Source organism: Podarcis gaigeae (genome assembly GCF_964106915.1).
Source record: "Podarcis gaigeae genome assembly, chromosome: 16".
Lineage (NCBI taxonomy): Eukaryota > Metazoa > Chordata > Lepidosauria > Squamata > Lacertidae > Podarcis > Podarcis gaigeae.
The window spans coordinates 28,417,190-28,560,044 of record NC_139693.1 but is presented as its reverse complement, the minus strand read 5'-3'; the positions used below and the strand labels follow the sequence as shown (position 1 = coordinate 28,560,044).

The 142,855-nt window shown below is 47.5% G+C and overlaps 4 protein-coding genes and 2 long non-coding RNA genes across 12 annotated transcripts in view; 4 read left to right on the top strand and 2 right to left on the bottom strand.

Moving 5' to 3' along the window:
• The window catches only part of LOC310834191 (somatomedin-B and thrombospondin type-1 domain-containing protein-like), a 23,608-nt gene extending 7,700 nt beyond the window's left edge, over nt 1-15,908 (top strand). Inside the window, exons 2-5 of one of the 2 annotated variants that reach the window (XM_083717694.1) lie at nt 3,031-3,216; nt 4,765-4,855; nt 13,023-13,181; nt 15,453-15,908. In XM_083717694.1, coding sequence (XP_083573820.1) covers nt 3,031-3,216; nt 4,765-4,855; nt 13,023-13,181; nt 15,453-15,558 — 542 coding nt within the window. In that variant the 3' untranslated portion in view covers nt 15,559-15,908. The remainder of the gene's footprint in view (nt 1-3,030; nt 3,217-4,764; nt 4,856-13,022; nt 13,182-15,452) is intronic. The other variant, XM_083717695.1, reaches the window with a different exon arrangement.
• An 11,729-nt stretch (nt 15,909-27,637) lies between these two features.
• Nucleotides 27,638-36,097, bottom strand: LOC310834082 (uncharacterized protein). The gene is made up of 3 exons (XM_083717437.1): nt 35,289-36,097; nt 32,319-33,260; nt 27,638-28,341 (listed from the first exon to the last, which is right to left on the bottom strand). Exons 1-3 carry the CDS (start codon nt 35,407-35,409, stop codon nt 28,136-28,138), a joined length of 1,269 nt encoding a protein of 422 aa, XP_083573563.1. The 5' UTR covers nt 35,410-36,097; the 3' UTR covers nt 27,638-28,135.
• A 3,407-nt stretch (nt 36,098-39,504) lies between these two features.
• On the bottom strand, nt 39,505-100,153 carry LOC310833850 (tRNA (32-2'-O)-methyltransferase regulator THADA-like). 2 transcript variants are annotated; one of them, XR_014558964.1, is made up of 31 exons: nt 99,912-100,139; nt 97,243-97,417; nt 94,809-94,898; nt 91,687-91,714; nt 90,420-90,568; nt 87,761-87,883; nt 87,045-87,216; nt 85,009-85,151; nt 82,903-82,978; nt 81,817-81,953; nt 80,485-80,682; nt 77,391-78,099; nt 74,087-74,239; nt 72,557-72,666; nt 71,615-71,775; nt 70,023-70,189; nt 68,070-68,255; nt 66,337-66,485; nt 65,133-65,270; nt 63,652-63,756; nt 61,382-61,582; nt 59,354-59,504; nt 56,451-56,700; nt 54,230-54,469; nt 52,784-53,009; nt 49,530-49,736; nt 47,751-47,992; nt 45,806-45,982; nt 45,063-45,310; nt 41,683-41,888; nt 39,505-40,815 (listed from the first exon to the last, which is right to left on the bottom strand). XR_014558964.1 is itself a non-coding variant. In XM_083716819.1 (31 exons), exons 1-31 carry the CDS (start codon nt 100,136-100,138, stop codon nt 40,562-40,564), a joined length of 5,829 nt encoding a protein of 1,942 aa, XP_083572945.1. In that variant the 5' UTR covers nt 100,139-100,153; the 3' UTR covers nt 39,505-40,561. The 2 variants fall into 2 exon arrangements, 1 of the variants encoding a protein (XP_083572945.1); XM_083716819.1 differs by having other exon boundaries at nt 45,063-45,341; nt 99,912-100,153.
• Nucleotides 100,154-100,283: 130 nt separating this feature from the next.
• GSC2 (goosecoid homeobox 2) lies at nt 100,284-111,086 on the top strand. Of its 3 annotated transcripts, none has more exons than XM_083717727.1 (4): nt 100,284-100,439; nt 105,865-106,206; nt 109,366-109,616; nt 110,757-111,086. In XM_083717727.1, exons 2-4 carry the CDS (start codon nt 105,894-105,896, stop codon nt 110,859-110,861), a joined length of 669 nt encoding a protein of 222 aa, XP_083573853.1. In that variant the 5' UTR covers nt 100,284-100,439; nt 105,865-105,893; the 3' UTR covers nt 110,862-111,086. The 3 variants fall into 3 exon arrangements, with proteins under 3 accessions (XP_083573853.1, XP_083573854.1, XP_083573852.1); XM_083717728.1 differs by lacking the exon at nt 100,284-100,439 and adding an exon at nt 102,496-102,618 and having other exon boundaries at nt 109,369-109,616; XM_083717726.1 differs by lacking the exon at nt 100,284-100,439 and adding an exon at nt 102,496-102,618.
• A 12,500-nt stretch (nt 111,087-123,586) lies between these two features.
• Nucleotides 123,587-126,958, top strand: LOC310833095. 3 transcript variants are annotated; one of them, XR_014558559.1, is made up of 4 exons: nt 123,587-123,697; nt 124,974-125,098; nt 125,917-125,951; nt 126,922-126,958. It is a non-coding gene; the product is annotated as an uncharacterized lncRNA (long non-coding RNA). The 3 variants fall into 3 exon arrangements; XR_014558560.1 differs by lacking the exons at nt 125,917-125,951; nt 126,922-126,958 and adding an exon at nt 126,476-126,565; XR_014558561.1 differs by lacking the exon at nt 126,922-126,958 and having other exon boundaries at nt 125,917-126,012.
• A 2,566-nt stretch (nt 126,959-129,524) lies between these two features.
• Nucleotides 129,525-137,315, top strand: LOC310833096. The gene is made up of 2 exons (XR_014558562.1): nt 129,525-129,601; nt 137,212-137,315. It is a non-coding gene; the product is annotated as an uncharacterized lncRNA (long non-coding RNA).
• The last annotated feature ends 5,540 nt before the right edge of the window (nt 137,316-142,855 follow it).

The window sequence follows — 142,855 nt, the reverse complement described above, 5'->3', positions numbered from 1 at the left end:
TTTTGCATTCTAAAGCTGCATTCAAAAGATTGGATAAGTCCTCTAAGATGTTGACAACTTTTCTTAAACAAAAAACTGATGCAGAAATGTGGAATAACACAACTTAAGATGGAAGAACTGGGAAACCAACACTGACAAATGCACACATCTCTCCTTTCGCCCTGCCCACCTCTCTATAGTTTACTTAATTTATTTATCCTTACCTTTAAACCCTACAGTTCCTCTGAGGAACTCAAGGCGGCATAAACGGCTCTCCTCGTCCCCTCTCCTCGCACAGCAACCCTGTGAGGTAGGCTGGACTGAGAGACAATGACTGACTCAAAGTCACCCTGTGAACTTAATGGCTCAGTGAGGATTTGAACCCGTGTCTCCCAGGTCAAGTAGTGGGACATTCTCACCTCTTCACCCTTGTCATCACAATCTAATCCTTTCCAGTGGTTCTCCTTCAAAGGCATCTTTTCCATCTACGAGCTCTTGTGTCTCAAACAAATCCTTATCTGATTCTGTACCCACCACTTCCCTTGGTGTGGAGTTTTCAAGTGATTTAAAAAGAAGAAATAAAAGTAGATCTCATTACATGGCCTTCAGGAAGGGACCGTTCTAGTGTCAGTGGCCTCAAAGGTTGATGAGGGGGCTGAGGGCAGCTTAATCCTCCTCAGCCCCTAAGAACCACGGCCTTGTATCCTTTGAACTGACCCAACATGGCGGTTTTTGACAATTAACTGGCCCCTCTCTGCTTAATTCAGGACAATGGGGGCCTCCGTGCGATGGATAGACAACCTATTCTCAGCCTGGCAAAGGAGAAGCAGATGTCAGCACATCTGGAATTTCTCACGAGCGAGGGATTAAGGACCGATGACGGAAGTAGCATAATTTGGGGATAGCGTTTTATGTTTAGATTGGGCTGCTTGGCGTGAAAACGGATAAAATATCAACTCAGACGGCGACGTTCAGAGGAGAAGAAGAGGGGAAGGAGGTGATTGATACCACACATAAACACAAATCACCACCCCCCCCTAAATAAACAAGGAACTTAATATATATGTATGAAAGTTGTAGGTTGCAGGCTGAGGGCCAGTTTTAGAAGTTCCCCCCAATCTGCACTCTGCATTTAATAATAATAATAATAATAATAATTTTTATTTATACCCCGCCCTCCCTAGCCAAGGCCGGGCTCAGAGCGGCTGAGCATTTAAAGCTGTCATCCCACTTTCAACCCCAAAAGAGGACAATTTTAGCAAACTCGCACTACAGTGGTACCTCAGGTTAAGTACTTAATTTGTTCCGGAGATCCGTACTTAACCTGAAACTGTTCTTAACCTGAAGCACCACTTTAGCTAATGGGGCCTCCTGCTGCCGCCGCGCCACCACACCGGAGAACGATTTCTGTTCTCATCCTGAAGCAAATTTCTTAACCTGAAGCACTATTTCTGGGTTAGTGGAGTCTGTAACCTGAGGTACCACTGTACTAAAATTTTAAGGAGGCATCTCTCTCAGAGGCAGAGAGACGAGAGGGTGGTACAAAGCCAAGGAAATGAGAGAGGGACCAAGAAGTCACAACTGTCCCTGCTAAACCAGTCAAAAATACAAGCAAGGATGGGATCTTTTGCCAATATGTGTCTTGCATCTCTGAATCTCTCTCCATTCTTGTCCGCCTCTCGGATGACAGGGATCAAACGCAGCCTGTCCTGGATTGTGAACTGCCCTGAAAGTCTCTTGCTTCGGGATGAGATCTCCGTTTTGCCCGATGGAGTGTTTTTTTGATAGGGAAAGGGGTTGGAAGAGATGGTGAGCGTGCTGGGGGCTTGCTATGGGGGCTGGGCTGCCAACGGTACCCTCCCCTGCGGGGCGTGGGATTTCGGAGCAAGCAGGCTAGACAGCCATGGGATGAGGCCTCAAGAAGACAACTGGATGCAGTGAGTCAGAAGGAAGGGCAAGCTAACATGTTTTGCCAGTGGAGACAGGGGGCTTATTGCTCGACGGGGATACCCGGGTCTGTTTGGCCTCGCCAAAATCCTCAGGATTCCAAGCGCTGTCTCTTTGAGTGATGCCCATTCGAGTCAGACATGAGCCATGAGCTGAGCAGGGAGTGGGAGGGGGAAAAGGTGGGGCTTTCTGTGGCTTCGTTGCAGCTAGAAATCTGGGAGAAATTCAACTTTGGTTGTATTTTAACGCGAAGCTTCCTGATTACGCTTCCCGAACCGGTATGCCGCTATCCTTTGAATTACCCTGGGAAAGTCACACGTGTCTGAATTTCATGTTGCAGTTTTTTAACCGAATGCAGTGTACAGCAATGCATATGTAAAGCGGAAATGTCTGTGCTTATGTCCGTGACAGTACCATACCAAATAAACACAGTGGTACCTCGGAAGTCGAATGGAATCCGTTCCGGAAGTCCGTTCGACTTCCAAAACGTTCGGAAACCAAGGTGCGGCTTCCGATTGGCTGCAGGAAACTCCTGCAGCTAATCGGAAGCCGCGGAACCAACATCAGAACACTCACTTCCAGGTTTGCAGCGTTCGGGAGCCAAAACGTTTGACTCGCAAGGTGTTTGGGATCCAAGGTACGACTGTAAATAAAAACCATTGGGTATTAGAGGAAACAGGTTTGCAAAAATGCGTTAGGATAAAGTTGCACTAAAATGCTGAGGAAGTTTAAGTAAGTTGTTGTTATTATTATTATTATTATTATTATTATTATTATTATTATTATTGCTGAGGACAGATAGAGAACTGAATAGAAGTCTGAGAAAATGAGGAACTGAGAAATGGAAATAGATTTTGCCTGCCTCTAGTTACAGGTGCGAAACGTTTTGTGCCAACTTTGGTGACTCTACTGATCTGTTTCAAATCCTTCTCTCTCTCACCCCCCCTTCACATACTGTTCCTACCCTGATTCATTCTGCTCTTTATCAACACTTCTCCTATCCCCCCCCCTTACTTGGGGATCTCCCTTGGCTGCAACTGTCCTTGTGGAGTTCCCCCCTCCACCGGTTTATCCTATTCCACCCCCTTCTTCCCTCATCTCTAGCAGCTGTTGACTGTGTGGTCGGCCCTTGGGGTCCCTGGAGCGAATGCAATGCTCTTTGCGGTACGGGCAGCAAAGACCGGACTCGCCAGGTCACCGTGCCACCTCGAAATGGAGGAACCCCGTGCCCAGACCTAAAGCAGAGACGGGGGTGCCTTGGGGAGAATTCGGCCTGCGATGCAGCAAAAGGTACAATGCTGATAGCAGTGGCGAGATTACAATATAATGCAAACACATGTATATATAACAGGTGCATATCTAAATGCAATCATAACAATTGCATATACAGCGGTACCTCGGTTTTCGAATGTCTCAGAAGTCGAACGTTTCGGTTTTCAAACGCTGAAGACCTGGAAGTAAATGCTTCCGTTTTCAAACGCACCTTGGAAGTTGAATGGCTTCCACTGAGTGTTTCTCAGTTTTCTCAATTAAATTTGCAGACCGCCCTTTGAGCCTTGGTTTTTTAACATTTTGGAAGTAGAATGGTCTTCCAGAACTTATTACGTTCAAATACCAAGGTACCACTGTATAAAATAAATTTTATATATAGCGATTATTTACCTGTTATTCATTTATGGAATTTATATCCCTCCTTTTTCTCCACGGAGCTCAAGGTGGTGCAAGGGAAAACGGAAGGTTGCTGTGCAACAGCCTTAAGTTTCTGTTGCCAGCTTCATTATCTGTACATGCAAGGAGAATCACCGTCACCCTGTTATTCATTTCAGGCAGCAAAATTTCCCTGGCTTCAGTGAGCCTTGGGCTAGCCCGCTCCTCATTCCTTCTCCTCCTCTTCTGTGAGCGAGAGCAAAATCTCCCAAGTTGACTTTGGAACAAGCCATGGTTTCACAGTATGTCCAAACCCAGGGAACTGTGGTTTGTTCTAAGCAACATTTGTTAAAACTAATCAAGAATGCAACATTGGTTAAAACTAATCAAGAATCTGCATGTTATGTACTGAGGTTCTCACCCTGGGCCATTAGGGGGATACATTAGGGGTTTTCACTCAGGTCCACATATGCAAATAAGGGATTGAAAGTGACGTTCAGCGATTGGATAGTTCCAGAAAGTGGTTACTGCTGCATTGCAGTGGAGCTCTATATAAGCAGGCTGGCTGAACCCTTCAGTTCAGTTCAGTTCAGTTCTGGCCTGTGAATAAACAAGAGGTGTTTGAAGAATCACTGTGTCGTCTGATATGTTCACCCACAACTTAACAGTGCAGTCATTTCATCCCCCCAGCCTGTTAAGTTACTTTGGGTGAGAAATGCACTAATGACATTTGTGTCTACACTGCCCTGCTCTTCTTCCACAAATTCATTTGCTGTGAACAATTCTTTGGAAGATTTACATAGCGCTATGTTTTATAGCATCAAAACGGTGCTATTAAGTCACAAATGGTGCATGCTTTGAGATTCAAAGATGGTTGTAATTAGAAACAATTCCCAACGAATGATTATAATTTGACCTGCTCAAATGTGAATAGCTTGACTTTAAATAAAGTAAATGCTGATTAATTTGCAGGTTTTGAAGTACTGAAAGGCAGTTAAGTGCCTGTATGTAAATTTATGGCGCTCCTAATGAGAATAAAAAATAACTTTGCTCTAGCTTTGCTGTCAACATTGTACCCCTTCGATTAATTTTCAGCTTGTTCTTTCCTCTTAAATTCTCTGTGCTAGCCTGACATGATGAGTGTCTTTAATCAGATCATGGCTCCTTTTATTTCCATGTCTCTTTTGACAGAGGTGGCTAAGATCCTGCCCGATTCTTTTAAAAGGGATTTTAAGGACCCCTGGAGAAGACCTCACATGTTAACAAGGGAGAAGCTGCCAAGGTAGGATGTACCTGGATGTACATTTTCAAAATATAAGATAAAAAATAAAATAAAACCTACATACAGCAACAGTGTTTTGTGTTGTGTAGGCTCCTGTGATGTAAGTAATGGGCCCCGCCTGCTAGCCTGCTCCCTAAAATATCACTGTTTTGCTCATTTCTATATATAGAGTGCCTACATTCTGCGTGGACTGGTTGCATGCCAACATGTGCAAATGGCATTAGATACTTATTAGGTCCATAAATTACCATATAGCATATATTCCACATGAAAAACAGCGACAATTTGTTGTTGACAAAGGACAGCTGGACATATAAAGGGCCCCATTACCTTCAGTAGCTTAGGGCCTCATCAAACCTAAATCCGGTCCTGATACCACCATATACGTCAGGGTGGTTCACAGAAAAGATCACAATATATAAAATCAAAATAAGAACCATGACCCAATAACACCAACCCCCCCCAAAAGAGCCACATTTTAAAAGGGCATGGGATGTCAATCAAATCAACCAAAGGCCTGGTTAAAAAGAAACATTTTTGCCTGGCGCCTAAAGGTGTATAATGAAGGCGCCAGGCGAACTTTCCTGGGGAGAGCATTCCACAGGCAGGGAGCCACTGCGGAGAAGGCCCTGTTCTCATGTTGCCACGTCTCGAGGAGGAGGCACACAAAGGAGGGCCTCAGAAGATGATCTCAGGGGCTGGCTAGATTCATATGGGAAGAGGCGGTCCTTGAGGTATTGCGGTCCTGAGGCGTTTAAGCTCTTACGTTCTTGTGAACGCCTCTTGAGATCTCCTGTGTGTTGCTCTCCTCCCCTTCTCTCCCTCCCCCTCCCTGTGTTCAGTGACTGGCTTTAGTAAATGCGAGGATGGAATTTTAAGCAGGAACATTAGCAGGATATTATCTGGGAGAGGCCTTTCCAAGCAAAAGCAAGAAAAAGAAGGAAAAGTGTGGGTGGCTGGGTTGCATATTCTTCTTCACTGTCTCCTGTGCATAACATGGAACATTGCCAGATCTCTTTTCTCTGGGGAGGGGTTGCTGGAGGGTTTAGGGTAGCCTAGTTAACTAAGCAGCCAGCCCCAAAGTTCATTGTTTGGCTCCAGTTTGCATCATGTGCTAGGACACATGTTCAGCATAGCTGGCTGGCTTTGCTAGTGAGGTTGGGGGGGTCGGGGGAGAGAAATAATTCACTGCATGGCTTGTACCTCAAATAGAGGTCCTTTTAGTTCAGGATCAGCTTGCTGCAAAGAAAGAAGGAAGCCAGGAAAGCGGGCGGGGGCAGGGGGGGGGGCAGGAAGGCTGTGAGAAAGAAAGCATTTGACTCTTCCGGATCAAATCAAATTGTGCCCACCCCCAGTTAGGAATGGAGAAGGGATTCAAATCAGTTCATCTACCTAATCCACACTTTCTAAAAATGATAGGTAAGCTGCCCTTTGATATTATCATTTCTCTGAATTTTGCAAGGCGGTTCTCCAGCCTAGTAAGGTGGACCAAAATGCACATAGAAATGTATAGAAATGTACATATATAGAAATGTGAAATATACTCAGAGTCGAGAGTGGATTTCATGCTCTTTATTCAGCTCATAGTGGTGAGGAGGAATGGAAGTTCCCCCAGAATGTCTGCTTTATATACATGATTTACACAAGGGGCCCCACGTGATTGGCTAATTCCGGGATTCTGCTGTAGGCCAATCAGGTTGCGGATTCCCTTCCACCTGGAGCTGGATTGGGTGGCTCCTGTGGACCAATCAGACTGCTGCATTCTGGATCCTATTGTTCTAGGACCAATCAAGCTGCTGCATTCTGAATCCTATTGTTCTAAGACCAATCAGACTGCTGCCTTTTGGATCCTATTGTTCTAGGACCAATCAGGCTGCTGCATTATGAATCCCATTGTTCTAGGACCAATCAGGCTGCTGCATTCTGAATCCTATTGTTCTAGGACCAATCAGACTGCTGCATTCTGAATCCTATTGTTCTAGAACCAATCAGACTGCTGCATTCTGAATCCTATTGTTCTAGGACCAATCAGACTGCTGCATTCTGGATCCTATTGTTCTAGGACCAATCAGGCTGCTGCATTCTGAATCCCATTGTTCTAGTACCAATCAGACTGCTGCCTTTTGGATCCTATTCAACTCAATACATAACAAAATGAAATTAAGAAGAAGAAAGAAGAAGGAAGTTGTGTTTTCCTTGAAGTTCCATTGCACTCTACAAGGCTTGCACATCATTCTTTTGAAAGTAAAGCACCTTGTGTTTTCAGTTTTCCTTGATGCTTATGTTTGGAGGATACAGGGGAACTTAGCCTTGCTGTTCCCCACATTCACCTTCTCTAGAATGGCCCTGGGAGCCAAGCCTCAGCGGCTGACTCTGATTGGCTCCAATCAGTACAAAGTGGGAGAAGACCTCTTCTTGGTAGCTAAAAAGCACCTCTTCCATGCTGATTGGTTCTGGGATTCTAGTCTTTGACACCCACCCGGGACCACTGCACCTCTGATCCAGACAGATAGGTGGGGCAGTGCCCCATTTGTTCTAGTGAACCAATATTTCAGACCCTCCAAATGTCCCTATTTTTCCAGGGACAGTCCCAGATTTGCAGAAGCCGTCCCGGTTTCTGATTTGATCCCAAAATGTCAAGCTTTTCCTTAGGATGTCTCTATTTTCATTGGAGAAATGCTGGAGGGTTATGGAGCTAGGCGACCCCTGAGCCAACGAGATAAGTAACTATACAACCTTTAGAAGACATCTGAAGGCAGCTCTGTATATGGGAGGTTTTCTTTCAATGTTTAATTTTAATTTTTATTTTTATATATGTTGGAAGCAGCCCAGAGTGCCTGGGGCAATCCAGTCAGATGGTAGGGTATAAATTATAAAATAATAACTATAATCAGGCAGAGGGCCTTCTTGGTGGTGGCGCTGGCCCTGTGGAATGCCCTACCATCAGATGTCAAGGAAATATAGTCATACCTCGGGTTACAGACGCTTCAGGTTCAGTTTTTTCGGGTTACTGACCCGCCGAAACCCAGAAGTACCAGAACAGATTACTTCAGGGTTTCGGCAGTGGTGCATGCGCAGAAGCGCCAAATTGCAACCCACGCGTGTGCAGATGTGCCGCTGCGGGTTGCGAACGTGCATCCCGCACGGATCACGTTTGCAACCCAAGCATCTACTGTAAACAACTACAGTGGTACCTCGGGTTAAGTACTTAATTCGTTCCGGAGGTCCGTTCTTAACCTGAAACTGTTCTTAACCTGAAGACCACTTTAGCTAATGGGGCCTCCTGCTGCCGCCGGAGCACAATTTCTGTTCTCATCCTGAAGCAAAGTTCTTAACCCAAGGTACTATTTCTGGGTTAGCGGAGTCTGTAACCTGAAGCGTATGTAACCCGCGGTACCACTCTATCTGACTTTTAGAAGACATCTGAACACCCTGTTTAGGGAAGTTTTTAATGTTTGATATTTTATAGTGTTTTTAATATTCTGTTGGTAGTCGCCCAGAGTGGCTGGGGAAACCCAGCCAGATGGGCAGAGTATAAATAATAAATTATTATCATCATTATTATTATTGAATAAAGGTAAAGTTAAAGGGACCCCTGACCATTAGGTCCAGTTACAGACGACTCTGGGGTTGCGGCGCTCATCTCGCTTTACTGGCTGAGGGAGGCGGCGTACAGCTTCCAGGTCATGTGGCCAGCATGACTAAGCTGCTTCTGGCGAACCAAAGCAGTACACGGAAACGCCGTTTACCTTCCCACCTGAGTGGTACCTATTTATCTACTTGCACTTTGACATGTTTTTGAACTGCTAGGTTGGCAGGAGCAGGGGCCGAGCAACGGGAGCTCACCCCATCGCAGGGATTCGAACCGCCGACCTTCTGATCGGCAAGTCCTAGGCTCTGTGGTTTAACCCACAGCGCCACCCGTGCTCCTTATTATTGAATAGGATTTCCCTATTTTTCATTGGAGAAATGTTGGAGAGTATAGTCTTTGCTGGCTCAATCACACAAGCAGCATCTAATCCTGGCCTGAAGGACTGAGGAGAGAGGCCCCTCTTTTGCATAGTTACCGGTACTTGGGAGAGCTACACTTCTTCCCGGCTCCCTTTTCCTTGGAAGAGAACCAGAGCAGAGAGAGAGAGGAAAGCAGCCAAGGCCAAGCAATTTCTGGACGATGTCGCCTTCCCCTCTGATGTTCCATCGATTGTCTCCGGCCGCCGGATTCTCGCACCAGAGTGTCGTGCCAGCCAGAGATTCTGGCCTAATTAGGGAGACGCAATCAAAGCCCGCGTCTCCGAGAGGGAGAAGCTTTGGTGTTGCTGAGATACAGCAGACGGGCTTTGCGATGTCCGTGCATTGCTCTCGGAGCTGTCGCGTGACATCTGGCAAAAACAAGCCTCCTTCGTACACGGCGCTCTCAAAACCGTGGATGCAAAAAATTGTGGAATATGCAGAAATGGTGAAGCTTACCGGAAGAATAAGAAATCAAGATAATAATTTTTTTTTAAATAAAAGAATAGAAATGGTTTATTGAATATTTACAGATAAATTGCAAACAGATAAAAACATTGGCAGGGTTATTGTAACCACCTGCAGTTTCATAAGAGTATATATCTAAAGAAGATGAATAAAGGAGCAAATTAAGTTCATTTGGATATGCTGAAGATATTAAAAATAAATTTAAGGAACTGTAGAAAGAAGAGGAAGGAAGCCAAGTTTTTATTTTTCCATTTGTGTGTGCAGAATTAGTCACACCTTTACTTTTGTTGTCTCTTACATAAATATTTAGGTCAGATCCATCATTTCTCCTTGTTGCTCCTTTGAGTTAGGTTCTTACAAAATGTGCTCTCCCAACAAAAACACACATGTACACAATCTGCTCCTTTGCAGATTGACACACCTTTGAAACGTCAAAATGATTGTAAAATTAGTGAAGTGTATAAACTTGAAAAGTATATTTAAAAAAAAAGAAATAAAAAACTGAACCATCACAGTAAACAGATAAACCCGCCAGGGCAAACTTTACAAAAGACCTGGACGATTTTAAATGCCAGCAATTGTTTTTTTTTAAAGGACTTCTTTTGGGGTGTTATTCAACTAAATAATTGTGCCAGAGCAAGGATTAGTGTTAGTGTAATAGGACTCCCACACAGGTGTCCTGTGCCATCCCCAAAGCTTTGCCAGAAGGCTGGGTGGGAAACTCAGCACAAATTCAGGGGGAGAAGAGTGTGAAAATACTGTGTAAGGAGAAATCCTTGTGCTGTTGGAACAGGGTACTTGTCATTATAGTGAATACAATCCTTAGTACTGATATAAGGTATCGGTAATCATAGCATGGAGCCAGACCAGACTCTTTTGAGAGGGCATTTCACAACAGGGGCCACCACCAAAAAGGTCCCGTCTCCATTAGCCACCCAACACACCTCATTTGGTGTTGGTGGGCACAGAAATTTACTTAATAAATTCGCAGCCCAATCCAATGGAGATATGTATGTATCTACTCCCATGCAGGGAAGGCAGACATGAAGTTGGCTGTGTGGCCTACCACACAGAGAACAATTCTCTATCTGAAAACATTCTATGTTTGAAGGGCTCTCCAGGTCTGGTTCCACTATACAGTGGTACCTCTGGTTGCGAATGGGATCCGTTCCGGAGGCCCGTTTGCAACCTGAAAAGAACGCAACCTGCATCTGTGCATGCGCAGGTCGCGAGTCACTGCTTTTACACATGCGCGTGACATCGTTTTGTGCGTCTGCGTATGTGTGAGTGGCGAAACCCGGAAGTAACCCTTTCCAGTACTTCTGGGTCGCCACGGGACGCAACCTGAAAAGGCGCGACCTGAAGCAAACGTAACATGAGGTATGACTGTACTTTTAAAGGCCTCTGATACTACTTTAAACAGCCATGGCCTCCCCAAAAGAATTATGGGAGCTGTAGTTTGTTAATAGGTTTTTTTTAGGAGGACCCTGTTCCCTTCACAGAGCTTTTTTCTGGACTGGACCACCACAGAACAGGATGGTCTGTTTTGCCTCCGGGAATGCTGTTTGGGAGCCAGGAATAAACAGGAAGTCGCAGAAGCAAATAAGAAGCTTTGGATTATGAATCCCAAGAGAAATACCTAAGTAGCATTCCTTGGTCATCCCTGCAGGGTACCCCTGCTTGATCAGCCACCATATTATAAACAGAGAAAAAGAACAAACATATCTGACCAATCCTGTCTCCTTTATGCTAGCACTGATCTTTGGTGTGTAAATTGTGTATTCATCTTTCTCCTAACCAGCAAGCTGAGGATGAAGTTTGGATTCTTCTGCATCTGTTGGTGGAATCACTTAGTAAGAGAACTAACTTTCTTTCTTTCTTTCCTCCCTCCCTCCCTCCCTCCCTTCCTTCCTTCCTTCCTTCCTTCCTTCCTTCCTTCCTTCCTTCCTTCCTTCTATATGTGTCAGGGACTGTGTTGAGGAGGAATGGTGGGAGCCTCCCCCTTCCCCTGTTCCTGCTCCTGAATCTTCCCAGGAGCAGGAGGACAGTATAGATTTGGAACAGTGGTTTGCAGAGGGGCACAGTTCAGAAGGCAGAAGCTGGGAAATACTGGATGGGGAACAGCTAGGAGAAGAAACAGTGGAAAAGAGAGAGTTAACAGATTCACAGTCTCTGGACAGCATTCACCCCCCTTCTCCAAAGTCCCGGAGAGCTCAGAAAGTGGCAGAACAGAAAGCACAGAGGGTGGAAACTCAGATTACAAGATGTAGAAGTTAACAGGGACAGAAGGGGGGTGTAATCCTTAATTGGGAGCACCGCCATTTCTAGAAGACGTGTTCTTTGTTCTCTCGCTGTGATTATGACAGCTTCTAACTGGTAAGAAGACTCCTTTTCCTTTGTTCTGCTTATCTACTGCCACGGGGGCAAGAAGCCGATTTCCTGAAGGCTGACAATATGTTTCTATCATGTCACCTCTTGCTCACATTTTCTTTAAACTAAAATGTCCCAAATTCTGCCACCTTGCCTCCTAGCGGAGTTGCTCCGTTACGTGGTCCCATTAGTAGCATCCTTCCGACTCCCGGGTACCTAGGCTGCTAGCCATCTTCCCCCCTTCGACAAGGCTTGACAGAGCCAGGGCAGAGAGCGTTGTCCTCGCTTGGGTGTGGCTTCGTGATCAACTCCACATCATCACGACAGTGTCGTTGTGAAGCCAGATCAGAGTGAGGGCAACGTGCCCTGCCCTTGCTCTGGAGTCTTCTGCCTAGAAAAGAAGACCCAATAGCTGTGACAACCTTCCTACCTAGTGGGCGGCTGTGTTTCAGTTTGTATATTCTGTTGAAAATAATAATAATAATAATAATAATAATAATAATAATAATAATAATAATAATAAATTTATTATTTATTATTTGTACCCCGCCCATCTGGCTGAGTTTCCCCAGCAACTCTGGGCAGCTTCCAACAAAGATTAAAAATACATTAAAATGTCACACATTAAAAACTTCCCTAAACAGGGCTGCCTTCAGCTGTCTTCTAAAAGTCAGATAGTTGTTTATTTCCTTGACATCTGATGGGAGGGTGTTCCACAGGGCGGGCGCCACCACCGAGAAGGCCCTCTGCCTGGTTCCCTGTAACTTCACTTCTCTCAGTGAGGGAACTGCCAGAAGGCCCTCGGCGCTGGACCTCAGCGTCCAGGCAGAACGATGGGGGTGGAGACGCTCCTTGAGGTATACTGGTATAATGACCAACTTAGGCATAATGGCAACTTGGGGCTCTTCTATACTTGTCCCATGATTTCTCAGCATGGGGCTCAAAGGTTTTTCTTTTCCCCAGGGAAAACCCATAGTTGGTCGCAGAATTAGAACAAACATCCGCTGGGTATTGCGCAGATTCACATTTGTTCCGATTCAGTGGTAAGCAGAGTGTTTTCCTGGTGGACCTGTACCTAGAAGAAATCACAGGACGAATGCAAGTGTGCATGAGCTCTTAAGTGGATTGTTCCCTGAACTGGAACTGTATTGCATCTCTCCCCCCCCCCCCCAATCCTGTTGTTGGTGGCATCCGTCTGTCTCGAGAGACAATGACCTCCATTTGTGTATATCTGGGGTGCGGAGGGCAGGAATGGTTTGAAGGCAATTTAACCAAGCCTGGAGATCTAACCCTTTCCTTGCTCCCTCTCTGTGCTTTCCAGTTACTGCATCTACTTCCGCCTGACGCAGGTGAGCCCTGCCTGCCGCCTGCATTTCTGGAGCAGGCTGCTGGCGAGAGAGCGTCGTGTCTGCGTGGAATGCCAAGGGAATGCCGTGGGCAGCAAGAAACGGTGCCAAGGGGACGGTCTGCAGGGAGCCAGGTGTGTGGTTGCAGACTCCTTCAATAAACAGACACCTGTGATCTTTGAGACAGCTTTACTTGGTCCAGAGCAACAGCGGCCATTGGCGGAACCCACAAAAGTGAACTCTGTAGGCCTATAAATTAAACAGGCTTATACAGAGGCTTTCTCTTGCCTTAGTTTCACACATGCATAGAAATTAAGCCATGTTCTCAGAGGGAAAGCATGTCTGCATTGTCAGAGCTGGATACCTGATCCAGCAAGAACAGTGTGCCGATTCTCTGCCAGGCTAGCATATACATATAGTTGTTGTTGTTGTTGTTTAGTCGTTTAGTCGTGTCTGACTCTTCGTGACCCCATGGACCAGAGCACGCCAGGCACTCCTGTCTTCCACTGCCTCCCGCAGTTTGGTCAAACTCATGCTGGCAGCTTCGAGAACACTGTCCAACCATCTCGTCCTCTGTTGTCCCCTTCTCCTTGTGCCCTCCATCTTTCCCAACATCAGGGTCTTTTCCAGGGAGTCTTCTCTTCTCATGAGGTGGCCAAAGTAGTGGAGCCTCAGCTTCAGGATCTGTCCTTCCAGTGAGCACTCAGGACTGATTTCCTTCAGAATGGATAGGGTTGATCTTCTTGCAGTCCATGGGACTCTCAAGAGTCTCCTCCAGCACCATAATTCAAAAGCATCAATTCTTCGGCAATCAGCCTTCTTTATGGTCCAGCTCTCACTTCCATACATCACTACTGGGAAAACCATAGATTTAACTATACAGACACACACACACACACTTTTTTAAAATTAAATTTTATAATTTACATTTCAAAATATTCATTTAAACAACCTTAAACCAGTGACTTCCCTTCTTCTCTTTCCGTGGTTCATTTTGCATACCAAACATCCCTGCATATTTTACATAAACTAAAACATTCAGTAAACTATTGTTACATCCATCAAAACTTATTTACACTGATGAATTTATCTTCAGGCTACCAATGTTTTTAAATGAACACAATTTTAACCCATATATTCAGTGAACATTTTCCAGTCTTCTTTAAACGTATTTTCTTCTTGTTCTCTTATTCTAGAAGTTAAATCTGAAAGTTGCGTGTATTCCATCAGTTTAAGTTGCCATTCTTCTTTGGTCAGGACCTCACTTGTTTTCCATTTTGGGGCTAACAAAACACGGGCCGCAGTAGTGGCATACATAAATAACCTTTTTTGACACCTGGGAATTTCAGTCTGAATTATCCTCAACAGAAAGGACTCTGTTTTTTGTGTTTTTTTTAGGAAAGTACCTTTAAACATTTTTTCCAATTCATTATATATTATTTCCCAATATTCTTTTACCCTTTTACAAGTCCACCACATATGATAAAACATACCCTCAACCTCGTTACATCTAAAGCACTTTTCTGATTCGGACTTATACATTTTAGCAAGTCTACTTGGAGTTAAATACCATCTGTAAATCATTTTCTGGTAGTTCCCCTTCAATGAATAACATGCTGTGAACTTCAGATCGCTCTTCCAAAGTTCCCCCCAGAGATTCAAATCTATATTATGTCCTGTATTGCCCAGTGTGTCATAGAAGCTTTAACAAGTTCATCTTTTGTTTCCTAATCGAACAACAGATTGCACATTTAGATAACTATTATCCTGTACAAATATGTAATTTCTGCTGTAGCTCTCTCTGAGGGGAATTAGCCCGATTTAACAACTCTGTGGTGATATACACACACACACACACACACACACACACACATATATACACACATATATACACACACACACATATGGCACGATTTTATTTCTTATATAAGTATTGAGGCACACGGTCACTCAGTGCTTTCAGTATATGCCTGGCTCATTTAAGACTATATTTAAGTCTATCGTTATTCTCAACGATGGAACTCACAGGTGCAGAAATACTTTGATTTTCATAAATATATATTATTTGTACAGTGGTACCTCGGGTTACATACGCTTCAGGTTACAGACTCTGCTAACCCAGAAACAGTACCTCGGGTTAAGAACTTTGCTTCAGGATGAGAACAGAAATCGTGCTCTGGCGGCGCAGCAGCAGCAGGAGGCCCCATTAGCTAAAGTGGTGCTTCAGGTTAAGAACAGTTTCAGGTTAAGAACGGACCTCCGGAATGAATTAAGTACTTAACCCGAGGTACCACTGTATTTATTTATATTGCTTTTTGTAACAAATCAATAAAAAAAATTTTTTTAAAGGAAGGAACTGGAAACTGTACCTTGTCAACTCCAGCCTATTTTCTGTCTTTCTCTAGAACATTCTGGACTGCGGCGTCCATCGCTGGCTGTCAGGGATCTTGGGTACAGGAGTCTCTACAGGAGAAATGTGTGTGCCCTCAACTCTCCTTTATCTTCATATGACGTCATGTCAAGCTGAGTGGCAATCTTAAGAAAGAGAAGAAAGACCGAACGTCAGCTGCAGCTGTTTTGGGTTGTTTTCTTTTCGTAAAGAAGAGAGCTGCAGGAGTCAGTAGCAACCCTCAAGCTACATTTTCCCAATCATTATGCACTCATTGTTTCCACTTGTTTTATAAGGGACACCTGACCGTGTATTGTTTCCAAGCACAAGAACGTCTGATTCAATCTCTCTTTGTTAACAAAAGAAAAAAAGAACTGCATATATACATACATTATATACCTCTGAAAAAGGTATACTACCTCCACTATTGCCGCTAAAATGGAAGATGGCATATTTTGTCTGCTTTCCACAACGACTCCCGACTTTATTTAAGACAGGGAACGTTTCCCCCCCGCCCCCAGCCCAAGAAACATATTCCCTTCTGGGCAATGTTCCAGGGGTCAAATCTCCATTATGGGTGGAGCCGGAGTCAAAAGCGGGCAGAGCAAGGAATGTCAATTTTATATTCGCGCATTGTGGGAATGTTGTGGATACTAGGAGAGGATGTATTGATTTAATAGTATCCTTCCTAACTCATGCTTGTGAGTCAGCAGCAGAGTGCATTATATGTGTTATTAGGTTTAAAAATGCTGCTTTAAAAACCCGGACATTTTGTCAAATTTTATAAAAAATCCACCTGGACAGAAGTTTTAAGCCTGACGAAGAAGATGTGTTCAGGGAAAACCCAACTTGTTACCAAACCCCCATAGACCATCCTTATCAGTATTTTTATTCCCCGCCTCCTGCCGTTCATATCTCAAATCTTGCTCACTATTTTATATCACAATTATACTTCATTGGAAAATCCCCCCAAAAAGGCCTCCAGTTTTCCATTAAAAGTTCATCATATTTATCTCTTAGTTTTACAGTCCAGGGGATGTAGTTTGTACTTAACAAGACCCATCAGAATTAACTGGACTTAAAGGGGTATGGCTGCAAATCACTAGCACCACACCCCATACATACTATGAAAAATACACCCCCTTGAGTTCAATAAGGCTTACTTTCAGGTAAGAATTCAGACAGGAATGAAAACGGAGACTGCCAGTGTTTGGCTCATATTTGCATTGTGTATCCTTGGCGCTGAAACAAATGGAGCAGTATCACGTAATAGCAATGTAAATTTATGTACAGTGGTACCTCGGGTTACATACACTTCAGGTTACATACGCTTCAGGTTACAGACTCCGCTAACCCAGAAATAGTACCTTGGGTTAAGAACTTTGCATCAGGATGAGAACAGAAATCGTGCAGCGGTGGCGCAGTGGCAGCAGGAGGCCCCATTAGCTAAAGTGATGCTTCAGGTTAAGAACAGTTTCAGGTTAAGAACGGACCTCTGGAACAAATTAAGTACTTAACCCGACATACCACTGCAATTAACTTCACAAATTACGTGAGGCGTACAATTTTGCCACAGCGGACAGTGAGACAAATAACGTCATTTTTTGGCAAAAAGTGAACTGCAGCAAAACAAAAGCGCTGGGTGTGGTGAAAATGGTGCCTTCTTGCACTCCCTGCTCCCCAGTCAATGGGCATGGGGTTGCAGTTGAAATTATTTATGGAATAAGGGCTAGAATCAATGGTGAAGTTTTTCACCTAGCCTGTGGCGGTACTTGAATTTGCAAACACATTGAAACAGCGCCGTAGCGTGGGTTGTCAGCACCCAGGGCAAGGCAAGTAATTTGCGCCCCCTAACCCTGGCCTGGTCGGGTGTGGTTCTCTCCTGTGCTCAGCGCTGCGCTGGGCGGCCGCTGCACTGTCCCTCCCCCAGATAGTCCCTCGCTCTCTCTCCACTCCGCACCCCTGGCACCCTCCCCCTCCGCATTGGGTGGCGACCCGGCAGCTCGTATCGGATTCGCACAGCCAGCACTGCATTGAGAGAGAGTGAGTGAGCCAGGTAGGGGCAGAGAGCTGCGAGTGTGAGCGCGCCCCCCCCAAATGTTGCACCCGGTGCGGCTGGCCCCCCTGCACCCCCCACGCTACGCTACATTGAAAGAATGAAATATTGCCAAAGATGGCTATTTGAAGGATTAAGAATTTTCCCCAGTTTGGGGCACTTTCCATTTTTGCATTGCTTCAGAAACTTGCAAATCCCATTTAACCAGTGACTATCTTGGGACAAAATAATGAATATATGCAATCCTTGGGCAAATGGTAGATTCACCATAATACTCCCAAGTGTGAAAAGAGTCTTTATAAATGCCAGCATACCCTGCTGGATATTACCATTAAAGCCCTGAATAACTTGGACCCGGGACACTTAAAGGGCTATTTTCTTCTACACATATATGTCTGGTGTCCATTTAAAATATATATTTTAAAGTTAAACTCAATTCAAACTTCTAACCAAGTCCCCCGCTGCCCTGCAAAGCAGAAACTACTTGCAAAAGAAGGGAGGCAGAATATTATCAAACATAGGAACCAATAGCAAAGAAAAGCACAAGTCTCTCTCTCATGAGCAAAGCCTAATTTCCCTTCCCAAGGAGTCCAGGGCTTTTCCTTTGGTGTCAACTAAAAAGACGAGGGTGATATTGCGAATTAATTTGACACCTCCAAAGTCAGCTTGGCACATCTGAATAGCTGCAGCCATATCGGCAATGGGGAACAATGGAGCCGTTCTTTGCAGGCAAATCCCTGATGGCTGTGTGCAAAAGTTTGGCATGCTGTCGGCACATTCCCTCCCTGCCTCCCTGCAGCGTCGTGGTGGAGCATGATTTGCAAAATGAAAGCTTGGTGTGACATGAGCCCCTTACTCAGAGAAGGTGTTAATGGATGAGATAATGAAAGGACCGCGGGTGGGGGGAGAGAGAGATTGAACAGCTAGAAGGGCAGAGAGAAATGAAATGAAAATAAATCCCAGCTATTGATTATTGCTGTTGATTTACTAAATTTATTAGTTGCTTCTTCTTTTTTTGCCATTGTTAAGTTGTGGGTGAACATATCAGACGACACAGCGATTCTTCAAACAGCTCTTGTTATTCACAGAACAGAACTGAACTGAAGGGCTCAGCCAACCTGCTAATATAGAGCTCAACTACAAAGAAACAGTAACCACTTTCTGTAACTATCCAATCACTGAACGTCACTTTCAATTCCTTATTTGCATATGTGGACCTGAGTGAAAACTATCTACAGTATCCCCCTGCTGGCCCAGGGCAAGAACTTCAGTACATAACAGCCATGGCGACTCAAAGAGACTTAAAATATTTTAAGTGAGAAGGAAACACACATTGAAACCAGCATCGGGGGTGTGGGGAACAAATCTGAAAGACAGTTTTGCATCAAAACATCCCATCCATTCAAAAAATGGTTGTGCCTGATTAAAAAGGAATGTTTTTGCCTGGCACCTAAAGATATGTAATTATGGCGCTCTGGGGAGGGCATTCCACAAATGGGGAGCCACTACAGAAAAGGCCCATTCTTAGGTTGGAACTCTCCAGACCACCCGTGGAGAGGGTACACAAAGAAGGGCCTCCGGTGATGATTTCAGGGTCGGGGTCAGTTCAAAAGTGGTCCTTGAGGTATTAGGGTCCTAAGCCATGTAAGACTTTATTGGTCAAAACCAGTGGTTTGAATTGCAAATTATTTATTTCCTGCTAAATACATGCAAACCACAAATCCCTAAATGGACTTCAGGGTAGTTTACCAAGAACTTTTACAGGGACGCAGGTGGCGCTGTGGTCTAAACCACTGAGCCTCTTGGGCTTGCCAATCAGAAAGTTGGCGGTTCGAATCCCTGCAACGGGGTGAACTCCCGTTGCTCCTGCCAACCTAGCAGTTCGAAAGCATGTCAGGGCAATTAGATAAATAGGTACCACTGCAGTGGGAAGGTAAACGGTGTTTCCGTGTGCTCTGGTTTCCGTCACAGTGTTTTGTCGTGCCAGAAGCGGTTTAGTCCTGACCTGGAAAGCTGTCTGTAGACAAATGCCGGCTCCCTTGGCCTGAAAGTGAGATGAGCACTGCACCCCATAGACTATGGGTAGGCAAACTAAGGCTTGTGGGCCGGATCTGGCCCAATTGCCTTCTCAATCCGGCTAGCGGACAGTCCGGGAATCAGCATGTTTTTACATGAGTAGAATGTGTCCTTTTATTTAAAATGCATCTCTGGGTTATTTGTGGGGCATAGGAATTCATTCATTCCCCCCCCCCCCAAAAAAATATAGTCTGGCCCCCCACATGGTCTGAGGGACGGTGGACCGGCCCCCTGCTGAAAAAGTTTGCTGACCCCTGTGAATAGTCGCCTTTCACTGAACTTAACCGTCCAGGGGTCCTTTACCTTTTAACCAAGAAATTTTAAACACATGCGCGCACACGCATGTATACATGACATCACATATCTTCAAATGAAAGGTGGTTATAGATGTTCTGATGAGGGTTCGTCCTATCCCAATATTCCTGCTCAAAGCAGATCCATGGAAATGAATGAAACAGAAGTCAGCCATACTCGTTCATCTCAGTAGGTTTACTCAGAGTAGGGTCACATTCACACTGTTAAGGACATGTGAAAACTAAAAGGTGAAAAACAAAAGCGTAAAACAGGCAGGTGAGAGCTGGACCATAAAGAAGGCTGATCGCCGAAGAATTGATGCTTTTGAATTATGGTGCTGGAGGAGACTCTTGAGAGTCCCATGGACTGCAAGAAGATCAAACCTCTCCATTCTGAAGGAAACCAGCCCTGAGTGCTCCCTGGAAGGACAGATCCTGAAGCTGAGGCTCCAGTACTTTGGCCACCTCATGAGAAGAGAAGACTCCCTGGAAAAGACCCTGATGTTGGGAAAGATGGAGGGCACAAGGAGAAGGGGACGACAGAGGGCGAGATGGTTGGACAGTGTTCTTGAAGCTACCAGCATGAGTTTGACCAAACTGCGGGAGGCAGTGGAATACAGGAGTGCCTGGCGTGCTCTGGTCCATGGGGCCATGAAGAGTCGGACACGACTAAACGACTAAACAACAACAACAACAAAGTAGTCAGGTGGAATAAGCACAGTTACGTATGGGTTAAATAACAAAAGTCCAAGTGATGAAAGAAAATAATAAGAATTGTCTTCACACGAAGGGAGAATATTAGTGGTGTTCCCTGATTGTCAAGTAGAGCTCCAAATTTGCCGGGCTTGTGAGTTGTCTTGGAATGTATATGTATATGTAATAAAGGAATACCGATAATATAAAAAGTCTCCAGAGGTTTTAGCCTGGTCCACATATTCTGCTGCTGTAACTTGCCCTGAGACTATATGGTGAAGGCTGGATAAGGGAAAGAGCTGCTGCTCACAAGATCCCAATTTCAATCCCTGCTGTTTTCTGGTAGGGCTGTGCAGGAACTAGACAGCTGCTGCCAGTCAGTGCAGGATATGTGGGGCTAGACAGACCAATCATACCAGAAAGGAAGCGACTTCGTCAGCTTGCATGTTATCGCCCTCTGCTGGGCTCACATGCATATTAAACTTTGAAACTTTATTTGCAATTTAGGCCCCATCTTCACTATGCTTTGAAAGAAGCATCATACCACTTTAACCAGTCATAAGGTAAAGGTAAAGGGACCCCTGACCATTAGGTCCAGTTGTGACCAACTCTGGGGTTGCGGCGCTCATCTCGCTTTATTGGCCGAGGGAGCCGGCGTACAGCTTCTGGGTCATGTGGCCAGCATGACTAAGCCGCATCTGGCGAACCAGAGCAGCGCACGGAAACACAGTTTACCTTCCCACCAGAATGGTACCAATTTATCTACTTGCACTTTGACATGCTTTCGAACTGCTAGGTGGGCAGGAGCAGGGACTGGGCAACGGGAGCTCACCCCGTCGCGGGGATTCGAACCGCCATCCTTCTGATCGGCAAGTCCTAGGCTCCCTGCTTTAACCCACAGCGCCACCCGCGTCCCCCTCACAGGGCTGGTTTAACACTCAATCCCTCTTCCCAGAGGAAGTACAATTCCCCTATTCTCTTTTTTGAGGCGAATAGGGGAATTGTAGTTCTGTGATACTTCTGTGAGTGGAATAGGGAGTCTCTGAATAACTCTCAGTACCCTTAACAAACTGGATCCCGGAATGCGTTTTATGTAGTCTTCTCTCTGCATTCTACTTTGAAGCCCTAAATGGCCTCAGCCCAGTATACCTGAAGGAGCGTCTCCACCCGCATTGTTCATCCCGGACACTGAGGTCCAGTGCTGAGGGCCTTCCGGCGGTTCCCTCCCTGCGAGAAGTGAGGTTACAGGGAACTAGGCAGAGGGCCTTCTCAGTAGTGGCACCTGCCCTCTCACCAGATGTCAAGGAAATAAACAACTGTCTGACTTTTAGAAGACATCTGAAGGCAGCCCTCTTTAGGGAAGTTTTTAATGTCTGATGTTTTATCGCTTTTATTATTATTATTAATATTCTTTTGGGAGCTGCCCAGAGTGGCTGGGAAAACCCAGCCAGATGTGCAGGGTATAAATAATAAATTATTATTATTATTATTATTATTATTATTATTATTATTATTATTATAGTGGGCGCTCGGGTTGTGAACGTGATCTGTGCGGGAGGCACATTCGCAACCCGATGTGGTGCTTCTGCACATGCGCAACCCCTGAAACATGGAAGTAACCCCTTCCGGTACTTCCGGGTTTTGGTGGGTCCGTAACCTGAAAAAACGCAACCTTAAGCGTCTGTAACCCAACGTATGACTGTATTATTATTACTGAACTCCTGGTATCTATTAAATAAGTTTCTAGTCCATGTGATCACCGAGAGAAACAAAAACCACCAGAAAGAAGCTGCCTCTCTCCACGTGAATCACTCTGGACCCTGTGGTGTTCATCAGAGGCCCTTCTCCATGTGCCCCATCCCAAAGAAGGGGTGGAGAACAGCCACCTTTTCTGGGATGGCCTCCCATCGATGGAATGCTCTCCCCAGGGAGACACGCCAGATGCCGTCCTTGTCAATCTTTTGGTCCTATGCCAAGGCCTTTTTTGGTTAATTAGTGGCCCTTGGTTACAGTGGTGCCCCGCAAGACGAATGCCTTGCAAGACGAAAAACTCACTAGACGAAAGAGTTTTCTGTCTTTTGAGGTGCTTCACAAGACAAATTTCCCTTTGGGCTTGCTTCAGGCATAAGAAGTTGCACACCATTCCAAGAAAGATAGGGTCATCTCCCGGGTCCTGGACTGGGTGTGGAGGGGATGGCCCAGCAGCAGCCCCGGGCCAGAATTCGGCAGCTACACAACCCGCAAACATGAACTGTCGGCCCACAAGGGGTGCCTGTTATGGGGAAGCAGGGTTGTTGTTCCCCAGCCCCTCCGCAAAAGGGTCCTCACAGCCCTACACGAGACACACCCAGGGGTAGTAAGAATGAAGGCCCTTGCCAGGAGTTATGTGTGGTGGCCGGGGATCGACGGAGAGATAGAGGCCTGGGTCAAACACTGCCAGGCCTGCCAAGAATCCCGCCCAGATCCCCCAGTCCTGGGAGTCCACCCGAGCACCATGGTCACGCCTGCATGTGGACTTCGCTGGCCCCTTTCAGGGGAAAACATTCTTCATAGTGGTGGACTCCTACACCAAATGGCTGGAAGTCGCACTGGTACCGTCCACTTCTACGTCCGCAGCCATCCGGGTACTACGCAGGCTGTTTGCAACCCACAGGCTCCCTGACACTCTCGTCTCAGACAACGGGACTGCATTTACGTCAGGAGAATTCCAAACCTTCACAGCGCAGAACGCCATCCGCCACATCCGTTCGGCGCCATTCCACCCTGCCACCAATGGCCAAGCAGAACGCATGGTGCGGACCACCAAGGACACCCTTCGCCGCATGACGCAAGGGGATTGGGAGTACCGCCTTGCCACATTCCTTCTAGCACAGCACAGCACCCCCAGCTCAACGACTGACCGGAGCCCCGCTGAACTACTAATGGGTCGGCGCCTTGCAATCAGATTGGACCGCCTTCACCCCGATAGAGCTCAGGATGAGGCAGTGGTGGGGGAAGGCAAGAACCCCCGGACCTTCAAGGCTCAGCACCCATTGTATGCAAAGAATTTTGGGGCAGGCCCAGCATGGGTACCCGCCACAGTCACCAGGGTCACTGGCCCCGTGTCGTATGAGGTGCTAACGGATGGGGGGCAATGCTGGCGCCGCCACTGCGACCAGATACGGCAACGATTCCCAGGAGAAAACCAGGAGGAGGAAAGGGCAGAGGAGTCCCAAGGGAACAGAGGGGCAGTGAGGCCCATAGAGCACGAGGGGCCAGCAGGAGAGGCAGAATCAGTAAATACAGAGAGGACCTGCGAGGCCGAAAGGACACCGGAACCAGAACCACGACTGAGCGAGCCGGTTGCGCCAGACCAAACAGCCCCATCACAGCCAGCATCCTTGGAACACGAGCCAGAACCTGAACCCCGGACCAGGGAACACCCCAGGCCGCAACGCACACGTAGGCCGCCGGCGTACCTCGAGGACTATGAATGTGACCTCCCGGGCAGGACTGGAACTTAGAGGGGAGGGGTGTTATGTACTGAGTTGAATAGGATCCAAACTGCAGCAGTCTGATTGGTCCTAGAACAATAGGATCCAAAAGGCGGCAGTCTGATTGGTCCTAGAACAATGCAGCAGTATGACTGGTTGGCAGGAACTACCCAATCATGCTCCAGATAGAAGTGAATCCACAACCTGATTGGCTTACAGTAGAATTCCAGAATTAGCCAATCATGTGCTGCCCATTGTGTAAATAATGTATATAAAGCAGATACTTTGAGGGGACTTTCATTCATTCCTCCTCACCACTATGAGCTGAATAAAGAGCATGAAATCACTTGGCGACTCTGAGTATATTTCACGAAACGTCGGGCGAGTTCTTACGAGTTTTTTTCCTTTTTCCCCCTTTTTCTAAGCTGCTAAGCCGCTAATAGCCGTGCTTCGCAAGACGAAAAAACTGCAAGACGAAGAGACTCGCGGAACGAATTAATTTCATCTTGCGAAGCACCACTGTAATTAGTATTGCCGCCTAGGGTGTTGCTTGCCTTTTAGTGGGACGGATGGATCTTGCTGTTTTAATGATTTAAACCTTGTCAAGTGGCCTTCAGACTTTTCATTGTATAAAGCGGCTGATGAATGCAAATAATAGTAAGAAGGGCAGGAGGAGTTCAAGAAAAACAAAACATTCCTTGCGTTATTAGGACCGTCAATCAGGAATTTTCAAGGGCAAGCCAGAGCTTTTAAAATAAGGTCACTATACATGGCAACAGTTCCTCATACTCAATGTCAACAAACTCTGGAAAACACTCTATGAATTGGAAGGTGGAGATGTACTTTATTTGTTTGTTTGTTACACTAGAAAATCTTCAGTAAAAGCTAATTTAAAAACAAAACAAATGTTATTGGCCCAGAGATGGAAAGCATATAAATTCCCTACCAGAGAGGAATGGCAGTTCAAGTAGATGGATTATGCTGAAATGGCTATAATGACCGGAAGAATCAGAAATCAGGAACACCAACATTTTAATAAGGAATGGGGAAAATTTATAACAGTTAAAATCATTAGTTGGATTGGAATAACACTTGTCTTTGATATTGGACACAATTTTGGACATTATGGAGAGGTCAAAGATTTGGATTATCATAAAAGATGAAGGAGAAAATGATTAACAATAGGATCCACGAAGGCGAGGAAGGAAGTCCTATAGATTCTTTGGAATCTTGTTTTTATGTTGTACTGTACGTTCGATATGTGAATGTGAAATTTTAATCTGAAAAACTAAATTTTAAAAATGTAAATAATAATAAAAACAAACAAAATGAAATCAGGGACTATTCTCTACCCCCCCTTCTCACATGTTCCACAAGGGGGAAGAATGACCATGAGCCCCCCCCCAACACCCACACATTTAGCACGCATAGGCTTGTCCACAAAGTTGGGAACCCTGATTAAGGTTCCTAAGCAGGTGGACAAGCCTATTGAACTATCTTGCCCATTTGTTGACAGGTAGCTCAAAGCAAAGGGACACGGGTAGCGCTGTGGGTTAAACCACAGAGCCTAGGACTTACTGGTTGGAAGGTCGGTGGTTCGAATCCCCGCGACGGGGTGAGCTCCCGTTGCTCGGTCCCTGCTCCTGCCAACCTAGGAGTTTGAAATCACCTCAAACTGCAAGTAGATAAATAGGTACCACTCTAGCGGGAAGGTAAATGGTGTTTCTGTGCGCTGCTCTGGTTCACCAGAAGCGGCTTAATCATGCTGGCCACATGACCCAGAAGCTGTACGCTGGCTCCCTCGGCCAATAAAGTGAGATGAGCACTGCAACCCCAGAGTCGGTCACGACTGGACCTAATGGTCAGGGGTCCCTTTACCTTTACCTAGCTCAAAGCAAAGTTGGGGAACCTGAGGCCCAGTGTTTTCCAGGTTTCTCTAACGGTCCCACGAGACTCTCCCTGGGCCGCAAACCCACCCACAGGCTAGGCCTCTTGCTGACGTTGTTCCATGCCCTCCTTTAGTGATTAATTTTTTTAAAATCCTGGCTGGAATTTGTCCGTGAACTGCAATAATGGTTCTTGTTTGCCTGGGTGGATAGCTGGGCACGGGCGTGCAGAAGACTTTTTGCGTAACCAGAACACAGCGCAAACGGAACTTGCAGAGCATTGGGTTGTTCATGTGCAATCGCAGTCTATGACTGCTTCGGGGAAACCCTGGAGAGGAGGGGGCTTAGGCAGCTGCGAGGAGGCAGGGAGACCTTCAGTCCTCACAAGTGGCTCCTTGGGGCAAGATCTTGCGGGAAGAGTTACTGTGCTAAGTCTGGCCGCCTGAGCTGTTTGTTTCTTTGAATACATAGTTCACTTCACTGATACCACCTGAGTTATTACAGTGGTACCTCGGGTTACAGACGCTTCAGGTTACAGACTCCGCTAACCCAGAAATAGTGCTTCAGGTTAAGAATTTTGCTTCAGGATGAGGACAGAAACCGTGCTGCGGCAGCGCGGCAGCAGCAGGAGGCCCCATTAGCTAAAGTGGTGCTTCAGGTTAAGAACAGCTTCAGGACCTCTGGAACGAATTAAGTACTTAACCTGAGGTAGCACTGTACTGATCTGCCCCTGGCTCGTGTCCCTGCCATGCAAAGTGAGAGCAGCATCTGTTGCCCCGCCCACTTGCCTCTGGCCCCGCCCACCCCTGCCGTGCGGTCCTCAGAAGACACCCCAGGAGGAAGGATGCAGCACAAATGGAATGCACCAAGTGGAAGCGGAATCTGTTGCCCCACCCACTTTTGCCTCTGGCTCCGCCCACAATTACACAATCCTCAGAAGGCTCCCTGGACGGAGGCCCTCATGGTTCCCCGGCCCTGTAAGGAAGGAGAACGTTGCTGTTCACCAACTTCAACAATTCACTGTTTACGTGAATGAGAAGGGTGTTCTGAATCTGTAGAGTGTCTCTTTGACAAATGACAGGATCGGGAGATGTGTGGTTGTCTAGAAGAAGAAGAAGAAGAGTTTGGATTTGATATCCTGCCTTTCATTCCCCTTCAGGAGTCTCAAAGCGGTGGCAGAATCCGAGACCAGGGAGAAGAGTCGGTGGAAGAAGATTGGAAAACAATTAAAGATTATTTACAGAAATACTGTAAAATTAAGGAGCTTTAGAAAAAAGGTGGAATGAAGCTATATGGCTTTGGCAGAAATGTTAGAAGGAACTAGGTACAGATAGATTGTTAATGCATTAAAAGGGAGAAAAAAACTAGGTTACAATATGTTAAAATTAATTATAAGACAGGAAATAGATGAAGATGGAAAGGACTTGCTGAAATAGTTAATTGAAGTGGAATACAAAAAGGGAGGCGTTGAGGAAGTCAATGAAACAAGTGTATGAAAGTTAAGATCGAAAATGTTGGAAGTGTTTTCATTGTTTTTGTTTTGTTTTGTCAATTTAATGTTTTATGTAGTGTTCTTGTTTTTGTTTTTGTATGTTAAAATTTTCTTTTTTCTTTTGTAATTTCCAAAATCTTAATAAATATTATTTTTTAAAAAAGGAAGGAAGGAAGGAAATTTAAAAAAAGGAGTCTCAAAGTGGCTAACATTCTCCTTTCCCTTCCTCCCCCACAACAAACACTCTGTGAGGTGAGTGGGGCTGAGAGACTTCAGAGAAGTGTGACTGGCCCAAGGTCACCCAGCAGCTGCATGTGGAGGAGCAGAGACGCGAACCCAGTTCCCCAGATTACGAGACTACTGCTCTTAACCACTACACCACACTGGCTCTCTAGGTGTGGCTGGACTTCAACTCCCATCATCCCTTGCTCTTGGGAGTTGTGTTCCATCAACATCTGGAAGGCCAAATGGGATATATGGAGAGGGCACAGAGATTGGAGTCGCCAGACTCATCTGAAAGCCCCGTTCCCAAACCAGAAGCCAATTGGTGATTTGCGGGCGCTTGGTGATGAGAAAGGCACTCTGTGCATGCTCAAGGGCACAGTGATGGTGGTGACGATTTCACACCCACCCACACTGAGTCTGGCTCCGAGTCCTGCCCTCCCTCTGAGATGCATCAAGTTCCGGGTGGAAAGCTCAAATTCAGAGAAGAGGAGAACTTCTCAGACACTCATGTGCCCAGGTCACGGCGGAGCTTGAGGATTTCCAGCAACAGTTTCTCTTTCTCCAGAAGGATCTTTTCCTTCTGCAGCTGGAGGGTCTCCTTCTGCAGTTCTAGAACCTCGGTTTGCAGCTGGCTCTGCCTCGCCAAAAGCTCTCTGGATGGGCCTCTGGTTGGCATGCTGCAACCCTTCTGGCCAGGATGCAAATCTTCAGCTGCAAGCAAATAGAAGCCCAAGAAAAAGAGGGTTAAAGCAGAGAGCCAGGGCAACCTGTCTGAAACGCCAGCAAGGCAAAACTTAGACAGAACTTCAACTAAGCCCATCTGCACTCCCATACTTAAAGGTAAAGGGACTCCTGACCATTAGGTCCAGTCGTGGCTGACTCCAGGGTTGCGGCGCTCATCTCACTTTATTGGCCGAGGGAGCCGGCGTACAACTTCGGGGTCATGTGGCCAGCATGACTAAACCTCTTCTGGCGGATCAGAGCAGCGCACAGAAACGGCGTTTACCTTCCCGCCAGAGCGGTACCTATTTATCTACTTGCACCTTGACATGCTTTCGAACTGCTAGGTTGGCAGGAGCAGGGACCGAGCAATGGGAGCTCACCCCGTTGCGGGGATTCGAACCGCCAACATTCTGATCGGCAAGTCCTAGGCTCTGTGGTTTAACCCACAGCGCCACCCGTGTCCCCGCTCCCATACTTACTCTATATATAATTGCTTGCTTCACTTACAGATCATGGATCCCCCCCCCCATGCAGGTGTCCTATCACTCATGATCACACTGCATCATGGGTTTTATAGTCGCAAGCCAGCACATACATACTTCCAGCATATGCAACCTTAGAACTACAGAACCCGCTGTACATTAAACAGTTTTTTAAAAAGTTCCCTCATTTGACACCGCATACTAAACACTTAGCCACAAAGTTCACCAGGGCTGCATTCACACAGCAGTGTATTCAATCTCCTGATGCATGTCAGTCACTCGTTTTCAGGCTATTTGATTCCACAAAGAATCTGTGGGCAGCCTATTTCACCTGGAAAATATTGGGGGTCAAGTAGCAAGTCTTGGGGCATGCAACACTTTCCTGCTGTTTTGACAGGGGAATCGTGGGTGTGGGGGAAAATACATTTGAAAACAAGACAGGAGCACTAGTATTATAATCAGGAATACAAACACAATATTCCCGACCTCTGAAAGCACCCTCAGTGGGCCAGTCATCATTTCTCAGCTGATCCTACCTTACAGGGCTGTTTGTGAGGAAAAAATGAAAACGGAGAATCTTGTAGGTTACCTTTGGTTCTCTGAAGAAAAGGTGGACTATAATTGCATTCATTAAAATACAGTGGTACCTTGGGTTACATACGCTTCAGGTTACAGACTCCGCTAACCCAGAAATAGTGCTTCAGGTTAAGAACTTTGCTTCAGGATAAGAACAGAAATTGTGCTCTGGCGGCGCAGCAGCAGCAGGAGGCCCCATTAGCTAAAGTGGTGCTTCAGAACAGTGGTGCTTTAAGAACAGTTTCAGGTTAAGAACGGACCTCCGGAACAAACTAAGTACTTAACCCGAGGTACCACTGTAGAGTGTCAAACCTTGGGCTCTCTACCCTTATCTGTCTGGCCCAGCCTTCCTCAAACTCGGCCCTCCAGATGTTTTGAGACTACAATTACCATCACCCCTGACCACTGGACCTGCTAGCTAGGGATCATGGGAGTCGTAGGCCAAAAACATCTCGAGAGCCCAGTTTGAGGAAGCCTGGTCTGGCCTTTGGAATTCTCCCCAGGCCACACCCCTCTCCCCAGGCCACACCCCCACTGACAGGCCACACCTCTCACTGGCCCTGCTTCAAGCTACAACCGCATGACTGTGTCACTGGACTGATAATGCTTCTTGCATTTAGCAGTTGGTTAGAGCATGGTGCTGATAATCAAAGAATCAAATAGTACCTCAGGTTAAGAACTTTTCTTCAGGGTGAGAACAGAAATCGTGCGGTGGCAGCGAGAGGCCCCATTAGCTAAAGTGGTACCTCAGGTTAAGAACAGTTTCAGGTTAAGAACGGACCTCCGGAACAAATTAACCAAGGTACCACTGTATCTGACTTTTAGAGGACATCTGAAGGCAGCCCTGTTTAGGGATTGTGACGTTACCATATATGAGAGAGTGCTGGAGGGGAAATAGTTAAATAGGTTGCACCAACAGGACCCAGAGGGGTGGAGTCAGTGGGTCTATAAAGGAGTTCTGAGAGGAGTTCTGGGGGTTAGTTCGTTGGGAGTTGTGGGTGGGTAGTTGGTTGGTTTGAGTGGGTTGGCTGGTTGGGAAAGGCAGTTGGTAATAGAGAGGCAGTTAGGGCAGTTGGTCCTTGACTGTGGGGTGGTAGCAGAGATAGAGAGAGGAACATAAGACTAAGAAAGTAAAGAGGAACACTGTTTGGAATGCTGTAATAGTTTTGTTTTAAGGCTGAAATAAAATGCACTCTTCTTTATGAACTGAAAAGCTGACTGAGACTGAAGTGATTTTACCAGGGAGGACCTGGTTGGTGGCAGCGGATTAGTGGTGTACGGGTCAATAGTCTGTGAGACGACTGGGGGCTCCGTACGAACGCCACAGGGATGTTTTTAATGTTTGATGTTTTATCATGTTTTTTATATTCTGTTGGGAGCCGCCCAGAGTGGCTGGGGAAACCCAGCCAGATGGGTGGGGTATAAATAATATATTATTATTATTATTATTATTATTATTATTATTATTATTATTATTATTGTTGTTGTTGTTGTTGTTGTTGTTGTTGTTGTTGTTGTTATTATTATTATTAGTGGCTGAAACATTTTATTATTATTATTATTAATCACAGAATCATAGGACTGCAGACTTGGAAGAAACCCTGAGGATCATCTGATCCAACTCCGTGCAATGCAGGAATTATGCAGCTGTCTCATACGGGGATTGAACCTGCAACCTTGGCGTTATCTGCCACGCTCCAACCAACTGCGCTATCCACGCATATCACGTCAAGGTTGCAGGCCACCTGCATATTTCCTGCATTGCAGGGGGTTGGACTAGATGACCGTGGGGGTCCCTTTCCACTCTGCAGTTCTACAATTCTACACTTGAACAGAGGACTGACAGGGGTTTGCGTGTGTGTGCAGAAACCAGAGGTCAATTTTACATGCATTCCTTTGCCCACTTCTGCACCTGGCGCGGCCCACCGTGGGCTTGGCCTCCTCCCTATGGTGCTGGAGGAGACTCTTGAGAGTCCCATGGACTGCAAGAAGATCAAACCTCTCCATTTTGAAGGAAATCAGCCCTGAGTGCTCACTGGATGGACAGATCGTGAAGCTGAGGCTCCAAGACTTTGGCCACCTAGAAAAGACCCTGGAAAAGACCCTGATGTTGGGAAAGATGGAGGGCACAAGGAGAAGGGCAAGACAGAGGACGAGATGGTTGGGCAGTGTTCTTGAAGCTACCAGCATGAGTTTGACCAAACTGCGGGAGGCAGTGGAAGACAGGAGTGCCTGGTGTGCTCTGGTCCAGGGGGTCACGAAGAGTCGGACACGACTAAATGACTAAACAACAACAATTATTGTACTTGTGTTTTAGTTCTGCTATACAATCATGGCACTTCGGTTCCTAACGGGGACACCAATTAAAATGCAGCCTGACAGTTTAGAGAAATGAACCTCAGATGTGCTGTGCCCATGCAAGGATAAACCTACCACTAATTCCCATCTTGGCAGATGCAAGGGACTTGAAGCATCATTGCAGCCCCTTCTATTAACCTCTCAACAGTGAATCCCTGTCTCCTTCCCATCAACCCGAATCCCTTTATCTGCTGCTTTGGCAACTGCTGGCACAGTAGTGTGTTGCACAACCATCTCAAGTCCTATAGAGTCGTACCTTGGAAGTCGAACGGAATCCGTTCTGGAAGTCCATTTGACTTCCAAAACATTCGGAAACCAAAGTATGGCTTCTGATCAATTGGAAGCCCCGTTGGACATTCGGCTTCCAAAAAACGTTCGCAAACTAGAACACTCCTGGGTTTTGGCATTCAGGAGCTAAAAAACAGGAGTGCCTGGCGTGCTCTGGTCCAGGGGGTCACGAAGAGTCGGACATGACTAAACGACTAAACAGCAGCAAACCCTGTAACAAACAGACAAGCATTTCAACCTGAGTTGGGTAGAGATCCTCACCGTGATCATCGAGGGCGGAGGTGGTGCCTTTGGCACCGGAACTCCCAATGCCACTGCTTTGAATCAAGGGGCTGCAGACTGTTCCCAGACAAGGACATTCCTGCTGGGGGCTGAGAGAGCACTCAAGCTTACATGACAAAGGGAAGTCTGATGGGCAGGTACTAGGTTCTGGCATTCTACAAACGCTGGACCGCCCGGATTCCCCCCTTTGGGGCAAAAGCATCCTGGGGATTTGTGCACAGTGCAGCTGGTCTGAGTGATGATAGTAGCTCAACGGGACCCCCTTGCAGGGCTCCGCCGACGTCTCTTCCCTTCTCTCTCGAGTGCCCTCTGCACGTTCGACGTTGTCCCCGGACTGCGAAAGGCTGGCAAAGTTCTGCCTTGCTAAATCTGCCTGCGGCAATCCCCCGTTGGCTTTGGGGTTTCCGGGAGCCTCAATCCGGCAAGGCTGCCGGTAGTGGCTGTCGCTGCAGAGATACGACAGGCAAGGGGAGCCTGAGAGCACCTTGGCGTGGCTTGTCGGCAACGTGTCTCGTCTGGGGCTGCCCGGAGACTCAGCTCTCAAGTCAGGACCGTAAAGCAACGGTCTGGGGAGCGCGGGGTCCGTTTTATCGAGGAGAGCGACGATATTGCGGAAGAGGCGTTCCCGGGGCTGCTTCTGCAGCAGAGGGTGCTTCTCCACGCTTAGACCCTTGCGGGCGTCCACCACCATGTTTTTCCACTTCTTGAGGATCTCTTGTGGCGTGCGCTGAATGAGAGGATTCAGAGAGTTGACGGCCGCGGCGATCTCCTCCCAGGCCCGTTGGCGGGTAGCCGTGTTGCTGTAGCGGCCGCTCTTCGGGATCAGGATGTCCTTGCGGAGAGCAAATCCTTCCAGGATCAGGAACTTCTCCTCATCAGAAAACTTGATCCTCTTCGCCTTGGCGGTTGCCATGTTGGCTCCTGCAGTTCAAAAGACAAGCAGAATCGTGGTTCAGTGGTACCTCGGGTTAAGAACTTAATTCGTTCTGGAGGTCCGTTCTTAACCTGAAACTGTTCTTAACCTAAAGCACCACTTTAGCTAATGGGGCCTCCTGCTGCTGCCGGAGCACGATTTGTGTTCTCATTCTGAGGTAAAGTTCTTAACCTGAGGTACTATTTCTGGGTTAGCAGAGTCTGTAACCTGAAGTGTCTGTAACCTGAGGTACCACTGTATGTTGAAAATAGCCTGCACAGAGAGAGTGTGGGCCAAGGAGTGTGAGCCAAGGAGGTAAAGATAAAAAGGTGTAGGAACCCTGGATGGTTACATAAGTCCAGTCAAAGGTGACTCTAGGGTTGCGGCGCTCATCTCGCTTTGAGGCCGAGGGAGCCAGCGTTTGTCCACAGACAGCTTTCCGGGACATGTGGCCAGCAGGACGAAACTGCTTCTGGTGCAACGGAACACTGTGACGGAAACCAGAGTGCACGGAAATGCCGTTTACCTTCCCGCCACAACGGTACTTATTTATCTACTTGCACTGGCATGCTTTTGAACTGCTAGGTTGGCAGGAGCTGGGACAGAGAAATGGTAGCTCACCCCGTCGCGGGGATTTGAACTGCCAACCTTCCGATCAGCAAGCACAAGAGGCTCAGTGATTTAGACCACAGCACCACCTGCATCCCTAGGAGCCAAGGAATAAAGAGGTGGGCCCAGCATTCAGATAGTACGTTTCCTAGCACAATTCAAAGTGTTGTTGCTGACCTTTAAAGCCCTAAATGGCCTTCGTCCAGTATATCTGAAGGAGCGTCTCCATCCCCATTGTTCTACCCGGACACTGAGGTCCAGCACCGAGGGCCTTCTGGCAGTTCCCTCACTGCGAGAAGCAAGCCAAGTTACAGGCAACCAGGCAGAGGGCTTTCTCAGTAGTGGCGCCCTCCCTGTGGAACACCCTCCCACCAGATGTCAAAGAGAACAACAACTACCAGACTTTTAGAAGACATCTGAAGGCAGCCCTGTTTAGGGAAGCTTTTAATGTTTAATAGGTTATTGTATTTTAGTGTTTTGTTGGAAGCCGCCCAGAGTGGCTGGGGAAGCCCAGCCAGATGGGCGGGGTATAAATAATAAATTATTATTATTATTATTATTATTATTATTAATCCTATTGCAACAGGGCAGAGCTCAAATTAACCTGGGTGTTTCAACCGAACCTCAAGTCAAGTCTCTTCCCCAAGTAGAATTCGAAGGCAGATTATACAGTACAGGCAGAGCACACAAAGAGCCATAAAACATCAAAACAGTCTCACAACATAAAGCATCCGTCTTACATGCATAAAAACACAAAACGGTTACAGGTCATGGGGTTAAAAAACATGCACGGCGTCTTTCTGCTTTCAGCTTCCCCATCTTGAGGTGACCAGAAATGCTCAGACCATTTGCCCAATTTAGGTATTGGATGTCCCACGTTACCATGGCAACTTAGCCCATGATCAGTCTTTACTGAGGTTTCTTCCATCTACCTTTCAGGAAGCTTCGGGGATTTCTGATTAACACCCTGGTTGCTAACTCTGGAGAGACTTAAGAATAACATCTTTGAAGCTATTTGGGCCATCTGTTTATGCATTCCCAGGGATAGATAAAATCTCTTGTTTATTGGGCTAGAGAGCAAAGGGTTGTAAATTGGAGGCTCACAAGATTCTGGCACAGAAAGAAAACCTTTTCTCAGATCATTCCACCTAAGAGGTTAAATGCAATTAAAACAACACATTAAAACGTTCAAATCACAATATGCACCTGGGGTCTCTAATTCTTATATCAGTCTTTAGCCTAAGTTCAGTGTAATGCTCAATATTGCTTAATTCTCCATTCTATGCCCCACTTTATTTGGTATGATTTTACGACACGTGCTGCTTTACTTGTTTTAAGTTGTTCTTTTCTTTACTGTTATTTTATGTTGTGAATCAGACACAACTAAACAACAACAACATAGCAAGGAAGGAAAGCCTGCAACTTACCGGCTCCCCTGCCTGCCGAGTTTCGTGGCTCTCGCGTCTCCTTCGTCCTCATCACACGCTCCAAAGCGAAGAACAAGGGGCGTTGCGTGTCTCTGTGTTGTGTGTAGAACCAAACACGCATACGCGCGCACACACACACACACACACACACACACACCCTACCCGCTTCTCTTCTGACCACTTCCTACCAACCCCAACTTCTGGAGCTAAAGGCAGCGCCCCCTGAGCATGTGCAAAGTGCTGGTGCCACCGATGGCGAGGATGCAGGAGGGGGACCCCGTTCCGGTCGTTTTTGATAGCAAAAGCAATGATAGCCACAAACCATACAAATAATAATAACACAGAGGGGGGGGGGAGGGAGGAGGGAGAGGAAATGGCTCCGGAGAAAGCCACGCGGTATTTCCCTTAGATTTTCTCGCTCGATGGTATTTCCTCTCCCACCTTTTTGGTCCGAGAAGGGCGAGGAGGCGGCGGAGGAGAGAGGCGGCTCCAAGCGCAGGAGCGCGCAAGGCTTCGCCCGTGCGCCATCGGAGCGCAGTGCGGACGCAGCAGCCCAGATCCGCCTTTGGGACTCCTTCTGCAAAGGGGGCAGGCAAGTGGGGGTCCGGGTTAACCCTCCGCTGCTCAAGGCACGGGGTCGTCACCGCCTGGACGACGACGTGGAGAACTGACCTCAGCCAACTCGCTGGAGCCTTAAAAAATAAAGTGTCTAGCATTTACTCAAGAGTAGACCCATCGGGGCGCATGCAACTCAACTCTGCTCACTGTAGAATCACTGAAAGGAATGAAACTTTTGTTTATTTTGCATTTATGCCCCATTTTTTTTTTTTTTTTTTACACCAAGGAGGCATTTAATCCCCCAACAACCCGGTAATCCCTGTTTTCTTCCTTCTATGGTTTGGTGTTCTTTTTTTAAATTAAGGCTATTTATTTATTATTATTTTTGTATATTGCTGTTCATAAAGATATCAGTTTGCAACAGCCATATGGCATGTAAAACCTGTTAAAGGGAAAGGGAAAGGTACCCCTGCCCTCACAGGCCAGTCGTGTCCGACTCTAGGGTTGCATGCTCATCTCGCTCAAGAGGCTGTGAGCCGGCGCCGTCTGAAGACACTTCTGGGTCACGTGGCCAGCGTGACGAAGCTGCTCTGGCGAGCCAGCACCAGCGCAGCACACAGAAACGCCGTTTACCTTCCCGCTATAAAGCGGTACCTATTTATCTACTTGCACTTGGGGGTGCTTTCGAACTGCTAGGTGGGCAGGAGCTGGGACCGAACGACGGGAGCTCACCCTGCCGCGGGGATTCGAACTGCTGACCATGTGATCAGCAAGTCCTAGGCACTGAGGTTTTACCCACAGCGCCACCTGCGTCACCTAGTTATTTAGTTACTAAATTTATACGCTGCCCTTTGTCAGAGGATCACAGGGTGGTTTATGATATAAGGTCACAAAAATAGGTACTGTAGTAGGAAAAAATAATAAACCTCCCCCCCACCCCAACCCCAGTTTAAAAGGCCATAGATGGTTTAGTCAGCTGAAGCCTGGAAGAAGAGGAATGCTTTTGCCTGGCACCTAAAGAGATGTAATGAAGGCACCAGGTGAGCCTCCCAGGGAAGCACATTCCACAAACAGGGAGCCACCGCAGAAAAGGCCATGTTCTTGTTTTGCCACCCATTGGAGGCACACGGAGAAGGGCCTCAGATTATGATCACAGGCTCTGGGTAAGTTTATATGGGGAGTGGCGGTCCTTGAAGTATTACAGTCCTGAGCTGTTTTATTTATTTCTCTTATTTTATTAAATTCATATACCGCCCGTCATCCGAAGATCTCAGGGTGGTTCACAATGTTAAGGCTTTATAGGTCAAAACCATCACTTTTAATGGGTCCTGGAAACTGATTGGAAGCCGGTACAGTTGGGTCGGGATTGGTGTCAAACTGTCTTGCCCCAGTGAGCAACCTGGTTCCTTAATTCTGCACCAACTGGGGGTTGGGCTAGATGCCCCTTGAGGTCCCTTCCGTCTTCTACAGTTCTACGGTAACACACTGCAGTAATTTAACCTAGGTAAAGGGATAGGCATTAGAGCCCTGCCCCATTGAATGCCAGGATAGGACAGGGCAGGTAAAGGTAAAGGGACCCCTGACCATTAGGTCCAGTTGCGGACGACTCTGGGGTTGTGGTGCTCATCTCACTTTACTGGCCGAGGGAGCCGGTGTATAGCTCCTGGGTCATGTGGCCAGCATGACTAAGCCGCTTCTGGAGAACCAGAGCAGCGCACGGAAATGCCATTTACCTTCCTTAATTCTGCACCAACTGGGGGTTGGGCTAGATGCCCCTTGAGGTCCCTTCCGTCTTCTACAGTTCTACGGTAACACACTGCAGTAATTTAACCTAGGTAAAAGTAAAGGGACCCCTGACCATTAGGTCCAGTCGTGACTGACTCTGGGGTTGCGAGCTCATCTCGCTCTATAGGCCGAGGGAGCCGGCATTTGTCCGCAGACAGCTTCCGGGTCATGTGGCCAGCATGACTAAGCCGCTTCTGGCAAACCAGAGCGGCGCACGGAAATGTCGTTTACCTTCCCGCCGGAGCGGTACCTATTTATCTACTTGCACTTTGACGTGCTTTCGAACTGCTAGGTTGGCAGGAGCAGGGACCGAACAACGGGAGCTCACCCCGTCGCAGGGATTCGAACTGCCAACCTTTTGATTGGCAAGCCCTAGGCTCTGTGGTTGTCAGGCTAACCCTGACCACCAGCTGAAACTGATGGAAGGCACTCTGAGCCTCAAATGACAGCAAAGGATCCAGTACAGTAGTACTGTACCTCTGGTTACGTACTTAATTCGTTCCGGAGGTCCGTTCTTCACCTGAAACTGTTCTTAACCTGAAGCACCACTTTAGCTAATGGGGCCTCCTGCTGCTGCCGTGCTGCCGGAGCATGATTTCTGTTCTCAACCTGAAGCAAAGTTCTTAACCTGAAGCACTATTTCTGGCTTAGCGGAGTATGTAACCTGAAGTGTATGTAACCTGAGGTACCACTGTACTTGCAAGCTACGTGACCCGTCAAGAGCAGGCAACCTCCCATCCATCTGGTCTAGGGAACCACCCACTAGCAGTGCTTCAGTCTTATCTGGAATGAGCTTCAGTTTGTTGGCTAAATAATCCAGTCCATTATCAAGGCAAGACACCGGTCTAGCACTTCCACTGCCTTACCTGCAGATGCAAAGGAAAAGTAGAGCTCTGTGTGTCATCACCATATTGCTGACAAGGTGCCCCAAAGCTCCGGATGACCCCACTCTGCGGTTTCATGTATATGTTGAACGGCACGGGGAATAAAGTCGAACCTTGAGGAACCGCACATTTAAGGCTCCATGGGGCCGAAGAGCACTCCCCAAGCATCGCCCTCTAGAAACGGCCATCCAAGTAGGACTGGAACCACTGTAAAGCAGTGCCACCCATCCAGTAATAAGCATATGAAAATGGAAAACCAGCTGTTATGGAAAGGTGTGTTCCGAATTGCCTGCAGAAGTCTGACGGAATAGTATTTTTTTCTAGCAGGCATTTAAAAGGTGAAACAGAAGGCTCCTGATGAATCTCCGTTGGCAGAGTATTCCACAAGATGGACTCCATATCTTTGTGAATTTTTCACAGATTAATAATAATAATAATAATAATAATTTATTATTTATACCCAGCCACTCTAGGTGACTCCCAACAGAATATTAAAAAACATGATCAAACATCAAACATTAAGAACTTCCCTGAACAGGGCTGCCTTCAGATGTCTTCTAAAAGTCAGATAGTTGTTTATTTCCTTGACATCTGATGGGAGGGCATTCCACAGGGTGGGTGCCACTACCGAGAAGGCCCTCTGCTTGGTTCCCTGTAACCTCACTTCTCGCAGTGAGGGAACCGCCTCGGAGCTGGACTTCAGTGAGCAATGGGGGTAGAGATGCTCCTTCAGGTATACTGGGCCGAGGCCGTTTAGGTCTTTAAAGGTCAGCACCAACACTTCGAATTCTCCTTGGAAACGTACTGGGAGCCAATAAGTCATGATGACTATGTCAATGTCTCTATTCTTAACTGACTGAAAACCAAACACACACACACACACACACACACACACACACATCAATTCACAGGAATTAACAACATTCACGTTCGTTCTTTCCTTTTAAAAATCCCACTCTATTAAAATGAGAAAATGTGGTACAAGCTCGTTTTGTCCATATTCCGCTTGACAAGTTTATTTTCCTCAGCCCTCTAGCGGGACCTTGAGCTCCTTAGAACAAGAGCAAAGAAGCCTTGAAAACGGATGCAGTAAAATGCAGCCAGCTGTGAAAAAAACCTGAGCTGCATTCCCAGTAAAAATCTACCCCACAGTAGTGCAGACTATTCAATTGCAGACTGTCCTTCTTACCCTGAAAGCACAACGTTTACCTGGGGTGGAGGGGAGAAGGGGGAAGCCAACACTGTTAAGGGCAGGGAAGAAGAAACTTTTGCCCACCCCCAGATGTTGCTGAACTACAACTCCCATCACGCCTGGCCATTGGTCATGCTTGCTGGGGCTGGAGTTGTAGTTCATCAATACATCTGGAGCACCAACAGTTCTTGCTACCTGTAGCAGAGGATCGCTAGGCACTGGCATGATTCCACCCACTAATGCTACTGATTGGCCTCAACAGGAAGAGCCATAGAGACTTCCTGTCTGTTGCGTGGTCTTTCCTGGCTTGACTTCCCACCTCTTGCCCAATAGCTTCTTATAGCTGAGCTCTGACATGCAAGCCTTTCATCTTGAGTGTTATGTACTGAAATTCTCACCCTGGGCCAGCAGGGGGATACTGTAGATAGTTTTCACTCAGGTCCACATATGCAAATGAGGGATTGAAAGTGACGTTCAGTGATTGGGTAGTTACAGAAAGTGGTTACAGTTGCGTTGTAGTGGAGCTCTATATAAGCAGGCTGGCTGAACCCTTCAGTTCTGTTCTGGCCTGTGAATAAACAAGAGCTGTTTGAAGAATCGCTGTGTCGTCTGATATGTTCACCCACAACCTAACACTGAGAAACCTCCAAAACATCTTTAGGTGGAAGGAAAGATATTCCATTTGGTCCTGGCCATTTGTAAGCAACCTGCATCAACGGAAATTTAGATTTTGGACCAGCAAGTCCCTCTATTCTGTGTAAGAGAATGCAATGGTGATCTCCCAAGTAGCAGCCTCTTTCTCCTTTATGGTTTTTGTTAAAAAAAAGCCCTTGGTGAGTCACGAAAGAAATAAATCAGAATGAGTCTTGCCCTGTCTCTAAGTTGATTGCCAGAGTCATTCCATGTTGAGTCAGCAGCTTCTGAGTAGACAAAGCCACACATCTCAGCTTCTGGGCAGTGAAGTCAATCCCTTCGACGTTGGGTTGACTCGTCTGTTCCAGGACCTCCAGCATGCTTGCCACAAGGACAGCCTTGACCAGCAGCGCTGCGATGGCAACGTGGACTTTGGGACAACCCAGAGCCTTCAGGTGCAGAGAAGCGCTGTCAGCTGAAAAACACAGGAGACATGTTTGAGCGCTGAGGCCAGCCCTTCCCCAACTGAATGCCCTCAAGACATTTGGGATGGCAATTCCCAGTGATGATGATGATGATAATAATAATTATTATTATTATTTATACCCCGCTCATCTGGCTGGGTTTCCTCAGCCACTCTGGGCGGCTCCCAACAGAATACAATCATACCTTGGGTTAAATGTGCTTCAGGTTGAGCATTTTCAAGTTACGCTCCGCGGCAACCCAGAAGTGCATTACTTCTGGGTTTCGCCGCTCGCGCAGAAGCGGCAAAACACGCTAGTCGCGTCTTACATTTTACCCAGGATGCGAACGGGGCATCCAGAGGTACCACTGTATGATTAATAATAATAATAATAATAATAAAGCATCAAACATAAAAAGCTTCCCTAAACAGGGCTGCCTTCAGGTGTCTTCTAAAAGTCAGATAGTTGTTTATTTCCTTGACATCTGGTGGGAGGGTGTTCCACAGGGTGGGCGCCACTACCGAGAAGGCCCTCTGCCTGGTTCCCTGTAACCTCACTTCCCGCAGTGAGGGAACCACCAGAAGGCCCTCGGAGGTGAACCCCGGTGTCCAGGCTGAACAATGGGAGTGGAGACGCTCCTTCAGGTATATATATTTTAGGTGCCAGGCAAAAATGTTCCCAACTGATTATTATCCTATGGCTTTTTAAATGCGACTGTGGGAAGGGTTTATTGTTTTGTAGTCTTTGTTTTAATTATTTACTTACTTGTGTTTTATCTTGTATTTTATTCTGTGAACCGCCCCGAAATCTTGCGATGAAGGGCAGTACACAAATTGAATAAACAGTAATAATAACTGCTCTGCAGGTTTCAAACCCACCTTGGCTCCACCACAGCCTGCAGTGATGTAGGCTTGAGAAGACTCCGGGCCCAGTGGCTTTTAGCCAGTGCTGCATCGGTACCCAAAGCTTCAGGGAGGTGGACGCTCTGCCAAGCAGCTGGAGGAGAAAAGGCAGCAGCGTTTGAGAAAAGATAACTGGTTCTGCGTAAACGTTGGGCTCGTCCTCTTTGTAAAGACTGACGACCCTGAAAGAGAGAGAGAGAGAGATGTGCCACTGTATTTGATTTAGTGAGCTAAATAACTTTTTTCCTCTCCTCTTCCTATTTTGTTGTTGTTGTTCTTTGAATACTTTATTTAAGATTCAACAATAACAAAAAATCCACAGTCACTACTACATCAGTTCATTACAATTGACCATCTTTAACAATAGTTGAAAAATTGAAGAGTATCACTTTAACTTACTCAAATTTTCATATTTAACTTTTACCTCTTTTATCTCTTTCTTAGCATATCAAGAAAAAGAAAAGAACCCCAAAATATAAGGTAGAGAGAAAAAGAAGAAGAAGGAGAAGAAAAAGATTTAAAGAAAAATTAAAAGACTTTGTGGATATTTCAGTTATAATTAGAAAAATCTTAATAATTATTCATAAAGGACACAGTTTATAAGAAGTAAATAAGGAGGCCAGATACAGGATAAAGGAAGTCTTTTATGTTGTTTGTACTGTTGTATGTTATGTTCACTATGTTATGTTCACGTTTAATGTGTATTGGAGGGTGGGGTGGGGTTCTGTTATGTTGTAAATAAAATTCCAAGAAAAATTAAATAAATAAATAAATAAATAAATAAATAAATAAATAAATGGGGGGAAATAAACACATTTGACTTCCGATTAGACTCATTGTATTATTATTTCTATTATTTTTTCACACACAGTTCCAGATTACTGTATTTCATTGTTTTCATCAGATACCAAAAATATTACATTTCTTATTTTACAAAAATCATTCTACTTCTGCCAGGAGATGTTTATTATTACAATAGTTTTCCAGATATTCTTTAAAGATTTCCGATTCTTTCTGTACTTTCTGTTTTGGATAACCTCTGACTCCCCCTGTCATCATGGCCTGCTGCAGATACTCTATTATTTGGACCTACCACTCATTTAACATAGGTGTTTTATTTGCACTTTCTTGCGATTAAGATCCTGGCTGCTACTGTCGTGTACATAAAAAGGGGTCTAATTTCTTTTTTGATTTCTGGTGGCATTATACCTAGGAGGAAGGTTTCAGGTTTTTTTCTTAAATGAGAACTTAAATAAAGTTCTCATTTGAGGTCTTCTGCTCTTCCTAGAGTGTGCGGGGAATAGAACCTGAAACCTTTGGCATGCAAAGTGGATCCTCTGAAGGTAAAGGGACCCCTGACCATTAGGTCCAGTCGCAGACGACTCTGGGGTTGCGGCGCTCATCTCGCTTTACTGGCCGAGGGAGCCGGCATACAGCTTCCAGGTCATGTGGCCAGCATGACTAAGCCGCTTCTGGCGAACCAGAGCAGTGCACAGAAACGCCATTTACCTTCCCACCAGAGTGGTACCTATTTATCTACTTGCACTGGCGTGCTTTCAAACTGCTAGGTTGGCAGGAGCAGGGACCGAGCAACGGGAGCTCACCCTGTTGCGGGGATTCGAACCGCCAACCTTCTGATTGGCAAGTCCTAGGCTCTGTGGTTTAACCCACAGCGCCACCCTCTACAACTGAGCTATATGGCCTTCCTTAGCAAGTCCCTAGCAAGATAACAAAGAAATTCATTGGGTCAGATTCCACAGCAGCCTTCCCTAACTCAGTGCCCTCCAGATGTCGTTGGACTCCAACTCCCATCAGTCTCAGCAGTACAGCCAATGATCGGGGTGATGAAAACCAATAACATACGGAAGTCCTTGTGGTGGTGGTTATATTATTAACTGCCCTTCACCAGAAGAGTTTTGGTGGTCCCAGCACTTGCCACAAACCCTGTAGAGCTGCTGCCCACCAGGGTAGACAAAATTGTGCTGAATGGACCAACTGGTCTAATTTAATATAAAGTAGGGTTATCAGATGTCCCTGTTTCCCGGGGACAGTCCCCGGATTTGCAAATCTGTCACCGGACAAATTCCGTCCCTGGAATGTCCCCAAATTTGCAAATTTGTCCCGGCAAATGTGGCAGTGGCAGCCTCAGCAGCCTGGGGCCAGCCTGGTAGCGCAGTTGGCTCTGGCTGGCTTCAGGAGCTGCCCGCTGCCACCACCACTGCTGAAGGGGAACCAGGGACGTCTGGCGGTACAGATCTCCTGTCCTCTTTCCCCTTTGTTTTGACAGATCGGGGGGGGGGGAGTCATGGGTGGGCATTGCCCAGGAGGGTGCAAGGCACGTGGTTTCTCTGCCACACAAGGTGCAAAGCCCTTCTTTTGCACCCTGTGAAACATAAATGCGCAGTGTTTTCTTAAAAAAACAACTGGGCAACAGCCGCCGGCCCACGACTCCCGATCCTGCCCCAATCAGTCAAAATAAAGGAGGAAGGGAGCAGGAGATTGAGGAAGGCTTGAGAGTCACGGGCGTGCAGCGTGCTGTTGCCCAGTTTTTAAAAAACCGTGCATTTATGTTTCACAGGGTGCAAAAGAAGGGCTTTGAGCCAGTGTGGTGTACTGGTTAAGAGCAGTGGACTAGTAATCTGGGGAACCAGGTTTGCGTCTCTGCTCCTCCACATGCAGCTGCTGGGTGACCTTGGGCTAGTCACACTTCTCTAAAGTCTCTCAGCCCCCCTCCTTGTTTGACCCCCACAACAGTCCTGTGAGGTAGGTTAAAAGGCTGTGACTGGCCCCAAGGTCACCCAGTGACCTTCTTCATGGCCAGGTGGGGATTTGAACCCTGGTTTCTCAGATCTTAATCTAACACTCTAACCACCGCACCATGCTGGTAGTGTTGTATTGACTGTGTGGTGTTGTAGAGCCAGTGTGGTGTAGTGGTTAAGAGTGGTGGACTCATAATCTGGTGAACCAGGTTTGATTCCCCGCTCCTCCACATGCAGCTGCTGGATGCCTTTAGGCCAGTCTCTCAGCCCCACTCACCTCGCAGAGTGTTTGTTGTGGGGGAGGAAGGGAAAGGAGAATGTTAGCCGCTTTGAGACTCCTTCGGGTAGTGATAAAGCGGGATATCAAATCCAAACTCCTCTTCTTCTTCTTTAAACAATATGCATGTGTGCTTGGGCCCAGGGTCTTTTGCCTCAACATCCCCACTACTGACTCCCTGTTGCTACTCAACATAAAAAGAAGTGTCCCCGGATTCATTGAAAAAAATCTGGTAACCATAGTATAAAGCAGCTTCTTCCTTGTTTGCAACAAATTTCTCTATCCCCCCTTCCAGTTCCATGGCTCCTTCTGTTCCTCACCCTTTGGCTTCTAACTCTGCCAAGGCGTCTCCGAGGTCCACAGAAGGAAGGTGACACACCAGAGATGCAAAGGCTTCTGGGCAATCCCCAAACTTCTCCAGCAGGAACTGCAGTAGGAGAACTAGGCCCTTGTTGCTCTGAAGCAAGATGCAGCCGCTTTGAGGCGGAAGCCCCGAGGCCGCCTGCCGTCGTTGCGCCACGAGGCTGGCAAAGATGGAGGCCTCGTGCCTCACTTCCTGGTCTTCGTCCTGAAGCAGGCAAACGGCCACACCAATCAGGCTGTGAAATCAGGCAGTGAAATTCAAATCAAAACAAAATCGATTTGGAGGGCGGCAGGAAGGCGAGGTCTCAAAAGATCTCAGCCCTCCCTGTGCAATGGACAGAAAGCTGACCTGATTTCCCACCGTGACACTGGGTCAGAGTTTTCATTGTGGGGGAAACTAAATGCGTAGGTAGGGCAAGCCCCCGGTGCTGCTTGGGGAATAAACGTGGGAGCTGGAAGAGGCAGGGTGGAGAGGTTGTCGGCTGTGCCCTGGCCATAGCTGTCAACCTTCCCTTTTTTTGCGGGAAATTCCCTTATTCCAGTGCCGTTTCCCGCTGCTGTCCCGGATTGTCAGATATCCCGTAGACTGTCCCTGGGACAGGTGAGGCTGCTGATCCCTTATTTTCAAATCTGAAAGTTGACAGCTATGGCCCTGGCAGCTTCCCAAGGATGCTGGACCCCTGGCCCCATAGCTACGTACCGTAATGCCAGGGCATGAAGGGGCGAGCTGGAGGAATCTTGGGCTCTCCAGAGCACATCGGTTCCAGACATTCTCAGCGACTTTGCCACAGCCATTCTGAGCACCTCTGAAGACAGGGGGGTGCTGCACTGGCCGATGACTGCACACCACTGTTCCAGTAAAGGGTAATCCTCAGTACTGCCCCAGGAGGAAAGAACATTTGTAATAAACGAGAGCGAAGGCCAACACTAACTTCCAAGCGTCCGTCTCTAGCACGTGGCCCTAATGAAGCTAGGAGGTCATTTTTCCAGTACAGTCGTACCTTGGATCTCAAACGCCTTGGCCTCGAACAAATCAGCTCTCGAACATTTGAAACCCGGAAGTGAGTGTTCCAGTTTACGAACTGTTTTTGAAAGCTGAACGTCTGACGCGGCTTCCACGGCTTCCGATTGGCTGCTGGAGCTTCCTGCATTCAATCGGAAGCTGCGCTTTGGTTTCCGATCATTTTGGAAGTCGGGCGGACTTCCGGAACGGATTCCATTCGACTTCCAAGGCACGACTGTATTTTATTTGCGGAAAACTGAAAGCAAACCATCCCTCAAGTTCGTTCCATGCCACCCTTGCCTTTGCGCACTTTTGTGCTGGGAACAGGGAGAGCCTGTATATTTTTGTGCCGAGAAACTGTGACACTCCAGGCATTGCTGGACTCAATCTCACATCAGCCCCAGTCAGCATGGCAGATGGCTAGGGGTGATGAAAGCTGTAGTGTAGCGACATCTTTAAAAAATAAAAAATAAAGAATGGAAGAAATTCAAAGATTATTTGGTTAAATTTGTTAAGATAACTTAAATAGAATTACTTGCGAGTATCAGATTGACCTAAGATCTAAATATGTGATGTTGTAGGATATTATGAACAAAAGTCAAAATGAAAAGAAAGAAAGATGTTAATGGACCAAGTTAAATAGTTTTTGGAAAACTGCTACAATGATTAATATGGAAACTCAGCCGGGGGGGATTCGAGGAAGTCACCCAACAATGATAACAAAAGTGGAAATATTACAGTTAGGATAAATGTTTGTTTGTTTTCTGATGTTTTCTTTTTATGTTTGTGGATATGTTTGTTACAAATTTGGAAAACTAATAAAAAAAATATTGAAAAATAAAAATAAAATATCTTTTTTTTAAAAAAACAAAACTATTATGGTCACCAAAACACATATCCTACATTTAATATCGACTTCCCTTCCAGCCGTTCCATGGTTTGTTTTGGTCATCCTTTTTTTGCAGCACATTCTAATCAATCTCTGTGTTTTTCTTTTTCAATCTTCTCTCAGTTAACTATATATTGCTGAATTTCTTCTAAACCTGCCAACGTCTTTGTTTACAATAATTTTCCAGATATTCTACAAATATTCCTTAAATACACTTTCTTCCTGATTCTATCACTTAGTTTAGCCATTTCTGCATTTTCTATCCATTTCATCTGCCATTCCTGCAGTGTAGCATCGTCTGGGAGGCCAAAGTTCCCCACCCCAGACACAAAAGATATTAAGAAGGGGCCTTGCTAGTTCAGGCCAATGGCCCATCTAGTCTAGCATCCTATTCTGACAGTGGCTGAACAGATGTTTGCAGAAAGCCTGTAAACTGAACATGAGCACAACAGCAGTCTGCCCACCTGCGATCTGCAGGTATTCAGAAGAAGAAGAGTTTGGATTTGATATCTCGCTTTATCACTACCCGAAGGAGTCTCAAAGCAGCTAACATTCTCCTTTCCCTTCCTCCCCCACAACAAACACTCTGTGAGGTGAGTGGGGCTGAGAGACTTCATAGAAGTGTGACTGGCCCAAGGTCACCCAGCAGCTGCATGTGGAGGAGTGGGGAAGCGAACCCGGTTCACCAGATTACGAGTCTAGCGCTCTTAACCACTACACCACACTGGCTCCTCTGGCAATTAATCTACTTACCTTGGAGTCAGGAGCAAAGGAGTAAGACACAGCGCATGTCCCAGAAGCTCTGGGCTGAGATCATCATTCCCCACCATGGAGATCAGGTCTCTCTTGGTCTCTGCGAGCACAGCTCCCTGCAGCTCGTGAGAAGAAGCCCGGCTCCGAAAGCTCAGCTTGCTACAGAGATGCACACAAGCTTCTAGGTATAACTTCAGAAGCACGTTGTTGGCCCCTTCTTTCAGCATCTCACCTAGTTTCTCCTAATTCAACAGAAGGGAAACATATTTCACATTGGGAATGGGTGGCGCTGTGGTCTAAACCACTGAGCCTCTTGGGCTTGCTGATCGGAAGGTTGGTGGTTCAAATCCCTGTGATAGAGTGAGCTCCCGTTGCTTTGTCCTAGCTTCTGCCAAGCTAGCCGTTCGAAACCCACCAGTGCAAATAGATAAATAGGTACCACTGTGGCGGGATGGTAAACAGAGTTTCTGTGCGCTCTGGTTTCCATCACGGTGTCCTGTTGCGCCAGAATTGGTTTAGTCATGCTGGCCATATGACCCAGAAAAGTTGTCTGTGGACAAAGGCTAGCTCCCTCGGCCTGAAGCGAGATGAGCGCCGCAACCCCATAGTCACATTTCACTGGACTTAACTGTCCAGGGGTCCTTTACATTTACCTAATAAGGTTTATAACCTAGGACATGATGGGGAGAAACCTGTGCCCTTCCAGATGTTGCTGAACTACAACTCCCATCAGCCCCAATGGCCAGCATGGCCAACATTTGAGGCGATGGGAATTGTAGCATGGCAAACTCTGGAGGACCACAGCTTAGCCCCCCAATACAGAGAACCAACCTACATGCCTCTGCAGCCCAAATATTAAGAAACAAATTTGTTCAATAACAGCTCAGTTGGTCAAGCATGAGAACTGTAAAAAAAACAAAAAAGTTATCTGTAAATTTAATAAATAGTACTACTAATAGTACCATTAAGCCGTTAACGGCTCAGGATCGCAATACCTAAAGGACCGCCTCTCTCCATATAAACCATCCCAGACTCTGCTTTCATTACCTGAGTTCCTTCTTTGTGTACATCCTCTACATGAGGTCCAGAGGGTGGTAACAAAAAACGGGGCCTTTTCTGCAGTGGCTCCCAGTCTGTGGAATGCTCTCCCCACGAAGTCCGCCTGGCACCTTCACTATATATTTTTAAGCACCAGGCAAAAACTTCAACCACGCCTTTGGCTGATTAATATCCTACATCCATTAAATGTGTCTGTGGGAAGGGGGGGGTGTTATTGTTTCGCTGTTTGGTTTTACTTATTTACTTCTTTTTATCCTGTATTTTAGGGACGCGGGTGGCACTGTGGGTTAAACCACAGAGCCTAGGACTTGCCGATCAGAAGGTCGGCGGTTCGAATCCCCACGACGGGGTGAGCTCTGGTTGCTCAGTCCCTGCTCCTGCCAACCTAGCAGTTCGAAAGCACGTCAAAGTGCAAGTAGATAAATAGGTACCGCTCCGGTGGGAAGGTAAACGGTGTTTCCGTGCGCTGCTCTGGTTCGCCAGAAGCAGCTTAGTCATGCTGGCCACATGACCCGGAAGCTGTACGCCGGCTCGCTCGGCCAATAAAGCGAGATGAGTGCCGCAACCCCAGAGTTGGTCACGACTCGACCTAATGGTCAGGGGTCCCCTTACCTTTATCCTGTATTTTATTCGGTGAACCGCCCTGAGATCTTGTGATAAAGGGCAGTATATACCGTAAATACCGTAAAGCCAATAAATAAAAAATAAGCCAAGGCTCACCAGTAACACTATTTGCAACTCCTTGCTAGAATTCAGACAGTTTTCCTCCTCCTTTTCAGTCACCCAGGTCAGAATGGCTACTTGCACATCAACGTTCCCCCTTTGCAGGAGCGAGCAAACTTCGCCAATTCTCTCAGGAGCTCCTGATCTCACGGCCTCGTGACAAAGGAAGCAGGCCGCATGCTGGCAGAATGTGGCAGAACCGATCTGGGAGAGAACCAAGAACAGCAGGGTTTGGGTATATTCAGACAGTCCTGTCTGGTGTAGCAGTTAGGGTGTTGGACTAGGATTGCAGGGATCCAGGTTCAAATCTCCACTCAAGCACAAAGCTCCCTGCACCAGCCCTAGGTCTACCTCACAGGGATGTTGTGAAATTGAGGGTAAGAATGCCATGCACATTGCCCCAAAGCTCCTTGGAAGGACGGTGAAATTATGAAGAAATAATTCTGTAAAAAAATAACAGCAGGAGGCACGGATAGAGGATCAAAACTGTGTAGGCGTCAGCATTCAAACAAATAGTACAGGAAACAACGGGGCAACCCTAAATTTCTTACGGATTGTTTTGGTCTTATTTGCCACCATCTGCTGCAATGAAGCATCTCAGCAGGGGCCTTCAAAATCAATGTCACCCTTATTCCTCCCATAGGGAATGCCAGTCCAGCATCAATAAGCATGTCCCTGCAAAAGCATGCTTGCAAAAGATCCCATTACTGTATTTTTCGCTCTGTAAGACGCACTTTCCCCCTCCTAAAAAGTAAGGGGAAATGTGTGTGCGTCTGATGGAGCGAATGCAGGCGGGAGGCTCTGCTCAGCGCTCCTTTTAAAGAGCCGTGTGGAGCGTGTGCCCGGCTCTTGGGGGCTTTTCCATGAGGGAAAAGGGCTGCCCTCCTTGGGGAAAAGCCCCCAAGAGCCGCACACACACTCCACGTGCTCTTTAAAGGGAGCGCAGCTCTTGGGGGAGCCTTAGCCGCAGGCAGCCTCTCTTGGGAAAGGGGAGCCTTCAACCCACTGCCCGGGAGAGGCTGCACGCAGCTATCCCATAATAGCTGCGCAACAATCCCGCTTGCTGTCCTGGCTTATGGGATTCAGATTTTTTCCCCCCTTGTTTTCCTCTTCCAAAAACTAGGTGCGTCTTATGGTCTGGTGTGTCTTATAGAGCAAAAAATACGGTAAATATCTCCCTCTAAAATCCACACAATGCACCATTATGCATCCCGGTCTCTTTTTCCTGCTCTTTTGGATGTGGTCGTGTGTTGTACCACACACCCCAGGGCAGCCATTTTATGTTAGGTCCCATGGCAGCCATTTTGTGACCGGCGCCCACAGCCCATCCCCGCGCCCCACCAGAGGAACAAAAAAAACCCCAAAATGTGCCCACAATGACCCCCAAAAGTTGTCAACCACCATCTTATATCCTGCCAAATTTTAAGGAGCGTTTCCAGCTGGACTCCTGGCTTCTACCCGCTGCTATTTGTCAGTTCTGCCAGCCTTGGCAGATGTAAAATATACTTGCACCTAATAACAAATGCAGACAACTGCTGGAGATGTGGGAGTAAAAATGTGAACTTAGTACATATGATGATTAACTGCTGGATGATAAGATCATTTTGGTGCAAGGTGAAGATATATATAAGCAAGAATAATAAAATTAAATTGTTATTTAGGGGATTTGAATTGAATTCTAAATTATATACCGGAAACGTGGGAGATTACAAGGGGTAAAAAAAATAACGGATGTACCGTGCCATATTCGAAGCATAGAAACTTGTTTTGATGAATTGGAAGAGCCGCAAAAAGATTCCATTGAGCACATGGATTGATAATATGGACAGGCTAGCTACATACAAACGAATTGCATGTCAACGCAAATTAAGAATGGATAAATATGAAGAAATCTGGAAGGAATATTTAAGCAATAAGGCGGACAGTGGTGGGAAGTAGGGGGAGGAGAGGTGGGGAAATATTGTTAAAAAGGTGTAGTCATAGGTATATCAGTACAGTGGTGCCTCGCAAGACGAAATTAATTCGTTCCGCAAGTCTTTTCGTCTTGCGAGTTTTTCGTCTTGCGAAGCACGGTTTCCCATAGGAATGCATTGAAAATCAATCAATGCGTTCCTATGGAAACCGCCTTCAGACCAGGTCTGGGGACAGTCTGTCCCCCGACCTCTTCTGAAGGCCGACAGGGGGGGCGAAAGTCTTTGCTTCCCCCCGCCTTCCTGGGACAGCGGAGACTTCTCCGCTGTCTGGGGCGATCTTAAAATGCTGGCGGGCGGCAGCGCTGCCGCCCGCCAGCATTTTAAAATCCCCCGGGAAGGCAGGCAGGGGGGACAAAGACTTTTGCCCCCCGCCCGCCTTCAGAAGAGATCCAGAGGGCTCTCCAAGCTGCGGATAGCAGCCTGCTGCCCCGCGTGAGGGGCAGACATTCGCAGCTTGGGGAGCCCTGCAAGACTTCCCCTGCAGGGCTCCCCAAGCGGCGAATGTCTGCCCCGCGCGAGGGGCGCTCTGCTTAAGAGCGCCCCTCGCGCGGGGCAGCAGGCTGCTATCCGCAGCCTAGGCGGGAACTCTTCTGAAGGCTGGGGGGAGAAGGGCTTTTCTTCCCACCGCCAGCCTTCAGAACAGCCTTCTGAATGTTGGCGGTGGGGAGGAAAACCTTCCTCCCACCGCAAGTCTTCAAGACAGGTCTGGGAACAGAGGAGAAGCGCTGCGCACCTTCCCCTCTGTTCCCGGACCTGTCCTGAAGGCTTGCAGTGGGAGGAGGGCTTTCCTCCCCACTGCCAACATTCAGAATGCTGTTCTGAATGTTGGCGGTGGGGAGGAAAAACCCTCCTCCCACCGCAAGCCCCGGGAACAGAGGAGAAGCGCTGCGCACCTTCCCCTCTGTTCCCGGACCTGTCCTGAAGGCTTGCAGTGGAACAGAGGAGAAGCCCTTCGCGCCTTGTCCTCTGTTCCTGGACCTCCCACCGCAAGCCTTAGGACAGGTCCGGGAACCGAGGAGAAGGCGCGCTGCGCTTTCCCGCTGTCCCCGGAGATTTCCCTATGGGCTTTCGTCTTGCGAAGCAAGCCCATAGGGAGATTCGTCTTGCGAAGCCGCTAAAAAATCGGAAAACCCTTTCGTCTTGCGGGTTTTTCGTTTAGCGAGGCATTCGTCTTGCGGGGCACCACTGTACTCAAATCTGAATTTATTAGTGCTATTGTGGTTTTTGTTGTTTGTATTGAAAAAATGATTAAATATTTTTTTAAAAAAATATATATACCTGAACCTGAGATGCACCAGGCTTCACTAAGGGCTCAGAGTTGGCCAGTTCGCTGCTCACCACCTCTCGAACTCGCTGCTCAAAATCTCGAAAACAGCTTCCAATCAGGAGGGAAACAGCTTGGAGGTAGGCCGTACGAATGAGGGGACATGGCTGTGTGGGGGTGAGCAACCAGAGACGGTCTTCCAACTGGCCAGCGATGGAGAACAGCACGTCGGGGGGAAGACTGAAAGGACGTTAAGGCCACCATATTAGTGTTAAGCGCAGGCATTTAATTCACTGAAATTGTAAACGCTTGCATGCGTTGTGATGTGTTTAGGTTGGACTGGCTGGTTACAGAAATCTCAGAGTTCCCTAGTAGTTCTTGCGTGACTGGCTAACGTTGATCACAGGTATCTAGCGAAGGAGACTCCATTATTTATCTATTTTACTTTGGCGAAGTAATAATCATAAATAAACAAGAATGAAAATGTGCACCCCACCACCGAGACCATTCCATTCTAACTATCCAACCTCCCAGAATTTAAACCCAGCTACAGACAGAAGGCGTTCAAATGAAACAAAAATACACGTATACACCATACATTTAAAGCACATGGCTACCACCCACCCAAATAATCCTGGGAACTGTAGTTTGTTAAGGGGGCCAGGAACTGTAGCTCTGCGAGCAGTAAACCACGCTTCCCATGATGCCTTGGGGCAAGCCCTGCCCTTCAAAAGGTCTGGTTATGTACGCAGAATTAGACTGCTATTCCATAGACGCTTACCCAGGAGGAAGCTTCCCTTGAACCTGGCGTGACTTACCTCTGAAAAGAGGTAAGTATTCGTTAAGTTAAATTAACTGGAAATAGCTTGCAAATATTAGATCAGCTTAGGGTTTTATATAAGTTAAGTGATGAATTAATATGTTTAATTTTGAATTGGTAAGATAGAATGATGTTAAGTGATTAAGTTAAGTGTACAAGAACTCTGAATTGGAAAACCGTTAAAAGGATATGCAGTGGTGCCTCGCAAGACGAAATTAAACCGTTCCGCGAGTCTCTTCGTCTTGCGGTTTTTTCGTCTTGCGAAGCACGGTTATTAGCGGCTTAGCGGCTATTAACGGCTTAGCGGCTTTAAGAAAAAGGAAACAAACTCGCAAGAACTCGCAAGACGTTTCGTCTTGCGTAGCAAGCCCATAGGGAAATTCGTCTTGCGGAACGACTCAAAAAACGGAAAACTCTTTCGTCTTGCGAGGCATTCGTCTTGCGAGGTACCACTGTGCATTGAAATCCTACCAAGGGGAAGCGAGGAAGTCACTTAACAATGTTAATAAGTGTAATTTTAATAAGGTCATGATTTATGTTTGTTTTTGTCTGTTTATAATTTTGTGAAAATCAATAAAAAAAATTGAAAAAGAAAAGAAAAGAGGTATTAGGGGTGGCACTACCAGAGAGCCGCTCTTACCATTTTGCATTCAGGGCCTGAGCCAGCACGGCCTGGATCTGCAGCAGTCTGCCATGCAGGGCGTTGTGGCAAAGAACATCCCCCGGCAGCGGCAAACCCGAGGCCAGTCGGAAGAGAACATCTCCATATTCCGTCGCAGGAACTAACGGGACCAAGGCCTTGGCTGCCATCACCCTCACGGCATGTATGGGGTTTCCGGAAAGCCGGACGAGGGGCTCCAGGAAGCAGGCGTTGGTATCACTGCAGAACAAGGAACGGATGAAAGACAGTGTTTTCAGAATATGGTTCCCAGTGCCCTTAACAAATTAGTTCCCAGGATTCTTCAGGGCAAGTCATGTGCTTTAAATGCACAGGACCATACATTTAAAGCACATTTCTTATTACCTCCAACACAAAAGGATATTGGGAAGTATAGTTTGCCCCTTGCAGAGGTGCAATTCTCAGCACCCTTAACAAACTACAGCTCCCAGGATTTTTGGGGAGGAAGTCACGTGCTTTATACCTCTAATGTACAGGCCATAAATTGAAAGGACATTTCCTACCCCCCCCAAAAAAAGAATTCTGGGAATTATAGTTTACCCCTCACAGAGCTACAATTCCCAGCACTGTTAACAAACTACAGGTCTCAGGCTTCTTGCCCCTGAAGTGTATGTGCAGTGGTGCCCCGCAAGACGAATGCCTCGCAAGACGGAAAACTCGCTAGACAAAAGAGTTTTCCGTTTTGGAGGTGCTTCGCAAACCGAATTTCCTATGGGCTTGCTTCGCAAGACGAAAATGTCTTGCGAGTTCCTGCGGTCCCCCCCCTTTTTCTAAGCCGCTAAGCCGCTTATCCGCTAAAGCCGCTAAACCGCTAATAGCGCTAATCTGCTAAGCCGTCAATGGGCGAAAAAACCGCTAGACGAAGAGACTCGCGGAAGGGATTCTTTTCGTCTTGCAAGGCACCGCTGTATCTAGCTTTCAGTGTGCGTGTCCTCCCAAGCCTTCAGACCCAGATGCATCTATCACTCTCAGTATGGCCAAGTACTTTGCTGCAGCAAGCAAAACTCACCAGGTCTAGAGTTTGTGACGTGACCCTTACTTTTCAAGTGTTCATGCCAAACTTATTTCACTCTAGGCTACTTACACTTCTGGATAACGTATTATTTTATTTTCTTTAACACTGGTCACCAGTCATAACAATAAATATTTGATCTGATACCACAGAATTGAAGAGATGGAAGGGACCATGATGGTCATTGAATCCAAACCTCTGCAATGCAGGAATATTATTATTTTTTGCCTAACCTGGAGCTTGACCAACAGCCCTGAGCTTAGCTCCATCCATGTGCCTTGGTGCTCAAGCAAAAATACCTGCCCAAAAGCCGACTGCGACTGTCCGATGACCTTTGGTCAGGGCTGGATTTAGGTTTGATGAGGCCCTAAGTTACTGAAGGTAATGGGGCCCTTTATATGCCCAGCTGTCCTTTGTCATCAACAAATTATCGCTGTTTTTTGTGTGGAATATATGCCATATGGTAATTTATGGACCTAATCGGTATCTAAAGCCATTTGCACATGCAGAATGTAGGCACCCTATATATAGAAATGAGCAAACCAGTGATATTTTAGGGAGCAGGCTAGCAGGCGGGGCCCATTACTTACATCATAGTAGCCTACACAACACAAAACACTATTGCTGTACTGTACAGTGGTGCCTCGCAAGCCTCCGTGAGGCTCTTCGTATAGCATTTTTTTCGTCTTGCGAAGCAAGCCCATTGACAGCTTAGCGGATTAGCGCTATTAGCGGTTTAGCGGCTTTTAGCGGATCAGCGATAAGCGGCTTATCAGAGGATCAGCTGATAAGCGGCTTAGGGCTTAGGAAAAGGGGGGGGGAGGGAAAAAGCCCCGCAGGAACTCGCAAGACATTTTCGTCTTGCGAAGCAAGCCCATAGGGAAATTCGTTTTGCGAAGCGCCTCCAGAACGGAAAACCCTTTCGTCTAGCGGGTTTTCCGTCTTGCGAGGCGTTCGTCTTGCGGGGCACCACTGTATATAGGTTTCGTTTTATTTATTTTTTTCTTATATTTTGGTAATGTACAGCCAGTTTTCCCCCCTTTACATTTTTTTTGGCCCCCCCAAGAGAGGGGGGCCTTAAGCTATAGCTTGTTTAGCTTATACATAAATCCAGCACTGCCTTTGGTGCCTCCCTCCCGCCACGGGCGAGATTCTGCCTGAGTTGCCTACCTATTCCATGTGTCTGCGCCACCAGGCTGGAGTTTTGCCAGAAAGGTGAGGATGGCGTAGAGGGACGGGCAGAGTCGAAACCTCCCTCTCTGGGGCCCTGTGGACTCCTCTGCAGCCACGGCTAATTCCTTGAGCAGAATGCTCCTCAGCTGAGGGTAGCGGGTGAAAAGGGCCTCAGGGCTCACCCCATCCTGATCGCAGCCATCGTCCCAACTCCGCGTCCGACCGAGCAGACGGACAGTCAGGGCACCTAGGGGGAAAATAACAGCAGGATGAAAAGAACACAGAGCCATTTTATATCCAGTGATGGCACCAGGAACCTTGTCTTTTATCTGTACCTAAATAGATATATGGGACACGGGTGGCGCTGTGGGTTAAATCACAGAGCCTAGGACTTGCCGATCAGAAGGTCAGCGGTTCAAATCCCCGCGACGGGGTGAGCTCCAGTTGCTTGGTCCCAGTTCCTGCCAACCTAGCAGTTCGAAAGCACATCAAAGTGCAAGTAGATAAATAGGTACCGCTCCAGTGGGAAGGTAAACGCCGTTTCCGTGCGCTGCTCTGGTTCGTCAGAAGCGGCGTAGTCATGCTGGCCACATGACCCGGAAGCTGTACGCTGGCTCCCTCGGTCAATAAATGGTATGAAAATGGTATACAGATGGTATATTACACCAGTAAAACTTGCAAAAATGTACAAAACATGCAACAAGAGTTGGAAATGTAAAGAAAAAGAAGGGACATTTACCATATGTGGTGGGAATGTAAAAAGGTGAAAAGCTTTTGGGAAATGATATATAATGAACTGAAAAAGATGTTGAAATATACATTTGTTAAGAAACCAGAGGCTTTTCTACTAGGAATAGTAGGAAATGAACTAAACAGAAAAGACTGTAAACTTTTCCAATACGCAGTGACAGCGGCGAGAATATTACTGGCCCAAAAATGGAAACAGGAAGATTTACCGACGGTCAAAGAATGGAAAATGAAACTGATGGATTTTTCAGAATTGGACAAATTAACAAGGAAGATTCGATATTTACGGGACCATAAGTTCATTGAAGACTGGGAGAAATTTGCAGGTTATCTGAAAAGCATATGTGATGAACAGACAACGCTTGTGGGTTTTCAGGATGCTCTGTGAAAGTTTGAGGACTATTGTAAAAAAGGGAATAGAATTGGAAGGGGTATGTCAAAAGGCAATATTAAAATTAGGAAATGCGTACATGTAAAAAATTAAAATGGAAGATTGGCAGAGAAACTGAGGGAAGTTCAAAAGAAGAATGTGTGAAAATCTTGATGTGGTTTTATAAATTTGTATTTGAAAATGAATAAAAATATTATTTAAAAAAAGGAAGTAAGAAGATAGGTGGGATTGGAAGAATCAGGACAGGTAACATGGTAAAACGACTAAAAAATATTGGATGCAAATACGTACATTGATACAGCAGATTTTAAAGGTTAATGTTCAGCTGAAGCCAGAACTCTTTTGGGGCGGGGCAGACAACTGGAAAAGGATTGTGGAAGGTTACTTCAATATATGATTACAGAGGCGAGATGCACAAAGATGGAAAGACAGACCTGTACCCACTATAGAGGCTGATAAAACTATTGGGCTTGGCTGAGGTGGCAAAGTGAACATGTTTAATCAGAGGCAAATCATTACGGATTATTTGTTAAGGCTTGGAAAATTCTTACCAACTTTTTGCGTGAAGGAGAAAACGAACTTGTAATATGCGGATTTGGAGATAGAAAACAATAATGGTTTATAGAAGATGGAAGGGTTAGATCTTAAGGAATGAATATCACAGGACAGGGAGCTAGAAGTCCTTTTATTTCCTTCTCCTTTATCCTCCTTTAGTTTTCTTTCTTTTCCTTTTCTCTCACTTCCTTTAGATTTCTCCCCTCCTTGCCTTGTCTTCTGACTTTGTTCGCTTTTCGACTAAGTAGCTGTTTTATCTCAGTTTATTATAAAAAAACAATAATTTCTAACGGGTATGTATTTTTGCATATTGTTAAATAAGTACAATAATAATAATTTTTATTTTTTTTAAAGGCAGGTCAGTGAGGCAGTGCCCCATTTGACCTGATGAAAAAGCCTGCAGCCTGTTTGCCTATCCTATCTTTGGCTATGAGTATGTGCAGAAGAAATGTGGTCCTGACGTATTTAATTTATTTTAAAAATTGCATTTACACTCCCTTTTTCCTTCAAGGAGCTCGAGGTGGTGTACGTGGTTCCCCACTCACCCCTCCGTATTTAATTCAAACAACAAACCTGCGAGGTAGAACAGGTTGGGAGGCAATGGGCTGGCCGAAGGACATTACCCAGCGAGCTTCACAGCTGAATGGGGATGGGGGCCTTGGGAGGCTGACAGCGCAGCCACTAATGATAATAATAATAATAATAATAATAATAATAATAATAATAATAATAATAATAAATATTATTTATATCCCGCCCTCCCCAGCCGAAGCCGGGCTCAGGGCGGCTAACAACAATAAAATAGTACGACATTCTAAAGTCATTTCATTATAAAATTAATTCAACTCAAACTGATGGCAACCATTAGGCTAAAGTTCTGTGAAGATTGCCAAAGGAGGGAGTCAGGCTGCGCCCTGACCAAAGGCCTGGTGGAACAGCTCTGTCTTGCAGGCCCTGCAGAAAGATGTCAAGTCTCGCAGGGCCCTGGTCTCTTGTGACAGAGCGTTGCACCAGATTGGAGCCACAGCCAAAAAAGCCCTGGCTCTGGTTGAGGCCAGCCTAACCTCTCTGTGGCCTGGGACCTTCAGGATGTTTTTGTTTGAAGGTCGTAAGGTCCTCTGTGGGACATACCAGGAGAGGCGGTCCCGTAGGTACGAGGGTCCTACGGAGCTCTCACCCCTGGGGTAATGGGAAGGGAAATGCCTACCAAAGAGCTGGATGGCTGCGTTTCTCATGGCCCAGCTGGGGGAGCGGAGCGCCTCGAGAAATAACACCACCATGGGCGTAACGTACTGGTTCAGGGCTGTGCCAAGACCGGAGCCACGGACCAGGGTCTGCAGCACATGGAGAGCCGAAACCTATGCAGGAAAAAGGAAGAGAGATTGTTTTGCAGCTTAACATCCAGGGAATGCCATGTTAGGAGCGCTGCTCTGTTCCACCACACCAGCAGCTAATAACACCCTTCCTAAGTGAATCGGGCCCAGGACCCCTTCTGGGGCTACAAAAGAAACACAACATTTTAAAAACTATTTTTCTGGGTGGGGGGCATTCTGCTCCCTCACCTTAAAAACAAAACTGGCACGAGTTTTATCATGCGCTCAGCATCTATGCATATAATCTCCTGCGCTTCATTTTGTTTTTTTAATGTTCCAAGACTGAAAGCAATGTCAATTAGGGTATGAATATACAGACGGGACGCGGGTGGCGCTGCGGGTTAAACCACAGAAGCTAGGACTTGCCGATCATAAGGTCAGTGGTTCGAATCCCCGCAACGGGGTGAGCTCCCGTTGCTCGGTCCCTGCTCCTGCCAACCTAGCAGTTCAAAAGCACATCAAAGGGCAAGAAGATAAATAGGTCCAGCGGGAAGGTAAACGACATTTCCATGCACTGCTCTGGTTTGCCAGAAGCGGCTTAGTTATGCTGGCCACATGACCCAGAAGCTGTACGCCGGCTCCCTCGGCCCATAAAGCGAGATGAGCGCCGCAACCCCAGAGTCCGTCACGACTGGACCGAATGGTCAGGGGTCCCTTTACCTTTTATATATACAAACACAAATTACTTTCCTCCCATCCGTGAACAGCACCTCAGGACTCAGGATTATTTAAAACACAATATATTTTACAAATCTTCTGTTCAACATAGTACACTGGTACCTCGGTTGTCAAATGCTTCAGAAGCCGAAAGTTTCAGTTTTCGAACGCCAGAAACGCGGAAGTGAATGCTTCTGTTTTCGAACATGCCTTGGAAGCAGTGGCGTAGCGTGGGGGGTGCAGGGGGGGCCGGCCGCACCGGGCGCAACATCTGGGGGGGCGCGCTCGCCGCCTCCGGAGTCGCCGAAGAGCCTCGGGCGCAGGCTGTAGCGGAGCCCCATGTCTCACGGAACCGACGAGCTGTGCGCGCGTCCGGGCTGAAGGCGTCTGGCAGGCAGCGACTCTCAGCGCTCGCCGTGGTCCCCGCCGTCAGGGCCGCGGAGGGCGCGCCAGGCAGCCCCTCCTCACAGCCCCACCGCTGCCACTGCTGCTGGAGCTGCTGGGCCATGTTGCATTTTCCTCGCCTCTCTGTCCTCCTCCTCCTCCGGACAAGCGGCGTCGTTTGGGCGGCAGCGCCAGCGGCAACTCGCCTCAGATCACCTGACACGGACCCCCTGCCGCCGCCGCTGTGGCTACCTTACCGTAAATACCCCAGCCCAGGCAGCAGCAAGAAGAAGCTGGCAGCGGCGGCAGGGTAGGGGTTAGGAGTGCAAATTACTTGCCTCGCCCCGGGTTAGGGGGCGCAAATTACTTGCCTTGCCCCGGGTGCTGACAACCCACGCTACGCCGCTGCTTGGAAGTTCAAGCGGCTTCCGAGGTGCGTTTCTCCATTTTCTCAATGGATTTTGCCGACTGCCCACTGTGCCTCAGTTGTCAAACGTTTCGGAAGTTGAACGGTCTTCCGGAACAGATTACATTCGACAACCGAGGTACCACTGTTTTCAATCTACTAATTTTTCTTTTAGGGTGTTCTTTGTGACCTATAAATCAAAACGAATTACTCCACTACTGGGACCCGCATTTCAATTTTTCTTACTACATCTAACCCCTCTTTGACTGATGCTGTAAAAAGGCCAAACCATTTTCTGTTTACTTGGAACTGACCCTTCCAGGTTCCTGGCTAGTGATGAAATCAGTGATCAGATTCTGCCCTGCCAAAAACTTGCCCACCTTTCTTTGACCTTCCAATACTTGTTCTCTATTACCTGAGGCAAGTCTACCGTCTGGTCCCAATCTTTGGGGAGAGGCTCGCCGGCTAAAGACAGCAGTCTCTGAACGCAGTTCACCAGGAGAGGACGTGTCTTGGAGGGGTCCTCCCCGACCACAATGCACAGGAAGAGCATGGGGAAGCCGGCTGCCCTGCGGGTGATGGAGCAGTTCCTGGGGCTGCTTAACAAAGCCAAACCCTGGAAAGAAAAGGAAGCCCCCCAGCTCAGTTGACAAGTGGTTAAATGACCCCCAAAACGAGCCCAGATGCACCTGACATTGTCAGGGAAGCCCTGAGGACCTGAGCACCACAGCACTGTCCTCTCCTGTGATTCCCAGCAAACTGGTACTCAGCAGAACTGTTGCTTCTGAATGTGGAGGTAGTTCAGGGATAGAATGTCCATTAAACTTTAATTAGTTTAATGTTAAGCAAACGTCCAGTGCGCTTCCAACGCCATAAGTCTTATCTCAGCAGAGAATTCCGTGCAGCGGCTGAAGAAGGCAGGAGAGTCAGTACCTTTCAATGAAGAAGCCTGGAGCAAGCACTTTGGAACTCAGGGAAAAACTTTATTCACAAAAGAAAAACCCTGGCGATAAAGCACACATGCTTTTATCTCCGGCATAAAGAAAACTTTACTCTAAACTTAACTCATATCAGCAAACACGCCCATGGCCACAAACTGAGTCTGCGAGTCAGGTCAAGGAGGGGAGAAGAAAAGAGAAACACGGGTGAACTGACTATTTATACAAACTAACTCACATTCCTGGATGCTTAATGACTTCCAGCTGCTCAGTGATTAGAGCGACTTGTTACCTCTTAACCCTTTAGTACCAACATAGAATCACAGAACTGAGGGACCCCAAAGGTCCTCTAGTCCAACCCCTAGGAATGCAGGTCATGTAAGGCTAAGTATTCATGACAGATGGTCATCCAACCTCTACTTAGAAGCCTCCAAGGAAGGAGAGACCACCACCTCCTGAGGGAGACCATTCCACTGTCGGAACTATTCTTATTGTAATTCTGTGTCCAGGGCAGCTGTTTATCAGCTCCACCTGGTATGCAGGCTGAGACCCTACCTGCCCACAGAATGTTTTGCCAGACTGCTGCATGCTCTAGTTATCTCCCACTTGGACTACTGCAATGCGCTCTACGTGAGGCTTGTCAGAAATTCAGCTCCACCGAGCTGATACGGCTCATCTTGGCTTGAGCCCAGCAGAGTATAACTCCAACGTCCGCAACAAAAGGATGAGGCAGGTATGGCTACACTGCGAAAAGCTTTATTTCTAAGCTATGAAGAGCATACAAATATACATCTTGTCTCTGTGAGAAGCAGAGAGCAACTCCAACAAAGAACGACAGAACAAAAGAAACAGGAAACCAGTGAACGTCACATCCCGTCTCCCTTTCCCGTGGGAACCCAACAGTAACTGAACTGTGGAATGAAAACATAGTCTTGTGACTTGCAGCTGCTGCTCAGTGAGGGAAACAGAAACCAACAGGGCTACCTTTGAAGGTGACTCGGAAATTGCAATTAATCCAGAATGCGGCAGCTAGACTGGTGACTGGGAGCGGTCGCCAAGATCATATGCTTGACAACCATATGTCAGGAGTGCTCTGATGGTATTTCCTGCTTGGCAGGGGGTTGGACTCGATGGCCCTTGTGGTCTCTTCCAACTCTATGATTCTATGATTCATATAACCCCGGTCCTGAGAGATCTTCATTGGCTCCCAGTACGTTTCCGAGCACAATTCAAAGTGTTGGTGCTGACCTTTCAAGTCCTAAACGGCCTTGGTCCTGTATACCTGAAGGAGCGTCTCCACCCCATCATTCAGCCTGGACACTGAGGTCCAGCACCAAGGGCCTTCTGGCGGTTCCCTCATTGCGAGAAGTAAGGTTACAGGGAACCTGGCAGAGGGCCTTCTCGGTGGTGGCTCCCTCCCTGTGGTACGCCCTCCCATCAGATGTCAAGGAAATAAACAACTGACTTTTAGAAGATATCTGAAGGCAGCCCTGTTTAGGGAAATTTTTAATGTTTGATGTTTTCTTGTGTTTTTAATATTCTGTTGGGAGCCACCCAGAGTGGCTGGGGAGGCCCGGCCAGATGGGCAGGGTATAAGTAATAAATCATTCTTCTTCTTATTATTATTATTATTGAGCTACTGCCAGTCAGTGCATACAATACTGCACAAGGTGGACCAGTGGTCTGACGCAGTATAAAGCAGCTTCCTATGTTTTAACCTAGATGGGATGTTTAACCGCTAAGGTACCTGCTTCAGCGCTTTCCTTGGTATATCTTGGAGCTCTGGGTCCGGGTGGCTTAGCAAAGCGGCACAGAATTTCGTGAATCCCAGGCTGCAGCCTTCCACTGCTCCCTAGAGAGAATAAAACAAACGAGTCAGCTCCCTTACTGGTCAGTAGAAGGCTGCCAAAGGACAACCTTAAAAATCCAGGCAATACCAATAAAGAAACTTCGAGACATGTGGAAAGCGAGAGGATAAAAAGATGGGAGGGAGAGGAGACAAAATAAGGCCACATCTACATCATATATTAAAGCAATATGATACCACTTTAAACAGTCACGGCTTCCTCTAAAAAATCCTGGGAGTTGTGGTTGTTAAGGGTGCTGAGAGTTGTTAAGATGCTCCTATTTAGAGGGACACAGGTGGCGCTGTGGGCAGAGCCTAGGACTTGCCAATCAGAAGGTCGGCGGTTCGAATCCCCGTGACGGGGTGAGCTCCCGTTGCTCGGTCCCTGCTCCTGCCAATGTAGCAGTTCGAAAGCACGTCGAAGGGCAAGTAGATAAATAGGTACCACTCAGGTGGGAAGGAAAACAGGGTTTCCGTGCGCTGCTCTGGTCCACCAGAAGCGGCTTAGTCATGCTGGCCACATGACCCAGAAGCTGTATGTTGGCTCCCTCGGCCAGTAAAGCGAGATGAGCGCCGCAACCCCAGAGTCGGCCATGACTGGACCTAAAGGTCAGGGGTCCCTTTACCTTTATTCCCCTATCAGAACTATACTTCCCAGAGTGGTTTAACAATACATCCTTCTTCACAGGGAACTCTGGGAATTGCGACTCTGTTGGGGATCTCCTAACAACTCTCAGTACCCTCAACAAACTACATCTCCCAGGAACATCAGGGTGGTGTACAGCAATGACAACTGATTTATTTTTTTTTGGTGCAAGGATCTAACAGTCCTCCTGAAATGGCAGCTGCCTCCAGCAGAAGCCAGAGCTGACATGAACAGCAGTTCTTAGCGACCACCATTTTGGTTTTCCCCCAATGCCCGAAACCAGCCTTGTTAATTAAGGGTCACAGTATACATCATACATTTAACGCAACTGGCTTCCTGCAAAGACTTGTGGGAAATGTGTCGCTCGCCCCTCACATTGCTACGGTCTCTCCCCCCCGAACCCTTAACAAAGTTCCAAGAATTCTTTGGGGTAAGCCATTTGTATTAATAAAGGATAAGACCAGGGAGGATATTGAGGGGCACAATGGCAGCCACCACAAAAAGCATGGCAGCCCCTATTCTTGGCAGTATCCACCTCTCCACCCCCCCCCCAAAAAAACCCCAGAACACTGAATTGAGGCATTCTGAGGTGAAACAAAATGGCAGCTACCAGCAACTGGTGCTGTGTGCTCTGCTGCTGCTATAAGACACTTGTAAACATACAAAACACGAATCTAAGCAAGGCTTTGAAGAGCCCGTTTTGACTTCAGCTGTACCAGCTGGAAGACAGCCTTACCCAATGGCGGCACGTCAACAAGATTTCCTGGAACACCTCGGCAGCCATCTTTACAACCCGGAGCGGCAGGAGACAGCCTCCCGGGGGCGCCAGGGGCAGAATCTTCTCTGCCAGACCTCCCAAAAGCAGCCCGATTTCCTTGGTAGTTAAAAAGAATAGAATTTATGAGATTGGGAGGGGAGAAGTCTGACGAATAAGGTAGCCCTCTCTTCTCTTGTTTTGGGGATGCGTCCAATGCATCTAATTCCGCAGAGAGCGCCATGATACTTTCGCAATTTGGGAGGCGGTGTTAAGCTTTATTGTCCTATATGGTCCTTTTCAGCTGGTGCCCTGCTTTGTCCTACAGTGGTGCCTTGCAAGACGAAATTAATCCGTTCCGCGAGTCTCCTAGTCTAGCGTTTTTTTCGTCTTGCGAAGCAAGCCCATTGACGGCTTAGCGGATTAGCGCTATTAGTGGCTTAGCGGCTTTTAGCGGCTTATTGGCTTAGCGGATCAGCTGATAAGCAGCTTAGCGGCTTATAAAAAGGGGGGGGGGAGGAAAAAACCCCCGCAGGAACTCGCAAGACATTTTCGTCTTGCGAAGCAAGCCCATAGGGAAATTAGTTTTGCGAAGCGCCTCCAAAACAGAAAACCCTTTCCGTCTTGCGAGGCATTCGTCTTGTGGGGCACCACTGTACTTTTTTCAGCCCCCTGATCAGCCTCCCTAATACTCCTCCCCCTCCTCATTTTTATTTGTATACCGTCTTTCTATCTTATTATTCTCAAGGCGGTTTATAAGCTGAAGAAACAAAAAATGTACATCTTATAACAATCCAATGCAATACCAAAATGTGATAATAAAACATAACTTTAAAATAGGTAACATATCAAAAAAGTAACATTCAACAATCATTAGAATAGTATTAAATAGTATTCTAGGCAAGAAGCCTAGAATAAAATTTAAATTGTTGACAGATGCGAAAGAAAGAGGAGGCTTCGTCCTGCCGGACTTGAAATTCAGCCAAACTGACCATGTCCCTTTCCCTCACAGAAACCGGCCTGCAAATGGTTTAGTTCCCTGAGAAACAGAACATTTGCAGCTGTCGAGCCAGTTCAGTCAACTGATGCTGGAGGTGCCCACCATCAACTATGAATTTAACCCAACTCCCCACCCCTCCAGCCCCTGCCATGTTTAAAAACCTGAAACACTCTCAAAAGTGCTCACTTTCACTGAGACCCAGCAACAGGTCAGGATCAGACTGTGCTCCTCCGAAAGTAGAACTGAATCGTCCTCATTAGGCAGCCCAGGATCCTTCCCCATATGGATAAGGAAACTGATTGCATTCCCCATGTCTGCAAATGAAGGAGCTGCAGCTGCAATAAAACCAAGAAGGGGTTAGGAAGTTGTGTTAAGAATACGGAGAAACAGCAGCCAAGTTATAAGTTTAAAACACAGTAGAAACCCGTCCTATCTATCTATCTATCTATTTATGACAAAGGAATAATCATAAATAAATAAGAATAAAATGTGCACCCCACCACTGAGACCATTCCATTGTAACTATCCAACCTCCCAAAATTTCTTTTTTTTTCTTTTTGTTAAATCATTTTATTAATTTTCCAAAAAAAAAAAATCCAATTAACATATCAAATCATAATCCAATAAAAATTAAAAAAACAAAACAAACTAAAATAAAATAAAAAGGTCAAATTATCTTCCAAATTGTAATTATTAATTTTTTGGACTTCCCAGGGTCTGGACCTTGAAGCATATCTCCAAATCTCAATCCTGCCTCTCGTTGTTATTTCCATATTTCCACATCTCGATTTTAACACTCTAAACTTCTTCAGCCTCCCAAAATTTCAACACCTCTTGTGATGGTTTGACCCCCTTTCCGTTTTAACAGTACAAATTCCACAATCACCTTCCATATCTCCTCAGAATCATTTCTCCTGCATATTCTCCGTCTTACCTTAATGGCACATGTTAATTTATCATTAGCAGCTATATCCCACCCCTCTTTACACCATTCTTCCATTTGATATTCTGCTTGCCCCTTCCACTTCCTGGCTGTAATAATAATTTGTGCAGCTGTCAATAAATTTGTGAGCAAGTCCTCCTTTTAAAAATTTAACACCTCCATTGGTGCAGGAGAGCTGAACCGGATAAGGACCATGTTTCTGGGTGTGTGTGTGTGAAGGGGGTTTAACAGAGCTGCTTATCTCATCAAATCAACTCCCCTGGCAAGGCTCTTATTAGCCATGGTTATGCCACCGTCTAGTAATGTCTTTTAATTTGATTCATCCATTATCTTTGTTTCTCGCCTCTCCCTAAAGAGTTCCAACTGGGAACACACGGTTCTCCTTTTTTATTTAGGTCCTAGTCTGACACTCTAACCCAGGGGTCGGCAACGTGCAGCCCATGGGCCGGATGCCCATTTTACCAGCCCATGACCTGCTCCTGAACTGAGCTGCCCGCTTGGTGAGACCCTGGCACGCTGCGCTAAACCGGCGCAGCACAGTGCGGGGACTCGCCAAGCGGTGCTGGAAATTGCGTCTGCGCATGCGCAGATACTGGAAATCGCTTCCGCGCATGTCCAGACACTGAAAATTACTTCTGCGCAGGTGCGATTTTCGGCGTCTGGGCATGCTCATAAGCGATTTCCGGCGGCACGGACATGCGCAGATACAATTTCCGGTGGCGCACTGTGCCAGTCTGGCCCAGGGACAATCTCCGTGGGAGTGATCCGGCCCATGGCCGGTAAACCTTGCCAACCCCTGCTCTAACCACTACACCACACTGGCACCAAGGAAGGAAGGGAACAGGTGATTTAAAAAGGGGTGGGCCATCCAGATGGAGGGAGAGCATAAAGATCTCTGCACACTGTTTTGAAGAGCTGCGTAGAAAGGCTTACAGTCAGATGGGCTGGCGATTGTTTCACATCTTTCTGGTCTCACCTTGCTGGTCTAAGTTCGAGGGCCGCTTGCTCTGCAACACTCCCAAAAGCAAATTGCTGACGTCTCTCACGGTGTTCACCAAACTGCTAAGGAAAAGTCGCCAGCTCTCCGCCTGCTCTGGCTTCAACATTGAGGTTGCCACCTCTGGGACCTCCAGCAGACATTGCCTCAGAGCAGAAATCACTCCTGCTGGGACAAAGCATGCTGGCTAAGGCAACGTCCGCACATACATTTGAAGCAGTGTGATACCACTTTCAACAGTCATGGCTTCTTCCCCCCAAGGAATCCTGGGAAGCGTGGCTTAACAGATCTGCCTCCTTCCCCAGGGGACTCTGGGAATTGTAGTTCTGTGAGGGGAGGAGGGGTCTCCAAAGAACTCTCAGCATTCTGAACAAGCCACAATTCCCAGGATCCTTTGCAAGAAGCCATGACTGGTGAACGTGGTACAACACTGCTTTGAATGTCTAGTGCAAATGGGGTCTAAGAGTCCCCCCACAACCGTCAGCTAATATTCCAGGCCCCTCATGGGGTCTGTTCTCCATAGGGGTCTTTCCCCTTAAGTTTTTAATTTTGTACACAAAAGTTTTCCCACAGTATTTTCACATCAGCCCTGTGAGGTAGGAGTAGCCTATGAGAGATCACTAGCCCAAGGTTATTCAGTGATCTTTGTGGCTCGGCGAGGAAATTGTTATTTCTGGTAGTAACAGTAACGCATAAAAAGCAATGAAAATAATGTTTTTTTCAAATTTTAAAATCAAGCCAAATATTAGGACAACTTCCCATTCCAACTTTGCCAGAAACAATGGGTTGCATCCAACACGAGCCTTACTCAAAGTAGACTCATTGAAATGAATGTGGATAACTTAGGTCCATTTTTTACTCTGAGTAAAATTTACATGGCTGCAACCAAGTATGTTTCAGCCACCCAATGCCTGGGTGAAAAGGATGAGGAGATTTCACCCATCCCATATCCAAGAATCTCCTGATGAGTCTGCTGATTCTCCAGAGAGGAGGAGCAGCGTTCTGCTCTCTATTTATTCAGCTCCAGCACCACATCAAAGAGTCAGTCAGTCAGTCAGTGAGTGTGTCGGAGGGAGAGAGACTGAGTGTTAGAGATCGTGTGTAGAGATAAGGTTGCTGCTAAAAGCAGCTGCAGACACTCAGTGCAGCATTCATTTATGCTTAGACCTTGTTTTTGTGTGACAACACAAGCACGCTGACACCAAACTCTATATACATTAAGCATAATAGAAACACCGCTACCTGACCCCACCCCCATCCATCTCCCCTCCCTCCACCCCTTTTCTTTTTTCTTTTTTTAATTCTTCTCCCCCTAATGCCTCACCAAATGAAACGGATTTGTAAAAATGTTACATGGAGAAAAAAAAAATACGAGGCATTACACTCACACTGTAAAACAAGGAAACCCTAAATAAAATATTTAAATATTTATGCTTAGACCTATTTAGCTCTGTATATAGTTTTGTATCATAGTTGTAGTTATAGAATAAAAGAAGATATTCTACAGAGCTGCTCTCCGAGTCGTTTATATGCTGCTAGACTCTGCTATACTCTGCTGTGCAACGACTGTCCTAAAGTGGAAGTGAATCCGGTGCTCACAGCTCTAAGCTGTGAGTCCACAGCACTTTGACCTGTGCAGAAGGTGGTCTCTGGAAGTGCTACCCAGCTCGCCTAGCCCAGTCGGGGCTGAAGCGCATGAGTCCAGTTGGTGGCACTGGCTCACGGGCGATGCTGACAAAGGAATGTTTTAAGAAATCCCTTCTAAAGGATAATAACGAGAGGGATCAAGCGCAGCTCGCAGGTGAGATCATTCCATAAACAGGGAACCACCACAGAGAAGGCCCTGTTGCAAACCCATCCCTCCCTCTCTCTCTCAGTTCCCAAGCAATCCTGCCCTGCTTCAAGCAAACCCCCAACCCCCAAGGCGCTGACCATGTATCGGTGTGGTGTGGGCTGCCAGTAACAAGTCATGGCCAGCCCTGGCAAAATGTGTCCGCAGCTCGCCAAGGAGATGATTGAGGAAGGCCTGGTAGAGACATGTCCCAGGCGGATCTTCCTTTGCCCCTGACAACATTTGTTTCAACGCAAGACTGTCTGTTCTGGTGGAGGAAAAACAGTGAAGGTAGTTAGGAGAGGAAAGGGAGCAGCTGTTCCTTCAAAAACTAAAGTACTGTGGTACCTCAGGTTACATACGCTTCAGGTTACATACGCTTCAGGTTGTAGACTCCACTAACCCAGAAATATTACCTCAGGTTAAGAACTTTGCTTCAGGATAAGAACAGAAATCGTGCTCCGGCGGCGCAGTAGCAGCAGGAGGCCCCATTAGCTAAAGTGGTGCTTCAGGTTAAGAACAGTTTCAGGTTAAGTACGGACCTCCGGAATGAAGTAAGTACTTAACCTGAGGTACCACTGTACAGTTGTACCTTGGTTTTCAACTGCCTTGGGAGCCGAACGTTTTGGCTCCCGAACGGTTGAAAACCGGACCTGATTGTTCCAGTTTTTTAATGTTCTTTTGGAAGCCGAATGTCCGGCAGGGCTTCCGATTGGCTGCAGGATCTTCCTACAGCCAATCGGAAGCTGCGCCTTGGTTCCCTAATGTTTCGGAAGTCGAATGGACTTCCGGAATGGATTCCGTTTGACTTCCAAGGTATGTCTGTATTCTGGACAAGGAGAGGCTGAGTGACAAACAAAAATATAACTCCAAACCGGGATGGGGCAGCCATAGACTGGGAAACAAACTTCCAGGCCTCTCTGGCCTTCACTAGGGCTGGGCGGTATCTGGTTTTAAACACTGCATGCTAAACATTGTGATATACCAATATATCACAATGTCTGAAATAGGGATGGAGCTATGAAGCGATGCACTGGCTGTCTCAATGTTTTTTCCTGCATTGTGATTTTTGCCGGCGCCTGCTCTCGTGATTCGCTGCCCCCCTGCATAAGGCAGGGGAGAGCAGAGTCGGCAGAGTTAACAGAAGAGAAGAAGAGAATTTGGATTTGATATCCCGCTTTATCACTACTCGAAGGAGTCTCAAAGCAGCTAACAATCTCCTTTCCCTTCCTCCCCCACAACAAACACTCTGTGAGGTGAGTGGGGCTGAGACACTTCAAAGAAGTGTGACTGGCCCAAGGTCACCCAGCAGCTGCATGTGGAGGAGCGGAGACGCGAACCCGGTTCACCAGATTACGAGTCTACTGCTCTTAACCACTACACCACACTGGCTCTCAGGAATCAGCTAGCTCCATGGTTTCCCCCACATTGTGATTTTTGCATAGCGTGCGCACGCACACACATATCATAATTCAAGATATATTGCCAGGTCAAAAATTACGAAACTGTTATCACAATATGGATTTCAGTTTGGGACGATATTATTGATACGTCGCCCAACCCTAGTCCAACACACCCTCCTGAGCCAAACTCCTTCATAGTGCTCCCAAACTTACAACCCCAAACAGGGTTGAATTCTGTAAAAGGCTCAAATGGTCATTTAAAAAAATGGTTCAGAGAACAAATATTCTACTTCTGGAGGATGGTTTTCATCAGCACCGCTCCTGCTTCCGCCTCTGGGACTCTGGGGCTGCACATGGCTTCCTGTGCCCGTTCGAAGAGAGCCACAGCAATGGATTCTGGGAAAGCAGGTGGGAAATAGCGGACGAGCAGCTCGGATGCCAGATCACGGATCTGTCGTGGAAGAGGGGAGAGAGAGTCAAACGAGGACAATGGGCAATGTTCAGAACAGAAGAAGAAGAGTTTGGATTTGATATCCCGCTTCATCACTACCCTAAGGAGTCTCAAAGCGGCTAACATTCTCCTTTCCCTTCCTTCCCCACAACAAACACTCTGTGAGGCGAGTGAGGCTGAGAGACTTCAGAGAAGTGTGACTTGCCCAAGGTCACCCAGCAGCTGCATGTGGAGGAGTGGGGAATCAAATCTGGTTCACCAGATTACGAGACTACTGCTCTTAACCACTACACCACACTGCCTTGACCTATGCGCAAAGAAAGATGCTAGGTCCAAAATTCCTACTGTGCCGAAGGAAAATCACCAGATTCTGAAGCTGAGCGTATATCTTTTTTTTTTTTTTTTTTTAAGGATGGGGGACACATCTGGATTTTTGAGCAAGTGCCACAGACCATCCCCGCTGGCCATTAATCAGTAAAGTCAGATCCGGTAGAACTAATCTGAGCCTTGAAAAGCACATAGAGTTGGAAGAGGAAGCAGGACACAGCGTCACTTTCCCTCCTTCAGCTCCATGTGTTTTTCGCACGAGAGAAGGTACTGCTCTCATTGCCTCATGATCAAGGGGTCAGTGAGCAGGTATGGGTGTTCGGGGCAAGACCTTAGTGGTGCCAACGTGCCTCCAAGTGCTACTCTGGTGACACCCCCCACCCCCACTTGTAAATTATTGCCATTCATAGACAAACATGCCCAAGAGTCATGGGAGGATAGGCGGACGACGCACCTCGTTCGTACTGTCCTGCAAGCAGCTCAGCAGTGCCAATGTATTGCTTCTCGAGAAAAACTCCCAGCAGCCCTTGCTCCTTGCCCAGCTCAGTAGCGCAGCCATATTGCCTGTAGAGTAGTACAGTACGGGGGGTGGGGGTAGAAAGCAAGGAGAAACCTCAAGGACTATAACAGGAAAATAGTACTGTATTTTTCGCTCTATAAGACACACCAGACCATAAAACACACCTAGTTTTTGGAAGAGGAAAACAAGAAAAAAAATATTCTGAACCTCAGAAGCCAGAACAGCAAGAGGGATCACTGCACAGTGAAAGGGATTCTTGCTGTTCTGGTTTCTGGGATAGCTGCGCAGCCTGCATTCTCTCCATAAGACGCACACACATTTCCCCTTACCTTTTAGGAGGGAAAAAGTGAGTCTTATAGAGCAAAAAATACGGTATTTTCCCCAAGTGCATGCTCTAAAGAACTGGTGCAAGACTAGACTGTTTGGGGTTGCTTTCTTGGGGTTCAGAAGCATTACTGCCTCTGGTTAATGGAGGTAAAACGCAGCCATCATGATAACTGATAGCCTTCTCCTCCACAAATTATCATAGAATCATAGTTGGAAAGGGACCACAAGGGTCATCTAGTCCAGCCCCCTGCAACGCAGGAATCTTTTGCCGAACGTGAGGCTCCAACCCACAATCATCACATTTGGAGTCTCATGTTCTACCGACTGAGCTATCCCAGGAATTTGCCCAATTCTTTTTTTCAAGGCATTCAAGTTTGCGGCCACCACTGCCTCCTTTGGGAGGGGATGCTAGTTTTAACTGTACTGCATGAGGAAGTACTTTTTCTTTATCTGCATGGAATAATTTTTATGAAATAAAATTAGATAACCGGGCTAAAGAAACTTTTAAGAAATAAAATTTTCCAGAAAGGGGGCAGAGGAGTGGGAGCAAATGCTTGAAATGGCTCGGTTTGGTTTCCGGCTCACTTGGAGCTCTCCGTGGTCCTGAAACTTCCGCCAGGCATTAGAGCCCTGCCCCACGGAATGCCAGGACAGGGCAAGGCAGGTAAAGGTAAAGGGACCCCTGACCATTAGGTCCAGTCGTGACCAACTCTGGGGTTGCGGTGTTCATCTCGCTTTACTGGCCGAGGGAGCTGGCGTACAGCTTCCGGGTCATGTGGCCAGCATGACTAAGCCGCTTCTGGCGAACCAGAGCAGCGCATGGAAACGACGTTTACCTTCCTGCCGAAGCGGTACCTATTTATCTACTTGCACTTGGCCGTGCTTTTGAACTGCTAGGTTGGCAGGAGCAGGGACCGAGCAACGAGAGCTCACCCCATCACGGGGATTCGAACCTTCTGACCTTCTGATCGGCAAGCCCTAGGAGAGCATAAAATAGAGAGGAAGAACCTGAGGTCCTCCAAATGCTGTTGGACTCCAGCTCACATCATCCCAGACCATTTGGCCCCACTGGTTGGGTCTGATAGGAACTGGAGTCCAAGAAACGTCCACAAGCCCATAGGCACCCCATCAACATACGAGGAGGCTGCCCCTTCTTTCTCTCCGGGCTCCAGGTGTCCGTGCAGGTCTCCATGATGGCTGCCAGGAGAAGAAGGGTGGTCTTCCTCCTCTGGAAGTTGGAGCCCGACATCAAGGAGGAGATGCACAGCTCCAGCAGCCACTCAACGAAATCTACAGTGGGAAATAGATTTTTAATGAGGATGCTGTCAGCAGCTCCCGGCTGGTTGCAGGGAAAGTATAAAGACAAGGAAAAGTTTCTTACAGTCCTTTTTTATTTCATACTTTACAGAGAGAGGCTACAGAACCCAGCCTCTTGGATAATGGCATTGTCCCAAGTGAATCTCCACACCCCGTCTCTCCCACTTCCTCATTCATCTCCTCTATAGGTGCTGCTACATGCACTTTCTAAACTATAATCAATAAAAAATAACAGCAAGTTGAGGCGCATGAAATAACACAATACCAGCTAAGAAGCAAAATATTATTATTATTATTATTATTATTAAAAAAAATAACCCTTAACTCTTCTTTTCCCAGCTGCTTCTGCTGTCTCTAGAGTCATGGACTGGCACAGGCTTCAAGGGCTGGGGCAAGGAAGGTGGAAAAAGCCATTTCCTGGTGTCCAGCACAAAGTCTCTCTCCCCAGCATTATCTGTGCTGGGTTCCTGCGCCATTAACAAGCTGATTTGACCAAGGCTACATTCACAAGGCAGGCTGTTCTGTTCCCCTGACAGGCCCCTAACTAACCAATGTGAAAGCCACTTCTGGAAACAGAGTGTCAGGAGTCTGTCAGCGGCTCCCGGCTGGTTGCCCAGGGAAAGTATAAAGACAAGGGAAAGTTTCTTACCATCCTTTCATATTTCAATATTACAGAGAGAGGCTATAGAACTCAACCTCCTGGATAATGCCATTGTCCCGAATGAATCTCCACCCTCCATCTCTCTCACTTCCTCATTCGTCACTTCTACGGGTGCTTCTATGTGCCCTCTGTCTTTGAGCTCTTTGCTCTGCTACTTTTAAGGCTCGCCAGGTTCTGGGAGATGGAGGGTCTGGGATGCTTTCTAATGACAAGGTGTCAGCCGGGTGTTGTTCCGGCTCGCCCATGATTTCCCAACTTTTCCGCTCACCTGCCTCTGAGCTGTGACCTCCCTCGAACCCCTGTTGTCAATCTATACTGCCTTCCTCTTCCTCCCCCCTGGGGGGTCAGGATGGGGAGGGGGTCTCCACCATTCCTCCTCTGCCCAGTCCCTGACAGGCAGGGACGCAGGAGGGCTTGGAAGTCATCAGGAAAAGGAAGCCAAGGAGAAAAGCACCACATCAGAAACATTGGTGTCCCTTCTCTGGCAGAGGGCAGCCTAAGAAAAGAGGATGGAAATCCAATTTCCAATTGGAAATTTAAAAATTGGAAATCAGTGGTACCTCGGGTTACATACGCTTCAGGTTACATACACTTCAGGTTACACATTCCGCTAACCCAGAAATAGTGCTTCTGGTTAAGAACTTTGCTTCAGGTTGAGAACAGAAATCGTTTTCCGGCGCAGCGGCAGCAGGAGGCCCCATTAGCTAAATTGGTGCTTCAGGTTAAGAACGGACCTCCGGAATGAATTAAGTACTTAACCCGAGGTACCACTGTACCAACATTGAAAGATTGGCAAAGTAAAACTTTTGAAATGATTGAATTAGCAAAAATGACGGCAACAATTAGAATGCAATCTAATCAAAATCCCAAACAGGAATGGAAACGTGTAGAAGAATACGTGACCAAAAGATGCTCCAACAAGAATTTATTGATATGTATAGACTGATTTCACTAAGCTAAACTAAGCTAAGCTAAGCTAAGCAGATATATAAGATTGAATGTTTAATTATTAAGATGTAAAATTACAATCTCAATAATAAAGTTACAAAATAATAACAAGGAAGTTACGCCTGGGTGGAGGGAAGACACAGGAATAAGAAATGGATAAATGTGGGTACATAATGAAATGTGAAAATGTGAATTTATGAATATAATGTATATGTATCAACATGTAAATATTTCATATATGTATTGCAACATTAATAATAAATAAATTAAGTGCAAAAAGAAGAAAAGAAAAGAAAAGAGGGTGGCAATTATTTTACAGACAACTCTTCACTTACATGGGGGTTACATTCCAGCCCCACCCTCCACATGAGCGAAATGAGCTTCAAGTGAGGAGCACCTTCTAAATGCCTGCTTTTTAACCTGCTCTTGTTGTAGAAAAAATTGGGGTTTGCTTTTGCAGCCCAAACTCCCCAAGAGACACTTGCGTCCCCTAAGTCCATGATCAGTCAGAGAAGAATGGATAGAAGCAGGAGCCAGTAGAAGGCAAGCACGGAAGATCTTTATTTTCCTGTTTCAACAGAGTTCTCCCCCACTTCGCAAGGAGGTGAGGATTCAGAACAAAGGCGTTCCAAGAACTTTATAAAACTTTAGAACAGGCATAGGCAAACTTGGTCCTCCAGATGTTTTCGGCTACAACTCCCATCATCCCTAGCTAACAGGACCAGTGGTCAGGGATGATGGGAGTTATAGACCCCAAACATCTGGAGGGCCGGGTTTGCCTATGCCTGCTTTAGAAATTGCCCGGCCCCTTAGCCAAAGACCACCTTTGTAACACGCTCCATACTCTTTTTTCTTTTCTACGGTACCTTTGCTTCCAGATTGCCAGAAAGAGCAACAAACAGTGCATTCAAGCCAGCTGCAATCCAGCCTCCTGCCCAACAGCTGTGAAGCAGGGTAGCGCAGCAGCAGCAAGAGCTCCTACGTGCCATTTTGGAGCCCATAGGGTGTTAGTTTTTTTTTTTTTAAAGCCCTTAAAGCCTTTATTTCTGGACTCTTTGGCCTCTAGGGAGGGTCTCCTCACAAGCCACAGGGACTTTCCAGCTTTATCCCGCCACTTCTGGGATGGAACTGAATTATTTACTGATTTCGCGGCACCAACCACATGCGAGTTGGGAGTTGCCTGTACAGTGGTACCTCGGGTTAAGTACTTAATTCGTTCCGGAGGTCCATTCTTAATCTGAAGCTGTTCTTAACCTGAAGCACCACTTTAGCTAATGGGGCCTCCGGCTGCTGCTGCGCCGCCGGAGCACGATTTCTGTTCTCATCCTGAAGCAAAGTTCTTAACCCGAGGTACTATTTCTGGGTTAGCGGAGTCTGTAACCTGAAGCATATGTAACCTGAAGCTTATGTAACCCGAGGTACCACTGTATTTAAAAACGTGAGATGAGCGGGGGGCGCATTTGGTCTGGCATTCTGTTCTTACACAATAGGTGTGTGGAGAATGGGTCAACTCACCCATGGCTTGCCCCAAAGTTGTTTCCGGATCCTTCCCGCCACAGTGTTCCTTCTTGTCCGATTCCTGCTTCCGTAGCAGGGCAAGAGAGCTGTCCCTCAGCCGGACCAGGGCCTTCTTAACCATGGTTTGGAGGAGCTGCCGGAAAGACGAGGATTCGCAGTTCAAGCTCAGTGGCAAAGCTTCCTTCAGGAGTTGGGCCTCCATCTCGGACAAGGCCTGGTTGGTCCTGGGAGCGGAGCAGAGGAGGCTCAACGCCGCCAAGCGGACGTTCTCCTCTTTGGAGAAGAGGCAGGAGGGGAGCCTTTCGAGGGTCTCCGCATTGGAGGGGAAGGCCCCCGAGATGGTCCTCTGGGCATTCAGCAAGGCGATCCACGCCCGCAACTTAGAGGGCTCCCTGCTCCTAAAATTCTCGTCCAACAAAGAGTAAGAGGCTGGGAAAACTCGCAAGGTCCAGCCCAGGAGGTAGTTGGAGGCGTTGCTCTGGAGGGAAGGGGAGGGAGAGGTCAAGGCGCTGGAGAGGACCGCAAGCCAGCAGTGGCCCCAATCCCGAGCCAGCTCTTCCTCTGGGACCTGCTCCCGCCTCTCGGCCCAAACTTTGCGCTGCAGCTGGAGGATCGTTTTGTACAAATCGGAGGCGGCAGGGCACAAGTGGTTGGTCGACAGGCAGTTCAAGAGGTGCTGCGGGAGATCTTTGTATGCATCCAGAACCTGAGCAGAACGGAAGGGAAAAGGAAGATTCAGGAGATGGCAGGATGTTAGGGGTCTTTACACAAACACAAGAGAAGGTCACCAAACGGCACGAAACGCAGGAAGCTGCCTTGTACTGAGCCGGGCCCTTGCTCAGTGCTGGCAAAAAAAGATGTAGTGATCAGGTGGGATTGCTATGAGGAATTATAACAAATATAGAATAAGCCATCTGTGTCAGCAATGAAAGCATTGCGTTGACTGGGTTTGAACTATTTTGATATGATTCTTGATCAATCCACACCTCCGCATCCCTGTTCCATTTCTCTTTCTTGACCCGTCACGTACACTGCCAGTCTTCGCCAGGTAGGCATCCTGGGTCATCAAAGACAGTGGACAGTTTCTTTGATGTAGATTTTCTGATATGTTAATCTTAGGATGTTAATCTTAGGGCCAGGAAACAGATCTCACCTGAAGCTGATAATGATCACTGTCTTCCTGGCCATCCTTCTTATCGTGTATATTGCTTGTTTATGACCTCAGGGGTTGCCAAATGTACTCCTTTGTAGTTCTGTTTTGTTTACCCCAGAAATATGTGTGCTTAATTAGTTTTGGTAGTCTAACTTTGTCCCCACGTGGGGTCTGTTGAAATGCTCAGAAGAAATCTGATTGGTTCTTATGAACACTCTGTAAAAAGTTCTTTTGTGAATAAAACGACCTGGGCTGAGGGGTAGAGGCAGAGATTATTATACGCATCCTTCCCAGAGTCTTGCTGGTTCAAGCCTCTGTGTGTATTCTTATTAATCAGAGTTCAATCGTTCCTTTACTTTGGGAACACCTCAAAAGAGAGTAAGATTCCAAGGGCTGGATTAAGGAGAAACAGGAGAAGCTGCCTTATCCTGTCAGATCCCTGGTCCATCTGGCTTAGTATCGACTGCACTGGCTGACAGCAGCTCCCCAGGTGTGATAGGAATTTTATGGTCTTAGATATATGGTAATGTTCATAAGTGTACCAACCAAGCACATATATAGATCAGCACAGGAAGGCCAACCTGGAACCATTTTGATTCCTAAACTGACCAAATCTTTTCTCTGCAAGGTCAAAATGGAGGAGCCTCCCCATTGTCTTTTCCTTCACAAATCCTGTCTTAAGGGTATGTCTGTGTTTGAATAGGGTGTGAGCCTGTGACCCGACCCAGGAACTAAGTATTTATCATTACAAAAGACTGGCCAGGCTCCCCAAGCAATCCAATCAAGTAACCTGCCAGACAGGAGATAAACAAGGACAGGAGAAAAACAACATTCAAATTTTCTGTTTTAGACCACCTTTTTTGTGATGTAGGTATGATGTATCTGAGGGGTGGTCTTAGGTTACACCCCTTCTGTGATGTATGTATGATGTTTCTGGGGGTGGTCTTGATCTACAGGGTGGCAATTTAAAAAGTCTTTATAAGGCCTCGCACGCCATTTTTCTGGGTTCCTCCTCTCTCCTGCGGGTGAGGGGAGCACTCTGTTGCAACAGTTCAATAAAGATCAAGCTGCTTTGCTTCCCAATATTCTCTGGTTGGCCTCTGTTATTCTCTCCCACCAATAGGGAACCTATGTAAGGACTCTATATGGGCTCTTGGATACCCCATAAGGGAAAAGGGCAATTTTTGTTTACAACATAGTGTTTCAGGAAAGGATTCTCTCCCAGGTCTACCTGAGATGCTGGGGCCTTCTGCATGCAAAGCAGGTGTTCTGAGCTACGCCCCACTGCTAAAGTCAATGGGATCTGTAAACACTGAAAGTGGTTATTGATTTAATTCAAATGTTTCCTAAACTTGGGTCTCCAGCTGTTTCTGAACTACAATTCTCATCGTTCCTGACCACTGGTCCTGCCAGCTAGGAATGATGGGCGTTGTGGTCGAAAAACAGCTGGAGGACCCAAGTTTGGCAAACACACTTGTAACAATACAGTGGTACCGCAGAAGTTGAACAGAATCTGTTCCGGAAGTCCGTTTGACTTCCAAAACGTTCGGAAACCAAGACGTGGTTTCTGATTGGCTGCAGGAAGGTCCTGCAGCCACCCAGAAGCCGTGCTGGACGTCCAGGTTCTAGAGGACGTTCGAGAACCGGAACAATCACTTCTGGTTTTTGATCGTTCGAGAGCCGAATGTTCGACTCCCAAGGCGTTTGAAAACCAAGGTATGACTATAATCTGTTACAGCGCTGGTGCATAGAAACACACAGGTGAAATAGGCTCGTATTATGGCACGTACGAAAGCAGTAAAAAAATAGAAAGGTTTTGGTGGGTTTTGTTTTTAAGAAATTAACAAAGAGGGCAATTTCCATCTCCAGCTACCTGACCCTTTCAGAGTATTATGGGCTGAGCTCTGCACTCACACACCAACATCATCCCCCCCTTACCTTTTCAGGACCCAGGTAGGGCAGAACCGAAATGAGAGGAAAATACCGGGCTCTGGCCTGCCAGGGCATAAGGATGACTCTCTGGAGGAAGTGCCCATAGAGGGGTCTCTCCAGGTCCTCAAAGCGATCACACTCTAAGCTGTAGCTCTCCAGGAGGAGCTGGAAGGAGCTGTGGATGAAATCAGACACCCCTTCCACCTGAACAGTGTGGGCAGAGGAGGGGTGGGAAAGTAACATTATTATGTACGAATCATAGAATTGTAGGGTTGGAAGGGACCGCGAGGGTCATCTAGCCCAACCCCTTGCAATGCAGGAATCTTTCTGCCCAACGTGGGGCACAAACCCACAACTTTCTAACAGCCTGAGATTAAAAGTCTTGTGCTCTGTTGACTGAGCTATCCCCTGCTGCAGTCCAGGGTAGATAAAAATCAATGATTTTTTTTTATTAAGAAAATTAAAAAATGGTTTTTTTTTTTACTTAGATTTTTAAAAATTTAAATCAGATTTTTAAAATTTAAATAAGTTTTTTTTTATCAGATTTTTTAAAAATTAAATTGGATTTTTAAAATAAAATGCTTTTGGAGGAAAAATCTTTCTATAGTTTTCTATTTAAGTTACATTATAGTCCAAAGGCTATTCATCAGGAAAGAAGGATTTGTTTTAAGTTTTTCATGTTTGCTAAAACTCAGTCTGAGGTTTGTTTGTTTTTTAAAAAAATTGTTTAACCACATCAGTTAACAAACATGGATACATATGCTGTAATGTTATTATTCTAGTTACATTAATTGCTCAAATTCTTATTAAGGACATGATTCTTTTTCTCCTTCCAATAAAGTACAGCAGAAAAGTTGTCCAAATATAAACAGTTAACTTACTAAACCTCACAATAATTTCGTAATTACCTGTCTATGTATTTCTAATAGTATAACCAAATCAGTAGTTTTGATATATCTCTAAAAACTACTCTGAAAATTTATTATTCCAGAAATGAAACCTTTACCTGGTTGGAAATATTAAATTATACCAGCAAGAATGAGTCTTTCTGGAAAAAAATGATTTAAATCGTGATTTAAATTGAGATTTAAATCTATTTGATTTAAATCAAATCCACCCTGCTACAGTCCAACAACATCTGGAGGGCCCCTCATTGAATACCCTCTGATCTAAGTGGTACCCCTGACTTTTGGTCTGCTTAGCTTTTGCTGTTGCACGAGGTTGTTTTTGTTGAATATAGGTGTTTGGGTTTCTTAAAAACTAACGTTAAGCCTCCTCTGCGGGTGCAGCTTTGACAAGATACAAGAAGTCCAGGTGAAATGAAAAAGGTACCATTACCGGGCTCTCTGCATTGTTCCAGAGGAACTGGGTCAGTCTCTCGAGAAGTCTAGATTGGTCTGCCAGCACCCGGCTCCTCTTCCCTTCCCAGATCTCCTCCAGACTTTCTCGGACGCGTCGAAGCCATAGAGAAAACACTGCAAATGGAGGTCCAGGCTAATCACACCAATGACAACCACTTCCTCGTTCTGCATACACAATGTTTTAAAAGCAGGAATGGGGAACCTGTAGCTCTCTGGATGTTGCTTCAACTCCAGCTCCCATCAGCCACAGTTGGCATAGACTGTGGAGGATGGAAGTTGTAGTCCAGAAAACTCTGGCGGGTCACAGGTTCTCCAATGGCCTTGGCCCAGTATACCTGAAGGAGTGTCTCCACTCCCTTCGTTCTGCCTGGACACTGAGGTCCAGCTCCAAGGGCCTTCTGGCGGTTCCCTCGCTGCGAGAAGTGAGGTTACAGGGAACCAGGCAAAGAGCCTTCTCGGTGGTGGCACCCTCCCATCAGATGTCAAGGAAATAAACAACTACGTAGCTGATTTCTAGGAGACATCTGAAGACAGCCCTGTTTCGGGAAGTTTTTAATGTTTGATGTTTTATCGTGTTTTTAATATTCTGTTGGGAGCCGCCCAGAGTGGCTGGGAAAATCCAGCCGGATGGGCAGTGTATAAATAAATAAAATAAAATAAAATATTATTATGAGCATATCATTGTTTACTTCAACTCACCTGTGGAAACAACTCAGAGGCCACGAAAGAAGGAAGGGAGGATAACAACAGGAAGATTTAAAGGAACTATTGGAAACTCAAGGCAGTAGAGATATAAGATGATCAGAGCCCCACAGAACTTCAAGCATGGGAAGTCCCAATAAAAATTTATAATTTGGCAGGATATTTGGACTATCTAATAGGTATTTGTATAATTTGGAATATTTAATGTGATTTGATTGGATTGTTAAAATGGAAAATTTAATAAAAATTATGTATATATAAAAAAAAAATTATTAATATGCTTCTTTCCTGGTTGAGAATTGGGTCTCCTTTGGCTGTGACCATCTGAATTGGATAGATGACTTCAGGGCAAACCACCTACCTTGGAAGCAGTAGTAATCCGGCTCCTCCATCAGGACCAAAAGAGCTGGGAACAGGACATCCAGCAACAGACAAGCCTGCGGAAGAGGGTATAAGGGCTGTGATTTAGCTGCATTTCCTGCACGGCAGGCGGTTGGATGAGATGGGTCCCTTCTCAACTCTACACTCCTACGATTCTATAGGGGGGAAATGGTGTGTGGGGCGGGAGGAAGCAATCACAGTACAGTGGTACCTCTGGTTACGTACTTAATTTGTTCCGGAGGTCCGTTCTTAACCTGAAACTGTTCTTAACCTGAAGAACCACTTTAGCTAATGGGGCCTCCTGCTGTCGTCGTGCCGCCAGAGCACCATTTCTGTTCTCTCCTGAAGCAAAGTTCTTAACCCGAGGTAATATTTCTGGGTCTGTAACCTGAAGCATATGTAACCTGAAGCGTATGTAACCCAAGGTACCACTGTATATTTTTTTCAGGCCCAGGATTAAGAAAAGCCAACAAAAATCATGCATCTCTCTCAGGGAAGGAGGCAGAAAAAAGCCTTGAAATGAGAAAAAACACGGAATTTTTATAACAAGACAGTTGTTTTTTTAAAAAAAATCTTAATTACAGTGGTACCTCGGGTTAAGTACTTAATTTGTTCCGAAGGTCCGTACTTAACCTGAAACTATTCTTAACCTGAAGCACCACTTTAGCTAATGGGGCCTCCCACTGCTGCAGCACTGCCGGAGCACGATTTCTGTTCTCATCCTGAAGCAAAGTTCTTAACCTGAAACACTATTTCTGGGTTAGCGGAGTCTGTAACCTGAAGCGTATGTAACCTGAAGTGTATGTAACCCGAGGTAACGCTGTATTGTTACATTTAAACCCCACACGGTTCCTGCAAAGTGGCATCCACACAGTTCTCCCTCTCATCCTCACAACAACCCTGAGAGGTAGGCTAGGCTAAGAGGCAGTGACAGAGCACTCTTCTTCCCAGGCTGTGAGGGAAAATGGTGAAAACAGGTTCTTTATGGACAGAGTGATTTTTGCAGCTGTTGTTAAAGTTGCAAAACAACGAAGCACGGGACGGAGGGATGGAGAAATTTCTGAAACAGCAATGGGATATCAGCTCCACCCAAGGCATGAAGGAGAACAGCAACAACCGGGAAAAGATAGACATAATATTTTACAAGGACAGAAACACCACACACAGGAAGAACAAGGATATAGTTTGAGTGCCTCACTTGTCGTTTTAGAAATCATTTAATGTGTCAACACAAATAGACGTTATTAATATTGCAGTTGTTGTATAAGGGATCATTATTTTACACGGAATGTAACTGAAATTAGTTAAGATTTTGGAACGCAGAAATAAAAGGGGGGGGGGGGGGAATCAAACCATCAATTCTAGCACGCAGAAGGCCACCTAAATTATACAATTCAGTATTTGAATGATTGGTATTAGTAATTTTATTATAATTTGGTATTGTTATAATGAGGCTATTATTGGATGGTAATTGAAAATTAATAAAAATTATTACATAAAAAAGAAAGGTAAAGGTAAAAGTAAAGGGACCCCTGACCATTAGGCCCAGTCGTGACTGACTCTGGGGTTGCGGCGCTCATCTCGCTTTATTGGCCGAGGGAGCCGGCGTACAGCTTCCAGGTCATGCGGCCGGCATGACTAATCCACTTCTGGTGAACCAGAACAGAGCAAGGAAACGCTGTTTACCTTCCCGCCGGAGTGGTACCTATTTATCTACTTGCACTTTGACATGCTTTCGAACTGCTAGATTGGCAGGAGCTGGGATAGAGCAACGGGAGCTCACCCCGTCGCGGGGATTCGAACCGCCGACTTTCTGATCAGCAAGTCCTAGGCTCTGTGGTTTAACCCACAGTGCCACCCGTGTCCCTAAAAAGAAAGAGGCAGTGACTAATCCTCCACACTGTGAGTTTCATGGCCGAGTGGGGATTCAAACGCTGGCCTCCCTGCCCTAGACCTTTCCTTGCCACTGCAGAGGTTGCTGGCCTTAACTCTCCCAAGACGGACCACCCTTGCCCCGAGCACCTGACGCTTACCAAATTTTGCCTCTGGGTTTATGGAAGAGCAGAAGTTCTTTCCTCAAGCCTACCTCTTGCGTGGTATCATCCAGACGACAGCTCAGGATCTCCTTCCTGCAACAGGCTAACAAGCCCCGGGTGAGTACCACCCTCTCCAGTCCATCTGGGCTCCAAGGAGGTCGGGGCACACGGAGCGTGCCAAACCAGCATTCTCCTGGTCACAGAAAGAAATTTCTCCAGAGTCAGACAAAGGAATCTGTCCTCATGTTGGCTCAGATTCACAGAGCGGCATTTCCATCTCATTTCACTTCTAATTTGCACACCGCCCTTCTGTATACACAAGGCGTTTTACAAGCTGAAGGAACCGAGAAAGGTTACACACCTCAGAACCATCTGACCCACGACAAAAAGGTTGTAATAAAAAGCATAACTTTAAAATAAACGGCTTATATCAAAAAAGTAATATTCAATAATCCACCAGAATATAATAGTACAAAATAGAATCAAATATCAGCAAATTAAACAGAAACACACTCTTAACAATTACGCTACTTTCTAAACTATAATCAATAAAAATAGCAGCAAGTCGTAGCACATGAAATAACACAATACAAGCTCACACACACACACACACACACACACCGTTTTTTTTGCCCTATAAGACTCACTTTTTCCCTCCTAAAAAGTAAGGGGAAATGTGTGTGCATCTTATGGAGCGAATGCAGGCTGCGCAGCTATCCCAGAAGGCAGAACAGTGAGAGGGATTGCTGCTTTCACTGTGCAGTGATCCCTCTTGCTGTTCTGGCTTCTGAGATTCAGAATATTTTTTTTCTTGTTTTCCTCTTCCAAAAACTAGGTTCGTCTTGTGGTCTGGTGTGTCTTATAGAGCGAAAAATACGGTACACACACACACACACACAAAATATCCCTTAACTCCTCTTTTCCAAGCTGCTTCTGCTGTTTCTAGAGTCATGGTCTAGCACAGGCTTCTAGGGCTGGGGCAAGAAAGGTGGAAAAAGCCATTGCCTGGTGTCCAGCACAAAGTCTCTCTCCCCAGCATTATCTGTGCTGGGTTCCTGCGCCATTAACAAGCTGAATTGACCAAGGCTACATTCACAAGGCAGGCTATTCTGTTCCCCTGACATCCCCCTAAGTAACCGATGTGAAAGGCACTTTCAGAAACAGAGTGTCAGGATGCTGTCAGCGGCTCCCGGCTGGTTGCCCAGGGAAAGTATAAAGACAAGGGGAAGTTTCTTACCATCCTTTTATATTTCAATATTACAGAGAGAGGCTATAGAACCCAGCCTCTTGGATAATGGCGCTGTCCTGAGTGAATCTCCACCCCCGTCTCTCCCACTTCCTCATTCATCTCCTCTACGGGTGCTGCTACCTGCCCTCTGTCTTTGAGCTCTTTGCTGTCCTACTTTTAAGGCTCGCTGGGTTCTGGGAGATGAAGAGTCTGGAATGCTTTCTAATGACAAGGTGTCAGTCGGGTCTTGTTCCGGCTCGCCCATGATTTCCCAGATTTCCCCCTCATCTGCCTCTGAGCTGTGACCTCCCTCGAACCCGTTGTAAATCCATACAGTGGTACCTCGGGTTAAGAACTTAATTTGTTCTGGAGGTCCGTTCTTAACCTGAAACTGTTCTTAACGTGAGGTACCACTTTAGCTAATAGGGCCTCCCGCCGCGCGATTTCTGTTCTCATCCTGAAGCAAAGTTCTGAACCCGAGATACTATTTCTGGGTTAGTGGAGTCTGTAACCTGAAGCGTATGTAACCTGAAGCATCTGTAACCGGAGGTACCAATGTACTATCTTCCTCTTCCCCCTCCCAGGAAGGGTCAGGATGGGGAGGTGGTCTCCGCCATTCCTCCTCCTCTGCCACTTAGTGGAATATGACACACATTTACTGCTCCTTTCTGCATTCATTGCAAACATTTCTTTTTTTCTGGAAGCAAACGCAGAAACGAGTGCTAAACGCATTTTATTTACAGACACAGGACACTTGGGAGATTCATTTGCAGTCAAACAGATCGAGACAAGCTCGCAGGCACACAAGTTGAAACACAGAGCGATTTGTGCAGCAAGGAAAATGACGTCTGAACGCACCTTGGTGGCTGGCTGCTTTAGCATCTTGTCTCTGCGCAACGGAGCAACCACTGAGGTCCAGAAGTTGATAGAGACCCAGGACAGCCATGGCTCCTCTCTGGTGCTCTGGCGCTGTGTTGACCAGCATGCTCACAGCAGTAGCAGCCAGCAGCCGAGTGTCCTTGCAGGTTTCCTATGGCGAAGGTAAACCCCGTGAACAAGAATGGTTTCTTGGACCAAAGCTCACAATTTATCTAGCACGGAAACGCTGGTGGCGCTGTGGGTTAAACCACAGAGACTAGGACTTGCCGATCAGAAGGTCAGAGGTTCGAATCCCCGCGACGGGGTGAGCTCCCGTTGCCCGGTCCCTGCTCCTGCCAACCTAGCAGTTCGAAAGCACGTCAAAGGGCAAGTACATAAATAGGTACCACTCTGGCGGGAAGGTAAACGGCGTTTCCATGCACTGCTCTGGTTCGCCAGAAGCGGCTTTGTCATGCTGGCCACATGACCCGGAAGCTGTACGCTGGTTCCCTCAGCCAATAAAGCGAGATGAGCACCGCAACCCCAGAGTTGGTCACGACTGGACCTAATGGTCAGGGGTCCCTTTACCTTTACCTTTAACCCACCCTGCAACCTGCGTGTGAAAGGCAGGTAACAACAACGTTTTATTTTGGTTTTGGTTTTTTAAAAAGGAGACCGCACAGGACTACAAGCCAGACCGGTTCATAAACAGGTACCTTTCCCACAATGCTTTTCAGCAGAGAGCTCAAAATCCTTTGAAGGGTTTTGCTGTTCTCGGTTCCTTCCCACGCAAGGGGCAAAATCTCTTCCGGCATCCACTTGAAAAGCTGCAGGCACACCTAGAGAGGGAACAGAGAGCACAAAGCGTATCAAGATGGCTCGTTTGCTTCTGTTCAATACAATCCATATTGGACTCTGAAGTCAGCCCTGCTGCGCTCAATGGGGCTTGGAACCCAGGTAACAGGATGCAAAAGATTGTGCACCCGGGCCCTAATTTGGCATGGGAGCTTGTTTCCCCACCAAAACCTCCACCACCTGCCCAACACACGACGTCATAAGTGACTGCCAAGGCAGAATCAGGAGCCTTGAAAGCGTTCTCCTGAATATTCACAGGCAAGCAGGGTTTGCTGTCACTGCTGAAAGAAACAGCAAGCCCTGCTTAGATCGACTTGGATCTTCTTTCGCAACGTGGCTGCACAGGTTTGCAGAGGAACCTGGCTGGAAAAAGTTTCCCGTGCCCAAAGAATCAGATTTTCCGAGTTTTAATTTTTTTGGTTTTTCTGCCCCTTTCATGTTTCATTTGGTTCGCTTGCCCAAGTCCGCTAGAGCTGTCACCTGTCATATGCTCTGTCATCTACGCTCTGATAGGGTTTGCGTTGTATTGCGTTGATGGAGGAGGGTGGGAGGTCTGGTGCTTGAAGGCCCTGGGTGAGTGCTCATGGCTGTAAAAATTCCAACCATGATACAGTGAGCGGGGGGAAGTATTTGATCCCCTGCTAAATTTGCGAATTATTGCACCAACTGCTGTCACCTTCTCACCAAGCTGCTTGGCAATAGTTTTGTAGCCTAGTCCAGCCTTGTGCAGGTCTACAATCTTGTCCCTGACATCCCTGGACAGCTCTTTGGGTCTTGGTCATGGTGGCTACTTTGGCATCTGCTGGATTGATTGCTTCTGTTGACAGGTGACTTTTGTACAGGTACTGTAACGAGCTTGGGATTACAGGTAAGACCTCTCCCTTACAGCAGGTGCTTCTAATCTCAGCTCGTTACGTACAGTGAAGATACCAGGTAGCCTGACATCTGGCTGGTCGATAGGGGATCAAATACTTCTTTCACTCATTATAATGCACACCAATCTCTGACTTTGGTCTTCTGGGTTGCTGGGGGGTTTTCCTGTCTGTTATTCTGTCTCTCCAGCTACGATAAACCTACCATTAAAATTATGGGCTGGTCATTTCTTCATCAGAAGGCAAACGGGCAAATTTAGCAGGGGATCAAATACTCCCCCCCCCTCACTGTACCTTTTCCCATCATATGAACACACTGAATTAGCAGGAGATGCCACAGTGAGCAGAATTAGGCTTCGTATGCACTATGCAGTGGTACCTCGGGTTAAGTACTTAATTCGTTCCGGAGGCCTGTTCTAAACCTGAAACTGTTCTTAACCTGAAGCACCACTTTAGCTAATGGGGCCTCCTGCTGCTGCCGCGCCGCCAGAGCACAATTTCTGTTCTCATCCAGAAGCAAGGTTCTTAACCCAAGGTACTATTTCTGGGTTAGTAGAGTCTGTAACCTGAAGCATATGTAACCTGAAGTGTATGTAACCCAAGGTACCACTGTACACTGGTGCCCCGCAAGACGAACGCCTCGCAAGACGGAAAACCCGCTAGATGAAAGGGTTTTCCGTTTTGGAGGCGCTTCGCAAAACGAATTTCCCTAGGGGCTTGCTTCGCAAGACGAAATGTCTTGCGAGTTCCTGCGGGTTCCCCCCCCTTCCCCCCCCTTTTCCTAAGCTGCTAAGCAAGCCACTTATCAGCTGATCCGCTAAAAGCCGCTAAACCGCTAATAGCGCTAATCTGCTAAGCTGTCAATGGGCTTGCTTCGCAAGACAAAAAAAACGCTATATGAAGAGCCTCACGGAACGGATTAATTTCGTCTTGCGAGGCACCACTGTATAGCAGAGTTTCCCTGTCATGGAATTCTACTCAGTATTGATCCAGAGCAGATTCCAATGTATAGTTAGCGGAGTAACAACTTAAACACATTGCAGGATTCCCAAACAATAGACCAGAGGCAATTGTATTTCATCCAACAGAGCTTTACTGCTACTGAAGGCAAATGAGCATATAGTAATGGTCACAAATCCAATACATTCAGGGTCGGCACTGCAGCAGACTTAACTTAAAATTGTAATAACTTACAATAAGTCTAAACCTCAATGCTAAGCAGACAATGTACAGAACACTACACCAGAAGGAAAAAGAGATGGAAAAGCGTGAAACCGAGGCTCCTTCTGGCCTTACTTTTATAGCCAGCATGACCTTAACAGAAGAGATAACGGAACCAGTTTAAGCCAGCAGTACTCAGCTTCTTTGAAGGAATAAGCCAAACATCACAAACCTTCTGCTTGTTCCTTTCACACAGAGAAGCCTCCAGACCCCTCTTGAATTAATTAGAATAGGAAAGATCTCTACTCATCAGATCAATACTTTCTGCACTAAGAAATGCAAACTTGGTTCTCCAGCTGTTGTCAGACTACAACTCCCATCATCCCCGTCTAGCAGGACCAGCGGTCAGGGATGATGGGATTTGTAGTCCAAACCCTGACATATAGGATGACAGCTTAAAGCACTGGGGAGAAGCCCCATTCCTTACCTTCACGGTGACATAATGCCACTCCTCATTCCCAGCTACCTGGTCCTGCGTGATCACATCAAACGTGGCAGCGATGCATCTCAGGAGATGCACCAGGTTGCTCCTCCAGTAGCATCGTCCTGGCACACTCCCCTCGACAAACATGCACACTGCGGAGTAAGGAACCATTGCTATGGCTTCGTTGGGTGTTTAGAAGAATCCATTTAAAATGTGCCCCCCCTGAATTAAAGGAATTTCATACTTGCAGACGTTAATGGCACAAGCATGCCCAAGATACGCCGGGATGAAAGAGTTTGGGTTTGGTGGATCTTGGACTTTCTCAGCTGAGCTGGGGCTCAGCTGGGGATACATGTGTGCAAGTCCCTTGCCCCGGTTCAGCCGGGGCTCAACCATCAGAAATTAATGGGGTGGTAATTAAACCCGGCGAAATTAATCCAGAGGAAATCTACAAAAAGGAGTGTGCTGGGGGCAAAGACTTAACAATTGCCTAAGAAATATTGGCCTAAATTATTCTGCTTCCTGTGGTTATGATTGCTCTAGGAGTCTCCAGATACAGTGGTACCTTGGTTCTCAAACTTAATCCATTCCGGAAGTCTGTTCCAAAATCAAAGCGTTCCAAAACCAAGGCACACTTTCCCATACAAGGGAGGTGAACAGCAAGAACAGCAACAACAACAACAACAACAACAAGAAGCTGACTCTCTTTCACTGGAAGATGTGCAGCTTCTCAAGACTAGGAGATAAGATAAGGTGAATTTGCAAAAGGCTCAATGGTTGAGGGATAAGGGGGCTAGGAGACGAGAGGGCGGAAGTGACTAGAGGGAAGTGAGCGGAACCTTAACTGGGAGCACCTGCACTCTGAGAAGGGTTGCTTGTTCTTTTGCTGCGTTCATTAAACACTTCTATTACTGGTAAGAGACTACTTTCTCGTTGCACTGCTTATTTATGGCCAAGGGGGGGAGGAAGCTGAGCCCCCAAAACCTGACACCAACCAGATGTGCTGTGGAAGCTTGGTACTGAGAAGCATAAATGTGCATTGAATTATATTGCTCTGTTCATTCATCCAATTTAAACTGTACATAAGACAATGTGGTACGGTCCTCGAGTCTGAGCGGGGGACTGTACCACATCCCGGCATGACCGTTGAATTGCTTCCGGCACATGCAAATTGAGCACTTCAGGGACAAAATGCCCTAGCTGGTTGTGTCCCTCTGGTACAAAAAAAACAGGGCAGTGAGCCCAGGGTAGGTGGAGTTTGGAAACTAACCTGTCTGAAGAGATCCAGGAGGCATTGCCTGAAAGAAGGAAAGAAGCATGTTACACAAAAACATAGGAAGTTGCCTTACACCAAGTCAGAACACTGGTCCACCTAGCTTTATATTGTCTAAAAATTTTACACATCACCTGGGAAGACAGGTGAACTAATGCCAACGTACTTGGAAGAAGCTAAGATCACCAGTGTCAAAGCAATGATTCTTCAACATCAGCTTCGTTGGACTGGTCATGTTGTGCGGACGCCCAATTATCGTCTTCCAAAGAAACTACAGTGGTACCTTGGTGTCAGGGAACTGCAGGCAGCGAGGGAGGAAAGAATTAGAGGATACAGGGAACAATCTCCACTGCTCAGTACTGAGTCCTCCTCAGAAGACAGAGAAGAGGATAGTGAGTCTGGGGAGGAAGGGGTGCTTCAGAGAGAGGGGGATCCACGTCACAGGGGAAAACGGAAGGGGCTGAGCCGTTGGCACTGTTGGTCTCAAGGGAGAGGGAAAAGAGAAAGTACCGTATTTTTCGCTCCATTGGACGCACCGGACCATAGGACGCACAGGACCATAGGAGGGGGAGAACGGGGGGGGGGGGGAAATTTCTTGTTCTCCCCCTCTAAAACAAGGTGCGTTCAAGGTACATTCACCAGAGCTTGTGGGGCTGGCGGGGGGGGGGGGAAGCGCTGCTTCCCCCCACCGCCAGCCTCAAAGATCCCTGAAGCCTTTGGAGTGCAGTGCCCCACTGTCCTGAAGAGGCTTTGCATGGAGCCGTCCCCAAGCTAGAGCAGCAAGACGGAGCCCTCCGTCTCGCTGTTCTGGCTTGGGAACAGCCTTCTAGCTTCTGCAGGACAGCGGGGAAAGGCACCCCACTGCCCTGGAGAGGCTGTGCGCGCAGCCATCCCCAAGCTAGAGCAGCGAGACGGAGGGCTCCGCAGTGCTCCGTCTTCCTGTTCTGGCTTTGGGCTTAGCGGCGCAGCATGCATTCGCTCTATAGGACACACACACATTTCCCCTTAATTTTTGGAGGGGAAAATGTGCATCCTATAGAACGAAAAATACAGTAGTTAGAGCAACACGTCATGAGAGACGGGTCGCTTTGTTTATTCTGCATGTAATCTTGTCAGAAGGAAATAAAGAAAGGAATTTATGGCTGGCTGGCGGGAGTGTTTCTCTGCTAAGTGCAGCAACACATGCAGCTGGCTAGCTGACACTTGGGTTAAGTACTTAATTTGTTCCGGAGGTCCGTTCTTAACCTGAAACTGTTCTTAACCTGAAGCACCACTTTAGCTAATGGGGCCTCCCGCTGTCACCGCTGCACTATTTCTCTTCTCATCCTGAAGCAAAGTTCTTAACCCAAGATAATATTTCTGGGTTAGCGGAGTCTGTAACCTGAAGCGTATGTAGAAGAAGAAGAGTTGGATTTGATATCCCACTTTATCACTACCCTAAGGAGTCTCAAAGCGGCCAACATTCTTCTTTCCCTTCCTCCCCCACAACAAACACTCTGTGAGGTGAGTGGGGCTGAGAGACTTCAGAGAAGTGTGACTGGCCCAAGGTCGCCCAGCAGCTACATGTGGAGGAGCGGAGATATGAACCCGGTTCACCAGATTACAAGACTACCGCTCTTAACCACTACACCACACTGGCTCCCTGAAGCATATTAAACCTCCCAACTGGCTCCCTGAAGCGTATGTAACCCAAGGTACCACTGTACTGTATTCCGAACTTAACAATGGAAAGCATAATGCTGGAGGTCAATAAAAGAGGCTTAAAGACTTTCTAAGGCAAATCTAAAAAAAAAAGGAGTATAAACACCGACAACTGGGAAACACTGGCCTGCGAGCACTCCAGTTGGAGAACAGCCTTTACCAAAGGTGTCATGGCCTTTGAAGACACTTGAACTCAGGACGCAAGGGAGAAACGTGCTCCCACTCAGAAACCAATGTCCCCACTGTGGAAGGATGTGTGGATCCAGAATTGGCCTCCACAGTCAGTGTTAAGACTGTGTTCATGGAAGACAATCTTACTTGACTACGAGTGACAGCCAAAGAAGAAGAAGATGTTGTCTAAGCTGATGGGAAGCAGCTCTCCAGGATTCTCACCCAGCCTTTACCTGGAGATGCCAGGGATCAAAACTTGGACCAGCTGCATGCAAAGCAGATGTCCTGTTCAGGAAATAAGGCCCTGCCCAAACAAGTGATGGGAGAACTCCATCCTGGACCACTGGTCATGCTAGCTGGGACTGATGGGTGCTGCAGTCTTGCAACTTGAGGGCACCAGACTGGGGAAGCCTGTACCGTGGGTTAAGAACTTAATTCGTTCTGGAGGTCTGTTCTTAACCTGAAGCACCACTTTAGCTAATGGGGCCTCCTGCTGCTGCCGTGCCGCCGGAGCATGATTTCTGTTCTCATCCTGAAGCAAACTTCTTAACCCGAGGTAATATTTCTGAGTTAGCGGAGTCTGTAACCTGAAGCATATGTAACCCAAGGTACCAATGTAGTTGGAGACAGGCTGATCTTCCCTTGTTGGCATTCTTTCTTGAATGGCATGTGGTGGGGCTACCTTTGAAGGTGACCTGGAAACTACAACTAATCCAGAATGCGGCAGCTAGACTGGTGACTGGGAGTGGCTGCCAAGACCACATAGCACTGGTCCTGAAAGACCTGCATTGGCTCCCGGTATGTTTCCGAGCACAATTTTGGTGCTGACCTTTAAAGCCCTAAACGGCCTCGGTCCAGTATACCTGAAGGAGCATCTCCACCTGCATCGTTCAGCCTGAGGTCCAGCACCAAGGGCCTTCTGACGGTTCCCTCCCTGCAAGAAGTGAGGTTACAGGGAACCAGACAGATGGGCTTCTCGGTAGTGGTGCCCGCCCTGTGGAACATGCTTCCATCAGTTGTCAAGGAAATAAACAACTATCTGACTTTTAGAAGACATCTGAAGGCAGCCCTGTTTAGGGAAGTTTTTAATGTTTGATGTTTTATTGCGTTTTTAATATCCTGTTGGAAGCTGCCCACAGTGGCTGGGGAAACCCAGCCAGATGGGTGGGGTATAAATGATAAATGGTGATGATGATGAAGTAAACAATGCGATATTTTCAAGAGGGTGAAACAAAACTTTCTCTCACCTCCTCGTCTTCAGCCAGGCTGGCCATGCACCTATTCAGCTGCTCCGTGACCAAGGATCCATTGTTCCCTTCCGAGAGTTTTGCAACAATCTAAGGGAGAAGAGGGAATCAATCCTGGACATATTACAGCCACATTCACACCCACTACAATACCACTTTAAACAGCCATGAGAAGAAATTAGGGGAGCTGTAGTTTGTTCCGAGTGCACAGAGTTGCTATAAAAAAAACCTGTTCCCTTCAAAGAACTACAATTCCCAGAGTTCCATGGGAAGAGGAATTGTAGCTCTGGGAGAGGAATGTCTTCGGACATTTCTGCTTCTTTGAAGTCAAGGGTCATTATCTCGTCCTCTCTCCCCCTCCATCAACTAGGGTTGCCAGGTTCCTAGACGCTTCGTTGGCCATTTTAAGAGAGCAGGGCAAGAGGCACATCTGGGTCCGCTATCCAATGGCTGGTTGAAAGCAAGAAAACGACCTATACAGTGGACGCTCAGGTTGCGAACATGATCCGTGCGGGAGGCACGTTCGCAACCCGCAGAGACGCTCTCTGCGGGGTAATAGGGGCTTTCTAACAAACTTGACCATAAAGAAGGCTGATCGCCAAAGAATGGATGCTTTTGAATTATGGTGCTGGAGGAGACTCTTGAGAGTCCCATGGACTGCAAGAAGATCAAACCTATCCATTCTGAAGGAAATCAGCTCCGAGTGCTCACTGGAAGGACAGATCCTGAAGCTGAGGCTCCAAGACTTTGGCCACCTCATGAGAAGAAAAGACTCCCTGGAAAAGACCCTGATGTTGGGAAAGATGGAGGGCACAAGGAGAAGGGGACGACAGAGGACGAGATGGTTGGACAGTGTTCTCGAAACTACCAGCATGAGTTTGACCAAACTGCAGGAGGCAGTGGAAGACAGGAGTGCCTGGCGTGCTCTGGTCCATGGGGTCATGAAGAGTCGGACACGACTAAAGGACTAAACAACAACAAACCACCTAAGAGCACAGGAGTACCGATAGATCAAATCAAAGGCCTATCTCAAGGGTAGTCAATGCAAGAGACTACAACCCCAATCATCCTTGATGGCGCTGGCTGAGGCTGATGGGAGTTGGGAGTCCAACATCTGGCAAGCTCCCTACTGGCTAGCCTTGGTCGATCAATTCCAGGATCCCGTTTCCTAAAGTGGCCAAACCAATGCCTATGGGAAGCCCAGAAGCGGAACACCAATGCCACAGGGATCTCCTACTATTTCACAACAATATCTGGTATCCAGAGGTTTATTGCCAATATTCCCAGAGCATACAGCATATATAGTAGACACTGCAACTATTAGCCCTTCTCAGCCATTTCCTCCATGGTTCACCCGCCACAATTCCTTTTCATTAAGTGGGCTTTTCAGTTTTGGGGAGAACTTTTCAGTTTCGAGAAAGCACAAGAAAGAGGTTGTAGGGATGATGGCAGAGTGGGGAGTGGGGTCCAGAGGGAACACACTCCCCACCCGCAGGCAGCCTCAGCTTGCTTGCATGCGTGACCTTGGGGTGCGGAGCACACACACCCCTCACGGACAAAGCCACGGCTGTCTGAACATCGTTGCCTCTGTCTAACCTTTTGCGGTCTCAGTAGTCGGCGGTGTCCTGTCTGTAACCTTTGTCTCTGAGACCTTTTGTCTCCTTCGTCATACACTGTGTAAGGGGAAAATGACGCGGTGGAAACAGGTGCCAAAATAACTTTGTACCACCCCACGATCTCAGGACCAGAAGATGTGTAAAGGTCACAGCCCCAAATGTATCTGCCTGGTTTGCATGTTTGTCTCAATAAAAGGAGGCTCCACAGGGCTGGCCAGCAGCTCGCATGGAGCCCACCTGTGCGCAGCTCACCTGCATTATCAACTCCTGCCTCATGTCCATCACTTCAAGAGGTGACATGATAGAATTTTATAAAATTATGCCCGGCATGGAGAAAGTATACAGAAGAAAAGTATTTCTCCTTCTCTCAAACTAGAACTCAGGAGACATTGAATGCACCTGAATGCTGGAGGTTTCAAGACAGATAAAACAAAGGACTTTTTCACGCAGCGTATAGTTAAACTATGGAACTCCCTCCCACTGCAAGCAGCGACAGACACCAAGAAGGATGGCTTTTAAAATGACTGACTGGGCAAATTCCTGGAGGAGAGGACTATCAGTGGCTACTAGGCTCTGGGCAATATAAAGAGACTAAAATAATCATAATAAACATAATCCGAGTTGCTGTAAAGCACCGGATGGGAAAGGGCTCTTGTGCTTCTGTACTAAATAGGCCATTGGCCTGATCCAGCCAGCTCTTCTGGTGTTTCTTTTAAAGCTGTTCAACGTGGAGTCCATCCCAACTTCTCATGACAGGGGGTTCCGCAATTCATCCATGTGTTGTGCTGCCAATGAATTTGATTTGCGCATGAGCACACCTTCTCAAGTCGATGGAAAGCACTGGAGCTGGCCGTCTCCATTTGACAAGCGAGCACGCAGCGGAGCAGCGGCAGAAAATCCTCACGGCTCAGTTCCGCCAGTCCTTTGCTCGCTTGCACCAAGTGCTGAAAAGCCTCCTCCAGGTTTTTCTCTCGACATCTCTTCACAGAACCTCTGAAAAATATCAAACACCAGCATAATTAGCAGCTGTGTTTGTGTGTGTGTGTGCGCGCAAGCTTTATAAATGGCATGCATTTTACACAAGTGCGCTTTGCGTGATGTGTTCTTATGACTAAACATTTTCTACCTGTGTATATGCTTTTAAATACAGTGGTACCTCGGGTTACATACGCTTCAGGTTACAGATGCTTCAGGTTACAGACTCTGCTAACCCAGAAATAGTGCTTCAGGTTAAGAACTTTGCTTCAGGATGAGAACAGAAATCGTGCTCCAGTGGCACGGCAGCAGCAGGAGGCCCCACTAGCTAAAGTGGTGCTTCAGGTTAAGAACAGTTTCAGGTTAAGAACGGACCTCCGGAATGAATTAAGTACTTAACCCGAGGTACCACTGTATGTTGCAAGTCAGTTGGGGACCTGTTCGTTTAACAAGCAACTAAAAAGTTCAAATCAATAATAATAATCATTATTACTGGTCGTTCTCCGATTTGGCGAGGCTCATTGAACAGCCACAAGCTGAACTTGTGTCGTCAAACCAGTCTTGTGGAACACCCTGCCAATTGATTCAGCAAGCACCTTCTGCTCTCAGACGCCTGCTGAAAACTGCAGGCAACTAAAGAAGACATCTTTTCATAGCAGTTAACCAGTTTCCAATTTATTTACTTTTATTCCATGGCTTTATGTATAGACCGTTGCAAGCTGCTCTGATACGTTTCTCATCAGCAGTGGTAAATAGATATTTGCATATCCTAATCAATAGATAAACAATAGTTCATTGCCTATTTTATAATTCTTATATGGTTTTTATTGTATGGGTTTGCATACAACTGCTGCTAACCACTCTGATACGTATATGCAACTATCTGCATAAATAATGATAAAAAGCTCATTTCTAGTTTTAAAACTCTTACACGGTTTGATGTCATGATGTTTTTAAAATATATTTTTATTAAATATTTCTTAGTTTACAAAAACACATGCGTTGTCTCTTTTTTCAAGTTGTGTTTTCTACAGATCAGTTTCATTCATTGTGAGACATTAGTGTTACACAATGACATAACAACTGCAAAAGGGCAGTAGATAACATTTGTAATATGCTTGTTCCTTGTAAAGTACAGTACAGTATACAGTTTAGGGGTCCCCCCCCTTTATTTTCCTTTCTACATGGGTTCTGTTTCTTTTTTCTTCTTTTTTATTTACATCTCACCATGTTTAGTGCACATGTAATTATGTACAGTACTTTTTGACCTTTCAGTAAATATAATAATTATTTTGTTTATAATAAAATAAAAACATTTTTAATATGCTTGTTGTTGTTGTTGTTGTTGTTGCGTGCATGCACAGACACACAGGGCCGCATTTAGGTTTGATGTGGTCCTAAGCTACAGAAGGAAATGGGGTCCTGCTGTCCTTTGCCAACAAATTGTTGCTGGTTTTTGTTTTGAATATATGCTATATGGTAATTTATGGACCTAATAGGTATCTAAAGCCATTTGCACATAACAAAATATGTATTTTATCAAAGTAATTGTTGAACTGAAATACAATTAAGAAGTACATTAATAGTAAAAAAAAAAAAATCCTTCCAGTAGCACCTTAGAGACCAACTAAGTTTGTTATAGGGACACGGGTGGCGCTGTGGGTTAAACCACAGAGCCTAGGACTTGCTGATCAGAAGGTCGGCGGTTCGAATCCCTGTGACGGGGTGAGCTCCTGTTGCTTGGTCCCTGCTCCTGCCAACCTAGCAGCTCGAAACCACATCAAAGTGGTCCAGTCGTGGCCAACTCTGGGGTTGCAGTGCTCATCTCGCCGAGGGAGCTGGCGTACAGCTTCCGGCTCATGTGGCCAGCATGACTAAGCCGCTTCTGGAAAACAAGAGCAGCGCACGGAAACGCCGTTAACCTTCCCGCCAGAGTGGTACCTATTTATCTACTTGCACCTTGATGTGCTTTCGAACTGCTAGGTTGGCAGGAGCTGGGATTGAGCAACGGGAGCTCACCCTGTCGCTGCCGACCTTCTGATCAGCAAGTCCTAGGCTTTGTGGTTTAACTCACAGCGCCACCCGCGTCCCATTCTCTGGTTGGCCTCTGTTCTTTTCTTCTACCCATAGGGAACCCACTTAAGGGCTCTTGGATACCCCATAAGGGAAGAAGGGCAGGTTTTGTTTACAACACTGGACGTAGGTTTTATTTTATTTGTTTTTTTATCTTAAATTTTGAAAATGTACATCCAGGTGTTTCTTTCCTTTACATTTTTTTTGGAGGGGGCTAGAGAGCTGGGACCTAAGATATAGCTTGTTTAGCTTATACGTAAAGCTTATATGCATAACTGTCAACTTTTCCCCTTTTTTAAGGGAAATTCCCTTATTCCGAATAGTATTCCTCGCAAGAAAAGGGAAAAGTTGACAGCTATGCTTATACGTGACACCCACACCCGCCCAACCACCCACAAATATTCTGCAAAAAGCCACGTGCATCGTCAGCCTTACTTACCCTGCAAACTGCCTGAGTTTCTCCAGGACCAACAGCAAAGCCTGGCAGGTGTTCCTGGCACCTTCCTCCTGCCCCAAAGCCTTATAATGCCTCAGGCAGCTCTCCAGCTCCTGCTCTGCGCTCATGGTCCTCGCAGGACCGGGAAGAGCCAAGCCTGATCCCAGGAATCCCCTTGGCACATCTGCAAAAACTCCAGCATGGAGCAAGCAGGAAGAGGCTTCTGCCATAGAGCGCGCAGTACAGAGCGGAGCCACGTCGGGGGCTCTCCCGCGCCATCTAGCGCTCGCACGGCAGCTCTGCTCCTGACCGCTCTTCCTACCGTTGGAAGATGCCTTGCCGTCAGACGAACGGTCCACCTAGCTCAATGCTGTCCGCACGTGCTGGCAGCAGCAGCAGCAGCAGCAGCAGCAGCAGCCGCCGCCGCTCCCCAGGGTTTCAGGGAGAGAATAATATATTGAGGAGGCCGGGGGCCGGACCCGGGATCCTTCTGCATGCAAAGCAGAATTTCCACCCTTCTCAATTTTCAAAGCAAGACTTTCCTTTGTTATGGACGCAGGTGGCACTGTGGGCAGGGAAGCTCAGGCCTGAGGGCCACATTTGGCTCTCCAAATATTTATATCTGGCCCTTGGAACTTTCCCCAGACACATCCGTCCTCCGCAGGCCACATCTCTCTCCAACTCTGCTTTCCACCTAATAATAATAATAATTCATTTGTACCCCGCCCATCTGGCTGGATTTTACCAGCCGCTCTGGGTGGCTCCCAACAGAATATTAAAAACACGATAAAACATCAAAAATTAAAAACTTCCCTAAACATGGGTGCATTCAGATGTCTTCTAAAACTCAGGGTTCCTACATACACCTCTCCAATGCATGGATGCCGTACCCTCCAACATTTCTCTGAGGGAAATGGGGACATCCTATTCAATAATAATAATAATAATACCCTGTCCATCTAAGTGGCTTTCCACAGCCACTCTGTGTGGCCCCTGGAAAGTCATCTAAAAGGGAGTGTGGCCCTCTGGCTGGAAAATGTCCCCCAACCCTGGGTTAGGTGAATGCTCTTCAAATTATTCTTTAAGGGTCAAGGCTCTGCTTTATTCTGAATTGACTCCTCTGGAGAAAACACACATACACAGTTCTTTTTCTTTTCCTCAGGCTCAGAAGACCCTGTTGCTGAAGAATGGAATTTTGGGGGGGGGGGTGGCAGGGGGGGGCGGGGCGGGGGGAGAGGCAACTCAGGCTTCATCACAGGAAGGATTTTCCAACCCTGTGAATTCACTTTTGACAAACGAACAGCTAAAGCAGATTAACTTTTTTTTTATGTTTGCTAATCCTTATAATGGTTTTAGAATCTCTTTTCCCCCAATACGAAAACGATAAAAGGCCCCTCTTTTCTATTCTCTTTATCCATATCTCTACATTGTCTCCGGCTTGTCTGCATTTCTCCTCCCCCCCCCTTGTTTTATTTCCCCCTCTCTTTCTCTTTTTTTCTAATATGGAATAACCCGGGAGATCTTATCTCGGTAAACACAACATCAATATAAATCCCCTCTTACTTATTTGCCCTTTTCCAGGGAACAGGGGTTGCAGAGACGCGTCTGGCGATTGGGTTTTGATTACCGGCTGCTATCAAAAGTCCTCTTTGTGAAATCTGGGTCTTAAATCCCATAATTCTTTGATAAAAGAAGCATTACCAGTCTATTTTGCCCAAAGTGAAAGGTATGGGGAGAATGAAAGAAAGCAATCAGCAGAAGGACTAATAGGCTAAGTGTATAGGACCCTGTATGGTTAGGGAGGTGGGGAGGGCAAACCTGTGATTGGGGGCGTGCGTGCGGGAGAAAATCTTTGTTGCAGGCGATGTGCGTATGCGCAGGCGTGCAGAGGGGGGAATCAATCTGCTTCAGGTTGTATGACTGTGGCTGCTACAACCCCTGCCAACTGGACCAGCTCCTCCGCCCCCCCTAAAAAAATCCTGCTTCATATTTGTAGGGTGATAAGGCTGTTTTTCTTTTCAATTTTTTTTAACACAAATATTTTATTATTAAAATAATTCAACATTAATACATACATATTACGAATATACAAACATACAGTGGTACCTCGGGTTACATACGCTTCAGGTTACATACGCTTCAGGTTACACACTCCGCTAACCCAGAAATAGTGCTTCAGGTTAAGAACTTTGCTTCAGGATAAGAACAGAAATCGGGCTCCGGCGGCGCAGCGGCAGCAGGAGGCCCCATTAGTTAAAGTGGTGCTTTAGGTTAAGAACAGTTTCAGGTTAAGAACAGACCTCCGGAATGAATTAAGCACTTAACCCGAGGTACCACCGTACAAACATACATTTCATACAATCCTTTAAAATATTCATACATACCCACACTCAATCCCACAGATACTGCTGCACCGCCACTGCACGATTTCTGTTCTCATCCTGAAGCAAAGTTCTTAACCCGAGGTACTATTTCTGGGTTAGCGGAGTCTGTAACCTGAAGCGTCTGTAACCTGAAGTGTATGTAACCCGAGGTACCACTGTATCCAGCTTTTCTGGTAGCCTTTAGGCAACCCTATCTCATCTGTTGCCCCTTATCCCCACTGTCCTGTTCTGGTCCCACAGAGAAAGCCACAAGGATGGATGGGCAAAACTGGATAGACGTTTCAGGACCACGGACAGCTCCAAACAAACAAGTTGCTCTGGCAGAGGTGAGGTGCAAGACTGTGACCTTTTAATCCAGGGGTCAGCAAACTTTTTCAGCAGGGGGCCAGTCCACTGTCCCTCAGTCCGGGGGGCCGGACTATATTTTTTTTGGGGGGGATGAATGAATTCCTATGTCCCACAAATAACCTAGGGATGCATTTTAAAGAAAAGCACACATTTTAGTCATGTAAAAACATGCTGATTCCCAGACCATCCGTGGGCCAGATTTAGAAGGCAATTGGGCCGGATCCAGCACCCAGGCCTTAGTTTGCCTACCCATATTTTAATCGTCTGTCTTCCAACTACCTCTTCTAGGACTTCAAAGCCTTAAAGGACCGGCTCTCTGGCCTGAAGACGGGTTCTTCTCCATCCCATAACCCAGGGCCAGGCCAAGATGTTTTGCAGCTTTGCCACTCTTCCCTGCCACCAACTCTCTCCTCCTTGTGTGGTGGCTGTTGCCACCTCTCTCTATGTCTGACTCCATCACAACCTCCTCCACCTCACCTGTCACAGAAGGCCACTTCTTTCACACATAACCATTGCTACCCATCACTAGCCAGACGCAGGAATGGGGGTGGCAGCAGTGGACAGATGTAGAGGTGGCCAGTGGGCATGGAGGAGACCAGATTTGCCACCTGAGGTGACTACCTTACCTCACTTCATGGGAGGTGCTTGGTTCCTCAAGGGAAGGTGACCGAGAGGGTCTGGGCTCTGGTCACAGAAGCCCTAGTGGTCCGGAAGGTTCTCCTGGCCCTCATACCCAACAGCCTCGGTGCATAGCTGTCAACGTTTCCCTTTTCTTTTGAGGAATCCTATTCGGAATAAGGGAATTTACCTTAAAACAAGGGAAACGTTGACAGCTATGCCTCAGTGGTCTGCTGATCTCCATCTGTCAGCTCAGAGCCCTACACGACCCTTATGATTATCAACGATTGCCCCCCATTCGTTCATTTAGGACACAAAATAGTTCAAAGGGAATGTTTGTTGTCTGGGGCCGTAGTTTCCAACAATTGCCATTGTTGAATTGTTTACTCCCCCAGTTTTGTATTTATTCCCCCTGAAACAGACATCTCTGGGTAAGGAATGATAAAAAGAGCTCGGCAAACATTAAAAAAGACATGAAGATGTATGCATATGGCAGCCAACATGCCACCATTTGTTGATTCTTTCAATTTTTCCAATTGATACGGAAGGGGGGGGGCATGTCATCTTCACCTTCTTCGCTACAATATATCAATTTATTTCCAATTGTCAATGTCAAAAGGGACTAAAATCTATAAAATTCATATCAACGTGCCAATTTGCTCAATTTCTCTAGGACTCCATCACACCTCCCCTGTCCTCCATAATCCCTCAAGCAAGGTGTCAAGACCCTAATCCTGTCAAATCACTCTGCCAAGCCTTTCCTCCAGGAAATGCCAGTACATGGACCATTGTCTTCTCATCAGGATGTGTTTATCTGCGCATATCTCCAGCTCTGCATATTCCCCCTCCCTCCTCCATATGTTAATCCTGTGTAACCCAACCTCTTCTTAATGTATTCATGATGTAACTGGGATGTATTTTGCACTGTATTCTGGGACATGGAGGGAAGTTTCAAAAGTTTATGTCACCCCTTTCTCGCTGTTCAATCTCGCCTTGAACCTGTTGCGCAATAAACTTGGATCTTCTGCAGCTTGCTCCTGTCTCCAGCTGAGCTCATTTTCCTCCGCAGGGACCCATGGACTTAGTCCGACGAGCTGGGTGGCAGAGCAGTCTCGCACTCAGATTTTTACCGTAAAACAATATATATCCCACCCTTCCTCCCAGTGGGAGCCCAGTGTGACTAACCCACAAATGGATTTTTTTTCTTAAATGTCTTAAAAGCAATTCTGGGAATAAGCATAGCTCTACATTTTGCACGATGTTAAGATGAAGATGATGATGATGATGATGATGATGATGATAATAATAATAATAATAATAATAATAATAATAATAATGTATTATTTATACCCCGCCCATCTGGCTGGGTTTCCCCAGCCACTCTGGGCAGCTCCCAAAAGAATATCAAAAACACAATACAGCATCAAACATTAAAAACTTCCCTAAACAGGGCTGCCTTCAATGTCTTCTAAAAGTCAGATAGTTGTTCATTTCCTTGACATCTGATATGAGGGTGTTCCACAGAGTAGGCACCACTACCAAGAAGGCCCTCTGCCTGGTTCCCTGTAACCTCACTTCTTGCATGGAGGGAACTGCCAGATTCTGAAGGATGCAAAGTATTTTAAAAGTCCCGGGTATCCCAAGGATGTCATGAAAAGTTGTGACATTTTAATAAAGTCCCCCAAACCACAGACGGTCCCGGCTAGATGTAAGGACCGTCCAAATCTGTCCGGGACTGCCTGGATATTTATGTATTAAAAAGACAACCTGTATCATTTTGGGGAAACGTCCCACAACTTGACAACTTTTCTAGTTCTCGGGATGGGGAAATAAATTGGCTTTTGGGAAAAGACCTTGCCTTGCAAAGTGTTTTGGCTGCTGGTGCTGATTTTCTATCGTCAAGCTAAACTCTCTCTGTGTCCTGCCATTCGCTTCCAATCTCGCTCCATATTGTGCGATATGACAGTTCCCTTTTGATGGGAAAGCTTTCATTTGGCCAAAGAAAAGGATAATTTGCTTTTCTCTCTCTCTCTCTCTCTTTTTAAAAAAGGACTTAATCCTTCTGGGCCATTTCTGGGCCTGAGAAACAGCTTTTCTCTCCCCCTGACTTGAACGGGAGGATTCCGACACAATGGACCTCATAACCACCTCAAATCTACACTTGAGATAGAGAAATCAGATTTCCTTCCAGAGTCATTTCTGTAGGATTAGCTAAATCTTAGATCCACACTAACCCTTCACAAAGCTGTCAAGATTAGTTAGAATTTATTTTATTCCAGCAGGGGGTTTATGGTTTCGTTTCCAAGAAGGATTATATAGATATATACGTATATATTTAGGGTGCCGTTGGTTATCAAGCAAGCTCGCTTAGGTGGGCAGACAGGGGGCTGGTTCTGGGATATATATGCATGTGATCTTGTTTGTCTGTGAGCATATATAATAAAAAATGGCCCAGGAGGTTGGATAAGAAGCTGAGCTCCCCCCAGACACACACACATCCTGCAAGAAGCCAAAACGTTAGTTCTGCTCCATATTTCCCCTTTCTCGTCGTTTTGAAAACCAGTTTCCCAGTTCCATTCCCGAAAAGTCAAGTCTCTCTCTTGCAGGACGGCGTGGCTGAGGTCCCTTAAGCAGGATGTCTGCCGAAGCTCCTTCAGGCGTAGTAGACCTTGGGAAGAGAACCCTCAAGAAACCGTGCTCCTTCACCATCGAGAACATCCTTTCCGGCTCGGCCGAGCGAAGACCCCCTGTACTACTCCCGTTCTGCTTCCGAGGGATCTTGGACTGTGAGCCCAAGGGGCTGCGCTCACTGGGGGGCATGGCTGCTGGACCCCTGCAGCAAGAGGAGGATGAGGTGGAAGAGGCAGAGGTGGAAGCTGCGCCTTGCGGCTGCTGCTGCTGTGTTCACAGCGGTCCCTACTCCTGGCAGGAGGCTGCAAACTGGCTCAGTGAGTATCCCTGTTTGCTGGTGATCAAAGCCTGAAGCTGGCTGCTGCTGGGAGCTGCCAGCCGAAGTTTGGTCTTTGTTGGGATGCATTTGCCCTACTCTGTGTAGTATAAAGGGAAGGGGGAGAGAAGTTTGGGAGAGGGTCACAGGGTCAGCTAAGGGTGTGGGAGAAATTCCATTCAGTTTGCGTTTGAATTCGTACCTCCCCAGTGTGCAGCTTCTGAAACTATACCCAAACAGGAACGCAGCAACCCTTCGAAATTCAGGAGAACTGCATTGTAAAATGGATAGAAGTGTGTTTGTTTATATAACAGCTCCCGGAGTCCCTGGGAAAGGGGATTGATCATTAAACCATGCTGGGAATTGTAGCTCTATATGGGGGAATCGGGGCCTGCTGATGACTCCCAGCACCCTTCACAAATGACAGCTCCCAGGATTCTTTGGGGGGAGTCATCACGCAAGGGTGCTTCATGTGTACAGTGTAGATGGGAACTTTGAGTCATGGTTAAAGGGAGAGACAAAGGTACACTGGCTTATTCATCACACATATGGGGTGTAAATAGCCTGTGCATTTTAGAGCTCTTTGTCAGTCAAGACCCCTCCTCTACTTCAGTTAATGCTCTTCCCTGCAATTCACAACTTTTCTTTCCCCCTACTTTAAATCTTATCATGGATCCGCTGCAGTCTGACATACAGGGGATATTGCAATCCGATACAATCATTCTAACCTTTCCCTCTTCTCTCCTGTAAAAGTGACAAGGTTAGAAACCTCTCACAAATAACGGATTTGTCAGCCACACTGGAGGGCGGAGGAAGGCTGGTTGTGAAACCGACAATACTTTATAACCCACCAGGGAGAAGCTGTTTTTTTTTTTTTTAGAATGGGCAAAAGTCAGTCCAAAATGTGTAGAATTTACTGGGAGAGGGGAAAGTTGGGTGGAAAATGCTCTCTAGGTACAGGGTGCCTTTGACTTGTTAATTGAGCATTAGTCCCAATTTGTTAGCAGGGAGACCAGATGATGTTGCCTGTTTAATAAGCATTCATTCTGATTTGTTTACAGAGAGGTTAGATGTTGTGTTGTTATCCCACACTTTCCAGTGCATTTCTCCCTCATTTTCTGTATCACAAATACTCTGACCTCTAGGGGAAAGTAGGTTTGTTGTGCAAGACCTCCCAATCAACTATACATAAGCAAGCTACATTTGCTGGTATGAGGTTAAATCTCCCACCTGAAAACAGCAACAGCCTGGAGGAACCCAGTATCTGTTAATGCAGAGAAACTGCAGTTCATTTTAGAGGCAATAGCTACCAAGTAGAATATAGATATAAAAGGGGTGCAATGTGGTCCCCTAGACACAAAAATATTGCTGTACACAGATATTGTAGTACTGACAATATCTTCCCCTGAAAAATCTCATAGAGAAGTTACGAAGGTGTGTAGCAAGGTATCAGGCTATAAAATAATTGATGATAAATCAGAATGGCTCAGGGTAAATATCACAAATGATTTTTTTTTTTAAAAAAAGATCTTATGGAAGCAAGGAAAACCACATGGACAAATAAGCAAAATGGAAAATATTTAGGAATATGGGTTGTGAAGCACTTAGATGAAATAATAAGGACTGATTGTCAAAATCTGTATATAGAAGTGGAAAAGGAACTGGGATCATTACATACATCCTGTTACAGATGAATATAAACCTTGAAGATGAAAGTATTACTGAGAAACTGCAGTTAACCTGCATGGGAAGATACATCAAACAGAATTTGGGTTCTGTAAACGTTTTAGGGTGCTGGCTAACTCCAGCAGGGATGGGGAACTGGTTGTCCTCCAGATATTGATGAACTCCAGTTCACATCTGCCCCAGCCAGCATGGCCAGTAGCCAGGGATGATGGGAGATGCGGTCCAAAAACATTTGGAAAGTCAGAGGTTCCCAAGCGCCACCCTAGAGATCTGAAATGTGGGTGGTGGGCTCCACCTCTTTCTTGGGGAGTTTTGAAGCCGTGCATCTCCACCTTTGCTCGACTTGCCTATTTGCAAGTGTTGCAAAATGCCAATAAACCACCCCCTTCCAGAGGGAATCAAGGCCAGGTAAGCACAGGGCCTCTGCCATGTCTGGCATAACACGATGGACCAGCTCATTAAAAAAACCACATTTTGCTTTTTGCATAAAAGGCAGAGGCGTAGAAAGGGGGGTGCGTTGGAGGCGGACTGCTCCGGGTGTCATCGCTGAGGGGGATGACATTTGGCACGCCACCCGCCTGCGACTCCCAAGCCTACCCTGAGCCGTGGGGGGAAGGGGGGAGCTGCGCCACTTTGCTGGTGGCCTTCCCCCTTCATTTTGACCGCTCGGGGGAGGCTTGGGAGTCGCGGGTGGGTGGTGCGCCTTTGCCCCGCATTCCCGGGCTGCTGGAGGAGGCTGGCAGGCAGGCAGGCAGGCACGCAGGGGGAGGAAGGGAAGGAGGCAGGAGGGGGGAGGGAAAGAGAGAAGTGGAGGGGGGAGGGAAGGAGAGAAGCAAAAGCTCCCTCAACTCAGGACCCAAACCCTAGAACGCACAGGAGGAGAGGTGGGGTGGGGTGTGAGAACAAAGTTGGGGGGAAAAGTTTTAAGCGCTTATGCTCACAATGTTAAGTAAATAAACCAGAAAATAACTCCTGCAGCTGTAAGTATCTTATTTTTCCTTCTTTTAATAATTTCAATGGGGGGTAAAGGTAAAGGGACCCCTGACCATTAGGTCCAGTCGCGACCGACTCTGGGGTTGCAGCGCTCATCTCGCTTTATTGGCCGAGGGAGCCAGCGTACAGCTTCAGGGTCATGTAGCCAGCATGACTAAGCCACTTCTGGCGAACCAGAGCAGCACATGGAAATGCTGTTTACCTTCCCCCTGGAGTGGTGCCTATTTATCTACTTGCACTTTGACGTGCTTTCAAACTGCTAGGTTGGCAGGAGCAGGGACCGAGCAACGGGAGCTCACCCCGTCACGGGGATTCGAACTGCTGACCTTCTGATCAGCAAGTCCTAGGCTCTGTGGTTTAACCCACAGCGCTACCCACATCATTGGGGGGGTGACAAAAAAATTTTCGCACCAGGTAGCACCTGCCCTTGCTACGCCTCTGATAAAAGGCAAACCCGCTGAATCCCAAACTTTCCCTTTAGCAGACTCAAGGTTTCCCTGGCCCATGAGGGTTTTCCATCCCGTCGGCAGGCCGTGCAAGAATCCTCGTGGGAGCCAGAGCGAGCTGCAAGCTTTCCACCAGATTCAGCGCCGGACCCGCCGCCACCGCACCATCTTCACGGACGACCAGCTGCAGGCCCTGGAAGCCCTCTTCCACCAGAACCAGTACCCAGATGTCATTACCAGAGAGCACCTAGCTAACCGGATTCACCTGAAGGAAGAGAGAGTGGAGGTAAATGCAGTGGTACCTTGGTTTAAATTGGGGATAAAATTTTAAGAACGCAAGAACCTCGCTGCATCAGAAAGGAAAGGTCCATCCAGTTTAGCATTCTGTTCCCACGGTGGACAACCAGATGGCTTTGCGAAGCCCAAATACTGGGCATGAAAGCAATAAACCTGCCCAGCTGTTGATCCCAGTGACTGGAAGTTCATTGTGCCTCTCATTCTGCTGCATCCATCATAATTTATAGCAGAGGTCCCCAATAGGCTAAGTAATGCTGGCCCCCTATTTGTCAAAAGCCAAGCCAAAAATTTTGATACCTCCTTGGTAGTTTTTGTTATGTTAATGGTGCTGCGGACCCCCTGGGTGGGTTTCGCGGACCCCCTGGGGTTTGCGGACCACCAATTGGGAGCCACTGATATGTAGCCTTCATGAATGATAGCCATTACTGGCTTCATTTTGTACGTATTTCATATTATTTGGTATATTCTCATGTAATAATAATAATAATAATAATAATTATTATTATTATTATTATTATTATTATTATTATTATTATTATTATTATTATTACCCTGCCCATCTGTCTGGGTTTCCCCAGCCACCACCAAGAGAATATTAAAAACATGATAAAACATCAGACATTAAAAACTTCCATAAACAGGGCTGCCTTCAGATGTCTTCTAAAAGTCAGATAGTTGTTTATTTCCTTGACATCTGATGGGAGGACATTTTCAACTTGCATTTTGAGGTCAAATAGGGTTGTATCCAGTTACTGTGTTGCATCCGATGCAAGGTCTGCCCAGAGTAGACCTCATATCCATTAATTTCAAGCTGTACGCCGGCTCCCTCGGCCAATAAAGCGAGATGTGCGCCGCAACCCCAGAGTCGGCCACGACTGGACCTAATGGTCAGGGGTCCCTTTCCCTTTATTATTATACAACCTAGGTTCATCAGTTTCAGTGAGTCTGCTCTGAGCATTGCTAACATTTGCTATGGCCCATTGAAATTAATGAACCTAGGTTAGTTGTGCCCGTTCACTCTAACACTGGATAAAACCCACAGCATCTTTTAAAGAGGAAAATCATGTGTCGGATTGTGGACCAATTTTTCCTCTCTTTGTTGCGGGGGCACTTTTTACGAAACGCACAGGTTTGGTTTAAGAATCGGCGAGCCAAGTGGCGGCATCAAAAGAGAGCTTCGGCTTCGGCGCTCGTCCTTCAAGGTGCCAAGAAGTCTTCTGAGGGAAACTGCTGACGACTGGGAGTGAAGGCTGGATTTGACAAGTGCCGAAGGTCCCATTGTCTTCTGAGCATCTCAGCGGGAGAAAGTGAGGAGAAACGGAACGGCGATGCGAAATGGAGAGGAATCCTCACAATTTATTAAGAGGAGAAAGAAGAGATGGTATATTTTCAAGGGGGGCCGGAATATAATGTGCTCAACCCACTGTAACAAAACATTAATAAAATAAATGATCCCCAAGACATGTTTGATCTTTGAAAGCATAAAGTAAGGGTGCGGCTTAGAGCACCTGGTTTGGATTCGGAAAGCCCAGGTGCAACCCCTGACACCTCCAGGTGTAGGTCTGAAATCCTGGAGAGCAGCAGCTGCCAGCCTGTGTTGTCAATCCTGAGCTGAATGGGCCAATATCTGACTCCATATAAAACAACCTCTCCTGTTTCTATTTAATTCCACTCTTTGTTTTGAGCCAAAAGGTTCAAAGCCATGCATCTCCAGGTAGGGTTACAAGTGACCAACCAGCACTGGGCAGCCGTACCGACCCGCCATTTTAATTTCCCACAATGGCCCAGGAGTGAGGCTACATCGGGGGTGTTGTGGGGGGGGGGAAGGGCAGCTTGTTGCAAAAATCTGGTACTGCTAGAGTCCAGTGTCAGAGGAGGGGCCTATGAGAAAGTGCTTGGCCCAGGGTCCCATCTATCTGAAGTCCGCCCAATGCCAGATATCAAACTTGGGGACATTCTGTGTGCAAATGGTGTGCTTTGCCACCAAACCATGACCCCTCCCCACCTTTTAAAGTACAGTGGTACTTTGGTTCTCAAACTTAATCCATTCCAGAAGTCTGTTCCAAAATCAAAGCATTCCAAAACCAAGGTGCACTTTCCCATAGAAAGTACAGTGGTACCTCGGGTTATATACACTTCAGGTTATATACGCTTCAGGTTACAGACTCCGCTAACCCAGAAATAGTACCTCGGGTTAAGAACTTTGCTTCAGGATGAGAACAGAAATCGTGCTCCGGCGGTGCAGTGGCAGCAGGAGGCCCCATTAGCTAAAGTGGTGCTTCAGGTTAAGAACAGTTTCAGGTTAAGAACGGACCTCCGGAACGAATTAAATACTTCACCCGAGGTACCACTGTATATGGTACTGTATTGTGATAGGAATTTTAGGTCTTGATATATGGTAATGTTCATAGGTGTACCAACCAATCACTTACATAGATCAGCAGAGGAAGACCAACCTGAAACCATTTTGATTCCCAAACTGACCAAATGTTCTCCCTTCCCATTGTCTCAGAAATTGAGTAATCAGCACTTTAATGGGTGACAGACTATCAGGAAAGGCAGTCAGAAAAGGCAATCAGATAACCTGGCAAACAGGAAAAACAACATTCAAATTTCTGTTTTAGACCGCCTTTTCTGTGATGTAGGTATGATGTATCTGAGGGGTGGTCTTAGGTTACACCCCTTCTGTGATGTATGTATGATGTTTCTGGGGGTGGTCTTAATCTACAGGGTGGGAATTTCAAGTCTTTATAAGGCCTTGCACGCCATTTTTCTGGGTTCCTCCTCCTGTGTATGAGGGGAGCACCCTGTTGCAACAGATCAATAAAGATCAAGCTTACTAGCTGCTTTGCTTCTCAATATTCTCTGGTTGGCCTCTGTTATTTTCTCCTACCAATAGGGAACCTATGTAAGGACTCTATATGGGCTCTTGGATACCTCATAAGGGAAAAAGGGCAGATTTTGTTTACAACAACCACAATCTTTATTGTTGCGCAACAGGCCCCCACACAGAGTAAGAACCCCAAACATGGGTTGCAAGTTCTTTGAAGACTTTCCTTCCCTACCAGAAAACATGTACAGAACCATCACTGATACATCACTGATACATCATGATCATCAAGTCACAATGAGGTAGCGGAATCGTGAGGTCACACAAGCTCAACAATTGCCCCGTGTCATAAATGAGCCAGATTCCAGAGAAGATTAGCAGCCAACTAGCAGTGAAGGAAGCAGCCAGGAAAAGAGAGGATCTGGCCAGGGTGCAGAAGGCCCGGCCAGGGTGAAGAATCCCGGGTGTCAGGAGTGTGTGCAGGAGCCAGACCCTGTGGCCAGTAGGACTTTGCAGAGCTGGGGCCTTCCTAAGTGCCGGGCACAGGAAGAAATGCTTTGCCAGGGCACAAGAAGAAATGCCTAACCAAGAGGGGCGCTTCCAAGATGGAGATGGAACAGTGGTGAGTAGACCACAATCTTTATTGTTGCGCAACAGGCCCCCACACAGAGTAAGAACATGTCGGGAAATTCAAGCCCATATCATGAGAAACTGGCAACAATCCCAGGCACCCGGCTTGATTCCCTGTTGACCTCCCTGGCTGCATTCCCCAGCAAGCGCAGGCTAGGTCACGATCGGCGATTCTTCTCAAATGTGAGAAGAACACACCCCTCTTTCCTGCCCCCCCCCGGCAGGGGTAAGAGATAGACAGAAACGTATTTACATGCTTTTATTTCTGTCTTTGCAGAGTTACAAAAAACATGACTGCTCTCTTCAAACTCCAGCAGTGTTGTGACAAACACTTCCTGTACTTCCTGTACAGCTCATATTATACTCTGAGCTAATTCCGGTGCTTCGCACTGTGAGATGACTGTCCCTCTGTTTCCCACGGACAGTCCCAAACATTCCCATCATGTTTACTTTTCAAGCTAGGACTTTGCAGCAGCATTGCTTCAATATTGTAACAGAACATGGGTTACAAGCTCTTTGAAGACCTTCCCTCCCCACCTGAAAACATGTCCAAAACCATCATTGATACATCATCATTATGTCACAATGAGGTAGCGGAGTCGTGAGGTCACACAAGCTCAACAATTGCCCCGTGTCATAAATGAGCCAGATTCCAGAGAAGATTTGCAGTTGCGTGGCGAGTTCCCGCCTCCCCCTCGGAAATAAAGACACAGGACACCAGTATTTTAGGTTAATGGGTGAAAATAGGCCACAACTTTATCGATTACAGGAATTGAGCGGTATTGGCTTAGGCATTGGTCCTATCGTCTAACCGGCTTCAGCCTGATTGCTTGAAGGGTTAATCACCAGTAGGGGGAGTCCCGCTGATGCACATCAACTAGGAGCTCCCCCGGGGTCACCGCTCGGGGGCGTGCCTTAGGCCCACACCTCCATAGGCTTCGGACAGGGCAACGCCCCCTGGAATCCTTTATCGGACTACCCTTCGATATGGGGGAAGGTGATAGCACTTCCTCCCCCCCACTCATCTGCATAACAATACCCTTACCAATGCCTAACCGCCCCTCGAGCAAAAGCTCGCTGCCAATACCCTCAAACCTGTAACCAATCCCTAATCCCAGCCATCATATCCGCCAACCACACATGGTTTCCCGCATCGGAAAGATGTATGCCATCCTCTTGGTAGAGGGCCACTTAGCTGAACTGGATGTTGGGGTGGTCAATGACCCAACCCCCCAGAGCTGCCACTCTACGCACCGCCAAATGTACCAAAAGCTTCTGGGCTTTGTTTATCTCAATAGGGCACCGGCAGTCCCTCCATACATGCCTCGCCAGCAGTGGTGACCAAATTAGGGTTGAATCTGGCAATGAGGCAATCAGTTCATTGAAATCATTGTAAATGTGCCACATCAAGTCCACGCCTTTCCGATTGGCCAAGTCATTTCCCCCCAGCTGAATAAACAAGAGCATGAGGGGACCTTCCAAAGTGGCTCTGGCTTTCACTGCAGGCATAAATTCTGCCCAGCGCACCCCCTTCTGTGCGATTCAGGAAACTTTATTTTTTAATGGAAGATCCAGCCTGCACCCCAGGCCACAGCTGACAGCACGGTTACTAGCCCAGTGGACAATGCTGTGGCCTGTAATCCAAATGTGCACCACAACGTTTCCTGAAAGCAAAAGGAGGTAGCAAAGCTAGGTCAGGTATACCGTGAACAATCACAAGGTCTTACGAATATATCCCTTAAAAGTATCAGACTTCCACCGCCCCAAGTCCTTCATCCATTCAGCCGAGAGTCCCAAATGCATTGCTGTGGTGGCGGCCCCAATCCAAAAGGAGTTGGCCGCGAATTCAGCTGGGGGTAAAGCACAGGCAGCAGTTGCCCTTCGCATAGTGCGCATGAACTGATGCCGTGGGTAAAACCTCAGCGCCTAGGACTTGCCGATCGCATGGTCGGCGGTTCAAATCCCCGCGGCAGGGTGCGCTCCTGTCGTTCGGTCCCAGTGCCTGCCAACCTAGCAGTTCGAAAGCACCCCCAGGTGCAAGTAGATAAATAAGGACCGCTTACCAGCGGGAAGGTAAACGGCGTTCCGTGTGCTGCGCTGGCTCGCCAGGTGCAGCTTGTCACACTGGCCACGTGACCCAGAAGTGTCTGCGGACAGCGTGGGCTCCCCGCCTCTAGAGTGAGATGAGCGCACAACCCTAGAGTCTGGCAAGACTGGCCCGTACGGGCAGGGGCACCTTTACCTTTACCTTTTAAGGCGGGAGCCATCCAAATGTATGAGGAATGGGCCTGAGACGGTCGGTCTCACGTACATGAAATGTCTAGTGCCCTTTACTGGGCATGGCCCATTGTGACTAGTTGCTTGGAGCCGAGTAAGGGCCCCCTTTCCCTGCTGATCAGTTTTGGAACATCAGACACACAGGACTAAATTGGATCTGGACAAGGTCAGGTCTCTCAATAAACTTCTCTGGGCAATGGAATCTTGTTGGCCCTCACAAACCACTTCGCCAACGCGCAGAGCGCCAAAGGAGGCGATGGAGTATGAAGCCGAAAATTAACCGGGCCTTGTACTCGGACCAACAGATACTTCTTGATTTTTATTTTTATTGTTGTTGTTATTTGGATTTGGCATAGAATGTCATAAGTTATGGGCCTTCTACCATCACTGCTGGGAGGCTGCAGCCTGTGCCAGCCCCCCAGTGCCCTTCACACTAAGAAATCCGCACAAGGGTCTATGGAGTAAATAGCCTTTCAGAAGAAGGAGATTGCAGCTGACTGGATCTTTAAGAGTCATTGCTGCGCGACCCAGCTCCCTCAAATGTACCAAGTATTGCAGAACTTCAGCCTTGGTAGGGGGTGTGTCAAGCCTAGCATTTTTTAATTTGCCTTGTAGCTCCATAAAGTCCGACCAAGCCTTTTTATAAGGTCTAAGCCTGGACGGGACAACTGAAGCCAATACTCCCTTCAGGACATCATGTTCCCAAGGCTCCCAAGGTGCTCCAGGAATGGCTGTGGCAATTGCTGCGCCTCTGGTGCTAATGGGTGGAAGCAGTCCATCTGAAAACGAGACAGAGCATCCGTGATGTCATTGTTAACCCTAGGTGTAAATTTGGCAGAGAAATAGATGAGTAATTCTAAGCCCAAAAGGACAAAGGACCGGAGCAGGTTTGCCACCCTAGGAGAGTACGATGATTGCTTAGACAGGACACTGACAACCACTTGACACTGACAACCGCTTAATTGTCAGTCCAGAAGCATACCTGGTGATTCCCAAACTCATCAGCCCCCAAGTGCACCGGAACTACGATAGGGAAATTCTAAGAAGGTGAGGTCACACGTGATAGGTTTTCCTTGCCAGCTGGTAGGCCAGCGCTGAGCACACCAGCACCCCCTAAAGTAGACACCAAGCCCCAGGGAACCAGCTGCATCAGACTGTACCTGAAACTCTGAACGCAGCATCAATTGTCCTGCCACAAAAAAATGCCCTTGTACTTATCCAGGAACTTTAACCAGACCTCCTGGTTTGACTTGATCACTTTAGAGAGGCACACTCTGTGTTGAGGAACATGCAGTCCCGCTGACAGCTTAGCCAATCACCCACAAAAGGGGCAGCCAGGGGGCACTACCTGGCATGCAAAGTTGAGGTGACCCAAGAGTGATCAACTCTGCCTAAGGGTGACCTTCTTGAGAGGAAGAAGTTGCAGAATTAATTCCTTAAGTGCTGCTAGCTTCTCTCTTGGGTGATGTCTGTGCGATTGTGTATAATTCAATACCCAAAATAAGTTATGGTTGAAACTGGACCCTCTGTTTTGTCTGCCACCAAAACTACCCCAAGCTCCTCAGCCAGGGAGGTGAAAGCCTCTAAAAGAGATGCACAATCAGGGCTATTACTAGTGATGAGAGAAAAGTTATTGAGGTAATGGGTCACCCCTTCAGAACCAGTTCTAAAGCAAAGGGCCCAGTTTAAAATTGTACTAAATGACTCAAAAGCTGCACAAGCTACTGAGCACCCTATCGGCATAGATTTGTCTATGAACTAAGCCCTCAACCTGAAACCTAGCCACAGAAAGTCCTCTGGGTGAATTGGCAGGAGGCGGAAGGCCGACTCAATGATGCACTTAGCCAAGAGCGCCCCCTGCTGAACCTACGAATAACCTTTATAGCCTGATCAAAGGAGGCATATCTCATAGAACAAGGCTTCTGTGGTATTGCATCATTGACTGAGCCACCTCTAGGGTAGGATGGGTTGTGGATCATACGACACTCTCCTGGAGTCTTTTTAGGGACCATGCCTAAAGGTGAAATGTGTAAACCCATATAGGTGGCCACCCTCCCAGCCAGAATTTCTTTGTTTATTTATTTATTTATTTTTTGCAATAGCTAGCATTTCCCTAACTGTTTTTTGTTTGTTTGTTTGTTTAGGGGGTCCCCTGAGTTAGGAGGGATCTAAGAGGTGAGAGCTTAACAGAAGAGAACGCCAAAACCATGGGCCAAATTAATACCGGTTTGTGGTTGAATTACAGTATTTTTTGCTCTATAACACGCACCTGACTATAACACGCACGTAGTTTTTAGAGGAGGAAAACAAGAAAAAAAATATTCTAAACGAAACAATGGATGTATGATTTTTGTGGTTCATGCTGTGGCCACAGACATGTGATCTGAAGGTGAGTTTGGGGTAGCCCTATGCAAAAATCCTGAGGATCCATGTGGATCCATGCTTTGTAACCACATTTTTGCGCCATTGCGGCCCCATGAAACAGTGGGTGCGTGATTTTTGGGGTGCAGGCTGTAGCCATGGACATGCTATGTGATCTGATGGTGAATTTGGGGTGACCCAGTGCAAAAATCCTGAGGATCCATGTGGATCTGTGCTTTGTAACCACGTTTTAAGTGGGGAGGGAAGGAAAAGCACTCAAGGGACAAGGAGCACACGTGGGGTGTGTGGAGAAGGATGCTGCTAATAATGCAGAAGAGGGGTATAAGAGGAGAAGGCTCCTCTCCTCTCCCACTTTGCTCCTTTAAAGCAAGCAGGCTCTGCTTCTCTCCCTCCTCCCCGGCTCGGCTCGCTGAAAAGCTTTGCTGCTATTTAGCGAGCTGAGTGGGGAGGAGAGAGGGGCAGAGAGCACGGTTGCTTTAAAACAACCAACCAGACAGGAGCCTCTTACACCTGTGTAAGCGGCTCCTCTACCACTTTGCTGTTTCAAAGCGAGCCATGGAGGAGGGAAGGAAGGGGAACCATGGATCCTCTGCTCATGACTGCAGCAGATCCCTCCGCCATCCGTAGGCATTTGCTCCATAACACACACAGACATTTCCCCTTACTTTCTAGGAGGAAAAAAGTGCGTGTTATGGAGTGAAAAATACAGTAATACCGGTTTGTGGCTGCTCTGTGAGCATTGCAAGACCCCTGGTGGAAATGCCTCCTACCGCCCTGAAAGGGCTGTTTACTTTTAAAACATGAGGGTGGTTACCTAGGCACTTTTCACATTCATGTGCATACTGACAATTTGGCCCCTGGCACACACCCCTATTGTACTCCCAGCAAACCTCACAGTGAGGGACTCGCTTAGCTTCAAATTTCCAAACTTAGAGGGATCTAGCTGCTTCTTTTCCACATAGGGACCCACCTACTCCATCCAGTAATTCTGGTTGCTTAGGTCCCAGTGTAGCCTTTTCAGGCTTTGCCCTCAGGTGGAAAGAGCATTGCACCCAGGGAGAGGGAAATGGGAGTCAAACAGACACTCAAGGGATAATTTCAGAGAAAGAGCTTTATTTCTACCATCTGGGCTTGGTAGGAAGAGCTAGTGTGATAACTTCACAAACAAGCACGAGTTTTCAGCCATTTGCACAGAGCATATATTCCCCTCCAGTTCCCTCCCTTTTCTCCCCCTTCTCAGGAGCCGTGCCTCTGAGCATGAACAGAAAGCTCCTGTCTTGCGACTCCTGGCACCCTTCCCAGGAAAGGGGGTTGAGAAGCCAAGGGGAAGGAGAAACCAATGCTTCTTTTTCTATTACACATTGTTATCCATCTTCTTTAGTATTTCATTATTTAAAACGGAACTTGTTTATTCTAATAGGAGTTCTGATTTTTCAATATGATTTTGCAAGTATCCTTTCAACACCTTCCAGTCCCTGTCTATCTTCTCTTTTGAGATCCTCCCAATTTCTCCCATTGTTTTGGATGTATTGTAGTACTCCAATAATTTGGCAAGCCACTCTGTTTTTGTCCGTATAATACCACTTTTCCAATTTTTCGCATTCAGTAGCCTTGTGGCTACTGTTGCATATAAATATAATGTCTTGTCTTCTTCCTTTAGACTTCTTGGTATTATTCCCAATAGAAAACCTTCTGGTGTTTTATCTAAACATTTTTTTTCATTTGTGAAATATCTAAACATTTTTTTCATTTCGTTATATATTTTTTCCAAAAATTGTTTGATGTTTAAACAATTCCACCATATATGTATCATAGTACCATTTCCAGTGTTGCATTGCCAGCAGACATCGCTACAATTTTTATTCATTTTTGCTATTCTTTCTGGTGTTAAACACCATCTATGTTGTATTTTAAGGTAATTTTCTTTCAATATATAACACATAGTGAATTTCATATCTTCTTTTCACAATTTTCCCCATTGTTCAAACATAATATTTTCCCCAATATCTTGCGCCCATTTAATCATTTTTATTACCGATATTTTCCCTAGTAAGGAAAGATTCAATTTCCCCCATACTTGCAAATCCTTTTTTATTTCATTCCATGTTTTCCCATAGTTCTCATTACTTAAATCTATAGTATTTGTTGTTAAATTTATTCCAAGATACCTTATTCTCTTTTTAATTTCCAATCCTGTAATTTCTTGTAATTTCACTTTATATTTTTCTTCCATATTTTTCACTAGTATTTTGGTTTTCCCATAGTTTAGTTTGAATCCTGCTAATCTGCCATATTCGTTTATACATTCCAATATTCTAGGTGTGCATTGTAGGGGATTTTCTGTTGTGATCATAACATCATCTGCAAAGGCTCTAAACATATCTTTTTTCACCAACTACTATTCCTCTTATTTGGTTGTCCTGCCTTATTTTCTTTAATAGAACCTCTAATACTATTATAAACAACATTGGGGATAGGGGGCATACTTGTCTTATACCTTTAAAGAGATTGATTTCTTCTCCAAACTCTCCATTAATAATAATTTTTGCTTTCTGTTATATATTGCATTTTTACCTTTTTGGAATTTTTCACCTAGACACAATTCTTTTAATAGTTTTTCATGAATTCCCATGAGATTTTATCGAAAGCCTTCTCCGCATCAATTGAAATCAGGGCTTCTTGTTTATCTCTTCTTACTTGTAGATATTCCATTATGTCTATTATATTTCTAATATTATCCTTTATTTGTTTATGTACTATTTTTATGTACTATTTTTCCTATTATTTTTTTCAACCTGTTAGCCAATAACCCTGCATAAATTTTATAATCCGAATTTAACAACGAAATGGGTCTATAATTTGAGACAGATTCCAAGTCCGTACCTTGTTTTGGTAGGAGCGTTATATACGCTTGAGTCCAAGAGTCTGGAATATTCCCCTTCTCTACCGCTTCCTCTATTACTTCTTTTAGTGGGTCAATTAATTCATTTAACATTTCTTTATAGTATTCTGCTGGTATGCAGTCTGGACCTGGGGATTTCCCTATTTTTAATTTTTGAATTGATTCCTTAATTTCTACAGTTGATATTGGTTCATTTAATAATTTATGGTCTTCTGCTATCTCTATTAATTTATTTTTCTTTATATATTCCTCTATTTCTTCTATTGACACTTCATCTTTTTGATATAATTTTTTATAATACTTTTAAAATTCTTTTTGAATTTCTGTAATATCCCCTATTGTCCTCTCTTCTACTCTTGTCTTATTTATTAATTTTTCATTTCTTTGTTTTTTTAATTGCCAGACAGGGATCTTCCTGGTTTATTTGCCCATTCAAAATTTTTATATTTCCAAAATTTGATTTTTTGTTCTGCCCCCTGTTCTATAATTTTATTGTATTCTACTCTCAATAATTTAATTTCTTGGTTAATCTCTCTTTATTTTTGCTTGCGTAGGCCATTTCCCCCTTCCTTTTAATTTCTTCTAAAAGCTCCCTTTTCTTTTTTTATTTATTCTTATATGCTATTGAGTTTTGTTGTATGAAATATTCCCTAACAACTGCCTTCCCAGCATCCCATACTGTTTTTAGACCTGTCCATTTCCTCCAATTGTTTTCAAAATATTCCTTCAACAACTTTCTGGCTCCTGGTATTACTTTTTGGTTTTTTAATAGGAAAACATTCATTCTCCACCTTCCCACCCCCTTTCTTCTCTTTTCCTTTAAGAGTTAATGATACTGGATTGTGGTCTGTGAGTGTTTTTGGTAATATTTTGGCATTCTGTGCTTTAATTGTCATATGGGCCATGGGCGGCACGCACAACAACAAAAACAACAACAACAACCAAGACGGAACATTCACGATTCACAGGTAGGGGCGGCATGCACAACAACAACAAAGGTGGAACATCACTCTGTGCAGGCAGGAGTCGGGAGGCACAACAACAACAACAACAACAAAGGCGGATCCACAACGCTTCGCAGGCAGTGACGACAGGCAGAACAACAACAACAACAAAGGCGGAACATCACCCTGCGCAGCCAGGGGCGGCAGGCACAACAACAACAACAACCAAGGCAGAACCATCACGATTCGCAGGCAGGGGCGGCAAGCACAACAACAACAACAACAACAAAGGCGGACCCATCACGATTCGCAGGCAGGGGCGACAAGCACAACTCCAATATTAACAAAAGCAGAACCATCATGATTCACAGGCAGGGGTCGGCAGGCACAAAAACAACAACAACGTCACCCTCAGCAGGAAAGGCAGAAACGTCACCCTCAGCAGGAAGGGGTCAGCAGGAACATCAACAACTACAACAACCAAGGCAGAACCTTCAGGATTCGCAGGCAGGGGTCGGCAGGCACAACAACAACAACAACGAAGGCGGTACATCATTCTGCGCAGCCAGGGGCGGAAGGCACAATAACAAACACAACAACAACGAAGGCAGAACCATCACGATTCGTAGGCAGGGGCAGCAGGAAGAACAACATCCAAGGCAGAACCTTCAGGATTCGCAGGCAGGGGCAGCAGGCACAACAACAACAACAACGAAGGCAGAACCATCACGATTCGCAGGCGGGGTCGGTAGGCACTACAACAACAACAACCAAGGCAGAACCATCACGATTCGCAGGGAGGAGCAGCAGGCACAACAACAACAACAAAGGCGGAACATCACACTGTGCAGGCAGGGGTCGACAGAAACAATAACAAAAACAACAACCAATGCAGAACCATCACGATTCGCAGGCGAGGTCGGCAGTCACAAGAACAACAAGAACCAACGCGGAACCATCACAATTCGCAGGCAGGAGCAGCAGGCACAACAACAACAACGAAGGCGGAACACCACTCTGTGCAGCCAGGGTTGGCAGGCACAACAACAACAACGAAGGCAGAACCATCACGATTCACAGGCAGGGGTCTGCAGTCACAACGACAACAACAGCAACCAAAGCCGAATCATCATGATTCTCAGACAGCGGCAGCAGGCAGAACAAAAACCAAGGCGGAACCATCATGATTCGCAGGCAGGGGCAGCAGGCACAACAACATCAACAAGAACAAAGGCGGAACCATAACGCTTCTCAGGACGCCGGAGCAGGCAGAGCAACAATAACTACCAAGGCAGAACCATCACGTTTCGCTGGCAGCGGGGGCAGGCAGAGCAACAATAACAACCAAAGCAGAACCATCACAATTCGTAAAAGGGAGGCAGGGAACAACGAAGGCGGAACATCACCCTGCGCAGCCAGGGCGGAAGGCACAACAACAACAACAAAAAGGCAGAACAATCATGATTCACAGGCAGGGGCAACAAGCACAACTACAATATTAACCAAGGCAAAACCATCACAATTCACAGGAAGGGGTGGGAGGCACAAAAACAACAACAAAGGCGAAACATCACCCTCAGCAGGCAGGGGTCAGCAGGAACATCAACAACTACAACAACCAAGGCAGAACCTTCACGATTCGCAGGCACGGGTTGGCAGGCACAACAACAACAAGGAAGGCAGAACCATCACGATTTGCAGGCAGGGGCGGCAGGGAGAACAACAATAACAACTAAGGCGGAACCATCATAATTCGCAGGCAGGGCCGGCAGTCACAACAATGAAGGCACAACATCACCCTGCGCAGCCAGGGGTGGCAGGCACAACAACAAAAACAACAACAACAACAAAGGTAGAAACCTCACAATTCACAGGCAGGGGCAGCCCGCACAACAGCAACAGCAGCAGCAGCAGCAGCAGCAGCAACAACAACAACAATAAAGAAGGAACGTCATCCTCTGCAGGCAGGCGTCGGCAGGCACAACAACAACAAAGGCGGAACAATCACGATTCGCAGACAGCGGCGACAAGCACAACTACAATATTAACTAAGGCATAACCATCACGATTCTCAGGCAGGGGCGGCAGGCACAACAACAACCAAGGCAGAAGATCACCCTGCGCAGCCAGGAGCGGGAGGCACAACAACAACAACGAAGGCAGAACCATCACGTTTCTCAGGCAGGGGCGTCAGGCACAACAGCAGCAACAACCTAGGCGGAACCATAACACTTTGCAGGCAGCAGGGGCAGGCAGAACAAGAATAACAACCAAAGCAGAACCATCACAATTCGCAGGAAAGGGTGGCAGGCAGAACGACAAGAACAACGAAGGCAGAACATCACCCTGCGCAGCCAGGGGCGGAAGACAACAACAACAAAAAGGCAGAACAATCACGATTCGCAGGGAGGGGCGACAAGCACAACTACAATATTAACTAAGGCAGATCCATCACGATTCGCAGGAAGGGGTGGGAGGCACAACAACAACAACAACAAAGGCAAAACATAATCCTCAGCAGGCAGGGGTCAGCAGGAACATCAACAACTACAACAACCAAGGCGGAACCATCATGATTCTCAGGCAGGGTTCGGCAGGCACAACAACAACAACAACGAACTCGGAACCATCATGATTCGTAGGCAGGGGCAGCAGGAAGAACAACATCCAAGGCAGAAACATCATGATTCGCAGGCAGGGGGTGCAGGCACAACAACAACGAAGGCGGTACATCACTCTGCGCAGCAAGGGGCGGCAGGCACAACAATAAACACAACAACAACGAAGCAGAACCAGCACGATTCGCAGGCAGGGGTGGCAGGCACAACAACAACAACAATAACAACCAAGGCATAACCAGCACGATTCGCAGGCAGGGGCAGCAGGCACAAGAACAACAACAAAGGCGGAACATCACCCTGCACAGCCAGGCACGGCAGGCACAATAACAACAACAACAACCAAGGCAGAACCATCACGATTCGCAGGCAGGGGCAGCAGGCACAACAACAACCAAGGCAGAACCATCACAATTCGCAGGCGAGGTCGGCAGTCACAAGAACAACAACAAGAACCAACGCGGAACCATCACAATTCGCAGGCAGGGGCAGCAGGCACAAGAATAACAACAACAACAACAACAACGAAGGCAGAACCATCACGATTCACAGGAAGGGGTCTGCAGTCACAACGACAACAACAGCAACCAAAGCCGAATCATCATGATTCTCAGGCAGCGGCAGCAGGCAGAACAACAATCAAGGCAGAACCATCACGATTAGCAGGCAGGGGTGGGAGGCACAACAATAACAACAACAACAACAAAGGAGGAACATCAACCTGCGCAGGGAGGGGTCGGCAGGCACAACAACAACAACCAAGGCAGAACCATCACGATTTGCAGGAAGGGGCGGCAGGCACAACAACAACAACAACAACAACCACCAATGCCCAACCATAACGCTTTGCAGGCAGCAGTGGCAGGCAGAGCAATAAAAACAACCAAGGTGGAACATCACCCTGCGCAGCCAGGGGCGGCAGGCACAACAACAACAACGAAGGCAGAACCATCACGATTGCAGGCAGGGGAGGCAGGCACAACAACAACAACAACTAAGGCAGAACCATCACGATTCACAGGCAGCAGGGGCAGGCAGAACAACAACAACAACAACAATGGCAGAACTATCACAATTCAAAGGCAGGGGCGGCAGGCACAACAACAATGAAGGCAGAACCATCACGATTTGCAGGCAGATGCGGCATGCACAACAACCACCACCACCAAGACGGAACATTCACGATTCGCAGGAAGGGGCGGGAGGCACAACAACAACAACAACAACGAAGGCAGAACCATCATGATTCACAGGCAGGGGTCGGTAGGCACTACAACAACAACAACAACCAAGGCGGAACCATCACGATTCGCAGGCAGGGGCAGCAGGCACAACAACAACGAAGGCAGAACCATCACGATTCGCAGGCGGGGTCGGCAGTCACAAGAACAACAACAAGAACAAACGTGGAACCATCATGATTCGCAGGCAGGGGCAGCAGGCAGAACAACATCCGAGGTAGAACCATCACGATTCGCAGGCAGGGGCAGCAGGCACAAGAACAACAACAACAACAAAGGTGGAACATCACACTGTGCAGGCAGGGGTTGACAGGAACAATAACCAAAACAACAACCAAGGCAGAACCATAACGATTCGCAGGCGGGGTCGACAAGCACAATAACAACAACAACGAAGGCGGAACCATCACGATTCGCAAGCAGGGGTCGGCAGAGGCTACAGGCAGAACAACAATAACAACTAAGGCAGAACCATCACAATTCGCAGGCAGGGGCAGCAGGCACAACAACAACAACAACAACAATCAAGGTGGAACATAACCCTGCACAGCCAGGGGGCGGCAGGCACAACAACAAAAACAAGAACAACCAAGGCACAACCTTCACAATTCGCAGGAAGGGGCAGCTGGCACAATTACAACATCAACCAAGGCGGAACCATCCCGATTCATAGGCAGGGGTCGGTAGGCACTACAACAACAACAACCACCAAGAAGAACAACAATAACCACCAAGGCAGAACCATCACGTTTCGCAGGCAGCGGGGGCAGGCACAACAACAACAACAACCAAAACAGAACCATCACGATTCACAGCCAGGGGCGGCACGCAAAACACCACCACCAACAAAGGCAGAACATCACCATGCACAGGCAGGGGCGGCAGGCACAAAAACAGCAACTACAAAGGCGAAACTTCACCCTGTGCAGGCAGGGGTTGGCAGGCACAACAACAACAACAACCACAACCAAGGCAGAACCATCACAATTCGCAGGCAGGGGCAGCAGGCAGAACAACATCCAAGGCAGAACCATCACGATTCGCAGGCAGGGGCGGCAGGCACAACAACAAGAACAACCAAAACAGAACCATCACGATTCACAGCCAGCGGCGGCACGCAAAACACCACCACCAACAAAGGCAGAACATCACCATGCACAGGCAGGGGCGGCAGGCACAACAACAGCAACTACAAAGGCAAAACTTCACCCTGTGCAGGCAGGGGTTGGCAGGCACAACAACAACAACAACCACAACCAAGGCAGAACCATCACAATTCGCAGGCAGGGGCAGCAGGCAGAACAACATCCAAGGCAGAACCATCATGATTCGCAGGCAGGGGCAGCAGGCACAAGAACAACAACAACAACAAAGGCGGAACATCACCCTCAGCAGGCAGGGGTCAGCAGGAACATCAACAACTACAACAATGAAGGCAGAACATCACTCTGCGCAGCCAGGGGTCCGCAGGCACAACAACAACAACAACAACAACAACAACCACAACGAAGGCAGAACAATCACGATTCGCAGGCAAGGGTCGGCAGGCAGAACAACAATAACAACCAAGGCAGAACCTTCATGATTCTCAGGCAGGGGCGGCAGGCACAACAACAACAACAGCAGCAACAACAAAGACGGAACGTCATCCTCCGCAGGCAGGCGTCAGCAGGCACAACAACAACAACCAAGGCAGAACCATCACGATTCATAGGCAGAGGGTACAGGCAGAACAACAATAACGACGAAGGCACAACCATCACAATTCGCAGGCGGGGCGGCAGGCACTACAACAACAACAATCAAGGAAGGACCATCACGATTCGCAGGCAGGGGCAGCAGGCACTAAAACAACTACAACCACCACCACCACCACCACCAAGGCGGAACCATCACGATTCACAGGCAGGGCAGTAGGCAGAACAACATCCAAGGCACAACAATCACGATTCAGAGGCGGGGCAGCAGGCACTACAACAACAACAATCAAGACGGAACCACCACGATTCGCAGGCAGGGGCAGCAGGCACAACAACAACAACAGCAACAACCAAGGCGGAACATCACCCTGCGCAGTCAGGGGCGGCAGGCACAACAACAAAAACAACAACAACGAAGGCACAACCATCACGATTCGCAGGCAGGGGCGGCAGGCACAAGAACAACAACAACAACAAAGTCGGAAAATCACCCTCAGCAGGCAGGGGTCAACAGTAACATCAACAACTACAACAATAGTTGTAGCCAGGGGTCGGCAGGCACAACAACAACAACAACCAAGACAGAACCATCACGATTCGCAGGCAGGGGTGGCAGGCACAACAACAACAACCAAGGCGGAACCATCACGATTCACAGGCAGGGGCAGCAGGCAGAACAACATCCGAGGTAGAACCATCACGATTCACAGGCAGGGGCAGCAGGCACAAGAACAACAACAACAACAAAGGCGGAACATCACACTGTGCAGGCAGGGGTTGACAGGAACAATAACCAAAACAACAACCAAGGCAGAACCATAACGATTCGCAGGCGGGGTCGGCAAGCACAATAACAACAACAACAAAGGTGGAACATCACTCTGCGCAGCCAGGGGTCGGCAGGCACAACAACAACAACCAAGGCAGAACCTTCATGATTCGCAGGCAGGGGCGGGAGGCACAACAGCAACAACAATGAAGGCGGAACCATCATGATTCGCAGGCAGGGGTCGGCAGGCAGAACAACAATAACAACTAAGGCAGAACCATCACAATTTGCAGGCAGGGGCAGCAGCACAACAACAACAACAACAATCAAGGCGGAACATAACCCTGCACAGTCAGGGGGCGGCAGGCACAACAACAAAAACAGGAACAACCAAGGCACAACCTTCACAATTCGCAGGAAGGGGCAGCTGGCACAACTACAACATCAACCAAGGCGGAACCATCACGATTCATAGGCAGGGGTCGGTAGGCACTACAACAACAACAACCACCAAGAAGAACAACAAGAAGCAACGCGGAACCATCATGATTCGCAGGCAGGGGCAGCAGGCAGAATAACATCCAAGGCACAACCATCATGATTCGCAGGCGGGAGGGGGGGCAGGCACAACAACATCAACAAAAACAAAGGCGGAACCATAGCGCTTCTCAGGACGCCGGGGCAAGCAGAACAACAATAACCACCAAGGCAGAACCATCACGTTTTGCAGGCAGGGGCAGCAGCACAACAACAACAACAACAACAACAACAATCAAGGCGGAACATAACCCTGCACAGCCAGGGGGCGGCAGGCACAACAACAAAAACAGGAACAACCAAGGCACAACTTTCACAATTTGCAGGAAGGGGCAGCTGGCACAACTACAACATCAACCAAGGCGGAACCATCACGATTCATAGGCAGGGGTCGGTAGGAACTACAACAACAACAACCACCAAGAAGAACAACAAGAACCAACGCGAAACCATCATGATTCGCAGGCAGGGGCAGCAGGCAGAACAACATCCAAGGCACAACCATCATGATTCGCAGGCGGGGGGGGGGCAGGCACAACAACATCAACAAAAACAAAGGCGGAACCATAGCGCTTCTCAGGACGCCGGGGCAAGCAGAACAACAATAACCACCAAGGCAGAACCATCACGTTTTGCAGGCAGCGGGGGCAGGCACAACAACAACAACAACCAAAACAGAACCATCACGATTCACAGCCAGGGGCGGCACGCAAAACACCACCACCAACAAAGGCAGAACATCACCATGCACAGGCAGGGGCGGCAGGCACAACAACAGCAACTACAAAGGCAAAACTTCACCCTGTGCAGGCAGGGGTCGGCAGGCACAACAACAACCACAACCAAGGCAGAACCATCACAATTCGCAGGCAGGGGCAGCAGGCAGAACAACATCCAAGGCAGAACCATCATGATTCGCAGGCAGGGGCAGCAGGCACAAGAACAACAACAACAACAACAAAGGCGGAACATCACCCTCAGCAGGCAGGGGTCAGCAGGAACATCAACAACTACAACAATGAAGGCAGAACATCACTCTGCGCAGCCAGGGGTCGGCAGGCACAACAACAACAACAACAACGAAGGCAGAACCATCACGATTCGCAGGCAAGGGTCGGCAGGCAGAACAACAATAACAACCAAGGCAGAACCATCACGATTCACAGCCAGCGGCGGCACGCAAAGCACCACCACCAACAAAGGCAGAACATCACCATGCAGAGGCAGGGGCGGCAGGCACAACAACAACAACAACAACCAAGGCAGAACCATCACAATTCGCAGGCGGGGTCAGCAGTCACAAGAACAACAAAAAGAACCGACGCGGAATCATTATGATTTGCAGGCAGGGGCGGCAAGCACAACAACAAAAACAACAACCAAGACAGAACCATCATGATTCGCAGGCAGGGTTGGCAGGCAGAACAACAATAACAACCAAGGCAGAACCTTCACGATTCTCAGGCAGGGGCGGCAGGCACAACAACAACAACAACAGCAACAACAAAGATGGAACGTCACCCTCCGCAGGCAGGGGTTGGCAGGCACAACAACAACAACAACCAAGGCAGAACCTTCATGATTCGCAGAAAGGGGCGGGAGGCACAACAGTAACAACAATGAAGGCAGAACCATCACGATTCGCAGGCAGTGGGGGCAGGCGGAACAACAATAACAACTAAGGCAGAACCATCACAATTTGCAGCCAGGGGCGGCAGGCACAACAACAACAACAACAACAACAACCAAGGCAGAACCATCACAATTCGCAGGCAGGGGCAGCAGGCAGAACAACATCCAAGGCAGAACCATCAGGATTCGCAGGCAGGGGCAGCAGGCACAAGAACAACAACAACAACAAAGGCGGAACCATAACGCTTGTCAGGATGCCGTGGCAGGCAGAAGAACTATAACAACCAAGGCAGTACTATTACGATTCGTAGGCAGAGGCTGCAGGCACAACAACAACAACCAAGGCAGAATGATCATGATTCGCAGGCAGGGGCAGCAGGCAGAACAACATCCAAGGGACAACCACCACGATTCGTAGGCAGAGGCTGCAGGCACAACAACAGCAACAACATCCAAGACACAACCACCACGATTCGCAGGCAGGGGCGGCAGGCACAACAACAACAACAACAACAACAACCAAGGCGGAACCATCACGATTCGCAGGCAGGTGTGGCAGGCACAACAACAACAACAACAAAGACGGAACGTCACCCTCCGCAGGCAGGGGTTGGCAGGCACGACAACAACAACAACAACAACAACCATGGAAGAACCTTCATGATTCGCAGGAAGGGGCGGGAGGCACAACAGCAACAACCAAGGCACAACCATCACAATTAGGCAGGCAGGGTCGGCAGGCATTACAACAACAACAATCAAGGGAGGACCATCACGATTTGCAGGTAGGGGCGGCAGGCACTACGACGACGACAACAACAACAACAACCACCAAGGCGGCACGATCACGATTCGCAGGCAGGGGCAGCAGGCAGAACAACATCCAAGGCAGAACCATCACGATTCGCAGGCAGGGGCAGCAGGCACAACAACAACAAAGGCGGTACATCACTCTGCGCAGCCAGGGGCGGCAGACACAATAAAAAACAACGAAGCAGAACAATCATCATTCGCAGGCAGGGGCGGCAGGCACAACAACAACAAGAACCAACGCGGAACCATCATGATTCGCAGGCAGGGGCGGCAGGCACAACAACAACAACAACGAAGGCCGAACCATCATGTTTCGCAGGAAGGGGTCGGCAGGCAGAAAAACAATAACAACCAAGGCAGAACCTTCACGATTCTCAGGCAGGGGCGGCAGGCACAACAACAACAACAGCAGCAACAACAAAGACGGAACGTCACTGTCAGGGAACTGCCATCGGAGTTAAAGGTGCTGGACAGGCTCCAGCAGAGTAGGAGAGACTCTGCAGCAGAAGCAGGAACCAGCAGGGGGAGTGCAGGAGTTACAGCGGAGGGGAGGCTCTCAGACGCTTCTAGTGAGAATAGTGAAGAGGTAACTAGACCCCCTTTAGGAATTCCCTCCCTTCGCCGGAAACTGTCACGCAGAGAGTCACGAAAGCGCATGTCCGTCAAACAGCTTTTATGTTGGCGTAAATTCCGTAGACGCCCACTGTCAGATACTACCAGCGACTGACGGAGTCATGCTTTTGGGGGCTCCGTTAGTGCCTGGGTTTGGATGACCGGCCAAACCCCAGCGGGATCAAGCTTTTACGCACAAGCAGCTCATTATCCCATCACAGCAATCTGACAGTCTCCGAAAGCTGTTTGTGCAAGCAGAGGGCATCATGAGTGAACCAGCAGGAACCGGGGCAGCTGGAGCTGGAGCAGATCCAAGCCTGGAAGAAAGGTACAGGGCGTTGGAGGTCCAGCTCGCACTGCAAACGGCGAGGCTGGAGGAGAGGAGGGCTCAAGATGCAGATAAGGGGAAAACCACCCCACTTGCCAGAAGGGTGCCTGGATTGGTGCAGAAATTTGGGGGGAATCCCAGGAACTATCAAGCCTTTAGAACAGAGATGCAATATGCTCTCAATCTACTGTTTGATGACTTCCCCGATGAGAACTCTAGAGTGGCGTACGTGATTGGCCATCTAGAGGGAGGGGCGAGGGACTGGGTTCGCCCCCTGATGGCAGCCAATAATGAAATCTTAAAGGACACAATGAAGTTTTTTCGCGCCATGGACTTGATGTTTTCCAGCGAGATTGAGCAGGGGATGGTGCGCAGGGAGTTGATGGCTTGTAAACAGGGGAGCCGATCTGTACGTGAGTACTGGACTGAGTTCACCATGCTGATTCATAGACTGGGGTGGAACCTTGCTAGTGAACCTATTCAAATGCTATTTGAAGAAGGTCTCTCTCCGGCAGTGAAAGATGAACTTTCCCGGGCGCCTAGGGCGGAGTCTATGGACCAGCTGACTAAATCAGCGCTGTCCATAGGAGCACGCCAGGAGGCTAGAGCTTTGGAAAAGCGGGAAGGAAAGGGGGAACGTTGGAAGGACTTCCGCATTCCAGAGATTCCGGAGCAGCCTTTCCCGCCAGCAGAGCCGATGGAATTTGGAGCAGCGCGCGCGCGCACAGTTTCAAACACCAGTGAAGGGCGGAAGAAGGAGGGAAAGAGCGGCAAGAGATGCTATCTCTGCCAACAGCCAGGTCACTTTGCCAGAGTCTGTCCGCAAAGGAAGGAATGGCAAGGGATGGCAGGAACTGTTGGGGGGAAGGAGGAGGATGAAATGAAGGAGCAAGTAAAAGCCAACGCCTGGTTGCCAACATCAGGGCACAGCAGCCAGGCCAGGGAGTAGTGAACGTGCCCACGCCGGAACCCCCAAGACCAGCACTTGTGATAGAGGTGTTGCTGGAACTGGCAAACGGACACCCACTAAAGATAAGAGCGCTATTGGACTCAGGTAGCTCATGTAATTTCATGAGTAAGGAGTTTGCAGCTGAGCACCAGATACAGACTATCCCATTAAGTAAGCCTTTGCAGGTTACCACGATTGATGGGAGGGAGCTGTTGGGAGGAGAAGTGAGCCAACAGACTGTACCAATGATAATGAGGGTGGCACGGCACACAGAACTGATAGCGTTTAACGTAGCCACCCTGGGAGGAGCCCCTATTATCTTGGGAATGAGCTGGCTGGCACTACATGATCCGCTAGTAGGCTGGCATCAGCGCGTGGTTTCCTTTGGATCAGCACATTGCCTAGAACACTGCAAGGAGGGAGAGGCCCAGGCAGGCAGCAGGGCCACTCTAGCAGGGGTGGAAGTGATGGACAAGGGGAAGGTGCCACCACAATACGCTGACTTGATTGACGTATTCAGCGAAAAGGAAGCGGATAAATTGCCCCCGCACAGACCCTTTGACTGTCAAATTACCTTACTCCCAGGAGCACAATTGCCAGTGGGGAAGCTGTATGCAATGTCAGACAGTGAGATGCAGGAGTTAAGGGAGTTCATTGACAAGAATCTCAAGAGAGGTTTCATCAGAGAGTCACGAGCGGTGGGGGGCAGTCCAGTGTTCTTTGTGGACAAAAAAAACACGGGCAAGCCCAGACTTGTGTGTGATTTCAGGTCCCTGAATGCAGTGTCAGAACCAGTGACTTTCCCTATGCCTAGAATTGATGACATTCTGACACAGGTGAGAAAAGGGAAGATTTTTACCAAGCTGGACCTTAGGGGGGCATATAACTTGATACGTGTGAGGAAGGGGGATGAGTGGAAGACCACTATGTTCACCCCCTTGGGGGCGTTTGAGTACCTCGTTATGCCTTTCGGATTACAAGGAGGCTCCGCCTGTTTTCAATCATTCATGAATCACGTCCTGGGGCCATTGCTCTACAAGAACTGCGTAGCGTTCTTAGATGACGTCCTGGTGTACTCAGAGAATGAGGAGCAGCATGTGCGAGATGTAAGAGAGGTACTGAGCAAACTGCGAGAAAACCGGCTGTGGGTGAAACTGGAGAAGTGTCAGTTTCATACTAGGGAGGTGGAATTCCTGGGGTACCGGTTGTCTGACAAGGGATTGGCCATGGATCCCAGCAAGGTTCAAGCGGTACTGGAATGGAAAACACCAAAGACCAAGAAGGACGTGCAAAGGTTCCTGGGGTTCGGAAACTTCTATAGGAAGTTCATCAAAAACTTTGCCCATTTGACCGCGCCCATCACAGATTGTCTTAGTAGCAAAAAGAAATTTGTTTGGACGGAAGAAGCGCAGCGGGCGTTCGAACGCCTAAAGCAGGCGTTTGCGTCGGAAGAACAGCTTCTGCACGTGGATCTACAACAACCAATGAGAGTGGAGACTGACGCGTCAGACCGAGCAGTGGGGGCCGTGCTTCTCCAGCCGGGAAAGGATACGTCGGAATGGAGACCGTGTGCATTCTTTTCGCGGAAATTGAACAAATCCGAGAGGAACTACACAGTGTACGACAGAGAACTGCTCGCCATTCATGAAGCATTCCGGAAATGGCGGCACTTGCTGATTGGGGCGCAACACAAGGTTCAAGTCCGAACTGACCACAAAAATCTGGAATATTGGAGAACAGCCCGTGTCCTGAACCAGAGACAAGTGCGATGGGCCCAGGAGTTCTCCAAATTCCACTTTGAGATTCGTTACGTGCCAGGTTCAGAGAACGTGAGAGCGGATGCCCTTTCCAGGAAACCTGAGTACTTAGAGGGGGAGGGAGCGCCTGAGGCAAGGCATGTAATCTCCGAAGACCGCAGGGTGTGTGGGGCGGCATTGGTGGGGCAAAGGGAACTGATGGAAGGTACGGAGAACGATGAATACGCCCAAGAGAAACTCAGAGAACTCAGGAGGACAGAAGAGAACACAGGGGGATTTGAAGAAAAGAACGGGGCGTTGTATTACAAAGGGGCACTGTACATACCAGATGGGGAACTGAGGGGCAGAGTACTCAAGCAGTTGCATGACAGCCCCACAGCGGGACATTTTGGACAGCACAAAACCATGTGGTTGGTTACCAGGGAGTTTTGGTGGCCCAAGGTGAGGGAGGACGTGCGGGAATATGTTAGGGGTTGCGACAGGTGTCAGCGAGCAAAAGGAGAGAGGGTGGCGCCAGCGGGGCTATTACAACCCTTACCCACGCCAGAAAGGCCTTGGGAGGCAGTATCCATAGATTTTATGACGGACCTGCCAAAATCCAAAGGCAAAACAGCTGTCATGGTGGTGGTAGATCTATTAACCAAAATGTGTCATTTTATAGCCTGTTCACATGCGGTTACAGCGGAGGAGACCGCCAAGTTGTTTGTAGAGCATATTTTCAGGTTGCATGGCGCCCCCTTGAGGGTGGTCAGTGACAGAGGCAAACAATTTACTTCCAGGTTCTGGAGGAAACTTATGAGCTTACTGCAAGTAGAACTCAATTTCTCCACTGCCCGACACCCAGAAACTAATGGGCAAGCGGAAAGGGCAAACGGCATTTTGCAACAATACCTGAGGTGTTATGTAAAGGACAGAGAAAATGATTGGGTAGATAAGCTACCGCTGGCCGAATTTGCCTACAACAACGCGGAGAATGTGTCCACAGGGATGAGTCCTTTCCTGGCAAACTATGGGTGCCATCCCCGGGCATTCCCAGGAGAGGGGGGGGAGAGGTGGAGCGTGCCGGCAGCGGAACATTTTTTTGAAGAGATGGAAGCGATCCACCGTCAGCTTCAACTTAACTTAGAGAGAGCCAAGGAAGAATATAAGAAGCAAGCAGACAGAAATAGGAGGGAAGGTGAAATCATAAGGGTGGGAGACCGAGTGTGGTTGTCCACCCAAGGACTACCGTTCAAGGGTGGGAGTAAGAAATTGAGACCCAAGAAATTGGGACCCTTTGAGGTCATACAGCAGGTCAACCCAGTAGCATTCAAACTCAGACTGCCCAGTCACATGAAATTACACCCAGTATTTCACAGGTCATTACTGTCGCCGTACCGAGAGGGACGTGAGTGGGGGGAGCGTGAGAGAGAGGCCACCCAAACGCTCGTGATAGAAGAGAGAGAGCGCGACATGAACGTGGCAGGAATCATTGATTCCAGGTGGAAGGGGAATCAGGTGGAATATCTGGTAGAATGGGAGGGGGAAGTAGAGTCGGAAAACACTTGGGTGCCAGCAGAGGTAGTGAATGACGAGATCTTAATAGAAACATTTCATCAGCGTTTCCCAAGAAAACCGCAACCCGTGGCACGATTTAGAAGGGAACACTTTGGGACCACCGATGAGGAGGGAGAGTTTGAAGGGTTCCCAGAGTCAGGGGTGGGTGAGGAAGCTGCCTCCGACGAAGAAGAAGAAGACGGGGAGAGAGACGGGACGCCGTGGCTAGAAGTGTTTGAATCCTCTGATGACGAGGATTGCTCTTTCAGGGGCTTTCCGCCCTCACCGCCAGTGGGAGAGGAGGCGGGAGGGGGTGAAGGGGGGCCTGGGGGGGAGGTGGATGTCAGGGAACTGCCATCGGAGTTAAAGGTGCTGGACAGGCTCCAGCAGAGTAGGAGAGACTCTGCAGCAGAAGCAGGAACCAGCAGGGGGAGTGCAGGAGTTACAGCGGAGAGGAGGCTCTCAGACGCTTCTAGTGAGAATAGTGAAGAGGTAACTAGACCCCCTTTAGGAATTCCCTCCCTTCGCCGGAAACTGTCACGCAGAGAGTCACGAAAGCGCATGTCCGTCAAACAGCTTTTATGTTGGCGTAAATTCCGTAGACGCCCACTGTCAGATACTACCAGCGACTGACGGAGTCATGCTTTTGGGGGCTCCGTTAGTGCCTGGGTTTGGATGACCGGCCAAACCCCAGCGGGATCAAGCTTTTACGCACAAGCAGCTCATTATCCCATCACAGTCACCCTCCGCAGGAAGGGGTCGGCAGGCACAACAACAAGAACGAAGGCACAACCATCACGATTCGTAGGCAAAGGCTACAGGCAGAACAACAATAACAACTAAGGCAGAACCATCACAATACACAGGCAGGGGCGGCAGGAACAACAACAATCAAGGCGAAACATCACCCTGCGCAGCCAGGTGTGGCAGGCACAAGAACAAAAACAACAACGAAGGCACAACCATCACGATTCGCAGGCAGGGGCAGCTGGCAGAACAACATCCAAGGCAGAACCATCATGATTCGCAGGCAGGGGCAGCAGGCACAAGAACAACAACAACAAAGGCGGAACATCACACTGTGCAGGCAGGGGTTGACAGGAACAATAACAAAAACAACAACCAAGGCAGAACCATCACGATTCGCAGGCAGGGGCAGCAGGCAGAACAACAATAACAACCAAGGCAGAACCTTCACGATTCTCAGGCAGGGGCAGCAGGCACAACAACAGCAGCAACAACAAAGACGGAACATCACCCTCCGCAGGCAGGGGCCGGCAGGAACAACAACAACAACAACCACGGAAGAACCTTCATGATTCGCAGGAAGGGGGGGCAGGCACAACAACAACAACAACAACGAAGGCACAACCATCACGATTCGCAGGCAGGGTCGGCAGGCACTACAACAACAGCAATCAAAGGAGTTCCATCACGATTCGCAGGCAGGGGCGGCAGGCACAACAACATCATCATCATCAACAACAACAACAAAGGTACAACCATCACAATTCACAGGCAGGGGCGGCAGGCACAACTACAACGTCAACCAAGGCGGAACCATAACGATTCGCAGGCAGGGGTCGGTAGGCACTACAACAACAACAACAACCAAGGTGGAAACATCACGATTCGCAGGCAGGGGCAGCAGGCAGAACAACATCCAAGGCACAAGCATCATGATTCGCAGGCGAGGGAGGGCAGGCACAACAACATCAACAAGAACAAAGGCGGAATCATAACACTTCTCAGGACGCCAGGGCAGGCAGAACAATAATAACCACCAAGGCAGAACCAACACAATTGGCGGGCAGGCGGGCAGGCACAACAACCACCACCAAGGCAGAACCATCACGATTCACAGCCAGCGGCGGCACGCAAAGCACCACCACCAACAAAGGCAGAACATCACCATGCAGAGGCAGGGGCGGCAGGCACAACAACAACAACAACAACCAAGGCAGAACCATCACAATTCGCAGGCGGGGTCAGCAGTCACAAGAACAACAAAAAGAACCAACGCGGAATCATTATGATTTGCAGGCAGGGGCGGCAAGCACAACAACAAAAACAACAACCAAGACAGAACCATCACGATTCGCAGGCAGGGTTGGCAGGCAGAACAACAATAACAACCAAGGCAGAACCTTCACGATTCTCAGGCAGGGGCGGCAGGCACAACAACAACAACAACAGCAACAACAAAGACGGAACGTCACCCTCCGCAGGCAGGGGTTGGCAGGCACAACAACAACAACAACCAAGGCAGAACCTTCATGATTCGCAGAAAGGGGCGGGAGGCACAACAGTAACAACAATGAAGGCAGAACCATCACGATTCGCAGGCAGTGGGGGCAGGTGGAACAACAATAACAACCAAGGCAGAACCATCACAATTCGCAGGCAGGGGCAGCAGGCAGAACAACATCCAAGGCAGAACCATCATGATTCGCAGGCAGGGGCAGCAGGCACAAGAACAACAACAACAACAAAGGCGGAACCATAACGCTTGTCAGGATGCCGTGGCAGGCAGAAGAACTATAACAACCAAGGCAGTACTATTACGATTCGTAGGCAGAGGCTGCAGGCACAACAACAACAACCAAGGCAGAATGATCATGATTCGCAGGCAGGGGCAGCAGGCAGAACAACATCCAAGGGACAACCACCACGATTTGTAGGCAGAGGCTGCAGGCACAACAACAGCAACAACATCCAAGACACAACCACCACGATTCGCAGGCAGGGGCGGCAGGCACAACAACAACAACAACAACAACCAAGGCGGAACATCCCGATTCGCAGGCAGGTGTGGCAGGCACAACAACAACAACAACAAAGACGGAACGTCACCCTCCGCAGGCAGGGGTTGGCAGGCACGACAACAACAACAACCACCACCATGGAAGAACCTTCATGATTCGCAGGAAGGGGCGGGAGGCACAACAGCAACAACCAAGGCACAACCATCACAATTAGGCAGGCAGGGTCGGCAGGCATTACAACAACAACAATCAAGGGAGGACCATCACGATTTGCAGGTAGGGGCGGCAGGCACTACGACGACGACAACAACAACAACAACCACCAAGGCGGCACGATCACGATTCGCAGGCAGGGGCAGCAGGCACAACAACAACAACAACAATCAAGGCGGAGCATCACCCTGCGCAGCCAGGGGCAGCAGGCACAACAACAAAAACAACAACGAAGGCACAACCATCACGATTCGCAGGCAGGGTTGGCAGGAGCTACAACAACAACAATCAAGGAAGGACCATCACGACAACAAGAACAACAACAATCAAGGCAGAACATCACCCTGCGCAGTCAGGGGCGGCAGTCACTACAACAACCAAGGCGGAACCATCACGATTCGCAGGCAGGGGCAGCAGGCAGAACAACATCGAGGGCACAACCAACACCATTCGCAGGCTGGGGCGGCAGGCACAACAACAAGAACAACAACAAAGACTGAACGTCACCCTCCACAGACAGGGGTCGGCAGGAACAACAACAGCAGCAGCAACAACAGCAACAGCAACCATGGAAGAACCTTCATGATTCGCAGGAAGGGGCGGGAGGCACAACAGCAACAACCAAGGCACAACCATCACGATTCGCAGGCAGGGTCGGCAGGCACTACAACAACAACAACGATCAAGGCGGAGCATCACCCTGCGCAGCCAGGGGCAGCAGGCACAACAACAAAAACAACAACGAAGGCACAACCATCACGATTCGCAGGCAGGGTCGGCAGGCACTACAACAAGAACAACAATCAAGGCGGAGCATCACCCTGCGCAGCCAGGGGCAGCAGGCACAACAACAAAAACAACAACGAAGGCACAACCATCACGATTCACAGGCAGGGTTGGCAGGCACTACAACAACAACAATCAAGGAAGGACCATCACGATTCGCAGGCAGGGGCGGGAGGCACAACAACAACAACAACAACAAGAACAACAACAATCAAGGCAGAACATCACCCTGCGCAGTCAGGGGCGGCAGTCACTACAACAACCAAGGCGGAACCATCACGATTCGCAGGCAGGGGCAGCAGGCAGAACAACATCGAGGGCACAACCAACACCATTCGCAGGCTGGGGCGGCAGGCACAACAACATCAACAACAACAAAGACGGAACGTCACCCTCCGCAGACAAGGGTCGGCAGGAACAACAACAGCAGCAGCAACAACAACAACAGCAACCATGGAAGAACCTTCATGATTCACAGGAAGGGGCGGGAGGCACAACAGCAACAACCAAGGCACAACCATCACGATTCGCAGGCAGGGTCGGCAGGCACTACAACAACAATAATCAAGGGAGGACTATCACGATTCGCAGTTAGGGGCAGCAGGCACTACAACAACAACAACAACAACAACCAAGGCAGAACGATCACAATTCGCAGGCAGGGGTAGCAGGAAGAACAACATCCATGAGACAACCATCACGATTTGTAGGCAGAGGCTGCAGGCACAGCAACAGCAACAACATCCAAGGCACAACCACCACGATTCACAGGCAGGGGCGGCAGGCACAACAACAACAACAACAACAACAACGAAGGCAGAACCATCACGATTCTCAGGCAGCAGTAGCAGGCAGAAGAACAACTAAGGCAGAACCATCACGATTCACAGGCAGGGGCGGGAGGCACAACAACAACAACAACGAAGGCAGAACCATCACGATTCTCAGGCAGCGGCGGCAGTCACAACAACAACAAGAACGAAGGCAGAACCATCATGATTTGCAGGCAGGGGCGGCAGGCACAACAACAACAACCAAGGCGGAACCATCACGATTCGCAGGCAGGGGTTGGCAGTCACAACAACAACCACCAAGGCGGAACCACCACGATTCACAGGCAGGGGCCGGCAGGCACAACAACAACAACCATTGCAGAACCATCACGATTCGCAGGGAGGAGCGGCAAAAAGGCGGAATATCACCCTCCGCAGCCAGGGGTCAGCAGGCACAACAACAACAACAAAGGCAGAACCATCATGATTCGCAGGCAGGGGCAGCAGGCACAATAACAACAACAACGAAGGCAGAACCATCATGTTTCGCAGGAAGGGGTCGGCAGGCAGAACAACAACAACAACAGCAACAACAAAGACGGAACGTCACCCTCCACAGGCAGGGGTCGGCAGGCACAACAACAACAACAACCACCACCAAGGCAGAACCTTCATGATTCGCAGGAAGGGGCAGGAGGGACAACAGCAACAACAATGAAGGCAGAACCATCACGATTCGCAGGCAGGGGTCGGCAGGCAGAACAACAATAACAACCAAGGCAGAACCTTCACGATTCTCAGGCAGTGGCGGCAGGCACAACAACAATAACAACAACAACAACAACAACTGAGGCAGAACCATTTCGATTCGCAGGCAGGGATGGGAGGCACAACAACAACAAAGGCAGAATATCATCCTGCGTAGGCAGGGTTCAGCAGACACAACAACAGCAGCAACAACAACAACCAAGGCAGAACATCCCGCTGCTCAGGCAGGGGCGGCAAGCAAAACAACAACTCTGGCAGGACAGGGTGCAGGCAGGAACTGGATACCAACAATGTTGCTCCCACAACTTGAGACTGGGGCTGGCTGGCTTTTATCTGCCCCGAGGCATAGGGTGGCCATGATCCTCAGGTGACTCGCCTCTCCTGGCCTGAAGGCCAGCACTCCTCCTGCGGGAACTTAGTTCCCTCCACCTCTCTGCCCTGAGCCTCTGCAGCCTCAGGAGAGGCTGGAGGGTTACCGGACCCAGAGGCAACTTCAGCTTCCCCTGACGGGGCTGAGAGTGGAGCACCTGCAGGCAATGGGTCCTCCATCACCTCAGGAGCCAGAGCAGACTCAGCTGATGCCTGCACCTGAGGATCCAGCACAGGTGAGGACCCTTCAGGCTCAAGCTCCAGCCCCGGCTCAGCTGGTTCTGGAGGCGGGGAATCTTGAGCAGGCTGGGATCCCTCAGGTTCAGCCTCCGAGTCCGAATCCCAGGCCATCACATGCACAAAAGAAGCACATTAAACTGGCTCCTAGGAAGAAGGCTACCAATGACAACTTGTCACGATGGCTATGTTCTGCTTCTGTATGTTTTGTTTCCCCACAAGATGGGAAAGTGCTCATGTGCTTGGTGGCTGCTGTGAGCACAAGAGACTATTTGTTAAGTTTTCTGTTTTACAATTAAAACACTTATTTTACATCCTTAAGATATCAATGACTTCCCTTCTTTTTCCATGGTTCATTTTACATATAATAAATCCCTGCATCTTTTACAAAAACTATACCATTCAGTTGAAAAGAACCAAAAATGCCCACTGGCTGGTCTCCAGTCCTTAGGGGATTCCGTGAGCCCACTAGGTGAAAGAATTCCCTGCGGTCGGAGGGTTTTAAGAAAACAGGCAAGACCAAGGCAAAACTTAAAGCAAAGTGGCTAAGAAGCCTGACCTTTATTTGTAAGCAAAACTGCTATAGCAGGACCAACAATAGAAGAATGGCAGATGAAGAAGTTGGACTTTTTGGAGCTGGCCGACCTGACTGGAAGAGTCCGCGACCAGAAGGAGGAGGAATATCAAGAAGATTGGAAGAAATTGAAAGAATATTTAGCCAAATATTGTAACATAAGATAATTAGAAATCACTTGGAAGTATCAAATAGGTTTAGGATTAGATTAAGAATGAATTGTAAAGAATTAAGGATAAGAATACCAATAAAACGGAAGAGGATAGTAAATTGAAGGAGTTAATTT

Excerpts from the sequence above, each read along its gene's own strand:
- LOC310834082 (XM_083717437.1), bottom strand. The coding sequence starts at position 35,409 with ATGCGTGTTTGGTTCTACACACAACACAGAGACACGCAACGCCCCTTG. Across the intron at positions 33,261-35,288 it reads CTCGGCAGGCAGGGGAGCCG|GAGCCAACATGGCAACCGCC; the intron begins GTAAGTTGCAGG and ends TTTGAACTGCAG. Across the intron at positions 28,342-32,318 it reads CTCCGCCCTCGATGATCACG|CTGAAGATTTGCATCCTGGC; the intron begins GTGAGGATCTCT and ends ATTTGCTTGCAG.
- LOC310833850 (XM_083716819.1), bottom strand. The coding sequence starts at position 100,138 with ATGGCAGAAGCCTCTTCCTGCTTGCTCCATGCTGGAGTTTTTGCAGAT. Across the intron at positions 82,979-85,008 it reads TGGATGATACCACGCAAGAG|GCTTGTCTGTTGCTGGATGT; the intron begins GTAGGCTTGAGG and ends CCTCTTCCGCAG. Across the intron at positions 54,470-56,450 it reads GGCGCAGACACATGGAATAG|TGATACCAACGCCTGCTTCC; the intron begins GTAGGCAACTCA and ends CTTGTTCTGCAG.
- GSC2 (XM_083717727.1), top strand. The coding sequence starts at position 105,894 with ATGTCTGCCGAAGCTCCTTCAGGCGTAGTAGACCTTGGGAAGAGAACC. Across the intron at positions 106,207-109,365 it reads GGAGGCTGCAAACTGGCTCA|CAGACTCAAGGTTTCCCTGG; the intron begins GTGAGTATCCCT and ends CTTTCCCTTTAG. Across the intron at positions 109,617-110,756 it reads TGAAGGAAGAGAGAGTGGAG|GTTTGGTTTAAGAATCGGCG; the intron begins GTAAATGCAGTG and ends CGAAACGCACAG.